At 44.2% G+C, this 144,179-nt stretch overlaps 1 protein-coding gene across 4 annotated transcripts; it reads left to right on the forward strand.

Annotated features, from left to right (window-relative positions):
* Positions 1 to 4,925: 4,925 nt before the first annotated feature.
* Positions 4,926 to 120,086, forward strand: DENND5B (DENN domain containing 5B; the record flags this gene model as incomplete). 4 transcript variants are annotated; one of them, XM_082010771.1, is made up of 24 exons in its annotated part: positions 4,926 to 5,037; positions 53,884 to 53,949; positions 59,868 to 59,977; positions 65,119 to 65,785; positions 78,459 to 78,646; positions 82,066 to 82,602; positions 84,007 to 84,238; positions 85,092 to 85,178; positions 86,413 to 86,563; positions 97,949 to 98,042; positions 99,060 to 99,170; positions 101,377 to 101,508; positions 102,400 to 102,552; positions 103,040 to 103,118; positions 104,342 to 104,423; positions 109,428 to 109,556; positions 110,808 to 110,929; positions 112,671 to 112,816; positions 114,561 to 114,679; positions 116,074 to 116,261; positions 117,876 to 117,958; positions 118,124 to 118,250; positions 119,055 to 119,229; positions 119,903 to 120,086. In XM_082010771.1, 24 exons carry the CDS (start codon positions 4,926 to 4,928, stop codon positions 120,084 to 120,086), a joined length of 4,074 nt encoding a protein of 1,357 aa, XP_081866897.1. The 4 variants fall into 4 exon arrangements, with proteins under 4 accessions (XP_081866897.1, XP_081866898.1, XP_081866899.1 ...); XM_082010772.1 differs by lacking the exon at positions 85,092 to 85,178; XM_082010773.1 differs by lacking the exons at positions 85,092 to 85,178; positions 99,060 to 99,170.
* Positions 120,087 to 144,179: the final 24,093 nt, after the last annotated feature.

Here is a 144,179-nt window from a genome sequence, read left to right on the forward strand (position 1 = left end):
GTAGTCATCTTTTACTTTGTTATCTATAACTCTGCTTATGAATAATAATTATACAATGTGACAGAGGAAAGCTGTGTACTTTTATTCAAGCTTAATCTTTATAGATATGAGGCCAGTATAGAAGAAGAGCTACTTGCTTTAATGGTATTATAATTTCATTTAATATTATAATATGTGCCTGCAGTATCTGCTTGCTAAGCAATGATGAATTGTGCTGGAGGTAATGTTCTTTGCTTTATGTCTTATGGCTAGTGGTCTGGTTTATTTGGTTTAAAACCCTCAGGCAGACAATACCTTCCCAATGCTTTACATAGTCTTCTTGCATAAGCTCAGAGAATAAAAATTGCTTTCTTTATAAAAGTTGCTATAAAATCTTCTGCTGTTGTTTTTCTTCACACTTCTGCTATATGCACTTCTCCGCTTTGTGCCAGAATGACTTCAATTTAGGTCTTACAGCCCATCCTTATCCCATTTCTTTCAGCTAACTATCACACTTAGTAGCTCACAGCACTGTGAACCGCTCAACTGAAAGTCAGCCAAAAGTAGAAAACCGTTCTTCTGAGCGTTACAAACACCCGTATTGCATCTTCATTGTTTTCTCTCTCTTCCATCCTACAGCATCTCATGACCACATAGATATTAGAGCAAAACAGGAGAGGCTTTCAATGGAAAATCAATGTGTCTTGGCAGCTGGTGAAAGATCTTCTGTAGGGAACTGTAGAGCTGTGTGAAGGAGTTGAGCAATCCATCACCAGCAGCATGATTTCCAATTCATTGAAGAGCCCTGAAGAAAATAAAAAGTGAAGCAACAGTGTCACAGGAAGGAGAAGGGATATAACCTTTAAATAGCAGGGTTTTTCCACCTCTCTGAAGCATCGGGCATTGGCTTCTTGCAGAAGTAGGACAAAGAGCTTGACAGGGCTGTAGTCTGATCTTTTATGGCAGATCCTAAGGGCAGGGGGGGCTGACACATTTGTTAGCGTTTGACCCAGTTTAAACTAACAGGTTCTGAGAAACAAAGACTCACCAAGAGATTAAGGAGAGGGAAAGCAGAAACAACTGGATACTGAGAGAAATATTCACTGCAACTGAAGACACAAATACCTAAGGAAGAAGTACAAATCCGCCAAGCCAAAAACCTTGCCCTGCTGTGTCGCACCACTGGCAATGCAGGTGGAAATGGGACAAAGCTGTTGCCACAGGAGAGCAGATCAAAGCAAAAGGTCCCAGGCAGATCTGGTTTATGCTAGTAAGTTTTTTTGTTCTTGTCCCAATCTGAAATTCTCAGTCCTACCATATCCCTGTTCCATGGAGGAACCCATGAGAAGCTCCTAGTGCTCAGACAATGCTTTGTACTCCATTTTTCCAGGAACAAATCTTATCTCCCCAGGATTATTGTTAGTATGCTTTGAATAGAGGGCATCCAGCCCATCCATGCACCTTGTGGAGCTTTAACAACCTTTGTTGGTGAAAAGGAAAAATACTCATAATCCCAGCCAGTTACCTCTGACCATCCCAGATGAGCCTCACAGCACAATCCTATCAGTCACTGCCTCCTCCTGGGCTGTACAAATGCTTTTCCATGGCATTTGGCTGGTTAGTGAGTATGTGCAGCAGTTCATGATGCTTTGAGGCCTCATCTTTGTTATCCACTCACTCTCTGCAAGAAGCTCCCACAGCCCCTTTGTGGTCCTGCCTGTGGCCACTGTGAAATTTAAACAGTCGATGTTGCAAGTAGAGCAGAAGTGCTTGGTGTGCCTCTAAAGCAGGGCAGCTCCTCTAGAGAGGCATTCATGACCAGTATGGAGTAGGTTTGGATGGTGAGAAGAAGACAGAAATGCCGAGATTCTGGAAAAAAAAAGTAGTGCAAAAACTCTCAGTATGGAGAAAAGGGAATTACGGACATTGAGGGAACAACTCGGTGCTTTCCTGTGCAGTACACCATCAGGTCATGGCACATGATACAGAGAGGTGCCACTGCCCTTTGCTCACACACCTGATGTGGAAAGACTCCACGGCACAACAGCGTGAGGGGTGGGCACAAAGCACTGCTGGGTGCCGCAAGCCAACGCAACTCGGCTGACTGCTTTACTGTGCAGGCTTGCTCCAGCCAAAGGCCAGGCTCCTGCCACCTCTTCCTGGGAGCAGCTGTTCATACCCGATAGAAGAAGGAAGCACCTTGCAACAGACTTGTGTTCCTATCCACTTTGTGCTGACACAAATGTAGCTGAAGAGTGGAAGACGACAAATGAAAAATTAGCTATAAAAGGGTATCCAGTCCACCTCCTGCAGCAGAGGAAATTATTGCCACTGGGCAGGAAGAAAAGGGTCTTGATGTAACTAAAATCCCACAGCTAAGCTCTGAAATTTTTTATTATAATTGATATTGTTGTTCAGTGAGCTAACTTTCAAGCCTACCCTCCCTGTGAAAATCTCCTAAAAGTTACTGATTCCTTGGGATGAGAGCCAGGACAGAGGAAAAAAACATGAGAGTGAAGAAGAGCTACCCAAAGGCAGCATGCAGTTTTTAAAGCTAGACCAGCTTGGAGGGGAAGACTGGAACAACTTAGATGGAAGAGTTTTAGATAAGAAAAACCCAGGCCCAGGGACCTAACATGACTTACCAGAGCCCAGACACACTTGGCACAGCCAGGTCTGCTGGCACTGCGAAGAAGCTTGGTGACCTCGTCAGGATGACGTTGCCCAGAAGATCTGTCTTCTTAGCAGAAATCACTGCCTCCATGAAACTCCTACAAGAGTGACTGTGGGAGCTGTACGTACAGGAGCAGGAGCTCAACCCCACAGCTGTTCCAGGAAGAGGAGTGAGTTTGCACAGATGAAATCTAATAAACTCATGTGTTGTGTGCTTCATGCTCATATTTAACGCTACCTGCATTACTGATATGTATTACTGATTTTATTGAAATCCAAGTATCTGTGCATTGAACTTTATTCAAGAAAAAAACAGTTCTGTACAGAAGACAGCTAAACCAAAGGAATCTAGAACCACCTGCTGCCCAAGGAAAAAAGGTCAGGGCCATTGTGTTAAATTTTGGGTTAATCTTAGAAGCAGTCCTAACTTATACATCCTTTAGAGAGACTGATGAAGCCTCTATCTTGGACTGTCTGGAAACATGCATGCAATCAGGCCTCTGAAAGAGAAGCCCACAATATGAGAACAAGATGGTACTTCTCCACAGTAAGAGCAATTAGTTTTGAATGAGAGTCAGAGACTAACTTAACTCTCATCATCTGACCTAGAGCTGAATAAGCAGGTACATACAAGTTAATAAACAAACCAAACTAAATAAAATAACCTAGCGCTCAGTGCAAAGTCGAGAAAATAACTGGTCTCCTGGCAAACACCTATGCGGATCTAGCAAGGTTCAGCTTCTTACTGAGTGCTGCAACCACCAGAATTGGTGATCGTGACAGAGGACTTATCTTTTTTCTTGGATATTGGAGATATATTGGGAAGTGGGGAGACTGGTTTAGCGCTTGCCTGCTTTCAACAGAGAACTATGGAAAGCTTGGATATTAGGAAAAACTTCTTTACTGAAAAAGTGATCAAGCATTGGAACTGGCTGCCCAGGGAACCGGTGGAGTCACCATCACTGGAAGTGTTCAAAAAACATGTAAATGTGGCACTTTGGGACATGGTTTAGTGGGCATGGTGGTGTTGGGTTGACGGTTGGACTTGATGATCTTGGAGGTCTTTTCCAACCTTTATGATTCTATGATTCTATTCTATGATTCTCAATAAAAGGGCATAAAACTTGTTATTCAGAGGGAAGAAGAGAGAGAGATGCTGATCTGGGTTGCCTCTGGGTAGGAAGGAACATTGTTCCACATACCTCCATAAAATGACCCATGCTGGATGAAATACCAAGTTCCTTGCAGGCATTTCCTTATCAAAGGTGCTTGTTGCATAAGGACAAACATAAATCATAGCAAGAAAAAATGCGTCTCATGCTGCTGGGAGATACCTGAAGGAGGTCATAAGAGTCCGCAGTAAGCAAAGGATGGGATTGTAATTATTACAAACTGCATGGACCAAGACTAGCAAACAGATAAACGCAGAAGGATGGGAGTGCATATTGAAGCCTGCAAACAGCCTTCCTAAAAATACACTGACGGCAGAATTATCTGACATAAGCAGGGATCTCATCGGTAGGGTGAAGAAAATCTCTGAGCTTCAAAAGAATCAGCTCTGTCCCTTTAAAAGTAGGTGCCCCTCCCGAACCGATCTACCAGTACTTTGGCATCAGCTAATAATAATGGGAGGCTTTTTAGGAACGGGGATAAAACAATACTGATTTCTTCCTGGACGCGGCAGAGCGGTTATCAAATCTTAAATAAAGTGGGAACGAAGAAACATTTTAGGTTTTGCTTTGAAACGGAGCGCCTGCAGCTCTCCCTCCTGGAAGTTACGGTGGTACGATGAACATCGCTCACGGCGCAGGACCGGGGCGCGCACAAAAGCCGTCCATCAGCCCCCTCCCCACCTTGGGGGGCGGGGGGAAGCTTTAATCGCGTACCCTGAGGATTGTGGAAAAAAACCGTGCGGCGAGGCCGCCCGGGGCTGGCTGTGCCGCATCCCTCGCACCCAAAACGCCGATAAGGGCCGGAAACCTCCCGCTAAAGCCCCGGCAGCGGCAGCGGGGGGCGGGCGGAGCTGCCGCCGCGGCCGCCCGGGGTTTAAATGCCCCGCGGGGGCGGGTCGGCAGTGCGGTGCTGCCCGCCTCGCTCCTACGCCCTGCTCAGCTGACGGCGGGGGCCGCCCGGTGCCGGAGCCGCCGCTCGGTGCCCGCCCGCCGCGGCCTGCGCGCCCCCGCCGGGGATGGGGGGCGGCGCGCCGTGACCATCCCACGGGCGCGCCGCCGCGCAGAGCCGCGCTGCCGCCGGGAGCCGCCGCCGCCGGCGGGATGAGCGGGAGCGGCGCCCCCGGGCCCGGCGCGGCGCCCTGCCGCTTCGCTCACTACTTCGTGCTGTGCGGCATCGACGCGGAGAGCGGGCTGGAGCCCGACGAGCTGGCAGGTGAGCGACGCCGGCGGGGCCGGGCGCGGCGGGGGAGGCCTCTCCCGCAGCCGCGCCGCCGCGGCCCGGCAGGCTTTTGGGATCCGCTGCTTTCAAAATGTCTGCTTGCCCCCCACCCCCCCCCCACCCCCCAGGAGTGGGGTGAGGGGAGGAGGGGAGGGTGGGAGGTCGCCGAGCCGGGAGGGAGCAACTTCGAAGGGGCGGTGGAGCATCCCCCGCAGGGCAGCTCCCGCCCGGCGGCGGGGGCGTGTGTCTGCTGGCCGCCGGGATGCGCCCTCGCCCGCAGGCCCGGCCCCGCCGTTGGCCCTGGTCCCTAATGGTGGAAGGGGAAGGGCAGCCCTCGCCCGCCCTCGGCGGCTGGGTGCAGCGGCCAGCGACTGATGGGAGAAGGCTGCCGAGGGTAGCAGGGCTAAAGGCAGCCGAATCACCCAGCAGATGCATTTTCCACCCCATTTGCACTTGGAAAGGCGGCAGGGGGGAGGCAGAATCTGGGAAGAAGTGAATAAATTAATGGAACCGCACCTTTAATTATGCTGCTTTATTTACATCTTGTGTCTATTCAGAAATAGTCTTCCTGCATCCTTCTTCCCCTCTCCACCTGCAAAAATGTTATGGAATCAAAGAACAAGATTGTTACTATGGGACCAAACACATTTTCTAAAATACTTATTTTTGGAGGTTTCATGACTAGATTTGACCTGATTGTGTTGCGAAAAGGCAGTATTCCTTCCTAAATGTCACTTGTGTTTATGTAAAAGGAACTTGTTTAAGTCAGTTTTTACACATAAAATTAGATCGAGTATAAGCTTAATAACAGAGCTTAAGTGCACAGAAGCTAAACGTTTCCTCACTGAGTTATGAGTTTGAGAGCCCGAGAGCGCGTAGGCTCCGCCGTTTCTATGCATTGGCACTGCAGGCGAATGAGCTGGATGTGACTGAAGTTGAAGACGAATGCAGCAGCCACAGTGGACACCTCTGCCGGGTGATGGGCTCCTGGCGAGGTCTCCGCCACTATTGCATCAGGAAGTACGTTGCCTTCTGGTTGTGTAAGAGAAGGTCTTGATGATCTAGATCACTGATCAGTGTACCCTGGTTGAAGTTCATATTTTTGTCACCGGTAGAAGGGGTAGATACATGCACCTGACATTCCAAGGAGCCTTATCCAAAGGCAGGGTACCTAACTCTTTTCCCTTTGCAGTGAGCACACGCTGGAGGTAGCCTGGGATGTCAAAGCTGAAGCATTAGCCAAACATGCTTTAAACTCTGTTTGCTTTTTCACACACACTAGTGACCGCAGCTGTATGTTTTCAGTTCTGCTGCTTTTAGTAGAAAACTCCTGGCTCGTGAGCTGTCTCCCAGCTGATGGTGTACAGGATTTGATTTGCATAGTATGACCTATGGAGGTTTCAGCTACTTAAACTTTGAGTCATCTCTGACTCTTCTATCTGAAAAGAAACTATTTTTAAAGCAGTGTTGGCTGGCAGGCTGTGCCTTCCCTGATGAGTATCCAGACTTTCAAACTTGTTTTTTGCTGATTTCTGCTCCGTTTCCCAGTGAGATGGTGCAGGCGTGTTCTTGGGGAGCGCTGCTCAAGGACATGCTGAAGGCGGTGGGTTCATGCAGTGTTGTGGCTTGGCTACAGGGCTCAACTTTTATGGGCATTCAGTAGGTTTAGCTGAACTGTTCCAGCAACACTAATCAGATTTCAAAGCTAAAGGAAGTCTCCCTCTTAAGTTTTTAGTAAAAGGCAGACATTTTGGCATAGCTGGAATATGCCCGTTTATAAAATACAATGCAACTGTGAATAATTTCAAAGGGAAAGTACCACAAATAGTTGTTTTTAAAGCAAGTGGGGCTTTGATTTTTTTAAAAAAGATTATTATTATTTTTATGTTCTTCCTCCCCCCAATAGGAAATAACAAGTAGAAATGTCTTTTGTAACTGGCTTAAACTAGGCAAGGTCCAGCAGTATGGTTTGAGCACACACAAATTTTTGGTACTGCCAATTTGGGAGGCATTCTTAATACCTAGGAAGGTTGGGATATGATCGAGGAAGGAGTGGAGTAACAAAAAATGTGACGGGACTTAATATTGCCGCTGAGCAATGTTATATTTTTAGGGACTCGTGACAAGAGCTTTCTGCTATCAGGTGGGAGCTCAGCAGCTGGACATGTTAGAGAAGAACAGGGAGTGCTGTGAGCCACAAATATAGTGCAGCTGTGGAAACATTAACTTTGGTTTTGATGTAGCTGAGAAAACATTTCTGTTAAAGCTTGGGGAGTATTAATGCCACTGTGGACAGGCAGCAGTGACATGCCCTCTAGAAATCTGTGTTACAGGTTTCAAACACTGAGCTACCAGGATTGAATTCATACCTGGAATAGGTGGGGAGAAGATGCTCGCAGGAACAAAAAGGCTATTGTACCACAGGAAACCCACAAGGAAGGCTCTTTCTTCCTAAAAATGCTCTTACAATGTTTTGTAGAAAGAAATTACCTTGTTCTTTCAGTATCGAATTACATAGCTCTGATAGCTTTCCATCTTGCTAGCCTTGTGCTTAAAGAGGTTGTTGAGGTTAAGTCACAGCGTCAATGAAAAGTTGCTGTGACTTAAGCTGCTGCACAGATCATCCCCAATTTAGCAAAAAAGTAATTAAGAACCTGCTTATCTCCAAACCTGCGAGTCCCTTAGCAGCTAGCGTAGCCACGGTGCCTTGCTTAGGCGAGGTCTGGCTGAAGGGAGCTGCGCCGCCGGGGCTGAGCAGAGGGGCAGGAGAGGAGACGAGAGGAGCTCTTCGGCGGCCCCAGGGCCTCTCCCCTGAACCGAGAAGCAGAGGTTAGAAAATCTTCAAGGGATTTTTCAGCTTCCAGATGGACTGGCCGGTGATCAGCTGAGGCACCGACACCTCCCCGGGGCACGTGGCGTGCTGAGGAGCTGCCTGTGAGTCGGCTCTGGCGTCATCTGGAGCTCCTCGACCTGCACCCGCCCTTCGCTGGGGATGGTCCGGGACCCACCCCTCTGTGAAGGCTTTCCTTGCCTGATGGCCTAAGCCCAACATCTCTTACCGCGCAAACCCTCTGCAGTGGAAAAAACCCCCAAAACCACTAAACAAACCAACAACACACCAAAAAAACCAAATCTAACGCATCAGGCATGAAATGAAATGTTTCAATGATGCTCTCGGAGGCAGGGTGAAGAACCACCTTTTCAATTCTTATTGTAGGATTGTTAGGTACGGTCACAAAATGAAATAAAATCAAGGTTTTAAAGTTGTATAAGATCTTAACATGCTTTTAAAGAAGAGTCACGGGCTTTATAGTTCTTGTTCCTGTGGATGCTCAGTGCTTAAAATAAATTTTGTAGATGAGTGTTTTCCGCTATTCAAATGTTTTATTTTGCGTACTTTTTTTTTTCTCTTTTGCACATATGCTATTTTCTGATACAGATTTTCTTTTTTTTTTTCTTTTTTTAAATAGGAAATTGCTCCACAGCTGGCTTTTCAGTTGGATTCATTTTGGGTTTTAAGTGAATTAATTTTGAAAAGTAAAAAGCTGTTTACCTATTGCTTAACTTGGTAGCATCTCCAGGCATGCAGCAAAGTAGCGTATGGATTATAATGCTGTTAAAACATTGGTGGCACTATCACAAAGCTCTCGGTCAAGGATGGAAGAAAAAAAAAACTTTCTAGGGACCTGAGGGAGGAGAGGAAACTATCTAAGGATTTCTTGGCACTTAATAGCTGGAGAGGTCAGAAAAGGAAAGCAGGGTATTTGATGTGAAATATCTTGAAAAGCATGAAAATTTCAGTATTGGTTTCTGTGCCTTGTTGAACTCCACTAAAATAGGATGAAGGGTGCTTTTCTCTCATGTTCGGGGCTGATGGAAAATATGTTTCAGTTCACTTTCATCTTCATGCCTACTTCTTTCAGGTAAAGCCATTTTGAAACTGAGCCTTGGAATTGCATGTGCTTCAGTGATTTCATTATAGTAAATATTTAACATTGCCTTAAACAAAAAGACCTAATTGTTCATTAAATTCTTTCTATTATATATTTTGTCATACTATATGAATTTAATCAATGTATGTGCAAGGCATGAGATTTTTCTGGCTGTAGCAGCTTTCACATTTTGCTTCGGGAGCATACTAAATTTTCTAGTATCTTGTTACAGAGTGTCGCAAACTACAATTTAGAAAAATGCAGAATAGATATGACTCAATTAAAAAGAAAATGAAATCTCTTTTATTGGGGAAGTAATCGAGTGCTCTGGAGGAAAGTAGAGAATTGGGGATGGGTGTTTTGTTCCCAAGCAGAAGGACTGGCCTGTGCTCCGCTGAGGATGCTGTTGCCGGAGCGGTTTGGAGGGAGAGGGGTGCAGTAGGCCAGCATGGGAACTGGGGCCTGAAGGACCATGTTGGATGATGCCCTCTGCGTCTCAGAACGTGAGTGTTGGTGGAGTTGTGGTAGCCCTCTTGCTGTTGTGAAATTAAAAGTTTTATAGCTTTTTTTTCCCCAAACATACGCTGTAACATATTACCTCAAGACTATACTTATAGTGAGGCGATGTTCTAGCAACATATTTTGCACTGTCTAGTTTTGGCCGTTGCGTAGAAGATTCACTATCTTATTGTCCTGGTTCAATGTGTATACTTTAAAGCTGTAGAGAGCTTCATTAGTTTTAAGATTGATTTTTTTTTTTTTTCTTCTTTTTTTCGCCCCTTTATGACCAGTAAAGCTGAGAGTGCTTACTGGTCATGCTCATTGGAAATGTTGAGTGTCTTGGGGAAAATAAACACTACTCCTACCTCATGCTGTTTCCCTACAAATATCCAGGTACTGGTAATGCATTTGCCCCCAGTGAAATGTTACTTCAGTTCATAACGTTGAAAAGCAAACGAGATGTGTTGCAGTCTGGCTAACTGTGCTCCTTATCTAGTAGGCTCTTATTTTTAGAAAGCTAAAAGACTTTTTTTTTTTGTCCTTGTGTGTGCTTGGCACCTGCGTGCTCACGCTTTGCAGTGTCTCCCCACAGCCCGCACGGTTCTCCATCGCGCTTCCTGCGTGCCAAGTCACCCTGCGGTGCCAGAAAACCTGGTGGCGTTACTGCAGTGATATAACTTCTCCTGTACATGACTCTTCTGAAAATAAGTAACTGGGGTTTTTCCTAGTTTACTGGAAATATGCTGAGAAATTTCCCTTGACCAAGGAATATCTGAACAGTTGCGGTTCCTGTTCATCACTTAGTTACCACAAATGAAAAGCAGGCTACAGGAGTTTTGCTGTTCATTTTTAAGTACAGTCCAGAGTTGCATGAAGCATTTTTGGAGGGATTGTCCGGGTTAAGTCACCTGGATGTGGATGAGAGTGGTGTGGGTAGAGAAGATGGCTTAGGCTGTACAATTTAACAAAACTTAACGTGGTCCTCAGAAGCAGTTGTAGTAGATTGCTTAGGATTTGTGATCATTATAAGGCTTGCAGGGAGGGGTGGGACTCAGGCATTTCTCCTGCCCCCCTTAAGAGGCGATGCTCAAATGCAGCACTAAATCTTCTGATTTGTGGCTGAAATAAGCAAATCTCATGGATGAGGGATTGGATGGTGTATCTGGTTTATTGAAGTAACTGTTGTTTTTTGTAACTTGTAATAAACAAGGAAACACTGGGTATACCTTTAGGAAATGTGTTTGATAAAAATCTAAAATGGGTTAATATTTTGTTCATGTGATAACAAATCTTTTGATTTTGCTCTGCATAAGCAGAGTGTTGCTGTTCTAGTTAAAGGGAGTATGGAGATAATCCCTGCTTATGTGCAACCTCGAGTCAATGCTGAAATAGAAATAATGTTTCTGCTCTTTTCTACATCTTTAAAGGTTGTGACTCAGACAATTGCTGTAATGGTTTATTCTTAAACATGTTTTTTTTTTGCTACTGGGGGAAAAACAGAATTCCTTTGTAACACCGCACAGACTTTTTTTTTTTAAAGATTTCTGAATTACACATTTAAAGACTTAACTCCAGTAGGAGGATTTCTCCAGCCAAAGGAAACAGTGCATTTTATAAGGAATTGTCAGTATTATTGACAAGTATAATCTCCATTTACAATAACCTTTAATAAGGAGTAACTCCCTTGCTTACTTTGGTGCCAGACCATTTTTGGAATTGCTCATGGCCATGATGTATTATGATGCTATAGTTACAGTGCTTTCATTCTCTATTTATGCCAGAGAGACACTGGATTTAAACGCTCCCCCAACCTTGGTATAACTATTCTGTTATACATTAGCCTTGATCTAAGTTTTTATACTGTATTCCTTTGAAAATAAGACATTGATTTGGTTGGAAAAACATCGTTATTCCTATCAATAGCACTGACTCACTAATGCTAAACCAAAGAGAATTTCTTGTACTTTTTCGCTAGATAAGCTGCTGGTTTAATTCCCACTTAGAAAGACTAAACCCTCTTGTACTCTCGGAGGCTGTTCAGCTGCCAGCGGCTGTTGCAGTAGCACGGGAGAAGGTGTGACCGCGTCCGTGAGGGTTTGTTTTAGTGAAAATTCTAGTTAACGGGTGTGTTAATATTGCAGTATGTAGCCTTTTTCCTTCATGAGGTGTAAACAGCAGTAGGAATCGAAGTGCTGGCCAGCAGAGCAGCTGAGCTGCTGTCCTTTTATAAGAACGACCTAAATCCAACCCTAATCTTGTTCCTGCGCATCGGGCTTGAAGTCACCGCTGGCCCCATCCCCATTAGCGGTGCGGTGGCTGGGCAGAGCTGGGGTCCCTGAGATGGCGTTCGCCTGCCTTGGGCGAAGAGCACTGAATGGCGAACGTGTGCGTCCTGAAGAGCGTAGCAGTGCCGGATCAGGCCTGCAGGTCGCAGCTGGGTGTTGGTAGGGATGGTGTTTGTCAGCCTACGTTGGAGGTGAAGGTCCCTGTTGCCAGTGGAGAGGCTCCCGAGTCAGTGTCTGTCTGCCTCTGTGGTGGTCCTCACCGCGCCGGAGGATGGTGGCATCTGAGGGAAAGCGATACCCGTCCTTCTGAAAATGGGGGAGCAGAAACTGTAAATATGTCAGAATTGCTCAGGGCAGTGCGTGATGGTGGTATTGATTTCTCTGCTCAGCTGTTTGCCCGCGAAGCCTTCCTGTGATTTACCAGGGCTGCAGGAGCTGTGCCAGTGCCCTGTCACCGTGCCCACAGCGTTCCCGTGCCAGCGCGGAGCTCGCTGTAGGAATACTTTCAAAATGAGCCACTTCAGGGGCGAGAGGTTGAGATGCGTGCAAGCTCTCCTGCCTGCCTTCTTCCCCCTGCTTGTCATGGACTAATCAAGCTGTCCTTAATGCCAGCTCGTCCCTGAAACATGCTGGCAAACATGCAAAGCCTCTGCGTAGGCTGATGCTGGATACGTGGCTGGCACGCTGCTCCCCCCGCTGCGGTTGCCGAACTGCTGCAATGAGGGTTGGAGTCAATGAGAAACGTGAATGAAGGGGGGGGAATAGCCGGCACGTGCGCTTTGATCCAGTTAATCTGTGGTGCTTGGCTGGTGCTATTTAGGATCATGTAGGACCACGTATGTGGGAAGAAGATTACAAGTAGTTTGTTCAGCCATTTCTTGGGCGTATGGAGAGGAACTGTAGCAGTCAAAATATATGAACCTTCATACAGTTTGTGAGTGTAAATAACGTATAATTTTTTTTTTCATTATCTGCCTCTTGACCAGAAAATAGCAAAAAATATGTACAGTATGAAAACTTACACTGAGGGGAAAAAAAAAAACCCCAAATTTGTTCAGTAGGCCTTCAACTGTGGTATTTTGGTCACATTAGCCGTATTGATGATCTCAAAAGTAATTAGGGAAGAAATGGTGATGGGTCATCACAGTAAAAGACACATACTGGGGAGATGACTAATGTGTGACAGACTGCTGAGGTGTCAGGTACTGGCATGGCTGGAAGAAGCTTCTGTTACATTACCAGTATGAAAATATAAACGACTCAATTTGTGCTCCTTGCTTGGAGTCAAAGATAGTTTTACTTAGCTGCTTGATCATTATGTCTTAGCTGAGAACTTTCTTGTTAGGGTGTCCTAGGCTTGATGAAGGTGCCTGGATGGAAATGTGAAGCCATGCTTCTTCAAGGTGTGGGGTTTTGCTGCTTCCTCCTTCCTCCACATACTAACCCGATCCATGAAAAATAACATCAGAACATCCAAACAGATGCTTAAAAGGTGAAACGGAGGGAGTATTCCCTTGCTCATATATACTCCATGTAGAGTAGTCTTGAAGGACTTTGCTAGATCTCAGTGACCTACTTTGAGTGACAGTACAAAAATTAACTCTTAGTAGAATAGTGGGGGGGGAAGGGTGTCTCGTTTTGGTAGATCTGCAAAGAAAACTTGTTCTCTCACTGGAGAATGCTCACCTTCAGCATTTCATACAAAAATGTCAGCAGTTCTTGTTTTGTGTTCAGAGGCAGTATTTAAATTATATGTCAGCCTTGGAGAGATATTCCTTCCCCCCTCCACCCATGGAGCACGAACTTGTTTTTGCTTTACAGTCGTCTTATTCATCAAATTGCAATAATAGTACTAATAGTAATAATAATGGCACCTAGTAGCTTTTTTTTTTAAACAACCTGTATATCAAGTGGAGTTGAATCATGCTTCGAAGCTGTGTGAGTGGTAGGCTGCACAGCATGAAAGCTAGAAGAATCCTCTGTACACCCCCTTCTTGCTATTCTCTTGTCATGTTAAAGACTTAACATGTGGAAGGGTAAAGGGGCTTAATCTGTAACACCATTCTGCGTAAACAATGACAGGATTTAAAAAAAACCCAAACAAACCACTCAATTGTCATGGGTGTGTAGCGGCTGCTGCTTTTCATGGATGACTGAAATTATTTGTACAAATTTGTGTTTTCCCCTTAGCATCTATATAAACCTATGCTCATTTCCATGCGTCGCTGTTTTTCACATGCAAGCTGATTGGCATGCGGTGGCATGCGATATAATGCGATATTACCTGTGTTAGCAGTAACTATAGTTACAAGGAAAAAGCAAGTGTCACTGCGGATGCTCCTGCGAGTTTTTTGTGATGGAAAGACAAGAGGGCTGAGCTCCTTGTAATGAAATGATGAAATGAAGCGCTCACTTAACTGGTAATTTCTGAATGAAGTATTGATCAAATGGGTCGAGCAGTCTGCTTTGGACTAACTGACGTTTGGGATGCAGCTGGAGCCTGCTGGGAGAGGAGGATGCTGTCATGGTCCAAACAGGTATTGCTTACGCTGACTTTAGATGTCTGACAGGTTCTGGAGCTCAGGTTCTCGCTGGCCTGGAGACTCTCTGGAAGGTCCAAATCCCTGATTTAGGAGCCCACGTCTCCTGCTTTTTGTCCAGGTTGCTGCTGAGATGAATCCAATCAGATGGTGTAAGTGCCTTCTACTGGGCCCTCTGGTCTCCCGTGAGATGCTCAGGAAAGAGAATTGAGATTTATTTTTGTAAATTTGAACTGTGAAGTATTGGAGCAAAGAATGCAATATACAATTGAGTAAATATTTGGCTTTTCATTGCTGAGGGAGGGGAGGATTTGCTGATTAGTTAGTTATTCACACAATAATATTTTTCCATCAGTATTCCCACTTGGTGTTCTTGTTTGCTTTATGCTGCGCAATACTCTGACATGAATTGAAAATTAAGAATAATTTTATGCTTAAAAACAAGACAACAGCTCTGTTAACATAGACTTTCTCTCAGCTGTGATGCTGGCTGGTGTGGGAGAGACGAAGAACTGTTGCACAGTTTCTAGGATCGGACTTTTTGTAATGTAGATGTTGTGCTTTCTCGTTCTGTTTATCCTTCCAGTACAACAATTTGTAAGTACACAGCATGAAGTATTTTGGGAAGAATTACTGCATTTTATGAAAACAGAACAAAACCAAAACCACTCAAAACACTAAAATTTTGTGTAGTCATATGAAGATGAAATAGCTGGTCATGACTCAACAAGGCTTAAAAACTTCCAGGTGCTTTGTAAAGCAACTGATGGTGGTTGCATGCTCTGTCACAGAGCTTTGAAGGGTGTATTCTGCTGTAAGTTTTGCCTTGTAAACACCTCAAGAACATCAAGGCCAGGAAGAATGGTACTACAGTGTCTCTAACGCACCCCTCTTCGGGTTGTCAACCTTTATCTCTAATGACTATTGTTATGGATCTGTTGAGGGAGAATATTAATCTCTGGAAATCGGGATAGCAGCTATTCAGCACGAGTTAGGTGTTTAGCCTTTTCCCAAGATGATGCTATTCAAGATAAGTTTGTCTGATTTGGTTTCCAAATACATTGACTCTTTCTGGCTTTAGCAAGCGTGACAGCAGATGTTGTCTGACTCTCTTAATTCAAGCAGGGATGTGTAGTCTAGTGTTTCTATCTCAAATTGAGGAATGACTAAGAACTGAAGAATCCCAGTGTAAGGAACGCTATTGTGTAATCACTTTTTCCTGTGTAAATATGAACATCTGCATAGGGTGAGGCAGCTGTAGCTGTGATCTGCTGTTGTACTTAGCAAAAGGGGAATGGTGATGGGAGATGTTAACTTTCACAACAGCAGTTCTGGTTCATAACTTACTATCCTTTCTATGCCCGTGTCTTTCTTCTTGGAGCTGCCTGCAGGGTGGTGAGTTGGGAGGGGAAAAAGCGAGCCCTGTTGAAAATTGCTCAAACACATTTAAAAAAAACCCCACCACTACAACAACAAAACCCCTGTAGCTTGATGTGGGCTGAACTTCTCATGAAACTCTGCCTTAATGAGCTTGGACCCCTCAGCCCTGCTTTGTCCCGGTGAGCAGGTCAGAAAGAGCTGAGGTCCCCGGCGCGAGTGCCCTGGCTGTGACCCAGGAGCTCGGGGCCCCGATTAGTTCAGCTCTTGTGCTTTCGGTGGGAGTAAGAATGAGAAAACGTCCATCTTGAGGCCTGGATGTATTCATGCTCCTCGCCTGCAGGTCTCTGCTAGCACTGGAAAAGGCATTTGTCCAGAAGCTGGGGAGAAAAGGCACAGATTTAGATCTTTATTCTAAAGCGGAGAACTAATTGCTCGGAGCAACTATCACATTGGCATGTCCAAGGTATATCATATTTGATAGTGGTGAAGATCTAAAAACTATTTGCAATTCAAAATCTGTCTTGGGTTTCAGTTATTGGTTAATACTTTGTCAGCACTTCGTGGCAATGACTTCTGACTGTGTCCCAGCATTGCTCGTGGTGCACTGAATAGCTCAAAAGGAGAGTTGATGCTAAGCAGGAGACCATCTGTGTTGTTAATAGTGTAGTATTATCACATTCAAAAATCAGGCTCATGTAATTGATAATGTGATTGCACTAGACCTGTTTCCTTTTTTATAAAACAGTGGAAAAAACAACACCCCTATACAATCTGTATCCTCATCTACCAACTTCTGAGCCCATAGGTCAATTTTGTCAGAGGTGAAATTGAAGAGATATGGGATTTAAAAATTTTTTTTTATTTATTTTGGGTGAAATCCTTGCAGCTACAGCAGGGATCCTAATTAACCCTCCAATAATACAAAGGCTGTGGGAAAAGGAATAGCACTTTATAAAGCAGGAGAGACCCCTCCACGTGGGTATTCTGGCAGGCTAATTGGCAGCCACATAGCTGGGATCCAAGCAGAGCCTGCATTGCCTCCTGCCCATCTGGTGGGTCGGGAAATGAAGGATGACTCGTGGTACTGAGAGGGGGGAAAAAGGGAAGATCAGAGCTAACAGGCTTGTGTGAGCAAAAGGAGCTGCAGATGGGAGGACCACGATTTCTGTCCTGACATCCAGTCGCATAACTCCTGGTGCTCTTCACCCAGACCTGTGAAACCATACAGCTGTGTTAATGCCCCCTTCCTTAGTCTTTCCTTCTCAGTCTCAAATGAAGAGTATTTGTTAGGGGACGGATTCTGCTACAGCTCCTACAATGTGGTAACAGGCGGTGGGAGCAAAGCTACGTTTGGCAATAAATAGCAACGCAAGGATGGTTGTTTGCTGGTCCAAATCCTTCCTCAAGCTCAATGAAAGGGTGTAGGAGCTTGGCTGTGTTGATACTGTTGCATCTGACAGATGTGTCTGCGGAAAAGGACTTTTTTTTTCCAAAATGCACTGAATGGAGATACAACAACAGAATGTGCTGGGGAAGGGGGTTCTCTACTTTCTTTTTCCTTCTCAGTATTCCCCCTTCCCGCATTTAAAAACAAATCAGCTCATCCTCATGCTTTACTGTTTTAAAAAGCTCTTCTGACCTTTCTGATAATGCTGTTAAGAACCAAGAACTGTATTCTGATGTATGAAAGTGCTAATGATGCATAAGCAGTCATAGAACTGTATTAAGTGCATTAAATTTTGAGTAACTCCAGTAAAAGGCACTGCAAGGGATGGCTAATCACTCTGCATTTATGAGTTGTCTTTGAAGTAAATGGCAGTATTCAGCTGAATCTGCCCACTGAAACGGCCTAGAAAGAGATGGCATTGCGTTGCAGTGCAGTGGGAGGTTGGCAATCCATGCTTGATTAATCTGCTGATACCGAAGTGGCATCGCTCCATGCTCCCAGCAAGCTTGTAAGAGATGAGTGCATTAATGAGCTCCTGCGTAACCGAGACTACGCTCAGGGACCGGGTGGAAATTGGAAAGGATAAATGTTCCTGACTCAATTTCTCTTTCTTATATTACCTCTACTTGTTCTTTTCCAAGCAGTGCTTAAGTCATGCCATGTTGAAGTGAGCATTTTAAACAGTTAGCAGAGCAGTTTGGTGTGGGTTTGACCAGATGGGGTATTTAAATCCCTCTGTTTCCCTAAACTTTCTCTGCCTGAAAAATGTTGTGACCATCAGATGTGAAGGACCGACTTGGTTAGTCGCTGCTATGCTAAGTCTTAGTGCGTTAGAGAGAGATTGGGACCAAACCTTTCTCGGGGCTTGGCCAAGTGGTCCACTAAGCCATCTCCTTCTTTTGAGTGGATTCAATTAACTGGTTGGTGAAAGTGTGTAGAGGTCTCTGAAGGCTGATGATAATTTGCGGTCCAGAAAGTTTGGAAATTATTCTAGCGTTAAGAGAAACTGTTTCAGGAGGCTACTTAGCTTTTGCAGAGTTGATTGTCTTTTATTTTTGCTTTCTGAATATGTTTAATAAAAAAGGGATTGCAGCTAAATTTAAGCAAACTCTTGCATTCAGGCCTTAAATTTCTGTTTTCCTTTCTCGCAGTGGCTTGCTGATAATTGTCTTGCTAATGCATTTAAATTCTATTCCTTAAAAATGTATTATCTGGTCTATTTTGTGGGAGGTCATCGGTTTCACAATATTGTATAAAACTGAAACCAAATCCTCCTGTCTGCAGCTGCAGTGTTAAATAGAGCATCATTGTCATGTGGTGAGCACGGCTGTCAAAACACTTCGGGCAAAGTGGGTAACATGAACAGTTCTTCTACGTTAAATATTTATAGAAGAAAATGCAAACTCAGAAGGCTGCCAGCAGACAGACGTACTGCTTAAATACATTGTTGTGTTGGTGAGGGCATGAATCTTGGCGCTGTAGCTTTAGGAAGAAGACAGCGAGTTGTTTCTCCTTGCGCATGGGCTCAACGGTGTACTTTTTCTGCACATAAATATATATTCAAAAGATCTGGAAGTTTAAAAGATCTGAGGAAAAACAATAGTTCTACATAAGTGATTTGCCAGCCAGCTGCCCCCAAAACAGTCTGTTCTCTTTGCCCACTGGTCTTCTGCTACAACAGTCGTAGCAAAAGCTCAGCACAAGCCCTCTCTTGCATGCCTAGCCTCAAGGGCCTGTCTTTATTTCAGGTCCTCTGGTGCAAACAGGTGGTGAACTACAAGCGGCAAGATACTGAGGAGAAAAACCATGTAATTAAATCCGGCACTGTAGTATAATAAATCTCCGTTGTATTCTTTAGCTTTCTAGATGCCTTCTGAGCATTACACAATGGCTGTGATTAATGACTATTGTATTGTCTTAAATAATAAGCTTGAGCCTTCAGATAGGTGACATAATTTAGTCGTAATGAGTGTCCGCTTTGTGTGTTTGATCTCAGCGCTTTGAATTTCAGTGTCATTGTTGCCATGTCCTTGAGAGATTGCTTTACGCCAAAGAAAACCAGTAAGGGGGGATGGGAGGCAATTTCTCCGAGACTGTGAAGAATGCGACCAATCTGTTGCTCTGAGGACATTGACTTTTTTGTTGTATCTCATTTTTAAATAAGTGAGATGAAAGAAGTTGGATCGTTCATAAACTGGACTTGCTGTTCTTGAGAGAGATTTTTCTCTTTGACAAAAGTATTCCTTGCTGGGAGGTGTCCACTGACAGTACCAGTGATGGGTGTTGCCTTTTGTGTGTCAAGATGCACCAAATACCCATAGTGGGGGGGAAAAGGCCTTTCGATCCTTTCCACACCATCGCCCCGTCCGTCACCTCCTCAGCAGGCTTCTCTGTTGTTTCTTCCCTTGACTGAAGGCAGCAGCTCTTTGATATGAGCTCCTGTCTCTTCACATTTATCTTCCCATTGCTTGGGTTCAGCTGACACAGGAGAAACAGGAGAGAAAACACGATATTCTCTTCCCAGCAGCTACCTGTGAAGAGCTTTCCCCATCTCTGTGCCGTGTATCTGCACGGCGTTTCAGCAGAGCTGAGAAGGGAGGGCTGGGAAACTACAAAGCACATCAGACCTAATTATTCAGCTAGCATAAGGGCCTTTCTTCCCTGCTCGAGATATTCGCTCTTGACTGTGCGGGTAGTTTGACTGACGTTGTGCGCTGACTTCAAAGCCGTTGCACAGCACCGCGTAAATGCCTCAAACCCAAATCCATGGCCTCCGTCAGGCAGCCTGGCCCAAGTGGGCAGCCCTAACAGCAGGGTTTGGCAGGGCTCGTAAGGGAAGGGTCAACGCAGACTCTTCCCCCCGTCATTATTTTTGTGGGGATTGTGGGGGGAAGGGGATTTAAAATCCTTCACCCTTTTAAGTCTGACTCATTTTGTCTGGTTTAACGTTGTGGTAGAAAGAAACATAATGGATTTGTTAGGGTCAGTGCTTCACAATGTGACGGTTGACTTTGATGGGCAATAGGGCCTTGTTTGCCACTCCAGACAAAGGATTTGTAGGTCTTGCAGGCTGCCATCTGTTTCTAAAAGCAAGTTTTTGTGGAGAAGGGATGCAGCTTGCATGCTGAAAAAGTTGGGTTTTTTTTCTTGAGAACTGCAGAGTCTTTGTGTTTGAGCTTTTAATTTCAAAACTAAGCACAGTTTATTAAAGCAGGACTCCCCTTTTGCCCTCCCCCAGGCAAGCTGGACATCCAAATCTCATTAGTAATGGGCTGATGTCTTCTAAAATATTTGTATTTTAGAATACACATTCTCATTCCCCAAGTGTGTTCTATTCTTCTCTCCAGCCTCCCACCCAAGCTCTCCGAAATGCAGTGTTGTGCTGCATTCAGGTTGTTTGCATTTTTTCTGGATCATAAGCATATAAGGCACAGATTGGAGAAGAAATAATGTTCAGCCTTCATGTGATTTTTCACTTGTACTGAATTTTTGTCTTGTGCTCCCTTCAGCAGGAAAAAAAACCAAAACAAAACAAAAAAACAACAAACCTCTGCCCCTATAATCCAGACTGGAAAGGCCTACTTTCCTGCAGTGATTCCACTGCAGAGGCCCTTAAATAAAATGGCCAGCGACCTGTAGGGCTTAGAGATGCTGACAAGTAACGATCTATTTATGTGCCATGTGCTAACCTGACTGTTAATGGCTTGTTTCTATGTATAACTCCTGGAGGTAGCACAGAGCTGCGCAAGCCAGGTCTGGAGGGCAGGAAAATATCCTGCTGCAGGACTTCGCAAAAATAATGAATAAAGCCTCTGCAGTTTTCTTCTTTCCAGCTGGAGACGAACAGGGCTGCCAGCACTGATAAAGAGGTCCTGGCTCACAGTCCTGTCCTGCCCATTTATGTAGCCGGAGGCTCTCCTCACGCAACATGGTGGGGGAGTTGATCCAGTCCTTCCTAACGCTCTTACGGTGCCTTTTTCTTTTTTATTAAGGGAAGTGACTGGTGTGGCAGCTGTAGCGGTGCAGGTACACACGTGCATCACTGAACGTGGGGCTGGAAGTGCAACGCTCCCCTCGTTGTGGCAAGCGAGAGTTAATACGCCACCGATGCACATCACGTTAAAAACGTGGTGGCAGCCAAAAAAGCGTCATCTTTGCCTGCAAGCACAAAAGCCAGTGTACTGTGCCAGAAATGCCATCCTCCATAGCCATCCCAGGCCCCTCAGCACCCTCCTGTGACCCAGCATTTGCCACTGACACTTTTTCGTTGTTTCTGCCAGTTGCCGGCCGCTGTCAGAAAGCTGGCAAGCTGCGTGGGGGCTCGTGCTCTCATTGCGGAGTGCCGTATTTCTGGATGTTGCTTGAATTAGGGAAATGATCGTGCCCCTGTACCCAGCACTCATGAGGCCGCATCAGTTTTGGGCCCCTCACTACAAGAAGGAGCTTGAGTTGCTGGAGCGTGCCCAGAGAAGGGCAGCAAAGCTGGTGAGGGGTCTGGAGCACAAGTCTTATATTAGGAGCGGCTGAGGGAACTGGGGTTGTTCAGTCTGGAGGAGGCTGAGGGGAGACTTATCGCTCTCTACAACTACCTGAAGGGGGTTGTGGTGAGGTGGGTGTTGGTCTCTTCTCCCAAGTAACTACTGAAAGAACAAGAGGAAATGGCCTCAAATTTTGCCAGGGCAGGTTTAGACTGGATATTAGGAAAAAATTCTTCACTGAGTGGTCAGGCATTGGAACAGACTTCTCAGGGAGGTGGTGGAGTCACCGTCCCTGGAAGTGTTCAAAAAATGTGTGGACATGGCGATTTGGGACATGGTTTAGTGGGCATGGTGGTGTTGGGTTGATGGTTGGACTTGATGATCTTGAAGGTCTTTTCAAACCTTAATGATTCTGTGATTCTGTAATTAACCTTTTGTCCCAAGCTTGTTCCCAGCTCTGGCGAGTGGCCTGGTGCTGGGGGCTGGTGCGGGAGGGCGGGCTGCCGGCTCCCCTGCCCTGCCCTGCCCCGCCCGCCGCTGGGCAGGTGGGAACACAGCTGTCGGCTGGCAAGCAGCATGACCAGCACAGATTCCCTGCCCTGGCCCTCCTTGAGCAAGGAGGGCTTTTCTTCTGTGCAGGCAGCTGTGAAAAGAGGAAGCTTTTTTTGAGGGAATTGAGTGACTAAAACAGCTGCCTTTGATGTGGCAGCCACGTTGTGTACCAAGCTCTCTGCTGCAGGAGGTGGTAGCCTGCCCCTCTGCCAGGCTTTCCTCCAAAATCCGTTCATGGCTGCTGCCGAGTAGCCCCTGGCTGCCTATGGAAACCACACCAGTGGTGTGGCCTTGGTAAGGTCAATTTTTCTACCCCTTCCCAGCCTCCATATTTATTTCCCTCTGTGTTTATTCCCCAAGGGTGGGACTCTTCAGGCCTCGGTTTGAGGCGATGGCTGCATCCGTATTCCCTGCAGATCCCATTCTCAAACATGGGGGGGGAATTTTTTGTTAGAAGTGGTTTGCAACACCTGTGCTGAGGGAAGGCTGCTTGCAGCAGAAGTCCGTGTCTCGATTCTGAAGAACTGAGGTCTTCCACAGCCAAAGGGCAGCACAACAAGCCTAGAAAAACGCCAGATAAATACCCGAGGCCTGGAGAAGCGACATTCCTGATCAACGGGGTTAACTTAAATAAGGGTGTACCCAGCTTTTACATAAAGATCAGAGCTGATACGTAGTAGGCAGTCTGATTGCAGGCTGCTTCTAATACAGGCTCCTAGGTGCTTTACCTGTCCACTTTGTGAAGTTTAAATATTTTTCCAAGGAAGGGCTTCTCAGGTCCTGCTATGTAATCTAGCCATCTCGGGATGGCTGGGGCTGGTGGCTTTATTTGGAGTTTTTGTTAGGGGAGTGATTCTGCTACAGCTCCTACAATGTGATAACAGCTTTCTTTGACTATCTTTGGATGGCTGAAATGTACGCCTTGGGAGTGAGCCCATCCGGCTTCCTCTAACTCCTTTCAAGCAACAGAAGAACTTTGTGTCTCCTTTTAGGTGCAACACTGCCATGATGTCGAGTCCTAACACCTCTGTGAGACCCTTGGAAATATGCTTGAGAAAGCCTGGCATTTTCATGTGGTTAACTTTAAATTATCAAAGCTGAGAATCTCTTGTCTCTCTTTCACTAAAATACCCAGGGTGACGCAACAAGCTTCACAGAAGTGTCTTCATTAGCATAAGAGAAGCAGATTAAAATTGAAAGGGTTTTGTTTAAGAAAAAATTTCATAATGGGACATAATAGTCGATGATGTATCAGGTACTTCTAGGTGGTTGTGCAGTCACTTTATTTAAAATGAGTGTCGAGTTTAAGAAGCCACCATGCTCTTTATGGTTCATTTGTGGTCTCCAGGTGTTCAGCAACATGTGTATATTGCTCCTTGGGAGCTGTTGAACTTGCTGCAGTGGTAGTTGTACGATCCTCTGTATCTTATCTTTTTGTGTGCTCTTTGTATCTTCTACACTTTTGAAAAAAGGAAAAAAGGGAGGGCAGGGGATAAAATACTTAAAAGTGAGGACAAAAATGGTGGAAACATCATTTGTAGAAACAGCAGTTGATCTAGTCAGTTTAGCCAAAGCTGCTTTGGCTCTATCAGAGGAGAACTTTTCTGCTGTACTTAATTGAATTTCCCAAGCTGGAACAAGCCCTGGCATAGCAGTTTCAACCCCTGTCTTTGCTAGTCAGCAGCATTCAAAGCTGCAGAGAGATGAAGAAAAACTCTGAGCAAATGCTGCGTGAACAGCATAGTCAGCACTGAAATGCCTTCTTGACCTGGTGGTGACGGTGGGTCATTTCCTTCTTCTGGGTCAGTTTGGGACATTTGGGCACATGTCCAATGCACAAAAATGAATTGCTTACCGCAGGCAGCACAAGCTGCTGCCACAGGTATTTTCTTCCCTGCGGAGGTCTGTGTGTGTACTCGGCACCGTCCGGGCGGGTGCCTGCACAAGCTGGAGAATGCATCTGTTCTGATCAAGCCTGTATGGAGAAGGAAAACTGAGATTGCTTGGGAGCTGCAAGAGGAAGCCAAGAGTTTTCACATCCCATTACATAGGAGCGTTATTTGTGTCTGGAAGAATGAGGGTACATAAGGGAGTCTAAATCCTGAATTTTAATCCTGACATGGCATTGACTGTAGGTCCCAAGGAGCTTTATGTTCTGTTTTTGCTGCAGTCTGCTAGAAAAAACATGTTATTTGTACAGGACACCAAAAGCGTTGGCTGTGAAAGCTGCAGTTAGTTACACATACAGCGGGGTGGTTCTGAACCATTTCAGTGCTGAGTAGTTTCAGCCTGCCTGGTGGGATGGCGGCGGACTAACATCCTACGAAATTAGTTGTTGCTTTAATTGGGACGGGGAGGAGCAGTGTGCAGATGAATGCCTTCCATTTGAGTTCATTTGGAGCCCTGGTTATGTTTTTGTTTGACGAACTTGATAAACCTCATCTGCTGTAACAGTGATTTCAATTGGAGGAAGATAAATTGAGGTGGAGAAGGAAATTGGAGGGCACAGGCTCAAGCCTGAGCAGGAAGGTTGTTTTAATAATCTTGTAGAATGCAAGTTGCTTTGGTTTGGGATGAATGCCAGCTCTTCAAAGATTTTAAGGCAAAAAGGTAGGGACCTCAAGTTGTTTAGGTATATCTAACTATGATATTTGAATATGTTTGAGATGTCTCTGAGAAGCAAGCCAAATTCCAACCAACAGAGCAAGACAGAAGACTCTATAAATTCCTTGGGAAAACAGGCAGGCTCTCTCCGCTGGGTTTGTGTTCTCAGTTTTAGAATGAGAGCTTTCTAGTTGTGCTATCCAAAATACTTAGTGAGATGTGCTGACAAAAAGGAGGAGTTTAACGCAATCAGGGGAAGAGTGATGTAGTTTATCTGTGGGCATTGGTGTGCCTTTGTGGGCATGTGAGATTCCCGCCCTGGATTAAGGGAGGTGGTGTGTGCTTCTGTTGGACACAGAGGAAATGACTTTAAGTGCAGTGAATAGTGGTTTAGGGGGGTAAAGAATAGGAGGCAATGAACAAAAGTCCCTTTCTAACTTCAGGTTATCTTTTGGGTTCCTTTTTTGTCTGGTGCACCATGTTAAAATAGCCCAGATACAAAGGTTGAGGTTAAAAAGCACACTAAAACTGGAATACAGACTGCTGTTTGGAAAAGCAAACTTGCAGAAATTTGTAGGGGAGGAGAAGTCTGTAGACTAAGAAATAAGCAAAATCAGTAAGAGACCTGATAGTTTTTCCAGGTTATAAGGAGGGAAAAAAAGATTATCAAACAGAAGAGTGATGAGCTGGTGATGCTGAAGTTAAATAGTTTTACAACACTGTCAAAAATCCTTAAAGCAAAGATGCACAATGCCTGGGAGGCTGAGGGTGGTGGTAGTTGTTCTTCCTCCAGATCAGTGGGGAAGTATGCGTGTACACATGCATGTGCAGATCATGGTCCTCTCTTCCATGGCAGCTGAAGGGACGCCAAATAACTCAATTTTCTAACAATCCGGGTTTCTGCAGGCTCACAACTCTCTGTGACCCTTTTCCCCTTGCTAGATGAGAATTCAGAGGAGTTTTCTGATAGTCCTAAACGAGAGACTATGACCTTGATGGCCAACAGGTTCAGCTTCAAGAAGAATCAAGGAAACTTAATGGCTTCTTGTGTGTGTTTTTTCTGCATCAGATCTGAGAATTAAATGCCTATAATTATCTTTTGCATGGAGTGTCCAGTCAGTGATCTGAGCAAAGAAGCCTACTTCATTTGGTGCCAGGGCCCTTGCAGATGAAGAATGTGCAGTGGCTTTTTTTTTTTTTATGGTACATGGCAACTGCTTCTAACACTTGTTCAAGAGCCTCATTATTCCACAAGTCCTATTGTTCTACCAGGAGTGATCCTCTAAATGTCTCCAAACTTTTCACTTATGTTAATGGTAGAATTTTGACACCTGGTTCCCTCACTTTGTCCTTCAGCTCACTAACACAAAGTTGTGGAACCATGAAACAAGAAATCAGTCTTTTGTTTTTGGGGTTTTTTTTTGTGTGTGTATGTGTGTGTTCCTGATAAGCCAAGATAAAGTTCTTAACTTCCTTAGGACTCTGAATATAAAATCTGTATGTCAAAATCTATGAGGTAAGAAGTAAAAAGACATATAAGAGAGTGCTTTGGATAAATGTTTCTAAGAGGGTTTCTTGAGATAGGCAATGTATATACAGATTACCCCATACATATATATTTGTACTACAAGATAGATTAAACTTCTGACAGACCAAATCACAGTATTTTTTAAATGGGTACAGCATTTACATTTTCTTGTGATATGTCTCTGATGCAGAATCATTTACCACAAGCTTATCCAGAAGGCTGTTGTGTTCACTGTGAAAGCACAAGCTCAGTTACATCCACGTTCACCAAAATGTTCCATGGTCTTAGAAGCAACTGATGGCTGACATCTGTCTTTTTTCCTTTCCTTTTGAAGCTAGCAGGCAGCATGTCATCAGCCAAGGTGGTGCTTTTCAGTGCTGCATGGTCTTTGTCCCTACAGTGCAGGTACTACATAGTTCTGCAAGGTTGGCTTCTGAAATGGTCTGCAAAAATTGTCCAGCTGTTGTAGCAGTGAGTGAGGACTGAGTTAGCCATTTCGGTGTGGTGGTGATGGTTGCTGCAGTACTGGCAAAGCAGGGACTGGAGGACAGTTGCAACTGTTCATGGCAAATTTTAGAGCGATGTGTGGCTTGATCGGGCCTGGCCTGTCTGGTGACACTTAACTGCACAAAAAGACTTAGCTGAACTATCATGCTAAAAATCTCGTGGGTAGGAGCATGGAACAATTTTGGCAGTTTTCGAAGACTTAAGTCCGTTCACTGATACCTGAAATTCTTTCCTTCGAAAACATTTTTCAAAACAAATTTTCTTATTCTTCAATCTTTGACTTTTGTAGCATTAAAAAAAAAGGAGAAGGTTATCTGAGAGGCCTGTAAGCTTGTTTTGCAAGAGGGAGTATGGTGGAAGAGGCCTCAGAGGACTTGCTGTGACAGAAGTAGATATCCTTCAGAAGAGTTCTCAGCTCTGCAAGCTTCGTCTTTCTCCACAACGCTTAACCTGTCGTGTAGGAAAAGGTCTTACAACTCTCTTTGCCTTCTGTCTTACTTTGCCACATCTCCAAAGAAAAGTAGCTTCCTTTTTGAAACATACCAATTTAATGTAAGGCAGCTAATCGTAGTTGTTGCCATATGTTAAACCGGGTTAAATTTAGTTGGAAGGCTGAATTAAAAACTAGATTGTCTGATTCAGGCAATCCCACGTGTTGATTAAGTAGCTTGAGCTGCAAATGCTGTTCCGTGGTGCATATCTATGTCTGCCTAGATCGCCAAAGCGTCAGCCTAATGCCAAAGAGGATTCGGAGTGCTTTCTATTACCCAGTCATTCTTGTCCTGGTCAGATGTACTGTCCATCTTGTCTAATAGCTGGTATATCCCGTTGCTGTGGAGTGTGATTCATAGACAATGTTATAAAATAACTCTCCCCAAGGGGGCACGTCTTCATGGTTACCCTTTGGGAAGGTTGATTTACGTACTGAGATAGTAGGGAGCTTGTATGTGTGCATATGCGTCCTTCAGCAGTGCCCAATGTGCTGTGATGGGTGGACATGGGCAATGGCCAGTCAGGGTTTTTTTGGCTGTCTCCCATGTACCCAGAGTTCCTCTCTTCATGGGCATCTCCAGCCTGTGAAATAATTCGAGTGATGCCTGTATAACTTCGCTCAGTTTGTTTGATGGATGGAGTTTATCCTCATCACTGTGTTACATTCCTATTGCAACTTTTAACCTTATTTTGGAAAGTGGTTTAGTCAGTTGGTGTGAGGGCAGTCATAGCTTGTTGAGACATGATGATATTTTTGGAAGTGAGAGAGAGGAGGATGTAGATATTTGGATTGCTTCCTTGAGGCTGCCAGATTGAATTTCTGAAGACTGTACCAGCGCAGGCAGAACTGGCATTTTTTAAGAATATGCATACTGCTCTTTTACACAATATTAGGAAACTCTTCCAGCTCAGGAAGGTGCTGTGCCCTTCTGGTAGTCCAAGAAGCTGCAGCAGCAGTGCACGCACTGTCCCTGGAAAGGAGCCAGTGCACCCTGCTGTTTTGGAAACCTGTCTCAAGTGGTACAGCAGCCTCTCAGTTTGTGGTTACTCGTGCTTAACAAGCCACTGCCCTTCAATTTGCTTAATATTTTATTTCTTCATATTCTTGCCTCTGTTTGAAGCTCAATGTAATCACTGCATTAATCAAAACTGTACCTCTATTTAGCGCAAAAACAGTTGAAACACAGTAATGGACTCATCAATATGGATTTCATTCATTTGCAAGTGATTCCATCAATACTTTGCTCTTTGATGTATTCATTTTATCCAGTTCATTTGTTACGTAGCTATTATTTCTCACCACACAGGCTCAGCCCTCCCGTAGGAGGCAACTTGCTATGGCAAGACTCAGTTTATCAGCATGTCTGCTCACTGCAGGTCTGCCAATGAAGTATACAGGCAGTTGTTTATAGGCCTCAAGCTTGGGCTTGCCTATAGAAAATTCCTGGGAGAGCCCCCAGAATCCTTCTAGTAAGAGCAACAGAAAGTTTTTCTAGGTTCCATTTTAATTTGTGGTTTTATGTTGTGGTTGGCTGAGGGTTCAGCAGATCGGCACCTCTGAGCCACCTGGGAAGCAGTGGCACAGGCTGACAGAAGAGGTTCAGGGATGCTCCTCTCCCGAATCCTTGCACCCAGGCTGCATGCTCTTCCCTGCTGTTCCCTTCTCCCCCCTCCTTTATAGGCCATATCCCTCAGGTGTCCCTCGAGGAGTAGTACTAAAAGTAGTACTAAAACTTTATCTTCTGATGAGAGTTGAAGCACGGTATCTGTGGGGTCGATGAAGGAGAAAGTCCTCTCGCTAAAACTGTCCTCCCAAGGCGGATGTTAAGTACTTTGGCTATTTAAGGAAAGCTGAAGGTCCCACTATTTCTGGTGGTTGCCTATAAAAAATATCTCATGGAAGACAAGAGGGGGAAAAACATCTCTTTGATTTTTTTTTTTTTTTTTTTTTGGCATGGCGGGGAGGAGTGTGTGTGTGAGCACCTGGCATGGGTAAGACTGGATGCTGTGTGACTTCTGAGTAGCTGCTTCTGGACTGGTCGTTGTTGATGAGAAGATTAAATGTCCTTACGGTATAAAACATAAGTTGATGTATCTTTTTAAATGTGATCCTGTGGTTCATATTCCAAGGTCCTGTCACAGCTTTGGTTTCCAAGGACAAACCTTTCAGTTGTATTGCAAGGTGGGTAGCAGCTCTAGGAGGCTGTGTGAAGTGAGTGCGTTCTCCAAGGGAAGAACACAGGTCACTGCTTTGCCATGTTTTGGAGAACTGCAGTACTTGGCTGAATCAAAAGCTTTTGCAGGTTGCGTAAACTACTTGGTATGGCATGGCACAAGGTAATGCAGCACATTTTGAAATATGAATGTAGAACTGAAAATGCTGCTTTAAATGCCTGTTAAACTTTAATTACAACAAGCATGGTTTAGACACCTCATTAAAATGTTAGAACTTCATGTTCATTGTGTGAGTTCAAGCAGGAGATTATCCTGAAACATGCATTCAAACAGGATTTCCCCTGCCCTTCTCCTTCAGAATAGTAGCGAGGAAGCATCAGAAAGTGAAGTATGACATTAGCAGTGCCAGTTAGAGGAATCGGCATGCATTTAAGTCACTAGGTTTGTATCCATAAAACCACTTGCCCCAGGAAGTAAAAAGCAATTGTTCATCACCTTTTGCTTGATGGGGCCCATAAATCTCTCTGACCCAATGAAAGCTGCAGAACACGAAGAGGAACTTTATTCTGTAACACAGTTACAAGGTTCAGCAGGAGATTGAGGAAGTCCCTGTCCACACTCCCAGGCCGTTGTTGCATCCAGCTGAGGACCAGTCGGGCATTTCACCTGACAGCACTGAGCTCACCCCAGTCAGGTGAGTGGTGTCACCAGGGAACTATGGAGTTAAAGTCACCTTAAGGGTCTTGTCTGTGGTCATTTTACAAACTTTTTGGCTTAGCCAAGGCATGACGTTTTTCCTTTGCTAAAGTGTTGTCAATGGCATGGCACCATTTGAAGTAATGCATAATCCTTCACATAGGCTCTGAAGGACTGTATGTAGTGCTTGACTTGGCAACACTTTGCAGCATCCCATTTGCAGCTAGGTGGTCCATGCCTCTGATATGGAGAATTTGGGCACTGTTGCATATATCTCTAAGTAGGCCTTTTGGTCTTGGTTGCAGCAATTATGGTTCAGTGGTTCCGTAAAACTGGTAGTTCTCTTAATTTGATCCTTTCTTTAACAAAAATAGCAAATACATTAAAAAAAAAAAAACAAAACCCTAGCTCATGGCAGGGATGACTATTCCAAAGCAGTGAAGAGCCTCGGGCCCTTCAGGTGCAGGCTTTTCCCACTGCAGTAGTTGCCTTGGTGTAATTTATAAATGCAGTCATTTCGCACAGCAGTGTGTTATTGGACTGCCTTGTAGTAGCGCGTGCATGGGAGAGAGTGGGGGGGAGGGCAGAAATGAGCAGTATCCTCCTGAGGAATTGACTGGCTATACATTTGGAAAACCCTGCGATTATCCCTTCGTAAACCACCTTTTGGTAAGGTAGCTATGGAAACGTTCTTTCAAAAAGAGGTAATTAAATATTTTTTATCATCCTACATTTCAGGTCAGTTTTCACATATTCCGTTCTTCCCCTCCTTTTTTCTCTGTACTAACAGTTTTCTTTTGGAAGCTTGGGGTCTCCAATGCTAAAGAGAACGTCTGTCTTTTCATTTTTTGAATCTGTTCACATTAAAGTATTTCTTCCTTTTAATAAAAATTTCCATTCTTCAGAAATTTAAAACTTCTTTTGCCGGTGAAACCAGCAAAAGTTTAAAGCTTGTGCTGCTTGCTTTTTTTCCGCCCTATCCTCCCCACCCTCCAGGTGTCTTTTTGACAGAAGGGACTGAAACCATCTGGGGCATCACTAGCCTACCATGCAATGCACTGGAGCTTGTGGAGGCTTTTATATCATTATTATTAACTTGCAGATGTTTAACATGAAAATTTTGTATGTGGATCTGAGTACAGGATCATTTACCATCTGTAAATAAAGCAAGGACAAGGCTTTTCAATGAGACTTGTTAGTCAAAAGAAAGGTAAAAATCTGAAACAGAGGTGTCAGAGACCCTTTTGTGGCATTACTAGCAAAGTAAATCGACTCAGCTGCACAGGTGCTTAGAACAAGGACGTAGGAAATGGAAAACTTTGATTTCTTTCTTAAAATAAAGCCAAAATTAACTATAAGCACAGCTTGTGGTGCCTATTTCTAGCCAGTAGAAACATTGTTGGTGGACCACCTGTAGTCTCCTCCCCATGACAGTGAAGGTTGCTGGCTCTGGGTTAGACATGATGAGCTCAAAGTGACACGGGCTTACGTCTTCTTTGGTTTCTCTAATGCTACAAAGATCATCCTCTGAAACTGTGATGGCAGCTCTGAGGCAGTCAGAGGTGACTGACATTACACAGCATAAAAGCACTGGGCTTTTTCCACATTACTTAACCACATTGGCTGTGATTTTGCAGGGACCCACTGGGATCCCAAGCACTCCTGAAAATCTGATTATTACAGGCAAAGCAGATAGTGACCTGTGGGGACAAAGCCTCAGCATTGGTTAAAAGCGAGTATGTGTGAGACAGACCAGATAGCGTGTTTGGGCAGTAGCAATAGATAGAAAATTATAAACAGGCCAGCAAAATGGTAATTATTAAAGTTATAAGAAAAAAAATATGGATGTGTCTGATCCTTGCTAAATACTTGACGAGTGATGCTAAGGCAGCTTGGAGAGCAGAGTATTCGTCTCTTCCTGCCTCCTCCCAAGCCGGAGCCTGTGGAGCAGGAATGCGGATGAGAAATTAAGCAGATGATTGCAGTCACTTTAAGGACAGCAAATCCTGTTCCCTAAAATGTATTTAGATGGTTACTTCATTTTTTTTTTTATATTCTGCTTGATCTCTGAGATCTCACAGAGATCCTGTGATTCTGGTAACAGCTTGAAATATTTCAACACTCCTGAATTAAGGTAGCAAATTGTGCAGATAAGCACCAAAACATTATTTACTTTTTCTTTAGATTGTGTACATAGTATTTGCTTAAAAGTGAAAATATTTGCTAATTTATAAAAAAGGATGTTATGTTTTCTTATTATGTGTAGGCCTGTCCCTTGTAACTAATGCAACAAAAATGTTTCCTTTTTTTTTTGTCCAGTTATTTATTGTAGTACAGTGTTTCAAAAGGCTGTTATTGAATAATTGAATGTGTCTCCAAATATGCTTTCAGATGAGTCTTACTGCTAATGTGTGAGAAGTAACAGACGCTTTAGGGTAGCTGTTAATCTTAATGTTCTCTGGGAGAAAGGTGTAATTCCATAGGTACCGCGTGCCTAGCTACACCTTTTGGATCCATAATTTCTTTTCTTTCACTCGCTCCTGAGTGCTCCCTTTAACGCTCCAAGTCTACTTGGGCTACGTATTTGTCTGGCTTTGTTCCTGTGACGGGATTTCTTTTAAGACAGCTGACTTGTGTTCATATTCCTTTAAAGAAGGATGATGAGCTAGAACGGAGTAATTTTCTACTTTGAAGGATTAAGTAAAATCTGGGCTGTTAAATTTACTGTTTGGAGCGAATGTTGCAGTGAAGCTGTTGTATTACTGAGGACCTTCATTGTTCAACCAGTCGTCTTGCTGCGGTCCGTTAAACAAACCGACAGCTTCAGGAAACATATGGTTTCAGTTTTAGCGGCATGGTGTGTTAAGCAATTCACGATTTGTGTTCTTAACCTGTGTATTGAGTCTGATTTTTAGTAACCTCCATCAGTAGGGCTGGGTTGTTCTAGGGTGGCTTGTGCAGGCTTCCTCTTGCCAATGTATTGGCGGGGCACCACGTCCGTTTACAACACAGATGTCTGTCTCCTACAATACAGTCATACAGTTCCCATTCAAACAGAGCTTTTTTTTTTTGAGCCATTTGAATGTTTTTAATATTCAAGCCCACTGCAGTCTCATAACTTAACCTACCAGCTGAAGTGCAGGCTTTTAAATGAGACTCTTCACTGCTGTTCCTATGGTTACACTGGAACAGAAACCTGCTAAATAGGAGCCAGAAGGGCACAGAAAATCTTCTAGTAGCAGTTGCTATCATTATTGCAACTTTACAATTTCCAATTTATTCTTTCATTTCCTTTACAATATTTTCTCTTTAAGTGGAAGCGTAGATTTCTGAGGATTAGTGGCTGCTACTGTTGGAAAACAGTATCTACAAGACGGTGGAGACAGACCCCCTGGAAACAGGTTTTTGTTCGGCTTGCAAGTGGATTTATTTCCGCCCCCCCTGCTTTCTATCAGAGTTAACATAAATTGCAAAGCGCTCTTTATGTGCGATTCTAAGAGATAATTCTTGGGTTAGCTGTAGGTGACTTGCATGCAAACTACAAACCAGCATCAACGCACACCCTCCTATCAGGTGGTGGGAGTAGTAAGTGGTACGTTAACTGCTATTGTGGGGAAATAATACATATTTAAAGCAAACAACCAGCAGTTCCTTGAGCACTGGAATGAATGGAGCCGGGGTCTCCTGTGGATTTGCCATGTGCATGATTGATTTTTACCGTCTGAGAATGAGCACGAGCCTTTCCTCGCAGCTGGGGCATTTTGTGGTGTTTCCCTCATGTTGTGTCTCCAGGGGAAAGCCTACACAGCAGTGCTGGTAGGACCTCTGGTCTCCTTCTCCCTCTCTCATCCCTACCCTATGCCCACCTCTGGACTTTCCCAGTTTACCCAGTTTTGCCATCTACTTTTGCTAGCACAAGAGGGCATGGGGTCACTGCTGCAGCCTCTGGATGCTTATCCCTTGAGCTTGCTGGAGAGGCAAGGGGGCTTGGCCACCAGTCTGCCCTTGTCTGGAGGTTGGAGAGGTGACGGCAGGGCCTGGGCAGCCGCTGGAGGGGTGCAAGGGAGAAGGTGCTTGGCAGTCAGCGATGGGACTGCCCCATGTCCCTCCTGGCCCTCCCTGAGTTAGTGAGAAGCTGGGACAGCCCCTCTCCATCTCTCCAAGGTGGTGCCAAGCGGCACTAGCCACGCGGGTCTGCCGTGAGCTGCCTCTCCCAGAGAACCCCTTCCTCTGCCTGGCCTTCCTTGGGCAGCAGATTGAGATGTCAGCTCTGTTATCTCACCAGCACGGGTGAACGCAGACAGCTTCCACCGGAGAGCAGGGTGAGCGGTAGCTGCGGGAGGGCGTGTTACCTGCCTGGGAACTGACCTCCTGGGGCTCATTCTGGTTCCTCTTTTAAAAGCATTGCCCTTGTGAAAACATCTTGGAGCCCTGTGGCATGAGAGCTGTCTGAAGTCAGCTTTTGTTCTGCCAAAAGCCCAGGGTAATTAGGCAGCTATATAAATAACACTTGAGGACACATTAAAACAGAAGGTTGTTTATTCTAGCTGCTCTCTGGATATGTGAGTTTGCCTGGCTTTTTAGATTATTGTAAAAGATGGATAGAAGATAGTCATAAAAGAGGAGCAAAGAAAATCAGACCATAATCACATAATGTGAACTTTCTTTTTCTTTGATAATACTGTTTGTGACTCAAGTCATGTGCAATTTTTAAAGAATGATCAAACCAAAGAAAAAAATAGTATAAAGAAATACAGAGTTGTAACGGAGATGGTTTGGGAGGGACTGAAGGGAAAATGGCAGCATTACAAATTGTGAGTTATGGGTCTGCTTCCTGCTGTGAAAAATTTCAAGCTGTATTACATAGGATGGTGCCTACTGGAGCCAGTCCCTGCTTGTATCTCGGTGGTGAAGTGTCAGTAATACCTGGGGCCAGTGGGGTTGAGAGCAATAAACTGTTGGAGCACTGGGAGGGAAAGCAGCAAAGCAACCATCTGTGGCAATATATACATATTCTGCAACTGCACTTTGTGATGAATTAATTGCTTTTTGGTGGTGGACTCTGCCCTTTGAGTCAGCAGGTCAGCTCTGACCTGTGGATGTTACCTGGGTCGGGGCTCCTTAGGGGCGCAGGTGCTTCCACCCCCTGTCCTGCTGCTGCCAGGGAGCCAGCCGGGCTGTGTCCTGCCACACATTGCCCGGGAGCAGCCACCTCCGCAGTCTTGCTCTCTCCACGATGTCCAGAGGACAGAGGGTTTGGCACGGCGACGGTGCTCCAGTGTCCTCATTTCTGGGATAGCCACCCTGAAGAAAGGGAATGTCTCACATCTATCACTTGACCTGAAATCTCTGTAGTGAAGCAGCTTGAGGTAAACATAAAAGATGTTTTTTTTTTTTAATAAATCACAGAATTGAAATACAGACATCACAGTTGCAAAGTTGAGAAAAACAGGTGAACAGGGGTGAAAAGAAAATTAGACCTATTGTTTCTTGGACTGCCTCCTGCCAGCCAAATAGCTGCCTGTCCCTCCTTGCTTTGGAGATCCTTATGTCCTTCTAACACTCCTGATCTCCCCAGGAGCTGGTCAGTTGTGTGCTGGTTTGGTGCCCAGCTTCGCCTTACATGGCAAAGGGACGATGGCAAATCACTAGAGTTTTCCATATGAACCTTATAAATTTATATGGCAAAGGGACGATGGCAAATCACTAGAGTTTTCCATATGAACCTTATAAATTTATATGGGGTGTAACCATGATCAATGCACCTTGCACGCTATGGAGTTTCACATGAGACCAGCAATGACGGCAGTCAAGTCACTCAGGGTAATTTGTGGAACTTAGTCATAGGGAATAGTGTAGCAAGTGATTAACAGAAACTCATTTGACTGACTGTCCTCTGAGGGCTGATGTAAGAACAAATGAGCTGCTTGTTCTGTGCTGGATCTGAGATTTCTGCTAAACTTCATCTGTAATAATGTTTTAGTGGAGGTGAATTTCCAGCATTGGTGCAGTAAATAACTCTGCCATGGTAAATTTCCTGAACCATTTAGCGAGGGTTACTGACTGCTAAGAGACTGGACTTTCTCCCCAGTCTGCTACTTTCAGGGCAGTGAAATTATTGTTCCAGAAGCTAGTGGTTTATTGGTGTTCATCTTGAGATGCTTAAAACCTCCTTCGGTCTTTGATACGGTTATCTTTGTGTAAACACAGTAAGTCTTGGAGATAAAATGGGGAACTTCAGAAAAGCTGTTAACTGCATGAATAAATTCTGAATTTAAGATTAGTAACACTTCTGTCTTGTCAATATATAGACATATAAAAGTTCACTTTGTACTTCCCCCGTCTGTGTCCATTTTTGTCTTAACAAAGTTTCTTTTTTCTTTTCTCAGCATAATCAGTAATTCTAGCTTTTTCTTTTCCCTGTGTGTAAAAGTTGTTGAATGGATGGTAGATGGGGAAACGGTGTTTAGATTGTGACCTAAGCCTAGTTTCTAAATAGCCGGGTCCTTCTGCACAGGGTTCCCCAAGCGGCTTTAAGTGCAAAGTTCCTTTGGTCTACATCTAGACACTGAGAACTACTGAGAAATATCAATTCCTTCTGTTTTCCTACTGGGGAAGATTTAAGTCTAAGACAGGCCAGCAAAGAGTTTAGTGAAATTCCTTCTTTTGGCAGTATTTTAATGGGAGTTGCTTCTGGGAGTCATGAAGTAGCAGCTAGTAGCACTGGGAACCTTGTTGTGACATTGAACGCCCTACTCTGCCCTGCGAAGGGTGACATGCCTTCTTCCTCTGCAAGTACCCAGATAATTGGAAGATACTGTTTTTTGCCAAAGATAGCTGCCAAAGCCCTTCAGGTATGTGCTTTATTTGTTCTTAATAAAGTAGAGAAAGGTGCTATCTTTTCAATGAAGGTGCTACAGTTGTCCTAGAACTTGGGTGCCATACCTGAGTGGAGATGAGGGACATCTTTTTTAAAATTAGTAGGATGCAAGAAAATAGTTTGACTGGTTATGCTTGGCTAGTTTATGTGAAACAGAAGTTCTGTAGCCTCTAATAAATTAAGAAAGGTTAATTGATGCATTTTCTTTCACTCTTTCAAAGGTATGATTCCCTTTCCCCTACCTCAGTCCTCCTGCCAGTGGTCTTGAACAGAACAAACTGAAGAGATGAATTTTTTCTTCTCTTGCTCTTTCTGCTGTTCAAGAACATATGTGACCCAAATCCTGTCAACAGGAAGAAAAGATTTATTTTTTTTTTAATGGGCTTTATAATTAAGGTGGCATATTGCTCTGTTGGAGTGTTGTAGGTGACATATGAAGGAAGCCTAAAATAAGCAGTATCTTTCTTAAGTTGCCTTTAGTCACTGGGATCTCCTTTGTTGGCTAGACACATCACTTGGGAGATACCACCCAGAGCCTTCTCCACAGCTGTCTTGGATGCCAGTCGCTGCTCTCACACCATTGTTAAAGGGCTGGTTAGGAGGATCCCCATGCACATGAAGCTGGGCAGGGAGCAGACCCCAGGAGGGTTCGTGTATTGACTGAAAATCCAGGCCACTGGGTTCCATTTGAGATCCTTCTTGCATGTTTCCTTCCAACATACTAATGGTGCACTTCCTTTCGTGGAGTAACCCATTTTTGATTGATACCACTTCTTCTGGGAGGTGGGAAGAGGGAAATTTAGACCCAGTCTCTCCCCACCCCAGCAAGCAAAAAACCCCCACACTGAACAAATCTTTAATGCCTGAAGGCAAGTGTTCTACCTCATACGCCATGTTAAAGCAGACCCTTGCTATTGCCTTAGAAAGAAGCTGTAGCTGCATTTTGTGAGGATCTATGTTTGTAAAACACTTGAAGCTTGCTTGCTGGTTCAGGCCATGCAGGGACTGGAAACCAGGCAAAAGCAGTGCCTGAACTGTAGCTGACGTGGGCAGGAGCTGTGTCTTTGGCGGCTGAGGGAGGAAACGTGATGGGTAGGAGCATCCTACAGAGCTGGAGGCACCCGAGGAATTTTCAGGCCAAAGGAGGAGTTACTTAATGAATCCAGAAACCCCCAATCCATGAGCAGCCAACCCTGTCAGTGCCAAAAGCCAGGCTTTTCATATATATAGAAGTAAAAATCCTATGGTGCTGTATCCACTTTTGTATGTGGGTTTAAAGTTTTTCAAAGACCAGAGAGCTCAGCAGTGTTAATTTTCTATTAAATCCATTTTGAAAGAGCCTGAGTAGTACTAGCCTTGCTGACAGTAAGTTTGTGAAAGCGGTTCACACACAAGTGTTGCCTCTGTGCATATCCTGCCTCTGGGAAGATGATGGATTCTGTAATTTGTGTCAAGAGATCTGTGCGTCATTCTGCAAACAGAGGTGATGCTTCGGATCAAACCAATAGATCACTCCTGAGGAGGAAACCTTCCGAACAGGATACCCTCTGCAGTTTAAAAACAAGCATCGTAGCTAATACTGGTATACAGGTACTTCTTGACAGCATGCTGATAAGGGCATCTTATTTTAGAAACCTTGGTAGCTTAGTAGATGCTTTTTAGAGCATCTCTGAGGTTGTTGAGTATCTTCGACATGTGGAGAGCCGGGCCATAAGTAGCCCAAGGAGGGGAGCAAGGAAGTGTATGCTTAAGTGATGATGGAAATTTCCCTTCAGACTACAGCAGCAAACAAAAAGCATATCCTTAACCTCTTGCTATTCAGGCAGCTTCTGCAGCTACACATAATGCAATTTTATCCAAACCAGAGAACAGGTGAATGAGGAAGCTATAAACACCTTGTCAAAAAATAACTTGGTTGTTTCTCTTCATTGGGTCTTACTTGGCTCTTCCTTCTTTCCCTATTTCCCCATCTCTAAACCAAAAGCAGCAATCATCAAAATGGGTCTTTACTACTGCTTCTCTCAATCTTGATGCATCTTAATTTTAATTCTGTTCTCTGGACTAAACGGTATATTGTCAGTCTTACTAGTTTTGCACCTAAAGACTATCTGTCCTTAAATATATACCAGAATGACTTCAGAAAGCATGTTGAGTTTTCCTTTGGCAGCAGCCTGGTGATGCCTGCGTGCTTGATAAGCTTTATAGTGCTGCCCAATACCATAACACAAACATCTAAAGTTAGCTGGATAAACAGATTGATTCCACTCTTTCAGCATAAGAGAAAATCGGAACAGGAGGGAAAAAGTGGTAGTAAGAACAGATCCTGCCACTGCCTTAAGGGGACGGGGGGCTTGTGGTGGCTGGAGGCTTTTCTCTTCCTAGAGCTGGAGGAGAAGGGAGAGAAGGGGGAAAATATGCTCCAGCACTGTCTGGCTGGCTCTGAAAACTGGAGGGCATTCTCCTTTAATCTTCTTCCCCTCCAAATCCCTTCCTTTTAAATCTCTACCTCTTACCTGAGCCGGGGAGGGGTTCATGTTACACAAAGCTTTACATCAGATGGGGCCTGACTGAGGCGCATCTCACACCTTCAGAGCCAGGTTGGCATCGCTGGCTTTTAGGATTTGCTCTGTCCTTCTGGCTCACGCTGGGCTAATTTAGCCTCATCTTGGTAAACAAGAAAAGGGTCCTTATTCAACAGATTTGAGCTGGAGTGACTGCAGCTGTCGTCTGGCCTGTGCACAAACCAATTTTGTTCATTCCCTTGCCTGGCAGGAAGCCTGCACCAGAATTGTGTCGGGACTAATCAGCGTTAAACCGATGTCAGGAGGGCTGCGGCAGGCTGCCCCAGAGCCGGGCAAGAGTAACAAGGCTGTTCAGGAGGGATTAGCCTAGGTCCTGCCTGGGATGCAGCTGTGCTAGAAAAGGCACCGAAACTGTTCAGAGTATTTTTCGTGGGCCTTGTTGTTGTGAAAGTCCCTAGCCAACTGCCAAAGAAAATAGCTTCACAGTGAGAAATGGGCACGATTTGCTGTATGTGACCACAAATATGAAAGCAAGAGAAGGTGCAGTGTCCATGGAGCTGTAACATCCAGAAGATACAGCTGGTGCCTTTGAGCACGCTGGGCTTTTTTTCTCCTGGAAAGGCACGGCAGGAGGGAATGAGTAAGTCAGTGTGTGGTCTCCAGCCAAAACATGATGTTAGTGATGCTGCTGCTAGTCTTATGTTATACCATAATGGATGTGCTAGTACTAAACAACATGAAGGTTGGGAGGTGGAAATATTTCTGAGAGAAGACCTGAGGCTTGGCAAGGGATGATTCATAGCTGTAATGCTTCACAGTCTGTTATGCTGCCTGGTATTTACACTTGCAAGTTCAAGAGTGCCTCCTGGTTTGCACTGAAAGCATCAAGTAGGAGAGATCCCAACTTACGCTTTTTGCTCTGAAGATGCTGAAATGTTGACGTCTTACTTTGTTCTCCCCTCCCTACAGCTATTGAATTGCCTTTGCAGTTTTTCTTCTTGAAAACTATTTTTGTGTCACTCCTGAGCACCACGATTTAGCTTTGAAGTCAGCCCTGCTTTGAATTGGGGCTTGGACCAGATGACCTCCAGAGGTCCTTTCCAACCTGCTTATTCGGATCCCCCTGCTTTCACAGGTACATGTTTTGGATGACCATATGCCTAAAATTCACCAGCTTCCTCTCCGACTCCATTAGGGGTCCCTATGTTTGTGTATCTGCTCAGCGTTAGTCATCCCTTCTCCCACTGTAGCTCTAACAGTTCATTGTATAACCACATAAAATTGCTATGCTCTTGTGTTACACACAGCAGGCACAGCCATGCTCGAAATGCCTTTTAGGCCTCCTAAACCTTTAGGTAAATCTGCGTCTGCCTAAATTTACACATCAAAACTGTTTTCTAGTACAAACCCTAAGCCCAAATGAACTTTTGAACCGTGTCCCTGCCACATGTTAAGCATGTTTTTGTTGTTCAGGAAGCTCATTTAGGGGGAGCAAGTAGACCTTCTGGTCTAAGATGCCCCAATTAACTATAAGCTACGCAACGTAAGAAATCCTCCTTCTTAGGGAAAAATCATTATCTGTCTGAGATGAGTGAACTGAGACCTGGGAACAGAGCAGCTTTCTGAGAGCTCTCACCAGTAGAAAAATCCTTCAGGCCCCAGTGAAGAAGGGACCCAAGTACTCAGCCTTGCCTTGTGCTTACTCATACATGAGAGAGCTCTGGTGGGGATCTTGATGAGACTCCATCTGCTTTGGGTGTGAGGGTGTGACAAGATACAGCACCATGTTACCAAAGCTCACGTAAAATCCAAACGCCTCTCCACCACAGGCTCTTCAGGCAGTGTCTGGCAGTGTGGAGCATTTAGTGGGTGTGAGGTTATTAATTAGGCAGAAGAGTATCAGCTGCCAGGAGTGGGTTCTGAAACACCACTTTCCTGAAAAGAGGTGAAAGGGTTTGGGGGATACTCTTAAGTGGGAGTAAAAAGTTTAAAAAAAAACAAAAACAAAAACAAACCAAACCAACTGAAAAAAAAAAAACAAACCCCTAATATTTTGAAAACTTGGTATCCAGGTAGGCACTAACAGAAATGGATGGGCTTTCAAAGGAGCCTCCAATGCACATCCGTGAATAGTCACTGAAATGGTTGGTCCCCACATGTGTGTGTGGAAAATATAGATGAACCTCCCCAACTCTGGTTATCTCTGATTTTTGTTTGGGGTTGTTTTTGCTGGTCCTGTGTGAGAGGAACCTGGCTGCTGTGGGAGCTCTGCTTGCACTGCAGGCAAGCAGGGCAGACAGGGGAGGCTGGGCAGGATCTTGTCCCTCGTCCCTTTCCTCTCCGTGCTGCAGGGCAAACCAGACCGTGCCGTGCAGCGCACCTCTCCTCTCGGGTGTCTCCTTTTCCTTTTTCCTAGTCATCTTCTAGCAACGTCTTACCTGCCATGTTCATGCTAATGAGATGTCTCATTCTTTCCCTGACAAAAGTGATCAAAAATAGCTGTTTAAAAGAGGGAGGGCCAGTAACAGAAACTAGATTTGCTGTAACCCAACCCCCCTTTTACCTTCTATCCTTAAAGGCTGGTATTTTTTTCCTAAACAAATCACTGCTTTTTCAGAGTCTCCCTATTAGTGTCTGGATCTTCAAAAGCAACTTTCCCAAATGCGGTGTTACACTTGGATTCTGGGGGCCTAATTTTCATGCTTAATCATACGCAGTGTGCTCTGCTGACAGCCAGGGGCTTCAGGCTGTTACCTTGAAATTGCCACCTCTTGCCATTTCTAATGCAAGGGGTGTTTTTTTTTTAATTCAAGGCATTTGACAAGTTTGAGTCCCCTTCCTGTGGGCACACAGATGGCAGCTAGAGGGGTGCTGGAACGATTTCATTCTGCCTTGGTTATGACAAAGCAGGTTTCAGGAGAGAGCGGCGAGACTCTGCGAATCTGAACAGATCCCGTGTCCCTGACAAATGTGGAAGGGATTCAGTGTTCCTCGTGATGGCTAATGCTGTGGTCTGAGGTCCTACCTGCTTACCCATGCTCTCCTGCTTGATTGTTATGCCCAGGATTGCTCTCCTGTCCAGATCTCAGTTTCTGGATTTCTAATGCTCTTATGGAGCTTGCATGTGTAATGTTAAACCAATCTCTTCTTAGTTTTGTAGGGTTTTGGTTTTCTCTCTTTCTGCCCGCCCGCCCCCCCCCCCCCCGCCCTGTACAAAACTCCAAATGTCATGACTGTCTACTAAAAGGAAATTTTTGTATTTGGTGACCTTTTTGACATTGTGAGAAGATGGGAGAAGAAACAAGAGGTAGCATTACTAAGACAGGTCTACCTTATAGACCATAAAGGCACCTTGATGTTCTAGAGTTGAGACTGTAAAGGAAACACTAGATGAAACAGAGCTGAAATCCTGTTGAGCCTGTCTGCATGACGTCCCAGCTGGATTTTTATGGTGTAGGTTACCCTGCAGCAACTCCTGAGCTGGTCCTGGAGGAGCTGAAGCAGCTTGCAGTGCATTGCTTCTGCCTCAGGGCATCCTCTGAGAAGCACAGAGCTGCCCTGGTTGTCAGGGAATTAATTATTCATGTTCAAGGAGAAGGGCTTTTCTGGAAAATTTGACCTGCTGCAGCTCCTTTCTCCCTCTTAAGGACCGTGTGTGGGTTTCAAGTTTTGTGTGTGTACAGCTTGCACAGTCCAGGGGTTTAAAGAAAGGGACAGCTTGCAATTGAAATGTTTTGTGGTGCAGCAATTTCCAAGTTCATGATCTGACTTCGGAGTTTTGCTTTCTGAATAATGCTGGGGAAACAGCTGTGGTGAAAAACTTCTCTTCTGCTTAAAATTATATAATATAAAAAAAGGAAATACACACACATGCACATTTATGCACTACTGTTGTATTGCCCAGCCTTCCCTGTACTCTTTGTGAGCTACATGGGCTGGCACTTAGAAGTTCATTTTGTAGACGTGCAGTTTGTTTTTCACTTTTTCAGGCATTGTGGGTTTTGTTGGATTTTGAATGTATTCCCTTGTTCTTGATAGTAGTGCCAGCCTGTGCAGTCTTCCTATTCTCCTTCACCTATTTCCCACCATCCTACAGTTTTTGTATGGATGTGACAAACTGGATGGAAAGACAAATCCAGCAGCGCTTTACCCTCTCTTCTTCATCCCTCCATCCCTCATCCCAGATATCGTTCAGCTGGCTCAGCTTGCCCGGTGCAGTTCCCCATTGGAAACACTTGAGCTGGTAAACCAAAAACTTGGATGCAGGACTGGGAATAAGGAGAAGTGAGAGGAGGAGCTGGTGGTGTCCGAAGCATTGCTGCCACTGCTGGGTGTCTGCGGCTTCCTGGAGCACCCGCCCCGTGGGCTGCCAGCCTGCAGCTTGCCAAAAGCCATGTGGCAGATGAGTAACAACGACCAATTTACCACCTGGGAATTGCATGGGGATGAGGTGACACAGGCTTGATATTTAAGAAATAATTCACTGTAGCTTTTTTTCTGTTGTAGCCACTGAAGTTAAAGCTGCAGAGGAACCCAGGCAATTTTCTCCCCCCTTTTTCTCCTAATTGCAGGTGTGGATTGCTCTTGAAAGCCTCTGTAGCAATTTTCTGTTGGGTATCTTTGCAAAACTTTGTGTTATTTTGTGATTGGAATACAATTCTACTGTAGCTTTCTTGCTGAACTACGATTGCATAGGTTATGATCTTTCTCAAAAGAGCACAATTTCAAAAATATTAAGTAAAAAAAAAAAGGTTAGGGAAAGGGAAAAACTGACCTTCTGTCAGGACGGAACATGTATTGAAAGAAGTGCTTTTGCTTCTACAGGTTGACACAAGGTTGTGATTAAATGCATTTTCAAAGCAAAAACTAAAAAGGCTTAGGAAACATAAGTTATTTTAGACAATGCTGATTGCATGGCTTCTTCAACATGCCCTGACAGTTCAGGGAGATGAAGCAATGTTGTTTGCCTACGAAAGTGCAAACCGATGTCAGAGAGTCCACCTGGATGACTATTGCGGAGTCATGTGAGTCTATGTGTTATCGCTTGGGTAGGGCCACCGCACTTTGATCCAAACAGGAGAAGAAGCTGTACCCGTACGGGGCTCGGGTTTTGCTGCTATTAAGTCAGCTGCTCAGGATGTACCCTGGTGGGCTGTGTCAAAATCCATTGTCTGTTTAGACATGGAGGAAGCAATGGAGAGGTGGGAAGGTGATGCAGGATAGTGCCATTCATTGCAGGACTGTTACAAGGCCATCCTCCACCCTTGCCGTGAAGTGGGAAGTGTTACCTGACCTGAATGAAATGGGGCTCGGCGCTAACCTGCAGCCTAAACCAGCTTGGAAAGAAATGGTATAAGAAAGGGAGCAGGAAAGGTGAGGGGGATACCTGGATAAACACAACAAAGAGTTCAGATCTTTGGGATAGGTGGCAAAAGGATGTTTCTTTGGGAAAGGATTAATTTGGGATGGGATTAACCAGAAGCACCACCAGAACTGGTACTGCACTAATTTTACAGCTGACTTAAAATGCCTCGTTCCTCAGACTGTTTATAGATTGATACTCTTATGCCGCAAAATACAGATTCAGGTTGAAGTCTTGTATTTCTGTATTAAAATAAGTCACATTCAGGCTGTTGTATTGGTATAAACACACAATAAACCTTGCTGAATTCAAAGCCCAGGGTGGAGTCCTACTTTAACAAGCAACCTTCTTCAGAGGCAAAAGGAGTGTATTTTTGAAGCTTTGTTGTTTTGGCTTATAAATAAGCTTAGCTAGAAGTTTGAATGCTGTGTAATTCTTTCATGACCCTTGAATTTGCAGCTGTAGGATGTGAGTGCTCAGATTTCTTTAATCTGGTGTACATACATACATACCCTTTTTGATTTCAAAGGGGAATTCTGTTCCCCACATGCACCGCCTGTTCTTGGAATGACTTGGAGACCAGCCCCGTTGGACTGATTCTCTGTGTATGTGTGAAGTCCTTAAAATATTTATTATAGTCTGTGGTAATCTAATATCAGTGAATCATTTTACAGTCCTTTACAAGAAGGTATTTTTTTCAGCCTGATAATAAAACTGCAGGCTTTAGTTAAGCAAATACCCAGTAATACTTGTGCTCAGCTACCCTCTGCTTAGCTTATTGCTAACAGCTGTGTAACTGCTGGGATCTGCATCATTTGTTGTCACAAATATTTATAGTTTGAGTCTTTCCTCTTATGTGTGGTTCTTATGTAAGTATAAAAAAAAAAGCTTCCTTAATGTAAATGTTTAATCCAACGCACACAGACCTGTTAACTTTTGGACGGAGGAGGTATGCAGGGATGCTCTTGGTGGTTTTGCATGTTGCAGAATAAATCACTAGAAACCTGTCAAACCCCGAAGAGATATGCAAATGCATGCATCTCTTTAATCTGGCATGTGTGTATCCTGTCTGATTGGAGATGGGAATTCTAATCCTGTGGGAGCAATGCAGGAACCCCTGATGCTATTGCAGTGCTGCGAGGAATTATGAGCCAGCTGGTGGCCAGGTTTGAGGACAGCCTCTGTTGTTGCTCAGGCTATTTTGTGGAGCTGGGAAGAACCCCAGGAGCAGGGGTTAGCTTTTGAACCCCTAACAGAGTGTTCCTGCCAAGCCTCTCTCTTTGAGAGAGAAGGAGCGTGCACGTGTATGTGGTTGTGAATACACTATACATGTGCTCTCTCCTACATAGAATAACGCTCTTTAGTTGGTAGACTTATGCATGTGAGCGGGGACTATTGAAACCCATCCTTATGCACCGTAAACACCGCTCTCCTGTCTTGGCTGAAGGAATAACAACTTCTTCCTCCATGCAAAAGGAGGAATGTTTTCTGTAACTGGATGCTCAGATTTAGCTGTCCCACATTGGCACACCAAGAGACCACTGTTTTCAGAGTCGTGCTGCTATACCCATACATTTTGTTAATTCTGTTTCCTTTTGCATGCACTTCCCTGTATTTATTAGACCTCCCAGACCTTAGTACACTCACAGAGACCGTAGGTACTAATGCGTATTCAGCTGTGGTGCGATCCGTGCCTAATCCAGCCTTGATCTGCTCAGTATGAAATACTCTGTTTCTAATGTACGCTCAGTTACTGAGGTCTCCAGAACAGCACGGTGTGGCTTGCTCCGTTATGTGAAGCATTCTGTTCAACTCCACAAAATTCCCCTTTATGCAAAAGGAAAATGTAAAATACCTTAATGTAACGCCTGCTGGTTTTGTGTGAGATGTGCGTAGTGCCTAGGAGGGCTCTTGTGGCTGTTTGGGGTGGCCCTAAATGGTTTGCTTTTGGATTAGCCTCTCTAGTCCGTGATAACTCGAGCTTATTTAAAAACAAGAGCAGTAGTTATGTGCCTTCTACCTACGTATTCTTAGCGTGCCAATCAATCTGGGATCTAGGCACTAGAAGATTAGTGGATTAGTGGTAAAGAGGAAACATTTGCTTAAATGTCAGGTAATTTTAGGGTTATTTAGATCTCTGTTCTCTGCTGCTTCCATCTTTACTAGCAGGGCACTAGAAGAGCAGGCAAAATATGCGCTTGGGTTGAAAGTGAACTTCAATTTTTTAGTCAAGTTTTTGTGCATCTCCTGCTACTCTTTCCGAGTTTCACCAGCTCTTTTCAACCCTGTTTCAGGCCAGGAAATGTGCCCTGTCCCCTTTTGTGCCTCTCTACAGTCTTGTTACCTTTAGCATCTAAAAAATTCCCAAAAACGTTTACTGTTTTTACATGGGTATCTACTGCTCTACAGAGGGGTTTTTACTGGAGTGGCAGTAGAACTTTGAGGGGAGAGGGAGTAAGACACTGGTTTTCATTGCTGGGCTTTGGCAAAGGAGATACTTTTAAGGTACAGAGCCCTCTGCACTGATGCCTTTTGCCTGTTTTGTGGCACTTTACCTGGGTTCTTTAAGAGAGCTTGTTGATGGCAGCGGGAGGTGTATCCCAGGGTTTAAATCTGGGCTGTTGGGAGAGATGGCAACCCCAAAATACACTGAGATTAAATTTGATAGAAGCCTTGAAGTGGTATTTTTGGGGTGCATGAAGGTTAGGAATGCACTTGCAGAATTGCCTCCATTTACAGGCATCTGGGAACAAGTGGGACAAGGGAAGAAAGGGCCTGAGGTGCAGGGGTATTTGCAAGCTGAACCCAGAGACAATTATTTTTCTGGCCTTCTCAGTGGAGATCCACCTTTACAAAGATGCTTTGGCATCTAATACTTCCCAAGGCATTAAGAGAAGCCAAAGAATTTTGTTTCTGGGCTCCCCTTTGTAGGGATCTGAACTAAATCTAGAGGCATGAAACACTAGAGGTAGAAGCACTGGTGTGCTTTCAGTTTCCCATCTGGAGTCTAGTTTGGATCCAGAAATTAGTATTGGTCCACACCTTTGGATTTGAATCCTGACACTTTACTGTGGTATGGTTGATTGAGTCCTGGTTTCAGGTTTCTACATTTTCATTAGACTTGGAAACTGTCCACAAGATGGTCAGCAGTGATAAAGCATAAAACTGGTTGTTTATGCTTTGTCTGAAACATACAGAGCTCTGCTGCAATGAAAAAACACTAAAGCTGTATCTAACTAGTCATGGTTTACTTAAGGTTCACTTAAGCATGGAGAGTATTTTTCATGTGGCTTAGATGTGCAATTGTTGTGCACTGATAGGTTCTTAGTGATCCCTTGTGTAAACTCACTGGCAGCAGCCTGATCTTCAAACAGTTTCTAAACCCAAGTGGTGTTGACCATCTGTAGCTTCTTGCAGAGATGTTTGTGGCAGAAGAGGTATTTTCACTGAATAGTTACAAGAACTGATATTTCATTCAATATGATGGTATTTTTGTCTCTTAACACTGTTCTAACATTTTTGGTTGACAAAATACCATTGTTGTTTTTTCAAGAGCTAATAAGAACTGCATCATCCAGCATGTTGGATAAGTGTCTTGTTCCTTCGGTGGCAGATTTGCCCACAGTAGAAGCATTTGCAGCAATATGCTGATCTCCAATTACTGTAGTATACCTGGGTTGAAGCATCTGAGAGCAATCTCCAAAATGAAATGGTTTCTCAGGTAGCTCTTAAGTGGAAGTATCAGCTCTAAGGACCAATACAGCTGTGTGGGCAGTGGATCCTCATCTGCCTGCATCTTCATCAGTTTTGGGCCCCTCACTACAAGAAGGATGCTGAGGTGCTGGAGCGTGTCCAGAGAAGGGCAACGAAGCTGGTGAGGGGTCTGGAGCACAAGTCTTATGGGGAGCGGCTGAAGGAACTGGGGTTGTTCAGTCTGGAGAAGAGGAGGCTGAGGGGAGACCTTATTGCTCTCTACAGCTACCTGAAAGGGGGTTGTGGTGACGAGGGTGTTGGTCTCTTCTCCCAAGTAACTAGTGATAGGACAAGAGGAAATGGCCTCAAGTTGCGCCAGGGGAGGTTTAGACTGGATATTAGGAAAAATTTCTTCACCGAGAGGGTGGTCAGGCACTGGAACAGGCTGCCCAGGGAGGTGGTGGAGTTGCCATCTCTGGAAGTGTTCAAAAAACTTGTGGATGTGGCACTTCGGGACATGGTTTAGGGGACATGGTGGTGCTGGATTAATGGTTGGACTTGATGATCTTGAAGGTCCTTTCCAACCTTAGTGATTCTGTGATTCATTCTTGCTCACCACTATTCTCCATCTGGGAGCTCTGGTAACTTCAAACCTTGCCTGTGGGTGCTTGTGACTTTCAGTGTGTGGAAAGTTGTAGGTTTTTTTTTTCTTTTTCTAAAAGGATTCAGTTGTTGAAAACTGGCAGAAGACCGGCTCTCGGAGACTGTCATAAGGACAATTAATTGTTGGCAGCAGCTTAAACAGCAGTTTCTCAAAAGCCCCTAAACAAAAGCAGTTTGTGCTATGCAAGGGAGTGTTTCTACTTCATGCTGAAGATGAAAGAGCTTTCCTGACTACAAGAAGCAAAGTTCTTTCTTTGCCAGACCCCCTTCCCATCAAAACCACATATAACTAAGTTTTCATAAAACTTAGCAGCTGCAGCTTTGACAAGCGAGCATTGCCTTGCTGTAACACTTCGCTTGGATATGCAAAAAAGGAACTCAGTACAGTGAGGAACTCATTCTAAGTCAGCTCTCTCTAAATCCACCTCTTGCCCCACTGATAAAACCAGTTGTCTAAACCTCGCAGGTGCGGGCTGGCTCTTCAAGGAGTGTGAAGAGGCTGTCCCTGCCCGGAGTGTTTTAAGGTGTCAGCTTGAGTGCTGCCGTTGGGTTGTGGATTGTGCTGTTTGAAGAAGAAAAGTCTTCTTCAGAAACTGGGCATAGCTTCCTGCTGGAGAGTGCTGACAGATGTAGAAGAGAGTTTCGCAGGCTGGGTTCTGTGTGGCTGATAAAATACCAACCACGAGTCCTTTGGATCCTCTTTGTGGCTCAGCACATCGAGGGACAGCTCTTGGGGACATCAGAAAGCAAGGTCTTCCTTTAAACCAGAAGAGTCTATTGCCCAGCTTAGCGGTGCTAAGTCCAGGGAACCGAGGCCTCAAGCTTGTGCAAGATGGGCAAAAGGAAGGTTGCCAAAAAGCAAAATCCCAATCAGGCATAGCTGACTACTCGAGCTGCTGGACGGGCATTTTCATGCTCTGTTTAAGTCAAAGTTGATTAGTGCTGAAAATGGTCCAGGCCAAATCAAGCTTCCTTCTTTTCTTGTACTGATTTGCAAACTGAGCTTAATTACAGTAGCAGAAGATGTTATTAGTGAATTTATTCACACTCTGCTGTTGTGTAAACGCAGCTTTGGTGAAACTGCTTCTAACTTCAAGTAACAAAACACCTGAGACTTGCCATCCTGATGAGCCAAGGGGGACTAATATTGGTGCATGATATTTTGTGCATTGCAGAGTGGTTTAAAAAAAAAAAAAATCTATCTTAATACAGCCCAACTTAAAAGATAACTGAATGTACTGTAATTATACAAATAAAGAATAAAAATGAAGTTACTTGTATTAAAAAAAAAACCCCAAAGCAAAATTTACTGAAAAATTCCCCTTTCGTTCCTGCATTCTTGCACACAAACATAAACAGTAATGGTACACGGATTCTTAGGATGACAAGTTCTGGTTGTTTGGTTTTTGTTTGTTTTGTTTTTTCCCCTTTTCTTATCTCCAGAAAGACCAACTGTAATATTAAGCAGATTTTGAGACAAGATTCTTGTGCTACCTCTGTCCCAGGGTAGTAGAGGACAAAACCTGCTTTAAGACTTGTTTGAATTGAAAATGGTGTTTGTGAGTACTTGTTTCCAAAACCAGTCTGAGAATGCAGCAGCATGTTTTAACACAGAAATCGGGTACATTGCAACTTGCTCCTGCCCATGTAAATTAATAGAAGGCGCAAGCGTGAAAGGAGTCCTGCGCAAAAGACGTGACTGGGTACCTCGTTCGGTGTTCAGCCCACGGAGGGAGGTGAACATGTGAAATGAGGAGAGGGGAATGCTCTCTGAGGAGAGGGGAGCGGGCTTTGCGCTGAGCAGGAAGCCATCCAGGCTTCACGGAGGACATGAGAGCCTCTAAAATGCCTTCACTTCCTTGGCAGTTCAGCCCAAGCCTGCTGTCAGGTGCCTGTTGCTCCAAAGCCAGGGATCCCCTTGCCGTGCGGGCTTTGGCATCCCGCTGTGTTTAAGGACCTGAGCTGGTGTCTTGCTCTTGCGTGAACATTTTTTGCTCTGCGATTGTTAATGTTCTGCTGGGAACTGCGATATGGATTTCAAACCCTTTGATTTCATATGGTTACATATATTACTCGCTGTGTAACTAAGCAAAAGGTTGGCGGACAGTTTAAGAATAATGATGTATGAAGCTTAAATTTAAATGAACTTTTAATTATTGTTCAAATTGTTTTCTCTGTTAGTATGAACGCGCATTCATTCCATAGCGAGTATATAAAATGAACAGCAGATTTAAATATAAAAATGCAATAAAAAAGAAAATATGCCGCTTGATGTGTATAAACAGGATAGACCAAGGATCTCTGGGGTGCACCCTCCGCATATCACCCAGCAGTGGATCTGGAGCCCGTGCCTGGAAAGGCTGCGTGGTAGCACCAACAGCCTGAGCGAATTCCAAAGCCCTGGATTCCTCGAGCAAATAAAGGCCTGAGGTGTAAATAACTCCCTATGTTTATAAGCATAGGTCCTGCTCCATTCTTCCCTCCTAATCCGTTCCAGCCTTTGGGGACAGACTCCAGGGTAATCGTGTAGGAGCACTGTGCCTCCGGTACCTGTTTGTTAAACTCCCCCCACCCCGCTGCGAAAAAATCACCCAAACTGATGTAACTTAAGCCATGACTTCTGGGATTTGACAAGACTATGATGCAATTTTTATGTAAAGGGGATGGTGTAATTCATACTTGTTTGCTAGCGTAGTGGGATGTCTGTGGTCTGTTGGCAGCTGGGACTGGGGCTATTTTAAGAAGCTGACAGTCTTGCTGCCGTGTAATGTTACTCTGTAGGCAGAGGGTGAGTATTTTAATCAAGGTCAGAAGGAAGGGATGATGGCAAACTGCTCGTTATTTTTTAGCCTTTTTCTCTTTATTTGGACTTGCGCAGTAACTCTTAGGTAAACAAATCTCCTTTTTAAAAGGACTTTTGAAACACTGAGCCCTTTCTAAGTGTAACTAGTTTGTGGCAGTAGTTGTATTCCATGACGTTGTGTTTGCATGAAGAGTTAGGCTGCACAACGGTGCTCATAGTTCTGTATTTATATCGCTGTTGTCAATGATCTGTCATTTTTACTTCTTGTGCCGGAGTTTACATAACTTCTGTGACCATTTAGCTATATGACTGATGATGATAAATGGGCAAAGTACTTGAAGAGGGTAGCAAAACCAGCACCTGTCCTGGTGCCTCTGGCTAGGCATCCCTTCGAGTTGTTACGTCGTTCCTTTTTGCTCTTCCTATTGCAGAGGTGGTGGCGAAGTCCATGGAAGCTCACTACCAAATTCCCTTTGAATTATTATTGATAATTTTGTAAAGGACTTCTGGGGGGAGCTGTGAGGGCAGCCTGTCAGAGAGCCTTGTAAAGGCAGTGTGGGTACGGGCCATTAGTGAGGGGAGTCTCCAGCTTTGGCAATTGTTTGTTCCATTTCCTTTAATTTCAATATTTATGCAACTTTTAAGTTCAAACAGCTCAAAAGCAGAATGAAGTAGCTTAAGACACCTGGAGTGGCAAAACATCATCCTGCAGATTTGAATGTGGGTTATCTTCAGGTGCCTCCTAAGGCACCTGAAAGGAGAAAATTACCCTAAAATGCAAATCCACATCTAAAAATCTTACTGAAAGAACTCCTGTGCCCTCTGCTGAGTGCTGCCTTCCCAGAAAACACAGCCTTGGCAGAATTATCTGGGTCCTCTGAACTGATGCCTGGATTAACAGCTCAAGTGGGACATCGTGGTGGAAATACTTCGAATTTACACCTAGAAACTGAATGACCAGAGAGGTCAATGGTATTGCAGCTTTAATATATGCTCCAGTTTGATAAAAATAGGTTTAACTTGGGGAGGATTGTGTAATGCCTTTTCATAGCGTACAAATGGGACTTTTTTCATCAAGGAATGCCATGGTGTCTGTGAAAACATTTTCAGTTTTCTGTAGGAGACGAACAAACCAGTTGGATGAAATCTCAGTTAGACCTGCTTGCAGGAAGCTCTTCCATTACAAGTGCCTGTTGGGGTAGCTATTACTGGAAGAGATTAAAAGTGTTCATCCAAGTTATAAACAGAGCTTATTTATTCAAATCTTTGTCTAAAAACACCCTATTATGAGACACAAATGATGAAGAGAACTATTGGGTAACTTTAGAAAGTCCTGAAAATGGCATGTTGTTCAGCATTGAAGATGTAACAACATGGCTAACGTATTATACTAAAGAAGACCTCTTGGCTTTAGTTCAACACCAGTTAAAGAACTGGTGGTTTTTCCCCCTGAGTTTCACAGCCTCTGGAATGGCTCAATATATGAGCAAAACTGCCTTTCACAATAGGGAAGCTGTACGGCAGCGTGCTGTTTGACGTACTGAGAATTTAATCTTGTTACTAATTTTTGACAAGTATTTCTACAGTGTCTGTCATTGCGTTCAACACCTTTATATTAATACAGTTGTGGAGGGGCTTATTTATCACGTGGATTTACCCTTTGCCAGTAGTGGGGGGAAGAGGGGTTGCAAGAGCGAGTATTTAATGTCTGCTTCACATTTTTTCCCTTCCCCAGTACATTTATGTATCTTTTCATTTTGTTCATACTTACTTTTTTTTATCTCCTGTTATGTTGTGTAGTTTTGTGCAAATGGCTAGAAGCAGATCTCCATGGCAAGAGCTCAGATACTGCAGACAAAGCCTCAGGTAAAGAGGGGTTAAGGACAAAACAATCAGCAGGACCTCTCTATCTCTTTATTTTCTGTCTTCCAACTCCCCTTGAATCAAATTAAGGGTCAGAGTTCAAAACCAAAACCAAAACCCCTGGCCTTAATTTAAATTCTTTTACCTAATTTAAATCAGTATCTGGTAAATTTTCTTCTATTTCTTGATGCTCTCTTGGCAGATATTCTTCCCCTCTCCAACAAAATGCCAATAGTGGTATCAGGTATATTGGTGGATATACAAATTGCTAGATCTTGGTGTGCTTGGTAAAGACTGAACAATGTTGTGAGGCTGTATTAGAGGATGCTTATTAAGAAATCCAACTGGGCTTAGTTATGTAGATTTGTGGACAAAGGTTGCTAGAAGGTCCAGCTCCATCAGTTTCTGTTACAGCAACTCAAAGGTTCCTGACACCTCAAGGAAGCATGCTTTGCAGTCTAGATTTAAATAGCAGTATTAGTGAAGTCCACACAGACATCTCCCCCCGCCAAAAAAAAGACAAATCATGTAGATGTATTGGTAAGGGTACACAATGCACTATGGCTTCCTGCTTAAACATGGTCCATCAATTCCTTTACATGTTGACATGCAAGAGGTCAGTTAGACCCTGCTCACTCCTCCTGTCCCCCAAAAAAACCACCAGCATCTTACAGACAACTCAGATTTTAAAATTTTTGAATGAAAACTCTTTCGTCTGCCTCTCCTAGTCCTCCTTTTCGTATCATCTCCCTCCTCTGCTGTAAGATTGTGAGAATATGTGGTCAGAAATAAAGCCTTTGAGTTAGTATCCTTTAACACTGACTAGCCTTCCACTGCCGCTTTGGTATCATGGTGAGACACAGAAAAAAAGCAGGAGAGCACAACTTCGGAACTACTTAAACTAACAGTGTCCTGAACCTGACAATTAACAGCTTAGTTGCTCCCCAGCCAAGCACTATTATTCCCATCCCCACGTTGTTTTCACTAAATTCTTTCTGCAGGAAGAGAATGTAGCTGGATGTGCTGAACACTTTTAGCTAGAAATAGCTATCAACGAGGTTGTCACCATGAGATGCGGTGTTGTGCATAGTCGTGCTCCCAGTATGTTCCTCTAAAGGAATAAAAGATATTTTTATTTCTGTGGTCACAAGCATTCCTGTCTACGTTCCAGAGCTTGGAAGGGGCGACAGATAGCTCACATTCCCTGGACCAGAGGGTGTGGGTAGAGGATGCCTCTGCCTATTTGGTATATATTTTTGTATGCCTCTTTAGCTGTGATAATTAGTTAAAACAGATCTGCTTAAACCTTAAGATGGCTAAATTTTTAAAGATGAGTACTCATATGAAAGCCATCCTGACTGACAACCTCACAACTGTAGCTGTATTTTCCTAGTTATTTTATCCTTCATCCAAAACACTGAAGATGCTTATTTTTTAATTTTGAGAAATCTTTTCATTCTGAAATGACATTAGCACAGTTTTTCTTGATCTAGCACCCATCACTTCAACAGCTGATTTAATTTGAAACTAAAGATCTCTTTAAGAATGAGTGCCTTTAAGGCAAGGTGCAAATTGTGTAAAACTGCCATTTCATAGGATATGTACATACATAATACCCAATTGAAATGGAACTTGAATCTGACGCATTTTACACAATTTGGAAAAATAATTGAATTATTTTTTTGGAAAATATCCTGAAAGCAAAAGGACTCCATTCAAAACCAAATTTTTAATTTTCCTCTGATGAGCAGCTTTCCCTATGAAATGTGCTGTTTGCATGAATGGGTACCACACATCAAATATGATGTTTCTGTCTGTATTCATAGTACTGTTATCTGGCCATTAGTATTTTAGAATATGGATTTAATTTGCATTTGATACTTGCTTCATCTTTAATGTGCCTTGCTAATCCTGTTTTGGAAGCTAGCAAGCAAGCACTTAAATAAGCACACAGTAGATTTAATGAAGATTCACTCTTTGCCTAGAATAACAGCTAAATAAATTTTATTCGCCACAAGTGACTCAGCAGTTCAGAACTACCAAGGCTGAGACCTGATAACATCAGGTACCCATTGGTCCAGATTCCTTCCCTCATGTTTGCCAAGAAGGTTTTGCTCCCTGTGGTTCTCTTCCAGCTGCTTGTCAGTGTCTCTCATCTCATTTTGGTGAGAGCTGGCGTGTTTCCCTGCTAGTTTGGCCAAACGATGACATTTCACCCTGACACGTGGGCTGCTTTCTGTCGTATCCTTGTATTATTTCTTTCCTAAATTATGTATCTCCTCTAAAAGCTTACCCTGCCTGGCTTCTGGAGGGGCAGCTTTGTATGGTTGTTGTGTCCTTTTGAACTAATGATGGACTGATTCACTCCAGTGTGGTTTCTTGGCTCTTCTCTGTTATCTTGTGATCACTGATGAAGACAATTGTATTTTGTGTGTGTGTGTTTTACTTCTAATTTATTATTTTTTTTTTAAAACCACCATAGTAGTAAAATGCAAACCCTGCAGGCACTGGTTTGCACACCTGCAAAGGTAAGTTATTTGTGCCATTTATTTTCCTGGAAAAAATGAATCCATGTTGTCAGCCTACTAGAACGTTGTTACTGCTGGTTTTGGAAAGCTGGATTTCTTAAGGCAATGCTTGTGCTTCATAAACAAAACTTTTTAGACATCTCTGACGTCTAAGTGACTGTACAAGAATTTGCAGCAGCATACAAATTATTGGTCATTTCCAAAAGCTGATTGAAATCCTAATTTTTTCATGATTGCTATGATTTATTGGCAAATACGCCTTGTTTTTACAACACCCATACAATGTGGATTGGAAAATTGGCCCCCAAAGAAGCTGCAAAGGGCTCCACTGGTGAACTGCGGAGGTGATGAGTGCCTCTGAATCACACGAATTCCCTGATTAGCATACGTCAGGTTACTTCAGTAACATTTTTTGGTCATTAAAAAGGAAACCTGTGAAGAAATTTGGACACTTGCTGATAGTGGTGGAGAACTTCCTGAAGTCATCCAGGTGCTCTTCGAACTTTTAGTAGAAGCAACCAAACAAATTTGGCATCAAATACCTGCCCTTCTGCTAATTCACAGTTGTAAGTTAAACTACGTCAGATGTGGAGATTGAAGATCTAATTAGGAAATAACCTTATGCATATTTGTTTGATTATGCAAGCACATTAATTACTGTTTGATACTAAGAATTAAAAATGTTGCCAAGTATGTTGAAGTGCATACCCGGAGAGGGAATTTTCACTGGCTTTGCTTGTTGGGTTTTTTATTTTGTGAAACTTCAGGAATCAGTGGATGACATTATATCTTCATCTCTAATGCCTCCACAAAGAACTTCTGGGCCAAAGTAAGCGATTATTCTGCTGCTATGTGCTGTAACAGAGTAATGGTCTCTGTTTTTGTGTACTTCAGTCTGAGCTTTGTTAACCGAGCATGGAGAGGATCTTCATACAGCTTGTGCTGTGGACTGCCATAGCAGCTAGTGGCAAGTCTAGTCCAGCTTGGCAGATGTGGTGAGCTAATCAGCTAAACCCGAACATGTCTTTTAATTTGATCCAGTTTAGCTGATACCTTCGGTTTTCTTTATTTCTGTGATGCATATGCTTTTGCTGGATTTCTGGTTTGCCCTGAGGAATTCCAGAAGCAGGCTGGATTCCCCTGCCAGAGCTCCTTGCATCTTACCATTTCCATTTCCTCCCCCAAGAAACATGGCTGCAATGTTGCATCAGCTCAGACTTTCTGTCCTCCCAAGCACAAAATATCGTGGTAGAAGCTTATTTGTTTTTCTCCCCCACGGTTACCCACCAAAATCAAGTGAGACAGACATAGTGCTAGAAAAAAAGAAAAATGCTGCAATGTGTCTAAATCCTGTGTTAAAAATGAGCCATTGTATAAAAATACCCATATCTTTAAATCTCAGAGATGACTTGGGAAGGAAAAGATCTAAAACCCGTTCTCTGAACGTGTTTGAACACGAGTGCCATTGGAAGAGCTGGTTAGCCCTCCTCCGCCTGGCTGCCCTGCGCCCTCGGTGCGGCGGCTCTTCCAGCGGGGCGAGGCGCGGTCCCAGCACGGCGGACTTGCGCATCTCGACGAATTTCCACCTGCCTGCGCGCGCCCTCGTGGAGGGGAGCTACGGCGTGAGCCTCCGCTTCCCTGTCCCCGCCAAGTGGGTGGCTGGTGTTGGTGTAAGAAATGCCCAAACTTCGCTGCCTCTTCCTTCACCTACCTCTGTCATGGAGGGGCCGCTGCGATGGCCCGGCCACCACAGCCCCTGAGAGGCAGGGCGGGTTCTGCCCTTGGCGTTGAAGATGCATTAAGGGTTTCATACAGCAAACGTTTTTCAACCTTTCTAGAGCTTTGCCTGGATAATTTTTACCTTGTGAATTGCCACTATGTTTTTTCTCTCTTACCTTGTGTTCCCTGCAATTATCTGCAGACTTGAAGTTCTACCAGGCAAAGGCTGAGGAGCTCTGCCTTCAAGTATCAGTTTGTACAGAAATTCCCTTGGATTTATTCACTCGGAGCCAAATGATTTTGTAGACTGTGCTTTGCAAGGTGCAAAGGGCATGTGCCAAATGGCTGTGGCCTCAGAAAGCTTCAGGGAACAGCTGGCCTATGAATTTTGCAACCTCACTCAGAGGCCGCTAGCTGCGCAAAGGTTGAATTGTCTTACATAACTTAGCAACCATGAATTACACTCCCGCAGTCCACGCTGCCTTCAGAGAGGGGTTAGTGAGCTTAGTGACTCGTAGTTTAACTTTTCTGCAGGAGCCGTGGATTGCCTTTAGAGCTTGCCAAGCAATTGAATATTTTTTTCATCCAAAATAACCTCTCATTAAAAATAGTAATATTTGTTCTTTCTTAAGTATAAAGAGAATTTTTTTTTTTTAAGAAATACAATTCTATTGCAGTAACATATTTTTAGAAGTGTCTGTGTAACACCAAGAAGTCCCAAAGGGAGCCTTTGAGTGCAAAGTAAGGTTTGGTGGAAAACATTTCACGTCGTGAACGTAAGGCTTTCATCCCATTCATCTCTCAGGTCAGAAAGGAACTGAACAGGAAAGACCCACATGTAGTCTTCAAAGCAAGAAGCATGAGATTAGTAACCTGATAGCTGAGAAAAGTGTAGTAGATAGTAATATAATTAATAGCTATTAAGAACAACTTATTTTGATTACTGTGTTGCATACTGGAGACTGTCCAGTGGTGGACACTCCATTAACAATATAACTGTGAATACACTATTTGTATGCTGATAACTGGATGCATTTCTGCTTGAAGTCTAATTTCAGATTTCCTCTTTGCACTTGCTGGATTCTTTGTGTGGAAAAAGTCTGTCCTTGAAATTTCATGTAGCAAAAATAAATGTTTAATCTTCACACAGGACTTGTGATATAAAAAAGATCTATAATGAATCCTTGAATAATTTATAATAGCTGAGAGGTCCTCATACTTCTTATTGACCGTAAGAAGGTTTCTAACAAACTTGAGGGAAGGTGCTCTTCCCATGTCTGAGTAAAGCCATCTCTAGATAGTCATGCTATAGGGAAGGTGGAGAATTCAGTTGACTGCAGGGTCTTTTTCTATAAAACTCCAGCAGTAATTTTTCTCTTAACAATAAATTGCCATGCTGTAAATACTAAGCTGGAAGCTGTGCTGCAACTGTAGTAAGATTTAATGGGAAAGAGGGTAAGATCAGACTGAATCTGCATCTTTTCTCTTTCTCTTTTAGAAGTACATCTGTTGGGAGTGAAAATGCCCTTCAGATTTCACCCAAAAAACCCCCAAAAAACTACCACCAGCAACAACAAAAAACAAACAAACCACAAAGTGAAAGAAAGCTGCCCAGGCCAGCTCGCTCTGAAGCCTTACTGCTGTGACAAGTCATTATTTCTTAATTTGTTGCAGGAGAGAATTTCGACCAGAGTCCCTTAAGAAGAACCTTCAAGTCCAAAGTTTTGGCCCATTATCCTCAGAACATCGAGTGGAACCCCTTTGACCAGGATGCCGTCAACATGGTAGGTAGAGAAACTCTCTTCTCAAGCTGTTTCTTGATGACTTCAACTCTCAAATGGTTCCTGGGTTATTTACATCCAGCCAAGATGTGATGTGATGAACAAGGTGCTTCTGCTGGGAGTAAGAAGGCATGCTGGTTGAAAAGCTGTAGAGGAAGAGGTATTGTGAAAATACAGAATATTTTCAGGCACAATGAAAGTAAAATGCTACATTTCCCTCGTTAGTTCTAGTTAAGTCTACTGTGTGATGAAGCAAGTCTAACCACTGTCTTGGTGACTGGGTGAGAAAGGGTGTGGTCACCCAGGATACATATCAGGTGGGAAGGAGGCAAAATGAGGAATTTTTAAGATACTTGTATCCATGTGAAATTTTTGAGTACAAAAAAGCCTTGATGCTGTATATAGCAAGGGAAAGAGGAATCTTTATGCAGAAGCTGGAATTTAACCTACACGACGGGTTTTGTTGGGTAGTCACTTTCAGTGGCACCGCTGCACCAATGCGTCTTCTGGACATCTCTTTCGTCTCAGCTAAATTTGATGTCAATTTGTCTGTGTGGCTAAATCCAATGAACAGGGGAGGGAGGAGAAAACAGTTTCTAGAGTTTTATATGGGGGCAGTGACAACTAAAAGACTGATGATCCAGTGGAAATTTTCCCAAAGAGTTGATATTTAAAGGATGTTTCCAAAATCATCAAAGCACTTGTTAAGAACGAGTCCTGACAAAGACAACAGATTACTGGTATTTGAGGTAAACTTCCTAGTACAGAAATTGCTATTTGTTTTCTAACTTAAAAGTAAACAGTTGTAATAATAACATTAATATTACAAATTCCAGCTGTTTTAAAAAATGTGTATTGTGTCTAACCCAAAATTGGAAAACTCGTGAACCCCTTCCCCCCAGTCTAGTTTAGATGTGCTTTGTATTTGAGGAGAGTAGAACTACATACTTAGCTACTTCAAAAACAGAACCAACCTCATTGTAAGGTGCAGGTGTGAAGTCAAGAGAATCTCCTGGCCCTCACCCAGGAGACGGAGAGACAGAGAACACACAAACCCCACAATAAAATGGCTTTTGCATATACAAAAATGCATTTGGAACTTCTCTCTGCAATCATGCAGATGTAGAAATCTGAAGTTCATCTCTATTTCTACTGAATTTCATTTTTTAGCATTGTGCCAGGTATTTAACATGAAAACGCAGGAGCTGGCAGTAGCAGTGACACCGAGAGCTGATACAGTGTGCCACAGAGTGCGGCACTGCGCACACATAGAAAGGCGGAGATGAGCCTGATCACTCGTCTGACAGCTGAGGATTTCTGTCCTCTGCTTCCAAAGGTGCACTGATGGAGACGGTGCAGTATTTGGGCAGGTCTCTGCATCGCTTTGCTTATACAGAAGGCATGAAGGACTCGGAACGATGCTTCTTCAGCACAGTTGAGATGGTAATAACGCAACTACCAACGCTACTTACGCCTTTTGGTTCTGCCTTTGAATTGGGGGTGTTCAGAGGAGAAGTGGTAGGGGATGTGCAGCAGGAATATGGCAGCAGGAGGTAACAGCTGGAATTGCTGCGTTATTTGTGTCTAACATTACAGTTGAAAATGTCTAGTATTCATGAAGTGTGATCATATTATTGGACAAAAATGCAAGACTAAAACCAGCAAGAGACCTATTAAAATAAAATAATTGAACTGAGCTGCATTCAGCTGAAATCAAATAGCTGAAGAACGCATCTTTCATTTGCAATGTGTCTTGTAGAGGAAAAAAAAAAAGGCATTACTAACAGCAGCAGTATTTAATAGTCTTTTAAATCATCTTTTGGAAAACTTCTTTATTGTTTTGATCTGAAACATCGTTTAAAGTAATATCCACCTCCACAGAATCCCTTGAGGCAATTATTGGCCTTTCTGATCTTGCGTTGCTGTATTAGTTCTGCCTATGTGTTTGCTTTATGTGAGCTTCCAGAAGCAATTTTCCTCAGAGAAGAAAATGCATAAATTGTTGAGGGTTAACTTGTGAGAACTCTGGCTTTGCTGAATGCCTAAGGAATTTCAATTGCCTTCTGAAACCATCCTGTCGCTTTAAAAATAACCCCCTGAAGTCCCAAGCAATCATTCTGCCTTACGAGTCATGTTTTCTCTCCCTTGCAAATTATATATCAAAGTACAGAGTTCTTTTTTAATAGGGGAGTATTTCTTTCCCACCACTGCTTTTTGTGATTATCCCTGCCCAACGTCACATGCTATCTTCTGCGGCCATTCTGCAAGTGATGTGTTGTACCAAACTGAAGCTCTCAGTAGAGAGGACAGTGAATTTTTTTAGGAAATAGACCTCCTGTTTTAGCCCTCTGGTTCATCGAGGTATAGAAATCCTTGCCTGTACTTCTGAAGTCCAAGGAAGCACTGTCCATTTAACATGTCATGGACAGAAATAAAAGAATTAAAGGTTCCCTGGTGTAATTTGAAGGAGCAGGCTTTAATACCAACAAAAGCATCTTTTGCTCCACCCCCTTGGAGCTTGCTGCTGTGATGTGTTGTGAACATGAAAAATATACAAGGGCTTAAAAAGTGAAATAGAGGATCTAACGGAGAAGAGGTGAACCAATGTCAATGGGCAGTCGGCCAGAGGGGCCTTTTGGTTCAGAAGTACCTGCCACTGATGATGGCTGAAGGACGGAAGGATTACAGCATGTGTGTGTCCTGCCTCTGTGGTTAGGAAAAGGGTATCTCCTACTCATCACTTCTAGAGATGCAGTATGGATTAGTTGGTATCTTTTTGTCTGGTTTTGTGCAGCTTCCTTTTGTTTTTACAAACAGTGTTGATTATAAGCCTTATTGCAAGCACTATTTAATTTCATGTTTTTCTGCTGATAGATAGGTTTAAATATAAATACTAAAATGCTCTGAAAAACCAAAATCCTGTCCTTTCGTCAGTAATCCTGGACAGTTTTCTGTGTTTATACACAGATGCAATAAAGGTGACTGCCTGCCTTCTCACCATTAGCCAGCCAGCTTCACCAGCAGGCAAAGCTTTCACCCCTCCAGCACGTCCCAAGCTGCTCTTCCCCAGCACTCTGCTCTGGCGCGTGTGACAAACGCGGACAAGATGGGAGCTGGTTGATGTCCAAGGCACTAAGATTAAAGTTTTTATGCATTAACTGCAAATGTGAAGCTTTCTGTATTGCTGGAAAATGAGCACAGGCTCTTCCTTTTGATCTTCGCTTCTTAAGTGACTCTTGGGTCATTCTTCCCTGCCTTGGTGCTTTCCCTCTTCTTTTTTTCTCTGCCTTCTCCTGTGTCTTCTTGTAGGTCTAATGACAGCGGCAGTCTCTGTGCCAGGGTCTTAGAATGTCAATATTCTGTATATGCCAGGCTGTGGCTGAAACTTAATAGATGGGTGTCCCTTTGTATGTGTATACTCAGTATATAAAGGACAAGGGAATAATAATTAAGGCTTGGAGGAAATTTATTTAATGCAGCCTTCTGAAACTGTCTCAGCTGGTCTGAATTTCCTGATGCTTATCTGTTCTTGATTGTACCATACATATAATTTGCTTATCCAGGTATTTTTCTGTAAAGTGAAGAAAATACAGTCTTTGATATTATTGAGATTAAAACCTATGATTTTGGTGTGATTGGATTTGATAAGGCTATAGCTGCCACTGAATGCTCACATTCTAGAAATAAATTTTTATTAAGCAAGCCGGCCGAAAAATGAGGATAAGAGATATTTATTGTGCAGAACAAATTTAAATAAAGTGTGAAACAAGAATTTATTTTTCTTACTACTTCTTTACTGGAGAAGCCTTAACCATGGCACTGCTGTTAATGTCTCAATAAAAACTATAAACCTTTTGAATGAAAAATGAGGCTGCTGTTCAAAAATGGTTCAAGCTGCAATTTCATGGTTTATGTCAGCAAAGCCAATCAACTGAATTAAATTCCTCTATCAACTCCATGTTACTTATTTCCTTATTTATTACCGTTCAGAGGAATACATAAGAGCTGTCCTAGATAACTTAGAGGCTTGCTAGCACATAGTGAAGTGAGTCTGGACCACTTGCCTAAATCCCATCTGGGCTGGTAGCAGCTTTATCTGGCTGTCAAACGGCCTCTGCAAGGTGCACCGATGAAGTTCAGAATACCCGAAAAAATATATAATTATTTCTCTTGACCTCTTCCACCATCAGAAGAATTGGTCAAGGTGAGACATCAGGGGATGAACACAGTTGTGTGTAGGTTCACAGCCCTTGGGAAAGTTGGCTTCTGGTGTTGCCTTTTGGAACAGGAGGAGCACTTTGAAGGGTCTCCCTCTCTTTCCTTTTATTTCTTCAGATGGAAGGTACAAAGGAAGCTTTAGTTCCTCATTTATAAACATACTGATTTTAGCTAGAACATAAGGAGTTTCATGCTGACGCACATTCAAACAAGTTTTGCTTGGATGTTTGTTATTTTGTATTAGATGGCTGATAGAATTCCTAAGGAATGCCTGGAAAAATGCTTCAAGTTATCACCAGTGCTATGTTTCAGAGAAACACCCAGTGTAGTAGAATCACTGCAAAAGATTTTGCTGAGTGGTAAATCAAAAACAAGGCTTTCATAGATTTTTTGGGTGTTCCCCCCCACCTTCCTTCTTCCAATGTAAGCTATTTTGTAGCACTTAAGGAAGAAACTAAATGTAATAGCTGTCAGTCAATTGTTTTGCCTTCTTTTATGAAAATTAGGGAAGATCAAAGAATTTCAAGAAGTCTGTAATTTTAATGCAGATGCTCCCTTGGCTCTCTGATTTTAGAGCACTGTGGGAACAATATATATGAATGAGAACAAAACTGGATGCCTTTTATATGATGCTTTAAGTAAATGAGACAAAGGCTATTCAGTAGTGAAAGTAATGAAAATAAGTCATAATGACTTAATAGATGGGTGATTTTTGGAGGGCATTTTCTTTTCTTCAGTCATGCGTATTTCTTCTTTTAAGCGTCAGTTTTAGGCTGTTTGTTCTTGGGCTACTTTTCAGGGGGATTATTTATAATGATAAATGGCTTGTTATGATGCGTTAGGCGAAAAAAAAAAGCCTGTAAAGCAAAAGTAGCAAAATAAAACTGTAGCTTAGTTAACTATATCTATTTCTTTTCTTTTCTTAGCTGTGTATGCCCAAAGGGCTGTCTTTTAGGACGCAGGCAGATAACAGAGATCCACAACTCCATTCGTTCATCATCACCAGAGAAGATGGCTCTCGTACATACGGGTTTGTGCTCACATTCTATGAGGAGGTCACAAGCAAGCAGATCTGCACAGCCATGCAAACGCTCTACCAGATGCACAACGCAGAGCAATACAGCAGTGTCTGTGCCTCCTCCTCATGCAGCATGGACTCGCTGGCCAGCAGCATTGACGAGGGTGATGCCACTTCCCTTGCCAAGCTCCAGCGGTACAACTCCTATGACATCAGCAGAGACACGCTGTACGTCTCCAAATGCATATGCCTCATCACCCCTCTGCCCTTCATGCAAGCCTGCAAGAAGTTCCTGATCCAGCTCTATAAAGCGGTGACCTCGCAGCAGCCACCGCCTCTGCCCCTGGAGAGCTACATCCACAACATCCTCTATGAGGTGCCCCTGCCGCCCCCAGGGAGGTCACTGAAGTTTTATGGGGTTTATGAGCCCATCATTTGCCAGAGACCTGGACCCAACGAGCTGCCACTCTCTGACTACCCGCTGCGGGAAGTCTTCGAGCTGCTGGGCCTGGAGAACCTGGTCCAGGTTTTCACCTGCGTTCTTCTGGAGATGCAGATCCTTCTGTACTCGCAAGGTGGGCACTCGTTCAACGATAGGTCTTGGATCTGTTCCCAGTGGGCAGTTCCTGGGCAGCTGCAGCCACAGGAGCTAATACAAAGCTGTTGATTTTCAGCACACTTGTGAAACATGAGAATGGAGTGGAAAAATGTGAGAGAAATTAGTCTGTCCTAATGAAAGCACTAAATAATGGTTTCCTCCAGGCAGTCTAGATGCCGCTTGTTTAATTATGCATTGTATCTATCACTTGTGACAGCCAGCAATAGAATTCACTTAATAATTATCCTTACATTGCCCTTGATCATGCTGCAAGACAGCACGAAACTAATCCTATCTTCTGCAAAAATACCAGCAGAGAGTAATATATCTTGCAGAAAAGACTCTTGCTACTTTCTTTTTCAAATTTCAGCAGCATTTTGAAGTTTGGTGCAACTTTCTCCCTCCCATATAATGGATGTGTTCTGGTAAAAGCACTAGAGTTTTTTAGCACTTAGAGGCTGAAGCTTCAATGCTGGGCTGGAACTGAGTAGCGTTACAGGGCATCCCTTCGTAGTCCTACTTGAGAATATTTGGGAACCTTTCTGACAAGGATGCTGGTACTTCTTTTTGAGGTACTTAAGGCTGCAATTGGCAAAGGCTAGCTACCCACCTAGTGGCCTTCTATGATGGAGTGACTACATCAGTGGACAAGGGGAAGAGCTACCAATGTCATCTAGCTGGACTTCTGTACAGCCTTTGACATGGTCCCCTACAACATCCTTCTCTCTAAATCTGAGAGATACGGATTTGATGGGTGGACTGTTGAGTGGATGAAGAATTGGTCGGATCGTCACATCCAGAGGGTAGTGGTCAACGGCTCAACATGTCCAGATGGAGATCAGTGATGAGTGGTGTCCCTCAGGGGTCTGTATTGGGACCAGTGCTGTTTAATATCTTTATCAATCACATAGACAGTGGGATCGAGTGCACCCTCAACAGGTTTGCAGATGACACCAAGCTGAGTGGTGCAGTTCACACACCTGAGGGATGGGATGCCATCCAGAGGGACCTGGACAAGCTCGAGGGCTGGGCTCGTGTGAACCTCATGAGGTTCAACAAGACCAAGTGCAGGGTCCTGCACCTGGGTCAGAGCAACCCCCAGCATCAGTACAGGCTGGGGGATGAAGGGATTGAGAGCAGCCCTGCCACAAGGAGGTCTTGGAGGTACTGATATAGTTGAAGATGTCCTTGCTCATTGCAGGGGGGTTGAACTAGATGACCCTAAAAGGTCCCTTCCAACCCAAACTATTCTATGATTCTAGAATTGGTAGAAGTTGCTTGCACAGAGCCTGTCCACACTGAAGTATGCCAGCAAGCTTTGGAAAATCTGGCTGTACCTTTTCTCTTCTGGTTGTGTCTTTCCGCAATAGTGCAATACTCTGCTACAAATTTTGGGAATCCTGAGTTAGTGCTGGGCAAGCTCTGAGGTTTTACACACCTATTACTGTTTCCTGTTATGATGTTGGTTGCTGTGAGTCGGAACCTGGTGGTATCTGGGTACCAAAAAGGTATGTGCTGCAAGTGTTGCAGTGCAGCAGAGCCTGAACAAGCCAAGTTCCAGTTTCCTGCTGACTTTCAAGGGGTTGTCCAGAGTTTTTGGAGGTTCCTCTAAGTCTCACTAGATATCTGTCCAAATTACTTGTGTTCCCAATTGGCTTCTGTGATGCTGACCCTAAATTAGTAAAATAGGCCTCAAGTAAAAAGGTTTGAGGGTGGTGGTTTCATCAGACTAGAATGAACAACGTGAAGCCAGGAGGTATGCGTACCTTTTAATGAAAAGAAGAGAAGATAGTGAATACCTAGACTTCTCTAGAGATGCGGTTCAAGCAGTATCTCAAAAATCAGGCAGCCTGAAATGGGGAGGAGGGAGAGGATGGGAAGTCATGTAAAATGAGTATGGGTAACGAACCTCAGGCTCCAAAAATGAACTCTTGGGTTTGTCATATAAAAGAAAAGGTCAGTAAGTGTGTAATAGTAATACTAATGAATAAATGACCGAAAATGGGAAGAATGTTCAGGGAGGTGGATGGAGGGTGATACTTCTGAAAATGACTGAATTCAAAGCATTGTCAGTTCTTTGCAGAGCACTTCACACGGACTCCAGGGGTTTGCTTTCAAGAACCAAAAATGAAGGGCTTTATCTGCTCTTGGCTTGAAGTGTGAGCAGAAATCCTGCTGTTTTGATTAGGCTGCTTTTCCCCTCCCTTCCGCTTCTGTGTGCATGTGCTTAGCCCTTTCTTCCTCGGTTTGAATTGTGCTGCCTTTGCCACTTGACACCGGGGTTCAACATTAAGCAAGCAACACCACTGAAATGCCTCCCCATCTCTGCTTGTCATTCCCACCCTGGTCCCTGCTTACGGACTTACTGAAAACAGATTTTTTTTTTTTTTTTTTTACTGTAATCTAGTACCATTAGGAAAAATATGCTTGCCAGATTACGTTACTAATATTTTGTGCAGATGGAAAGCAACCTGTGCATGCATTACTTTTGTAATAGTCCTTGAGACAGATACAAAATATCCACTAAATAATTTTGACTCAGTTTTCAGTGGCATGAGAAGTTAGATAAATCAGTGTTTTTATTCCAATTACTGGCTATAATTTAAGGTTTACTTGTTTGTTTTCACTGTGGGCTTTTTTTTTTTTAAGAAAAATGAGATAGTGAGAATTAATCCCCTCCACCTTCCAAAATTCAGATGCCCCCCCATTATTGGTGAATCTACTAGGGATGTCCTTGACATGACCTTTACTTCCCTATCTAATATAGACACCACTTGATGGTGCTTGGGGAGAAGCATCCAGTTGCATTAGGGAAATTCTGTGATTATGTAAATAGCATCGTAATGCTGGTTCCCAGAAGTGAGGAATGTGGAGTGTAGGTCAAGTGCAAAGCCTCAGTTTTGGCATATCCTGACAGATGAGTGCTTGGCTAATTATGCACTGTGGCTTCTTTTAAATGTCAGTCTTGCGACTCCTGAAAGAGGAAAACAAAGCAGCTCTTTTCCTATTTGAGATGTAACTAGGCTAGATACTACTGAAATCTCGCTAAGCTTTGAGATCCATCAGGGAGAAACGCTTTCTTAACTCCTAAGTTCTTTCAAGGCAAAAGATGAAAAAAAGTTTTTGGCTTACGTATGTCTTGTTCCAAAGTAACAAGTGAGAGTGATTTTGTAAATTTGTCCTTCCTTCCTTTTCCGCTTTAAAGAGGGCGGACTCGCTGCTCTATGTTTGCAGTGGCCTAGCATTGCTGCAACCTTCCCAAACTCAATAAGAGATTAGTAGAAGATGGTCTTGCGTCCACAGGGTGCAATTTCAAGCAAGGCAGCATTATGAACTCAAAGTCAGAATTCACTGAAATGCTACAGTAGTCAAGAAATCAGAGTACTGGACCAAAACCTACTTCAGTTCACCAAAATATTTCAGTGAGAGCGCTGCTAACAACACGTGTGGGAAATGTAAGCTGACTTGTTTTGTGGTTCTCCTAGCCCTGTTGGAAGGAAGCTTTTCATTCAAGCTTGCCAAAAAAATTTGTTCTTTTTAAAGAATAAAGGCTTCTTTTGGAAAGTTGAGTGAAAAATATAAATTGTTGCACAACCCTGACTGGTCAAAGAGCTTTAGTTCCAAACTTAATAGGCAAGTATGGACAGTGGGCTGCCGGAGAAAGGATGGTGATCAAGTGACGTTGCACCTAGTTGATAATAGCAGTGAAGGGCTGGCAGGAAGGTTGCACAGAGACTGTACTGGCTTTTCTGGAGTGGTTGTTCTCTAGTGAACTAGGAGTTGGTGATGAAAAGGTTTATTTTTAACCCTGTAGCTGAGGCATAATGTTTCCAGCAGCCTGAACAAAGGCATCCAACTAACTGAAGAGGTGAGGGTGTTGGGTGACTTTACCCAGCTTGCCCTGGATGTGTTCCCAGCACGATACGAGAGTGTCTGGCACAGCTCTGCGGTGGGGACAGGACCAGTTGGTAACTGTTTGGACAGTAGCAGCCACAGTAAACTTTGGGTATCTAGTTGCTTTGTTCATGGTGCTTTGTGGTGGCGAGTGGTATCGTATCACTTGGGCAAATGGAGGGATTGCAGTGGACTGCAACTTCCCTTTGCAGCTGTGGTGCTCAAGCAGGGGCGTAGAGCGGCTGACATAAAAGAATAAGAGCTTATTTTTTGAGCTCATTTTTTAAGCTGTTTCATTCCCAAACATTTTGGACTGCAGGCAACTACCTTAATCCTCAATATCTAAGTTTATGGTTTAAACGTTAAAGCAGCCTGGTGCTACAGAGCTCTTACTGTGGCTTTACAAATCACAGTTTGGGAGCTGCTGATGCGGATAACTGTGTCCTTCTGGGGCAAAAGCCACTATGACCAAAGCATTTCAGTCTGAAGCTATGAAACGTCTGTGCGGCTTGGGAGCAGCAAACGGTGCTGTTGCAGCGTTAAGGCAAAAGAGGCAGCAAGGCGAGGATAGCTGGGCAACTGGCAGAGACCTGCGCTTGCACCCTAAATGGCAAGACTGAAACGACAAGTCCTTACTGTTAATGGAGACAGCGTGGACTTCCAGGGAGTTAATCAAAATCACTGTTGGTGGGTAGATGTAATAGACTGCTGTCAGTGCCGACTTTGGCCTGCAGAGGTGACGCAGAAAGCTTTACCTGAAAGCACTAGAAGCAGAACCCCTGTGGCTACAGGTTACATCTTCCTGCATATAGAGAATACTTTTAAGTTTGAATAGGGCCAAATTTTAACAATGGGGCTTTGAAAACCAAGGGGAGGGATTAGGTGTTTTTCCCCTGCAGTTCTTCAGGGTGCAGTCTTTGGTTTGCAGCCTCATAAACTTCATCCTCTAGAATTCAAAGCTTGGATTATGATGTGTTCCTGTGGCTTTCCAAGGGAGGACGCAAGAACTACGAGACTCCCAATAAAGCAGAAAAAAATGATATAGAGTCATACTTGTTATCACTACACAAGGCACTGTAGCACATATGTAACGTTGTGTAAGCTTGGGGCTTACAGACTTTCATTTATGAAACAGTCTTGCTGTTGTAGTTTCATTATAGTTTATTCAATTGTAGACATTAATACTCGTTGCAAGTGCCCTTTATTTTATTCAGAGCACAGCTCTCCCGTGCGACGGCGGAGATGTAAGGGTATTGTGAATGTCCAGGGTTCCAGCAGTGTCCAAGTTAATAACACTCTGTGATGACTGCTACAATTTCCCAAGGATCGGTAACAAAACGCCACTGGCCTGAGATGTCTGCTGGAGAGAGATGAATTAAACTGTGGGCTCTGCGAAAACCTCAGCAATCTGTTTTGTACGTCTGCCTTTCTAGGGATTTAAGCATGAGAGGGAACGTGTGGATGAGACAAAGATAAACTTCTTAGAGCTTAGGCTGTTTCTTCTCATTATAATTTTGAGCATTTCCCAAGTTGTTTTTCAAAGGGCTTGAGTAATTGCTCCTCAAAGATTGAAATATTCTTTGCATTTTTTTTTTCAATCTTAGAAATTATAATACAATTTACTATGCATATATGTAGTAATTGCCCATGAAAAGGTGGTGCCTGAAAGATCTTTCTTACAATGTCTGTTTTGGGAGACATTTTTTAAAAACTAATATGTGCATGATATGTTGGCCTTTTAAAGCATTTTTACACCAAATAGTTATGTAGAAAACCTTTGCTCTTTTCTGCTCATTATTTAAATAGTTGAACTCCCCACTGGTGTTCATCATAACCAATGGGAAACTATTGCAGAGCTAATGGTGAACAATTTACACGGGGACAAAATATGTCTATGCTGTGAGAGACCCAGAGTTACAGCCTCAACAGTACCGCAGTCAGAGGAGACCGCAGCGCATGTTCCCCTGGAAAGGATACAAGTAATTGGATAGAATGATCAAATAATCAAATGTCCTCTTGGTTTTCAATGTAGGTCAAAAGACAAAACGTTTTTTTTAATGGAAAGTTGCTCAATTTTGTTAGCTGAAGTCAATATGGCCTGAAAAGTGAAGTTTTTAAAGCAGCTGGAAACAAGGAGAAGCAGCTAGTAGAGGTCTGTACCGTAGCCCCATGCTAGTTTGTAGTCACAATGAAGTGTGGAGGAAGATTGGCAGCTGCTTTTAACACTATGCACGCAGGCACACACACCACCACCTCTCCACTTTTTTTTTTTTTTAATTGGATCTTACTCTTTTCCATTATAAAACATCTTTACCTTTTAAGAAACCCAGGGGAGCCAGGGGGGAGAGAGTTAAATTTGGCCTTTACATTCCAGCTATGGCAACTGCCAGGTAAGGACCACGGCAGTCAAAAGCGGTCTTGAGCAAAGGTGTTGCCTGCTGGAACCCGTGCGCTGCCCCGGCAGCTGTGGGGACGAGCCCCGCATCCCTGCGTCGTCAGGGGCATCTTCGCATGTACTGCTGCGCCTTGTCAGCTCTGTCACAGACTTTTTCCCTGCTCTCGGCGGCTTAACCGTGCCAGTAACGGGAGCTAATTCAGGTTTTCCTGTGAATTAATTCTTAAGGTGGCTCTTAATCAGCAGCTAATTTACACTGAACCACTGGTGGCAGGCTGTGACACGGATAAATTGTATAAATGGAAATTTATTGAAGTGGAAGTTATTTTTTTTTTCCAGTAAGCATGCACCAACAAGGGAAAATGGGAAGAATTTGCTTTGGTGAACATCGGCCTCAGGATGTTTCCCTTGGGGCAGGGCTGACCCCCGGTTTGGGAGGCTCGTTCTTAGTTCAGGCAGTTGGATGCAGGCTCGTCTTGATCATCCTGTTGAAAATACGTATTTTCAGATTTGCATAAATTGCCACTCTGCTTCTGTCTTCGAACTCATGTGCTGTGTTGCTCGCTGGTAAATCCCCTCTTCTGTGGGTCATAAGGGGCGTTGAGATGCGTGGGTCGTTCCCCAGGACTAGCTGCTGGTTACAGCCCCGTGTTGCCGACCTGGCCAAGTTCCCTGAAGGCAGCACTGCTGCAAGGTAATTTCTGTGGCGAATAAACGTTTCCTGAATTTTTGTGCATTTTATCTGAAAGTCACCTGGTCTGGCTTGTCAGTCATCGCAGCTGCCAGTATGTGAACCAGGTGAAAGATGGAAGCTTTCAGGGCGCTTTGAAGTCCGTGAGACTTGTATGCCTTGCTTCTGTGGAGCTATTGAGATCTGATTTGAAAACCATTTGCTTTCATAAACAATTTTTGTCTCAGATGTGAATTTCAGATTTCTTTTTTCATCTGCAGTATGCTATATATAAACATCATAGGTTTGAAGGTACTAAGACACTAGACAGGTCTCATAACTGTTGTGCACTGTTCCTGACTCATGCTCAGAGCAAAATATTAATTTTTATTTTCCAGTTTTTCCAAGGTACCTGGCTGAGATAATCCATATCTTGTTACAAAAAGTAGCAGTTGAATAGCAATTGCTTTTAAGACTTTGACTGAAGAGGTAGCATGTGGAAAAGCTATTAGTTACAAGAATGTTTTAAAGCTTGTTCAGGTGTGTCCCTCTGAAGAATTATTCATTAAGGTTCATTGATTTTTAAAAAAAATTTTCTTTTTTTCTCTGTTGTTGGCCTTGTTTTGTTTAAAGCTATTGCTTAGAATTGTTTTTTTCCTTTTGACAAAGTACTCTTTGAGAAAATCATCTGATTATCGTCGTCGAGGATACGTATTTAAACACATGGCTTCGCAAAGCTGTGGTTGTACTTCATGCATGTTCAAAAAGCAGTAGAGGAAAGGAATTGGTCTCCAGGTAACTCATCTTTTCAAATGCTTCCAAGTGCTTTCAAATTGTATGTGAAGTGGGACTTAAAAAGGAAAAGGAAGAGGAGGCGTGGTCAATTTTTTTGAAGCATCGTACTGGATTTAGAAGCTCTAGGCTGAGACTCCAGCTCTGCAGTAGGCTTCCGACATTGCCTTTGGTAGGTTACTGGAACAGAGAGCTGGACGACTGCCAAATTGTTCTTTCATCAGGAAGGCTGGGTGTGTTGAAGCTGGGAGAAGAGTGTACTGATCACAGAACGGCATTTCTCGGTTGAATGAGCACGTGTGTGCTCTGACACGTCTTGTACTAAAAAATCCTGTGGTTGGGCATTTGCTGAGAAGGTCCAAGGTGAAATTCTCTTCAGCTGGATTACGACCAAAAATTTGAACCTGTTTTGAAGGTAGCACCTGAACAAGGGAGATCTTAGCAGTTCTGGGCAGGGGTAACGTTGATGCCTCTTTCCCCCTCTCAAAGGATCTTGGTTTTGCTTTGCTGCAGCATGGGAAGGATTTTGAGATATCAGAGTCCTTTGTAGCAGGAAAAGCAATTTTTATCTTGAGCTTTGTGAGTTTCTTAACATCTCAGAGCTTCTATACCCAATCTATAAAATGAAAGGAAAAGGATTATTTTGATTTGTTTTGTCAGTCACTGCCTGTGTTTGGACTGTAAGCTCTTTGGGGTAGATCTTTCTGCATGCACAGTAGCTGTTGTAATATCATGCTGATTGGTTATTGTCCTGTTGTTATATTATGAAGAATCAACACCAAGACAAATGTTTGTCAAATTTTATCCTCCTTCAGGAAAACATTTATATTGAGTTGATGTTCAAACACTGAAACCATTTCCATTTCTAGCACAAAATAGTGATTCATAATTGTACAGGAATCTTTCAGGGTTTGCATTTTAAGTTGTGTCTTGCAAGCCGTGTGAATATTTCCAGACCTTTGTAAAGTGTGGCTGAAATGTGGTGCTCGTGCAGTAGAACTGCCAGCCCGCAGCGGTAGTGGTTCCCCGCTGCGGTTACTTGTCCTGGACGGGGAAGCGAGATGCAAGGACTTGGCCAAGGGCCCCCAGCAGATGCTGCCAGAACAAGGGTTTGGATCCAAAGTCTTTGAACTCAACTCTGTTGCCCTCTTCTTCACTTAAGGAGAAGGTTAAGTGTGAGATACAGATCGGTGCCAAATCCAGCTAGGCGGTTGTTAGGAGGCAGCAAGTTGCAATAGAAGCCGTAGGGGCCATTTTGCCCTGGGATTATCCTCCCTGAGCAGTTTCTCTTGGAAAATGTCCCGTGTACGAATTAGAGGTCTAACTCTGAACACAAAGAACTTGCTGTAGGGGCTGCGCTCAATGACGTTCCTTGTCCTCGAGAAGGCAGGGTAGTTGCCCATCCCAAGAAGCTGGGGCTAAGGATGCAGGTATAGCTGCCAAGCAAAATAAATACTGTGGTATAAGATATCATCACTTTGGGAGTGGGGAGAAATGGAAACTGAAAGGAAGAGAGGGATATAGCAATGCAAATAAGAGAGATGGAGCAATCAGATGGAAAGGACATCTAGGGTAAGAGAAATTTAAAGCTAAAGTCCAACTGCACACTGCAGAGAAACATATATGCTGCTTGGAACATTCAGTAAGTCTCCAGATCTTCTGGGTCCTTTCTCCACTGTCCTGGGCTGTGCAGAAAAGAGAAGAGGGGGCACTGCCCCAAACTTAGGTCTCCACTGTCCACTACTTATTTCTGTACCCAGAGATGATTTTGCGTGGATCAAGGCTTTGTTCTGCTGGCAGCAGTTGCTGCTGTGGGCCATCACGTTGCACTACGACCTTCTACTCATCAATTTAAAGCAGTCAGTAGTAGCCTTGTTGGCATCGCAGGGCCTTTCGCTGTGTCCAGTGTGGCGGGTGAGCCACGCGAAGAGGAAAAGATTTATTTCACAGATCTCAGGAAATTGCCTTGATTTGAGCCATTCATCACTCTGAGTTTGTAACCTTCTGTGGATGTCACCCAGACAGTGGTTTTACTTTTCATATCTTTTCTGGATGTTTCTTGATGTCAAATGTAAAGAAAGCAGGACTGTTATGTCCTCATTCTGCTCAACAGACAGGCCTTTCTCGAAAGACACTCCCTGAACGGGTGAATCTATCTAATCCCCTGTTCCAGCTCTAAAGGTTGGAGTAGGATCAGAGAATAGTTTTCTTACCTGGGCCTGTCATTCATAAAATAACAGCCAAAACTTTGCTTGCAGTCAGAGATTGTTATCAAAGTCTAGTAGCGATGGTGGGAGAGGATCTGGAAACTCTCTCCTGTGATGCAAGCAGGCACAGTCTCTACAAACTCTTGTTTTTTCTATCTGCTTCCATTCTTTCTCTCCTTCCTCGCTCGCCGCCCCCCCCCCCCCCCCCGGCTTTTTTTTCTCTCTGGTTTGGGGAAATGGAAGAATCCTTTGTTTCCAGGTTGTCCTCAGTAACCATGTAAGCTTCCCTCCAGTGCTGATAGTATAAGAATCTCTCCATCAAAAAAGACTTTATGCCTTACAGGACAGGTGTCTAAACTTGTACAGGCTTGAAAATAAACATGCATCAAAAGAACCATTTCCAGTTTTTTTAAATGCTATTTTTCTGGAAGAACCTGGGAACTTCCTTCTCTTCAGTGAAAACTGTTGGGTACATAAATGGTTTTTATCTCTGCTAACCTCTAACAAGTATTGCTAAATTGCCTAATAATTTGGTCATCACTAGTTTTCTTAAAATCAGCTTTCCTCATAGTAAATTGCTTACAAAACCTGTGCTAGTGACCATGTTTAAATATTATCAGTAGCATCAAAGAAAAGTGACCATGCATTTCCGGAGTTGAATGCCCTCGTCCAAAAAGATACTTGCAACGTTGCTGTGAAGACCTGTTATTTCACATGGCTATGTAGATCAGAACAGTCTTAAAAACTGTCTCATGCATACTAAGAGATGCTACTTTCTGTATTTGATTTTTTAAAAATTTTGTTTTACCCTTTAAAGCTTTTGTTATGTTGAAATGTTATGAGTTGCCTGAGCTTCGGCGGTAGGTGTTGGAAGTTGATCCTGTTTAAGTGCTCCTCAACAAGACATGTCTAATTATAGACCATTGCATAGGGGGAGATTCATAAATGGCTGATCTGTAGCTAAGAATGGTTTGAGGTGTAACCTTGAGACTGACTTGTATGCATGAAAATCATTTTGAAGATTGAGTGACTAGCGATTAGTAAGACAAGATGAAAAATGTTTTTGCCCTGCCAGCTGACCTTCTGCAGATCGGGGCTGGTTTTCCACAGAGAAGTGCTTAGCAAGAAGGAGAATGGGTTATGCAATTTGTTGGTTTAATTTGCATATTTATTCAAGTGCATCTTCCCAGTGACCTCCTAATAGCAGAGCAGTGTCAGGTGACAGTGCTTTTGCTGTCGCTGATGTCTGCCACGGTATCAGGCTGGCTTGTTCAGGAGGTGGGAAGGGCCAGGCTGGGTTCCTGTCCATGCCAAGGAGAAAAGCCTTCTTACCCGACCCAAAAACCAGAGTGTTCATACATGTATCTTTAATTAGACGGAGTGGGGCAGAGGGGCTAGGAGAGATGGGCAACGACTCAAGTGTTACCAAGGATCTGGTCTTCGTGAGGTTGAAAATCTTTTGGTTGCTCAAGCCAAAGCTCATGAGACTTGCCTGGCACTGATGAGAACTGGTTTTGGATACAGCCATAGTAGAGACATCCTTTCTGCTGCTCTTGCCGGTTACTGATGGTGTACCCATGCACTGAAGCTGGGAGGAACAACTCATTTTGTGAATAATAGGGCAGCTTTCACAAGTGGTGGAGCCCCAGGATGAGAGTCAGAACTGACTCTCCTGCTTGTCTGTGCGATGCAGAAGCTGCTGTAATGTGGAGTAGAAGCAACCAGCTGGTTTCACATTCACCAGCAGCATACAAGACCCAGGGGTCTTTACCTGTTTCCTGATGAATTGTCTGCAGTTTGAGATTTGCTGTAAGGATGACCATCTCTTTAATACCAACATGGGATTTTTTAATTTTTTTTTTAAACTGTATTCTCACATTCAGATTCCCTCATTTATATTAATAAATAGGTTGTGGTATTGCATGATGCCAGATGGATATTTGAGAAATAATTTGCTCGTATCCAAATTGTGAAATATTCTTGCAGCTCAGCTGGATCAAATTAAATTTTAATTAAAAAAAATAATGTGTTTACTTGAACCAAAACATTGCAAAGCAATAAACTAGTGGATTAAATACAAATTTGGGAAAATAATGCAATACAAATATGCTACCTCTACAGAATATTTTTAAGAACTAAATTTCTGTTAGGCTTCTGTTTGGGTTTTACTTTTAAAATAATGCTTTTGAACACTTAGGGACTATAATCTTCTGCTGGTATGTGACCAAGGTGGGTCTCCTGGAAAACACACTCAGCCTTAGAATTAGTAGTAAGTGGAGCAGAAGCAGACAGGCAGGAGCAAGCGAGAAGGTCTTACCACAATGTTTCCTTGAAGTTTACTTCTTTTTTTTCTCCTTTTCCCTTGTTAAAATACATGCTTTTTATAGAATCAGAGTAGTATTGTCCTGCAATTTAGAGAGAACTTTTGGTATACTTTTAATAAATGAATTTAACGATGGAAAAGATCTAGATAAGATATGGATACTTTTGTTCATCAGTTTCTTCCTGGGGCTAATGAGTTTTGACGAATTAAATAATGTCTAAGGCTTTTAAGCACTGTCTCATTTTCGAAAGAACATCTTACCATATAAACATGGTTTCTGTCTTGTTTTGTCACTGATGTCCTTGCCTACCAGATTTCAAAAGCGAAACACAGAAAGATAATTTAATGTCTGTCTCTCTCCCTGTCTAGATTATCAGCGTCTGATGACGGTGGCAGAGGGGATCACGACACTGCTGTTCCCATTTCAGTGGCAGCATGTGTACGTCCCCATCCTTCCTGCCTCTCTTCTCCATTTTCTGGACGCTCCCGTTCCCTACCTGATGGGGCTGCAGTCCAAGGAGGGAACCGACCGCTCCAAGCTGGAGCTGCCTCAGGAGGTCAGTCTCTTGTCTTTGGTCTTGCTATCCTGAAATGTGTTATTAATATTTGTGTGAATTGCTGCTGGAAAATGCCATACCTGGCGTTAGGATGCTTCTCTGGCACCGTGAAGACTGTTTGCCAGCAGGAGTGAGGTCATGGGGGAAGTCTCTGCAGCCCTTCCTGGTCCATTTCTGAATTTAATGAGTTCTGCTAATTGCATTGACTTCTAAATGCTTTTCTGTCTGCTTCTTGCTGTGATGCTGAACGTTTCTCTGCTTTGCCTACATCACACATTTCACCGAGTTTTGTTACTCCTTGTCAGCATCACAATCCTATTGACAGAGGGCTAAAGAGTGTTTCATCTGGGGATGGTCTTTATGAATCTGGATCTCAGGTGCGGTTGCTAGAAGGTGTAAACCTGTCCCTGACCACCTGCTGCTGATGAGAAGCATATCCTGTCCTGCCAACCTTGTCCCACCCACGGTGAGCCCACGTGTTCCTGGATGGGTTGAGGTCTCTTACTAGACCAGCATCCTGGCCTCAAACAAGACAGGTTTGCATTAATACCATGCCTGTGAACCACCGAGAGGCATACACACATGCATACTTTTAAAATATTGACTCACTCCAATGATGGTCTTTTGACTGAAGATCTTCGGTCCTCCCTTGCAATGGGAATTGAAAACTTTTCCTGGTCTATCACTTTTTTCCCCAGAGAAAAAAAGGAAGAAAAGGTCATCCTCCTAATCTAGGTTTAGTCACTGGTGGTGGAGAGGGAAATGGAAATTTTTCTCCTGAAAATTTGAGCAAGATGATTAAAACTGCTTTGCATTTTAACCTGTCCACTGATCACTCTCCATAATGCAAAGTCTTTGGGATATTGCTAGCCTGTCTGCATTCAAGATGGTGACTGGACACCTCTCTTGAGCATACCATGCATTTTAACTTGCGTTTCTTCTTAAAATCAGTGAGAACCCTAAGGATAACTGTTTGTATGACTGTAACGCCTTGTGACCGTGGCACGGCTGTGCTCAGCTCCATGCCGGGACCCCTCCTGGGCCCAAAGTCCCTAAGGCTTGCTTTATATGCTCTTACTGAGAAGGCAGATGGGAGCAGCAGCAGAGGAGAATATGCAAGAGGGGGAGTTTGTATGTGAAAGTGGAGGGATAAACACAGAACAAGGACAATACGGTTTTAAGAAAGGTCTGTTTTAAGTATTAGGTGGAGGTGACTGGTTATTAGCCTAGGTGGCACGTAACAGTGCAAGTCCAGTCTTACCTCGTGGATGCAATGGCCCAATTGCCTGAAATTTGCAGTGGTGTGGAAACGAAGCTGGTATGTAGCTATGCTTTTCAGTAAAACCATGCTAATATTACATAATTACTGTGATTTTTAAAATTATTAGTCATATGCTTTTAGTTAGCAGATTAAGCTGTCATTTTCCCTAAATTAAAATTTTAATGCGGTGGGCTTACAGTATCACTGGAATAACAAATATTGCCAGTGAGGAAAGAGTAATAGTGGGATAGAACCCCACCCCTCCGTTATGATGTTTAACAAATGAGTGAAAAATATCAGCACAGCATTTATGAACACCACAGGTCCAGTAATAACTGTGGGAGAGGGAAAGAAAGAAGGGGTATTGAACAGGGAAGATCTTGAATCTCAAATACCTCTAGACAATAAAAAAATAGAAAATCCTTCAACATGCGAGCGGTGATGAAGCGCTGTTCGCTTTTAGCATTCCTTTATTGTTCAGGCCAGGGGCTAGCTTTTCAAGCTCTTGGTCTAAATATAAACCATTTGTTTGTTAGAGATAAAAATGCTAGCAACTGGCCATCGTGCTGTCTTAAGGTTACTAATCTCTCTGCATTAACTTTAATCATCAGATGTTTTTGAAGAAAGAAGTGAGACCAATTCCCCAAGGGTTTTCTGAATCCAAATCTCATTTTTCAAATTTTGTAAATGATATGCAGAGCTGAAATTAAAAAGCCTTTGAAATGAAATATTGATAGATAAGAAGACAGTCCCTAAGCTAAAGAACTGTACTGACGCATACCACAACTCTTTAATAGCTGTATAGTTAAGTAAAGCAAATTGGTTTGTATGAAGAAATGCTTTTCTTTGTACAGTCCAAATTCATTATGAAAAAGTAAGCTGAAGGGACACTTCTGCTTTATTAAATGAATCCTAATACCCTTTAAAGTATCTGTGTGAAAGGTGATTAATGTCAAACACATCCCTGAAATATCCAAAATATAACCATGTTTGCTGTGGAATGGATTGTCCTGCTGAAAATGAACCTTTTCAGAAAAGGAGGAAAATAAGTCCTTTCTGTTCACGTAACCTGAAGATTAGTCTACAGTGTTTGGTGAGAAGAACAGTAAAAGTGCCTTGGAGAAGGTGGAGGAGCTGTGCTAATGGCCAAGTCAGGCTGACAAAGACCTGCTGCTGCTGCCCTGTGCGTTCCTGCAGCTCGTTCTGCAGCTTTATGCCAGGGTAAAACCCTTCGGAGCTCAGCACCTTGGGAATCTGACCCGGTTTAAGATTTTATTCAGCACAGTGCACTCGCAGAATTTCAGCTGTAAGCCGCAGTTCAGAAGATCAATTACTGTGTTTCATTCTGCTATTATTCCTGAGGGTGCATTTGCAATGTAATTAATTTTTATGTAGGGTTCTTCCATCCCCCCATTGACACTTTCCTAGTAAAAGTCTCTGCTCTACTAGATTCATGTCTTCACTTACCTTTAATCTTACGGGCTGAGATCCATCTCCATGCATAGCAGAGCTGTCTAAAAGCACTCAGTTTAAATCTCAGGCAGAGGAATTGCCAAGATTAAAAGCCTCCATGGAAGTAGTGGGTAGGGGGGAGTGGGGAGTGGGGAAATAGGGCTTGACCTCCAGTGGACAAGCTATACTCAGACGCGATCCCAAAGGATTTGTATGGGACCCTCTTCTATAGCTTTGCTCGTAGCAGCATTATCTTTCTCACCGAATACCTTGTTCCTTGGTAGCACAGCTACAGAGGTTTCTTGCAGTTGGGTCCTAGTAAAATAAGCGTGCCCCTGAGATGCAGCAATTCACACAAATAGTATTTACGTGGGCTGAGAAGTGGTGCTGCACATCCTGCTTGCTGATGTGTCCTTGTTTGGTCTGGGAGGGGATATAAAATCTTTGTAGTGGGAAGTTTGGGATCTGCAAGTCCCAGGAGAAAAAGAGGGGGCAGGAGGCTTTATTTGTTAAATCATTGCCATCCAGTTGGCCCCCAGCTTTACTGAAATCTGAAATGTCACAGGCTAGACAACGCAGCTTAAGTCTCCTGCATATGTGTGCTCTTACCCTTTTGTCTGGAAGCACCCTGGGAAAATAGGGCTACTTAGCAGAGGAGCCAATTCAGTGCTGAGCGTCCGTTTTGAAACTTCTCTTTGTATTTCAGGCAAACTTGTGCTTTGTAGACATCGATAACCATTTCATCGAACTGCCAGAGGAATTCCCCCAGTTCCCCAACAAGCTGGAGTTTATCCAGGAAATCTCCGAGGTTCTCCTGCAGTTTGGGATCCCGCCGGAGGGTAACCTGCACTGCAGCGACAGTGCCACCAAACTCAAGAACCTGGTTCTTAGCGACTTGGTGAACGACAAGAAGAATGGGAACATCCCTGGCAATGCCCTCAACATGTACGAGCTGCTGAAAGGCAACGAGACGATCGCCCGCCTGCAAGCTCTTGCCAAGAGAACGGGCGTGACGATGGAAAAAATGACCATCACGGCTCCCCTCGTGGAGAAGGAGAAGCATGGGAAGTTGCCGTGTGAGGAGGTGGAGCTGAGGGACTACAAACTGAACGTGCAGCTTCGCGAGGTTTTCGCCAACCGCTTCACGCAGATGTTTGCAGACTACGAGGCTTTCGTCATTCAGGCTGCCCCCGATATGGAGTCGTGGCTGACAAACAGGGAACAAATGCAAAACTTTGACAAAGTAAAGATAGCTGTGTATTAATTTTTCTATCTGAAAGTGTTTCGGGGAACAAAGGGGGAGAATAGCTGTATTATGTATATATAGCCTAGGTACTCTTTAATCCACCATTCCTTATCTGCCTGACAGAGATTTGTCCGTTTTGGTTACAGAGGGCCAGACTGCCTGCCCAAGTAACGTGGTGCAGATCCACTGAGCCGGTCAGAGCCATTCTGGCTTGTATGAACTAAGCTGGCAGGGGTCTGTCCAGCTGATGGGGCTTCTTCTGTGGGTTTGGTGGAAGGGTAGCAATGGGAAGTGACTTTTTTTTTTTCCCTCTTTTCTTTGCTGAGAGGAGAGGTGCACATATGAGACAAAACCCAAATCCAGTCTTTCTTGTTTCCTATATCTCGCAGTAGGGCTTTTTGTTAATGAGTTTTGTTGTTGTGTAGAAGGTTACCACATCGTTATGGCAGAAGAGTGCTGTTACGGTTCCCTTGTAGTGTGTACACAAGAGTGAAAAGGAAGCTGAGATTAGAAATGGGGAAATAAACTGACTGTGGGCCAGCAAGAGGAATGAGAAACATTTGGAAGCTTGCACAGTTATTATTTTCTAGTGACTCTGCAAAGTAGATAGTGCTCTTAGCCATCAGCTTTTTCAGATACAAGTCCTTCTCCAAGGAGAATGTTACAGGGGTAAACAGTCAGGAACAGACTAAATTTTGATTTGAGTCAGGTTTTGATTAAAAAAAAAAAAATGCTGCCATGCCTTTTATTGGTCTTGTTTGTATTTAGGCATTGAACAGTGCAGCATTCAAAAGGAGGGGGTTGTTTGGGCAGTCTCTGCTAGTAATGCTACTATAAAATGGGCTGATAAGGTTAGGGTTTTCAAACCTCAGTTAGAGACTTAGGCGCACGCTCAATTTTAATTGGAATGTCATGATTAATTGTCCTGCTTAGCCTCACAAAAGAGCATTAGCTGAAGAGCACTGTACACCCCTTGATATGTATGTATGACACCTTAATAAGCGGTCGGGGCCTAAGCAGGGTTGCACAGACCAGAGGTTCCGAGTGGACACACATGGCAGCGGTCTGCTGTGGGTCTCACAGGGCTCGTACTTGCGGGTGGTAGCTGCTAGGCTGCTTTGAAAGAGCTGGCAGCACAGGCACTTCTTCAGTAACTCCATATTCCCTTTACTCTAGCTGTCGAGAAGCCTCCTCGACTGCTTATTTCTCACAGTCCTGACCAAAGAGGTCACCCGTGAGCCAAACAGCTTCATAGCTGGACCCTGACCTCCCCAGGAGGTGTTTTTTATGGTAGGGAGGCCTTGTCCAAGCCTCCCCGTTGGCTGCTGGGTCGGTTCTCTGCTGCTTGTTGTGTTGACGCCAGGCGGGAACGTGGCACTAACGAGCTGTTCTATATTCCAGGCTTCCTTCCTTTCGGACCAACCCGAGCCTTACCTCCCATTCCTTTCACACTTCATCGAAACACAGATGTTTGCAACCTTCATAGACAATAAGATAATCTCCCAGTGGGAAGAGAAGGACCCTTTTCTGCGAGTTTTTGACTCCCGGATTGAGAAAATAAGGCTGTATAATGTCAGGGCCCCTGCACTGCGGACATCCAACTATCAGAAATGCAGCACTTTGAAAGAAGCAGGTATGTTCAGGTGGGCTAGTGAAATATTCAAAAGTACAATGTCAGCCACAAAGAAATACATGTCTTCAGTCACCTGAGCGCTGCAGCCAGTGAGGAAGCCCTAGAGCTACCTGAGAAGGATTCAGTGGTGATCTTGTTTTCCCTAGACAAAAACTTCAGCATGCTTTTAAACACCAAAACCAGCAGGAGCCTTTACCTTCCCTTCGAGCTCTCCTAGGCTGGTGCCTTTAATAAACACAAACCAAATGCCAGGACTGGGCTCGCTGTTTCTCGTTTCAGGTGGCTCCTCTTCCATTGCCAGGAGAGCTTTCCTTCACCGTGGTGGCGGGACCAGAGCCAGCCACACTGAGGAGCCAAAGCCCCGGTGTCTGCTCCACTGGCCTCATCTCCCCCTTTCCCCTTTCCTGTAAAAAGACCTTTTTTTTTTTTTTTTTGCCTTATGCCATTTGGTTGGAGCAGCAGGGGATGCTGGGCACCTAATCCTGTGTGGCATATTTAGTAGCTCCAGCAATAGATTCTCAATGTTAATGAACAATATCCTGTGTGCTGAAGATTTGGATTTTTTTTCCATTACAGTCAGAGGATGCATTTTCAAATTATACTTGAGTTTCTTACTCAAGTTTCTTACTCTTACCCGTGCAAGTATTTATTTCATTTTCAAGTAATACAGGGATATTACACTCTTAAACTCATTGGGACACGTATTAATGAACTGGGGCAAAACACATTCCTCATGGTGGTTGTTTTGGTTTTTTAAATTCCTTCAGAGCATTTCACTTGTTACAAATGTGGTAGAAATGGAAATCCTATGTCTGCTTAACTTTTTCTATTTAAAATCAATTCTAATTTGCAGGTCGACTGTCTATTCAGCGTCTAGTTTTGGTAGATATTGTGGCACCGGAACCTCATTTTCTGTCTTGTGAAAAGCAGCAAACTGATAGTAATACCAGCTTTCCTTCATATTTACCATTCACAATATATGTGACCCTAGCACCAATCCAGCACCTGTTTGTTTAACCTACTATTTTCGGAACCCTTCAAACCTCTGACCCCACACTACCCAGTCCTTCTCTCCAAAATAAAACTGTACAAAGTGATTTTTTTTTTTTTTTTTTTTTTGGTAGAGGGGGAAAAAGAAGTTGCTGAGTTTCTAATGATAATGTATGTAAATCTTATGACAGTTTCTTTCCCATCACAGTTTTATAAAATAGGAAATGAGTTCTGTGTTGTTCTTGACAAATGGAAAATGGATTTGGCTTCCATATTTTTGCATATTTACTCACTAGTCGTGATATGCCGAAAAGAATGGGCCTGCCCGTTAATGGCTGGGCTATAAAGACTTGAATATTAAAGTTGCTAATTAAATGCTGATTCCCCCATACACCCCCTTTCCCCTCTCCTTCACACTGCATCTGACTCAGTGTTGAGAGGGTGACAGATTTTATTTTCATCCTGCTCAAGATTTGAGTTGAAGTCCTCACGTCCTTGAAGCAAGAGACTGAAGCGCATTAGTCTCAGGGGACCGGAGGTTCCTGGGGAGCCTTCTCTGGTCTTGCTGTAGCCTCCCCTGTTTCCAAGCATCTGTTCATCATCTTGATGCTGCTCAGGCCTTGCTACAGTTAGCTATGGGTTTTGTTTTTTTTTTTTTTTTGAAGGCCTGTCATCCAGTAATGGCATATCTAATTTCAGGAGGAGGATCATTATAGGTGCCAGAGGTTTGCAAAACTCGGGTATCGGTCCCCGTGCATCTCCCCAGGGAGACATGTCTGGGGCAAAGCAAGATGCCCAACCTGACGGAGAGTTGCAGCCGGCCTCAGAGGCCTCCGTTCTGCTGATGGAGCATTAAAGCCAAACCACAGAACTGCAGGGAAAGATTGCACTGCTCTTGCTGAATCATAACCCGTCTCGTAGGCTCCCGTAAATACCTGCTTGCTTAACCGCTAACTCGTTTGTGCTAATGCTAGTTGCGTTGGGTGAAGGATCTAAAAGCAAAATAACAAAATAACAGCGCAGATGTTCCCTTGCTTCTGTAAGCGACAGATTTCTGGGTGTAAAGTTCTATTTAACTTCTTAGAGTGTTCTCAGGGATCGGAGCATGACCACTTCTGTTGCCGTAGTGTGTGTCTTCAGGTGGTTCACTAACGCAGTTGTTCACCTGTGACTGTGACTTGCAGCCCAATCCATCGAGCAGCGGCTGATGAAGATCGATCACACAGCCATCCACCCGCACTTACTCGATATGAAGATCGGCCAAGGGAAATACGAACAAGGGTTTTTCCCAAAGTTGCAGTCAGATGTCTTGGCAACGGGACCTACCAATAACAAGTAAGCACAGGTTTTATTTTCTGGATTTGAAAGCAGGTTTCTCATATAAAAGATTCACGTCATTGGACAGTATCCTAATTTTGGATGGCTTCTGACCGGTCTAATGAACCCTAGCAATTCTTTTCGTTTCTGGTTTGTATGGGCTGAATTTTTGAAGTTATAGCCATGGTTTGGGTTACGGTAGAAAGCATTGGCTCTGGTTTTGGGAAGATTCCTCAGTGCTATTTTCTCTTTCAGTGGTAAGTACTCTGTCTCCTCATACATATTTTTAGTTTTACCATTGCTGTAATAAATGTAAAATTCGTTTCCTTGATGGTTTGCACGGACTAGGATAATTTGGAAACGCAAGCCAAAATTCAGGTTCTGAAAGAAATTTTGGTATTGAAGCCTCCACAGCATCATGCAGAATGAAATTAATCCCCACTCTGTTCCTCTCTTCTTTAGCTGTTAGTACATGGCCCAAAGATTTTTATAGCTCTTTCAGTTTCCACGTTGGAGTAACCTGGAAGAATAACTTGATGGGGGTGGCAAGTATGTGGTTCTGTACCTGGGTCTCTCTTCTGTGTCTGATATGGTTCTGTAGTGCACTTTGATATGAAAGTAGGGGTACCTATAGCTGTGGAATTGAGCATGTCATTACATAGTTAATTTACCTAATGTAAAATGAGAACGTGTAGTATTGATACACTTTACATTTATACCGTTGTAATATAAAGTGAGTGCTGTTAAGTTTTGGGTTGGTTGTTTCTTCTTTCTTTATTCCCACAAAACCCAGGAATGAGGAGAGGGTTTCGACCCCTTCAAAAATGGAAGATTTGTGCATCAGTGCTTACTACTTCATGAAATTATTAGCTGAAACCCTCACTTCCAGTTTCTGTAGTAGGCCAAAATGTGGGAGCACAGATAAATCTGAGAGCTCCAAAAGCTATGATTGTCCAAATGCTAAAGCTATCTCTTGTTTTAGACACATGCACGCCCACATGCCGCACTGAGCTCCTGTGTGAGGTGCCCACTCAATTCTATTTATACACCTTTTGTGCACCCCAGTGCTAGCTTATCCCTTTTTAATAATTTACTAGGAATAAAACTTGCAAATGATAAAATAAGATATCCTTAAGCATGGAATGCAATTCTGTAAAGGGAAAAAAAAAAAGAAAACCAACAACCAAAAGGAGGAACGCGCATTTCAAAATTCCTTTGTTTGCGGTCTTCTTGCAATCAGAGACAAAAGCTTATGGGTAATGCTCCCTTGAGGAATAGAGAATTCCTTCATCTTGTGGGATGCTGTGTTTAGCAGTCTGCCCGTTATCCTTATGGTAGGTTTCAGTTTTACAGTGTCAGCAACAGTGTGAGTGTGACTAGCCTGCTCGAAGTTGCCCACATCTTCTGACTCTATTGCAGAATCGTAGTGAATCTATGAATAAGCATAAAATTAAAAAAATAGTTTCCCTTATGCCTTTTGAGATGCTTCTGTTAGATTGGTATCTAGTCTAAAACGTGACTTTAACTCCTTGAGTGATAACTTGATTTAGGCAGCTGGTTTTGGTCTTCGAATTGCAGTGTATTTCAGAATTTGTAAGTACCAAAATCCCATTACTTACCACAAAGCAGTGTCAAAGTGACAAATGTTTGGAATTCCTCCAGTTGTATATTGCCAAAAAGGTCTGTAATTGGAAAATCTCAAGACCATCTGTTTATATCTTTCTGCTTCCTGGCTTTTTATGTGAGCAGCTGAGAGGACTCTTTCTCTCTGGTTTAAGACATGTAATTCTGCTGAATTTACACCCACATGTAAAACAGATAGCCTTTTCATGCTCTCTGCGAATAGAGCATAATTCTCTTGACCACAAAATCAATTGAAGCATAGCCTTCCATTAATTTGAATTTCCCAGTATATGCTTCTTGGAGATACCTTGTATTTGCCTATGGGGCTGGGGGAAGAGAACATTTCAGCTACATCTCCAGGCACTTGGGATGTAGCTATTGTGCGTGTTCATAAAGTTAATGCAAAGGATATTGCTGTGTAGATGAGAATTATTTTTGCAGACTTCAGTTCTACGTAGCAAATTTTGTCCTGAATTTTGTAAGGAAGTGTTTTTGCAGGGAAAAAAAAAATAATTTCCGTGCTCCAGTTGATTGTTGTTGGACAGTAGCAAATAAACAAATTCAAAGCTGTTTTCATGAAAACCTGTTCTCACTGGCCAGCAATCAGATTTTTATTGCTTCCCTTTATGGATAGATAAAGGAACAAAGATATAACTAGAGCTCGTAATGTTACCTAGCTATTCCCTTCCTGTAGTCAGGCAGGGCACTGAAGGGACCTCAGTCAGTGACTGGGCTGTTATGTTGTATAATAGATTGTATCTAAATCAGAAACAGAATGGAAAGACCGAGCACTTTGAGTTTGTTTAGTCCTAGATCCTGTATGTGATCCCAGAAAACCACGTTGCCTAGAGAGGCAGAAATTGTGTTTGGGAGAGGAGGTGTCTGGCTCTTGCTTGCTGGGCATGGAGAGCGGCGCTTGGGGACAGAGAGAGGGTTGACAGTTGTCGTGGATCCCTTCCACTTAAACGCAGCTGGAAACAAGTGTTGATCACGTGTTAAAACACTGTCATAGAAGTGAAGTCTAATAATGTCTCATCTGTCAGCCCAAGGCCGTGCTCAGCAGCGTGCTTTGCCCCACTTCTGTCATTCCGCTGCCGCCTCCTGCTTCCCCCCAAGATGTTCTCTAGAAGACTGGACAAGGGGGTGAGCCTGTGCTCCTCTGGCCCTAGCTAGCATTACACTTCTTGCTGCTTTCTTTCATTTGCTTGGTCATTTGTGGGTCAGGAGAGCACCTCCTTTTACATTTGTGCCTATTCTGACCAGCATTCAGACTGCAGGTGCGTGCTTGGTGTCATCGGGACTGGTCTTTACCTCTTCCCCCATGGTGATCATGAAACGATGACTTGCTCAGCTAAGCAAGAACTTCACTGAAAGTAACTCCAAACTGCACTTCACTGGAAAGAAATTAAAAGTTTAAAAACAAACAAATGGGGGGGGGGGAAAAGAAGAAAAGAAACAAACCCCAACAGAAAACCCAAACAAATGAAACAAACCCCACCCCAAGCCCCCACCTCCATAAAATTGAAGAGGCAGCTCACAGGTATACCATTGTCCTAATCATCTTTTTGATCAAAACTGCCAGAACACAGAAAGACATTAACTGCAGAATATGCAGATCTAAACTTAAGCAAAAGGTGATAACTATCATATCCAAATATTTCCAGAAATTGAAAAAAACATTTTTTTTCTGTAAAGAAGAAAAATTCATCCCAGCTAACCGCAATTAGAAAAGAAAAAAACAAAACAAAACAAAAAAACACCACCAAAACCAACAAAAAACAAACCCTACCCAGAAACCCTACCCAGTTCTGCCCTCTTTCCCATCAGGCAGCAATGTCCCACTTGAGGGACTCCCTCTGCACTCATCGCCTTTGATACATCCCCCCTTCATGGGAAAACCTGAATCTACAGACAGCAGCTGCAGCTTCCTCTGGGTTCAAAAGTGGCCCGTCCATGCTGCTTTAACCTTGTAAAGCAATGGCTTCTGCAGAAGGCCTCCTAGAAAGTGTCCCAAGAGAAAACAGGCTGCAGTCCCTTAGGCAGTTTGTCTGTTAAACTGGAAAAAGCAGAGGTTTCCGGAGTCCTCCTTTCCTTTTTTCAAACCCCAGCACTACACTGTGTTTTCTACATGTTCCCCTCTTCCTTCCCTGCATGCATTTTCTGCCAGGATTTTGAAATTGTAGCTGGGACTCCGTTGGCTGGTGCATTTGCAATGATCCAGGAGAGGAATTTGAATGACAAAAAGCCAAGCTACATAAACACTTCATGGGTTTTGATTAGCTAATTGTTAAATTAGGGTGAATATGCTTACAGTGCAAAATTAAAACAATGAAACAAGCTGTGTTTTCAATTTAATTGATTACCTTATAACTTAATTTGTACTGAGAAGCTTGATAAATGAGATTAAATACTGCAGAGGAAAACAGTGATTGCACACCAAGCATGGGAATACATTTGCATCCTGGGAATTTGTAGTGAATGCCTGCAAAGAGCAACTGAACTGATTTTTTTTTTTCTTAGTTTCATTTGGTTTTCGAAGGAAGGTTTTGCTTTGTTACACATTTACAGAACGACTTTATTTCTCCTTTTTAGCCTTTCTCTTTGTTTAGCCCTGTTTTTTTCCACCTTCTTTATCTGAGCCCCGCTTTTCTCCTTGCTTCCTTCCCTGACCAGCCTGTTTCCTCTTCCCTGCCCTGGCTGCTTCTCTCTCCGGAGCCCTCTCGCATGTCCCCCGGTTTCCTGCGCGCTGCGTGCTTTTATCTGTCTCTGGCGTCCTGCCTGACCGGCAGCGAGCCCCAAAGGAGGGCGTGGGCCAAGCCCTCAAGCACAGACCCCGCTATGCTTGGACTCCTCACCTGGGTCATTAGCCAAGTGATGCCTTGCTCCGACCCATGAAGCGGATTTTGAAAGTATTTGTTTGCTTGCTCCGGGCATTTGTTCCTGTGCTGCGCTTTGCTGACCTCACCACTGTGTCAGTATTTGTAAAGATGACGTGTTAGGAGTGTACGAAGTTGGTTCATTTTTGTGCTCTGGTTTACGGCACGACTTACATGGATACTGTCCCATGGCCTCCATCACCGGCCCCCGCTTCAAGTTGCGAACTGCCCAGCCTTTATCTGCCTGGTGCTCTCGTTCTCCTCATTTTTAAATAGGACTACCGTTTGCTTATTCGCTAACATCAACGTCAGTTAATGTTTTTAAAGAAAATATTTTTTATATATATATATAGATAATGCAAAGTGGTTGCTGGATCTCTATATGATGATAGAATTCATTCTGGTTTTAACTAAATTATTTTTTGAATGGGAAATGGTCTGTCTCTTGTACAGAGTGCTTCATATTATATGGGCTTTTTCTGTCTCCCTATCTGTTGGGTACTGTTTTAAGACTAGCTTAAAAAATGGAAGATTTGTGCATCAATGCTTACTACTTCATGAAATTATTAGCTCAAACCCTCACCTCCAGTTTCTGTGGTAGGTCAAAATGTGGGAGCACAGATAAATCTGAGAGCTCTAAACTCTTTTTTTTTTTCTTCTTTCAGTCAAGCCAACAATTGCATTTTCAAGTACTATAGAGTAGCATCCCTATAGAGCAGCACGTCTAAATGAGTGAGAAATGAGCCAGCAATGAGCCAGCCACACACAACACTGATGTTTAAATGTTGTGAGTAGGAAAAACTCACCTTTTAGGTATGAAAATCGGAAACAAGCAGTTGCTACACATTAGGTAACCTAATATAGCAAACCACTGGCAGGTGCAATGAGAATATTAACCACTTGTGTTCAAATACATTCATTTTCAAGAATAAAGTGTGACTTACGATCTGTGCTTAAAAATGGTTTCTGAAATAGGAACTATGTGCTATAGGGACTTGGAACCTGATGGGCGAGTCTCCTGAGAGCTGATCCTCTTCTCAGCTGGTGCAAGGTGGGAAAAGGGCAATTAACTTCTTTCGGTTAATACATCATTTTAAAATAGCTATGCAGAATTAAAGTTCACAGGGAGAAGTGTGTGTCTTGCATCCTCTATTCTATTTACTCTCCCCTGAACAGTGTTACTGTCTCAAGGGGACATAATCTGACGAGACAGCCTGTCGGCACAAGACCGCTCTCTGCAAGGCATTTTGTTCATTTTTGTCCACCCTATCAGCAGTTGAAAAGCTTTCCTCTTCAGCCCTGCAGCAGAGATGGAAAAGGTGCATTGGTCTCCATCTGAGCCTTCACCCTCCTTACCACGCAGCAGTGTGTGCGGGGCACGCTCGCAGTGCAGAAGCCCTCCCCTCTCCGCCCACCCGCAATCAGGTGGAGCTTGGTTTCCACCTTCCTTTTAGTTTGTTCGGTCCAACGTATATTTAAGTTGGAATCTCCGTGTAGTCCCGTGCAAACTACCTCTGATCCCAAGCGGGTTACGTGTGCGGTCTGCACGTATTTAGCGTGTGCAGGTTGCGTGCGCGCTTTAGGGGGGTTTGGTGGAGGGTGTAGTATAGCTATGTGCTAATCTGTTAATAGAGGAACGCAGTCAGTTAGCTCCTGTGGCGGAAGTATATAGGTAAAAGGGGTATTGTCATGATGCGCAGACCTAAACAGCAGTCTGCCTCGGGACGTGGTCTATCTGAGGAGATTGGGTTCTGCCCTACAGACAAGTGCATTTGTCTCCTTCTTCCTCTGTTATCACTGTAAATAGATTGTAAATTATGATAGTGATTTTCATGGCGATGGCAGTATCAGTTAATTCCATCTGTGAACGAAGTTCTCTAGCAGCATTCTGCATGTATTGCAGTATATATCCGGCCTGTTACACCAAGGTCTGGTTTGGGTAGATGTAATTTCTTCATTTCTCCATGGAGCTTTCAAAGGGGAGGGCGGGGGGGAGGTAGGAGGGGAGAGAGAGATGTACACATGGTTGCAGTGTAGCATGGCCAGTCCTGGTGTGAGGCTGCCGTTTTGCTAGATTGGTTTCTGACAGTTCAGCTTTGATGCTGGCTGCCTTGTCATTTTTATTGCAGAAATTAAACATCCCAGGTTAAGTATCATCTTTTTCAAGTGTCACCTTTACATTTCCTCCAACCTCTGCAAACCTATTCCTATGCTTGTTGGGTCTAATTTGATATTAAACAATACTGACTTCACTGTCTTCATGTTAAAAGGGTCTTGGTTGGCGGTGCCTTCATTTCATTTCTCTGTGTCAAACAGAGCACAGTCTTCCCTCTTCACCGAGAGGGTGGTCAAGCATTGGAACAGGCTGCCCAGGGAGGTGGTGGAGTCGCCATCTCTGGAAGTGTTCAAAAAAACGTGTGGATGTGGTGCTTCAGGACATGGTTTAGGGGACATGGTGGCGCTGGATTAGTGGACTTGATGATCTTGAAGGTCCTTTCCAACCTTAGTGATTCTGTGATTCCGTGGTCCCTCCTCTGAAATGTCACTGCTTTTTCACAGCCCCTGGAGGTGAAGAGCATTTGGACATGGGAGTTAGAGGCAGGCAGGCTGCTGAAAAGAGCCTTTTCTCCCTTCTCCATGTAGGTAGTCCATGCTCATGGCTCTACAGGCAAAAAAGATAAGGGGAGGGGGTGTTTTTCGGGTCAGGGAGTACTTGGGCAACACCTAGCCTGGGCAGCAGTGCTGTCTGTGCTCCTGGGCACCGAGCAGCTTGGGGGCTCATCCCCCCAGGCAGGGAGCAGGCTGGAGGGCTTCGTCTCCTCCGGCGTCTGCTCCACAGGGTCACGAGCGGCGGTGGTTGGGCTGAAATCCAAGGACTAAGGGCTGTCAACAAGCGGATGTTTGCCTGTGTGAGCAACAGTTTTCCTCAGCAGCACCAGGGCTGAGGTGGGTATGAGGCAGCAGCTGGTGGCAGGGCCAGGAGAGGCACCCGCATGGGATTTCGGCCACCCAAGGGGGATGGTGTGACTGCTGGGCAGGGCTTTTACCCCCCTTAAAATCACTTCAAGTGACCAAAGGGACAGGAGGAATAATTTAAAATGCAGTCTGTGCTGATGAGAGGAGAGGGAATGGTTATTGTAATATTGAAGCATTATTTTGGGAAAATTCTGTGTGGCCCAGTAAAGAAAAGGCTTTAAAAGATTTAGCTGCTTAATCCTGCTTATCTGCTGTTGGATCTTCACAAAATCTCCCGGAGAGATTCAGAGTGGCATCCGAATGCACAGACCTCAGCTGGCGCCCCGACAGCTCATCTTCCTCAGCTTGGGGGTCGGGGAAGAGGGAGTGCGCAGCTCGCTGCGTGTGCAAGTGCTCCAGCTAATGAGCCGCAGTCTTTTTTTTCATAAACGCCTAATGGTCTTTAAGCTTGTGTGCTTAAAATGTTCAAATAGTTCTGATTAATAATCTGGAGAATGGTCTGTGCCTTCTCCCAGATGGAGCACAGGGCTGGAATTAACTGAAAATGCTTTAATGAAGGTGTATTACTTGTAATTATTCTGTGGCTTTCATTCTGCTTTCACTTTTGGTGAGACGTCTTCCCTCAAAAGATGCTTCTGGCAGTTCTTACATCTTCCAGTAACTGTAGAAATGCAGGATCCAAGCTTTGTCTAGAATTCAGAAAATACCAGATAAATTGGGGCAGAAAAATATGATATGGGTAATATTTGATCTGTAAGTTTTCTATGTACTATTGGCATTCTGTCGTGTGAAATGTAAGCGTGGTACTAACTTGCAATAAATAGAAGGTCTCCAGAGCCAGGTAGCTAAAGTCACTTCTACATCTGCTGTCCTCTGTTCCAGCGGCTGTTTTTTTTCATCATTTCTACTTGTTCAGGTTATTAAAATGTAGGGTTTTATTCCCCCCCTCTCAGTCATCTCATGAGGTGTTGGGTGTTGCTTCTGGGGCAAGGGGGGGAAGTAGTGACTTATTAAACTCATGGGCGGTATATTTTTAAGACTTCCAAGGAGGTGCAAAGACACTTATGTCAGTAATGTATTCCTCTGAGAAGGTATCAGCATTTACTGTGCAGACACCTATTGGGCTGTTTTGTTTAGTTACCAAAGACTTGAGGCTATGTTGCTTTAAAAATAAATTTCTTGTCGTATGGGATGGTGAGGTGCTGAACCATAATTACATGCAGCCCCAGGTGTCTGTTTCTTCCTTTGTACTTGTCGTCTTGACATTATTTGGGAGGTAGGAAGGGACTTTGATTTGACTATGAAAACTGTAGTTCCTGTGATTTTTTTCCCTTTGTATCTGTGCAGTTAGCCAAAATTTGGTCTTCGGTTGACCCACTGGAAAAATTTGTGGAGATAGTTAGTCAGGTATATGTATGCAAAGTCCTTCTCTCTGGAAACAGGAGACTGGTACACTTGGTTACTAGGGTCGCATCTCTGAACTTCTCTTGGGTCAGATTCCCCACCCTACGCATCCCCATCGGCTTGCTGGACGTGTTAGAACCCAAGTCCGGCCCTGTGCAAGGGTTTCTTCCTCCATCCATGCTTGCATCTGCCTACATGTCGCCAGCTGAAACTCCTTGCCCAACTAGTTAGTTCAGATCCCAGATCTTGTATCTATGTGCTCTTGTTTGGGGTGCACCCAGGAATAGATGGGTTTGGGATCTGGAGACTGCTGTCTTGCCAGTATCACATGTGTGAAGAGGCTCACCAAGCACACACTTCTGTCTTTGATGTGGGCCTCTCTAGGTTTCCTCTGTGTAGATATATCAAAGGCAGAAAACCCAAATCCCCAGGGGCTCTGCCTGTCGATCACAGCTCTTCTAGAAAAAGCCATCACAGAGCAGTCATTCTGGCGTGGTGCCCGGCATGGACACTTCAGTCTGGACTAAAGGGGCCAGGATGAAGGCAGGTTTTGAAGGTACTCAGGTTGGGGTGTGGGGAGTGTTGTTTTCTTAGTTGTTTTTTTTGTCTGCTTGGTTTTTTGTTTTGTATTCCAGATTTAGGTTATCCCTTCAAATTCTTCCAGGCAGTATCCTCCCATAGGTAGAGACTTATTCGTACATCCTGCCAGGCACCGGAGCAGGAGTGCTGGCCTGGGCAGGCTTTGTGTTCTGGTCCGCCTTGGTTTTGCTCTTTAACTTCTGAGTGCAGGAGAGGGGCAGAAGAGATGACTTCATGAAATGACTGAAAGGCTACACACTTAAAGGCTTTTTTTTTTCTTTTTACTGTATTTGAAATATATTTTTAATTGTAGTAAACACAACCACAGTAATTAAGTAAGATTATTCTGAAGATACAGCCTTCATGTTGATGTCGGAGACAAATGAAAGATTCTAGGGGGGCAAGTCAGTAGGAGACAACACAATTAAAGATTAATGAACCCAGATCTAGTGGTCAAGAAGATGGAGAAGTAGTTGTACTTAAGCAGTAAACCATGAAGACTGAGTTGTTCTTTTACTCTTGAAAAATGTAACTGTCATGAGGTCAGCAAAATCCACAGTAACGGGGGTAAAGGCAGCAGGGGGAGATTGCGACCACTGACTCAGTGGAGGGACTATGCAAACTACCACCCCCACACACTTTCTAGGCACATGCATGATAATTTAAATATGTGTAACCAATAATAAGCAATGTGGTAATTACTAGCCAATGAATGTAAATTTGGGAGGCTCTCCTATTGGTTTTGCTAGTTGTGTAACGGGATAAATACGTGGCGATTCCTCAGTGCGGTGTACTAGCTTTGTGGAATACCACCTAGCACCCATAGCTGCACAAATATGCTTTAAATAAAATATCTCTGCTCTGTGTGTATATTGGAGTGTTGCACACCGGGTATACAATCCCACTTTTGGGACAAAAATGTGCATTAAGATACTTATTTTTAATGCTTCATAGGTTGCTTTTTACGGTGCTATTTCAGCTTTCTTTTATAAATAATGTATTAACGTCTTTATTCTCTGCACCAGTTGAGCATTTTTGTTTTCAAGTATTTGACAGAAGGCTATGGTATTATTAGAAACCCTACAATCAGACTAGAAATTCCTTGGGACAGAGTTACCTTGTTTCGTGTTTTGTTATAGAATCTGGCATAAAGGAATTTGGACATTTGGGAGCTTTAAGGTTGCTCGGTTTCAAACCTGGTTACCAAGTGGCTGCTTTCAGGCAACAGCTTCAGATGAGGAGAAAATTCAACTGGACATATATGAACATGTAGAAAAAATACAGGCTTTCTGTGGCATTTAGAAGCCCAGTGCAAAAAAAAAAAGATATGGTGACGATAGAAAGATGATTAGTCCCAGGAACATCAATATTGTTTATAGCCTTTAGACATAGGTGCCCTCAATATCTCAGTAGTTACTATCTCAGTGAGAAGATTCTCTAAAAATAATTCCTGGAAGTACCACAGAAAGTGGAGAAAGAAGTACCACCTCTCACAAGAGGAAAATTTTAGAAGCTAATACTTAAAATACATCATTGTGTTTTGTTTGTTCCTACAGATGCCATTTTTACCAAACTTCAGCAAATACAGTAAACAACAGTGTTGTTGGGTAACTAAGTACAGCCATTTTCCTGGTGGTGGCATCAATGATCTGCATTTCGGGTAACACAGGAGCTCTCACTGGAGACCCTGGCAGGCAGCAGGCACATTTCCATCAGGGCTTCTGTCCCTTGGGTGTGCGCTGGCCTGTCACCCACCTCCCGGGGGAGGTCAGGCACCAGCTTGCACCCACGTCTACTGCAACGCCCACCTTTGTGCCTTTGCTTCTCCCGCCGCAGACCCACCAGATGTCCCCGGCTCCTCATCTAGGCTTTCCCTCCAGATTTTTTTCCCACTCCCTCCCCTCATGTGTCTTCTCTCTCTCTCTCTCTCTCTCTGACTTTCCAGCCGCTGGGCCAGTCGCAGCACGACCACGCAGCGGAGGAAAGACCGCCTGCGGCAGCACTCGGAGCACATCGGGCTGGACAACGATTTGAGGGAGGTAGGCGCTGTCATCTGTCTGCGGGCAGCACGAGCTTGTGGTCCAGGAGGTGAGACCTAGACAAACGATGCGTTGCTACTTCAAGCAGTTTTATTGCTGCCCTAAGGTTTGTGTGGGTCTCTGCAGCCATTTCATTTAGGTGCTTGTATGTGTTGTACAACTTCAAAGCAGGTACCAGAAATAAAAGGCTGCTGCTATTTTTAAATAAGATAGCCCCTTTGTCATCAGGAAAACGGGTTATTTGCTGATACAGACCCCAGTCATGTAACTGCATGCAGAGAGCAGAGCCCTGGTGCTTGCCTGGGCGCAGCTGCCGCACTCTGGCCAGGGTGAAGATCTCTGCAAAAGTCAAGTCCTTGAGTAATGTCAGTGCTGTAGGGGTGAATAGAGCAGGACACTTCTTTTTTTAAAGTTGTGGGGGTTTTTTCCCTCTGTCTCTCTTATGTAGATTCCTGACATCAGTAAGCCTATTTGAAAGGTTAAGACTTTGGGGACTTTTTATGCCTAAAGCTTGGAAACTCCCATCCGTCTTGTAAATGTCAGTTGCATATGCGTTATTTCTTTCCCATCTTTTCAGTTTCTTGTCCTTCATTAAATATTTTCTGCCATATTTTTTCCATGGATGTCCATGTGCTGCTTTTGTGTGTCACTAGCAAAAATAAAACGTTCATGCTGTTTTGTGGTAAAACTTGCTGAGTAATCTTGACCAGCGTTGGCATTTGCACTCTGAAAGAACCCGAATGGATGAGTGGACTCTTGAACCGCAGCTTTGAATGATGTTTCATGGAAACACAGCAAAGCAGCACTTGTACACGCTTGTTGCTATTTTTGCTAATGTGGCTTTGCAAGAATATTTTAAACATTGCCTTGCGTGTATATCTCAGCAGAGCCCTTTCAGTACTTTGTCATGTATTTACTTTCTTCTTTTTCTGGCTGTGGATCATATGCATGCTTCTTTTGCTTTGTCTCCTCTTTCTTTCTGGCTATTCTGCCATCGGGGCATCTGCCTCCTCTTAGCCATCGGAGAAGCTTTTGCTTCGTCAGAACTCAATGGCCTTCTGGGAGTGGGATCAGGGACCACCCCCTCCTGCACGGCCTCCTAAAAAATCCTTCTCTGAATGCTGCCTGGTATGTTTTAGGTTTTTCTTGTTGAAAGCTGCTTTTGAGATGATGTTAGCGTGAGGAACCGCTGTCTTCGCTGCGTCTCAAACCTGTAGCGCTTGGAAGTGTGGTTATAATCGGAAAAGTAGCTGGAAATCAGCTCTAGGTTTCCACGCCAGGTTGCTGGCAAGCATGATGGCTCCAAGGCTGAAAGACAAGAATTGTGTTTTGCTGCCTTTTTTCCCCATGTTGCTCACCTGGCAATTCAGCTTAGGGTGTCAAATCCAAAAAGCATTGCTTTCTGACTGCTGGTTCATCACATCCAAGTGTGGAAGAGGGGTGGTGGTGTGTGGATGCTGATGAACAGGCAAAGGGAAATCTGTTGGATCTTTCAGCCCACCCTTATTCTTCTCTTGAACATAGAAGAGTTAATAATTTTTTATTTTTTATTTTAGTATAATAACAAGACATACGATGAATAAAGTAAGGTTATCCATGTTTTGTACTCTTCAGACTATAACCGCACGTTGCATTTTATTTATCCCTTTGCATTTAAAAAGAAATACTAGATTTCCTAATCATATGTTCCCTGTACTACTTTTTCACTGTTCTTATTGCTAATTTTTGCACTGCATTAGATGCAAGTCACGTGTGAGATTGCTTGCTGAGCAACACGCTTTCGTCATCTGTGATTTTTTTTTTATTCCCACATGTAGTTTTTCAACTATTTTTAAGTCCTTACAGTACCAGTGAAACTGTAATTACCTAGATGAGCACTTTTGTTGAACACAGCTTTCCATGGCAGAACCATACATTCTTATCTGAACTGTTGGACTGATGTGAAGTGGTTCTTGTCCAAATTTTCTATTGCAAAAGTCCAATTGTGTCAGAAAAACTGTACTCCCATCATTAAAAAAAAAAAAAAGAGCTGTTTCAATTGACTTTAATGTGTTTGGATTTTGCTTTTACTTTTCTTGATCTAGTGGGCAGAGAAGTTGTAGCTAGATGATCTTTACGGTCTCTTCCAACCCAAACATTCTATGACTCTATGAAATAAATTATTTTTTCCCCAGACAGAAAGCTCTAAGGATGCAGCAGCTGTAATATCCTCTCAGTTCCTCAGAAAAACCAGCCAGCAGCAGTGCTAAGTCGCTGGAGGGGTGTGACCTGCTCCTCTTGGGGGAAGAGCGGTCGTTCTCACACACCGTCTGCCAAAGAGGCAGCATTAACTAGATAAAATATGGAGCATTCCCACACCACGCTATGAGTGCTGTGCTTCACGACTTTTATTTGGCAGCATTCTATTATCTTATTCTTTTTAACAGAAACTTCATAAATAATGCTTGGACAACTTTTTGATAGGTTTCACTTTTGCACACCTATAAATGTGGCCAACTTCTTAGCTTTGCTCAGGATGTGGCCCTCTCACTGATGTTGGGGGCAGAGGACACTTGTTGATTGGTTTGGGGTTCTTTGCTTAAAAAAAACCAACCACACACACACACAAAAAAAAAAAGCCCTGAACAATAAGGCAATGCAGCAGGAAGGTTTAAAAGTCTTTTACTGTAGCTTGGATTTGTTTTTTAAAGAACACGCCAATTTTTGTCCATAGTTCTCAATTACCACCCTGCAGTAAAAGCATGAATGATCCTAAATGTCAGTTTTGTTTAAAACGAGCTTCATTTGTAATTAAGAAGTTAGTTGAGAGTAAAATCAAGTCTGATTTTTCCCACATGAAGCATCCAGATGAAAAGTAATGGATGAAATCTTTCTCCTTCATTTCTGCTTCTTGTAATTTATTTTCAAAGGATTTTTTTCGGTTCATATATAGTCTGGTCACAAATTAGACAAACTGCTTTTTTTTTTTTTTTTTAAGTGAGAATCAAATATGCAACGGAAAGAAACTTTACTTGGTATTTTTACTTTATTGCTGAATGAAGGTATCACACTTTTATTCACTTGCTGTGGCTAACTTTGTGTTAGTTGCTAACAGCACAGTTCACTAGGTAACATTGACTGCTTTGGTTCCACAAAGGAAAATACCCTGCTTTTTCTGTTGTCAAAAGGGAGCATTCCACTTCTCCAGCCCGACATCTAAGCATCAGACAAGTCATGGTGTTGTTCCTAGATTAACACTAGCTCATTCCTTTTCACCAGCATTTGCTTGCCTAGGATTAGGATGAGGAGAATCCCTCTGACTTGTAATATCTGAAATTATTCTGTTTATTTTTAGAAATACATGCAGGAGGCAAGGAGTTTAGGAAAAAATTTAAGGCAGCCCAAACTCTCAGACCTCTCTCCAGCTGTGATTGCGCAGACCAACTGGAAATTTGTGGAAGGGTTACTGAAGGAATGTCGCATGAAGGTAAGTCCTTCCTCCTTCCCCACCGCCTGCTCTCCCCTTGCTTACACAGAGCCTAAATAGCATCTGTAGATGGTGTCCTGAAAGTCCTTCACAGCTGGAACAGCATTGGCCTGTTGGTGTACCGGGCTATTGCAGGGTGGATGTCCCTTAGTGTTGTATTTTTCATCTGCTAGAAAAGACAGAAACGTGTTACCGCTCTTCTGTTTGTGCAGTCAAAGATGGTGAAATGAGTAAAAAAAAGGACAGGAAGGAGAATCAGCATGATCAGACATCTTAGGGAGGATTTCCTTTAATTGTTCATATGTAAATGTAGTCTAAACATAGTGGGTTCAAGAGCCATGGTCAAAAAAGGAAGCGTTCAGCGTGTGCGACTGTTGCGCGTGTTATTTATGCAGAGCAAATGAAGTGTATCAGTTCCTAATATTAAAGAAGCTTTTATAACCATTGACATATAATTTCTTTGTGTCTTTGAGTTGGTTGCAGTTGGTGGTATACTGTGTTACCTGAGTTTTAAACTTTAAACTCAGGTTTAAAGTAAAAATACTATTTTTAGTACTGTTACAGCTAACAAGAAGAAAAACAGATACCAAGCAAGACCAAAAATGTATGTAGCTCTGTACTGTTTTTGATACCAGTCAGTAATAGATCAATGGTGTAGGAATAGGACAATAGATAAAGGGTATAATAATAGGACAATATGGAATAATCATGCAAGCTTTTTTTTTAATTATTCTTTTTAATTTGCAATCTCTGTAAGGAGATTTGAAGTTTCTCTCCTCAGGACATTAACGATGGTCTGTAGATCAGGCACGTTTAAGTAAACTCGGCTAGAAATTCTGTCCCTTCTTGGATAACATTCTTAGAAAACTTTGGGATTTTTTTTTTTTAAAGACTAAACGCATGTTGGTAGAGAAGATGGGCCATGAAGCAGTTGAACTGGGACATGGAGAAGCCAACATAACAGGTCTGGAGGAAAACACATTGATTGCTAGTCTCTGTGATCTGCTAGAAAGAATCTGGAGCCATGGTCTGCAGGTCAAGCAGGTTGGTAACTGGAAACTCGGGACTTTGTGCATACAGTACTCTAGCAAATACTGAATGCCGCCTCTACCTTTTAAGTGGCTACTCAGTGGTGTCATTCCAATGTTAAGTGGGAGGTATCTTTGGGGTCAGAGTCCCTGGTTCATAGCTTGTGAGGTCTTGGGGGGTTTTGTGGGTTTTGTTTATTAAGATTTTTTTGAGACGTATCTCTGGAAATTGCAATGATGTTGTCAAACAGGTGTTTGGCTGCTTCCCTTTCAACCTTCAAAAGGGAAACCCAGGGAGAGGACCAAGAAACAGGGTGGGTGATGTCAGGGGGATTGTCCTCTTCTCTTCCTGAGGTCTCATGGCCCAAGAGAGAAGGATTGACTCTCACCACTGAACTTCTGGCCCACTGAAATGCCATTCCATTATTTTGCCATGTTCACTGGCTGCTCTTTTTTTTTTGCATCATTTATTTAAAGCTACATACTACATATTCAATTTTCAGGGGAAATCTGCTTTGTGGTCCCATTTACTTCAGTACCAGGAGAGAGAAGAGAAGCAAGAGCATAGTGCAGAGTCCCCAGGTGAGTACTTGGCAGCTGACTTCATGAAGGATCCATCACAGTGAATGAGCTCAGGCCTGGGAGGAACAGTGTAACCGTGCAAAACCCATGTAGGACTTTCAGTGTGTTTGCTGGCTAATATCACATTTATATTTTGAGACCTTTCATAATCGTTATGAAGGTGCCTTGATGTCTGGACAAAATTAACATTGTTCGAGGCAAATGAACATACTTGTTATCCCTGTTTAGAAAATCACTCGATGTCTGTTCGCTACCTTCATTCCCTTTTAAGCAGCATTGAGTGAGGTGTGAGAAGCAGTCCTTCTGCAAGAGTTGATTTCTGAAACAGGTGAAGGTGTGGAGCTGTGGCTGAGACAGCTGACATTTTTCTTTCAGTGGGCATAAGCTGCCTCTCAAATCCCATGTTCAATAAGTATTTATACTGGTGGACCATACAGTTCAGAAGTTGTGTAATTAATCTCTAGCCGTCAGTCTACGTGCTCAGTTTGTACTTTGGTTTGGCCCTTTACAATCACTAAATTACTTCTGTGTTGTGAGAGGTTGGGTTTCTGATGACCTTGAGATCTTCCTGTCCACAGGCTGCTGATGGGTATTTTAGTAAAAGTCTCTGAACTTTAGTGGGTCATCTTTCACAGACTCTGCAATGCTCCAAATCCTGCAGATAGAAACTTGTATGATCAGTCCTCAAAGACACATCTATGGACAAACTAGTCTCGCTTATGAAAAGACTTTTTAGTAAGCTTCAGTGAGTGAGTAATGCATTAAGCAATCTGGCTGGCAGGCACAAATTCCTGAGAGCAAAACGTGTTCACCACGAAGCAGTTTGATCAGTGTAGCAGAATACAGAAATGTGTGGCATTCTTAGTGTCAAATATGCTACTGTGGCTTAATTTTATCTGGTCCTTCTCAGTTGTGAGGTTTTCATAAAAACATATTACTAATAAAACTCATCACTGTATAGATTTATGTTAATGTATTTCACATACGAGAAAGGAAGCTGTCAGAGCTCTGAGTTCAGTGCTGGATTAAGGAAGCAATAGGTAATCTATTAAGCATTTTTCATTTTGTCTGGTTCTACGCTTCCAGGATAGAGTTAATGGTAATGCACAGAAACACTGCAGTTAACCAGCCAATTAAGACTGTTTTCAGTTGTATGTAAAACAACTGCATTGCAGACCATTACTGTAATTTTGCATTAACTTGATTTATTTTCTCCATTGTAGTTGCTGTTGGCACAGAAAGACGAAAGTCTGATACAGGAATTACTCTGCCTACTTTGAGGGTTTCCCTGATACAAGATATGAGGTACACAGTTTCATAAAGCATTAATTGTGGTTTTAATTGTGTAACATAAAGATACTCAGTGAATTTGGATTTACAAAGGCTATGGAGAATTAAACCACCTTCTTAGCCCACATTCAAAGCTACAAAGCATTGCTTTTGCATATTTACTTGATTTATTTTAGCTAAAAGACAATGAAAAACACACAAGTTTTACTGGGGTTTTTGTTTTCCCCAGGGTGTTCTTCTGGCGATAATGCCAACTTCTACAACTAACAGCAGATATGTTGAATTCCTTGGTACTTTGAGTTTGTTTCTTTTTGTTTGTTTTAAATTACTGACCAAGCAAGTACAGTTGATAGACAAAACAAAGGAATATAAAAACCTGCTTGCAATGCCTGAGCAATATGCTTTCTTTTCAACTAGCATTTTATGACAAATAGTAAGAAATGTACAAATTTAGAGATGTAATCAAACCTAGTATTTGGGTGAGTTTACAGTTGGAATGTGAAGTAAGGGCAGGTGCTCTCTAGGAGATCACAGCCTGGCTCCGGAGAGCTTTTTAGGAAGTGTTGGCTGGGATCTGGAAGGATTAGAAAGTAAGAAGAGGTGGAAGCTGATGTTACAGCACACATAGTTGTTCTTCAGGGTATCTCCTTGACCAAGGCACTGTTTTGACACTTCTCTTGTTATGGCTAAGCATCGCAGTGAAGTAAAAGTGCCATGAAAAGAGAGGAGGAGTAATGCAATAATGCTCATCTGCAGAGAGCTGCTAGCAATTGCTAGCGCTTTAATGTGTGAGGCAACATGAGTATTGTTTTTTGTAATACCATGTCCTTCTTCCATGTAAAAATACGGCAAAAAATCTCATGGTAAAAATAAGATTGATTGTAGTTAGTTCACAGAAACATTATTATAGTGATGTGATTTTTACCATATGTGTTATTACAGATTTTTTTTTTCTGATGTGAGACCACACAGACTTTTCTAAAAGAAAATGACTGTACTTCCCACCTGCAGTCTGCAACCTTTTTGTTTGATGCTATGTAGTTTGAGTCTTGTGCTCTGATTTTGAAGAATATGACATGCCACGTAGAGCTAAAATGATATGCAAAAGAGGGAGGGAGAATATATACAGTGTAATAAGGAGTATTGTGCCAAGAGGTCATTTTGAACACGTGTCTGTCATTTTCGCATCCCCCTCATGGGACGTGGCAGCTATTTACTTAATTCAGTCCTGTGAGGCTGACAGACACGTAGAGGGTCAGTCTGAGGAAAGGATGAAGGAGGATCTGGAGCAGAAACTCGCATGCTGGGAGGGGATTGATGGAAGAAGAGGCTGCATGTGCTCGCGGCTGCGTGCACGTGTTTCGTCTTCCACGTGCTCCCACTTGAGTAGAAAAAGCCCAGCACGGACCTGAGCCCTCTTGCTTGAATCACAACAGTGTTTCAGCTGCATTTCAGAGGAAAAAGTACAGAAGCGGAACATTACTTTTTGTAGTATCTTGGGTATTCATGATTGTCCACAAACATGTCTGGTCATAGAAAATGCTGGGCAGATGGCGAGTTGAATTTGTCATCCATAATCTCGAGGCATACTTTCTCCTGCTTGGAAGGAATGCTGCTTACTATTTCTTTGCACACACAGACTTATGCTGAAGTTGGAAGGATGAGTAATTGTTAAATTGCCGGGGTTGCAGTGCTAACTGAACTAATGGCTAGAGGATTAAGCATTGCCTTAAGCATGGCTTGGTTTTGATGGCTTGTGCAACGTTATGTAAACAACCTAAAAAGCAGGGCTGAATCACAGTCACGCTCTGACGGTGTGATGAGCCTGTGCTACAGGTAACGTTGTGTGTCCTCTGCCTCCCTCGCAAAGCCAGGCATCTTAGATGTGGTGGTGGAGATGCTCAAGGTGCTTATTTTGGTTCTCCACATGGAGAGTCTCTGCACAAGTGTGTTTGGCGTATGCCCTTCAGCCTTTCCCCCAGGCGAGGATCTGCAGCATCTCTCCCACCCCTCTTCCAGCTCTCCGGCAGACTCCTGCTGCAGCCTGCCTCCTGCATGGCCGCACCCCTCGGGCACATCGCTGCGCGTCCCGCCGGACCAGTCAGCACCAAGGCAACTCCCCGAAACCTTTGGTCCAGCTGGGTTCAAGTTTTCAGGTCCTCCCCCTTAGGGCAAGCTCTCCCTTGCTACCAGCACTTGCTTTCACGTCCCTGTCGTGCCTCCCCTCCCGCGGGGACCTTGCAGCGGAGGATGCGAGCCCCAGGCTCTGGGCCCACGGCAGCGATGCTTAACCTGCTGCAGTCAAAAGAAGCTGGGGTAGCAAAGACCCGTTACCTACACGGTACGAGCTAGTATGGCTCGTTTCTGACTGCGCTGGGATCGCGAGCAGCCACACCATCCTCGGGGCATGGCGATACTCAGCAGCTGTAACCTCTTCTGCCAGCACAGCTATTTGCAGACGGTATGTCTCACCGTACCCCAGGCTTACATTTGACAGGGAAAATAGATTTTTCTTTTTTTCTAATGGGATTAAAAGCAAGTCCTAACCTAGGGAGCTGCGTTGAAATTGCTGTTCAGTGCTCTGACAAGAAGAGTTTTCTGTGTGCTGGTGAGCATACAGCGCTTACGCTTAGGTCACCGATAAAAATAAAGCTGTTCTGACTCTCACAACTGAGAGTGAAATAAATTTGGTTCTGTTCTGTTCCACTCTGCTTTTGCTGACACTAAGCCTGATTACTGAATCTTTTTAATGTTCCTGGCAAGCTGCGTGGTTGCAGATCCTTATTTTTCCCAAATGCACAATTAATGCCAATCTGGTCTGAACCAGAAACAGGTAATGAAGAGGTACAGAGCATGCAAGGAATAAGGTTGAGTCCATCTGTACTTGAATCTTTTCACAGTAAAATAACATACTCAGTGTTTCATATTAGATGTAATTCAAGCTGAGCACTGGGAGGGCGGGAGGGAGATGATAGACTGAGCTTTGATCTTCCCATCTCAAAAGACTTGAAATGTCTGAGCAGAGTGTCTCAGCACGATGCATTTGAGTGTAGTGCACCTCCTGTTTCTCAGGGACTCTGGATCGCATGCCCAGCAGTCTGGGCTGGAAGGCCCAACGCTGGCTGCCACGCTGGGAGCCTGGAAGGGCTTTCCAGTGCCAGGAGCCAGGCTCTCGGCAGTGATGCAGCTGATAGACGTGACTGCTGACAGGGAGGCTGCTGAGCTTGCTTATGAAGGGCAAGGACTTGTATGTGAGTGTAATGTGCCCTCCTGGGTTTGTTTTACAGCTCACTGAGAATTAGTACTTCTCACCTGGTCCACCAGAGAACTGTCCACATGTCACATTAGGAAACAGGAGAAAAGTTTCTTTAAAAAAAAACAAACAAAAACAAACAAACAAAAAAACCACACACACACACCCCTTTTTTTTCCTTTTTTTTTTTTTTTAAAGGAGTTTTAAGTAACCTAGGTTTTGCTGCTGGTGAGCCACCATTACCTCTATTGATTGTTTCTTCCTGGTGGTGCTTCAGATATGTATGTACGGCACAGCCATGTGATACAGATCCCTCAGCTGGGATTGCAAAGGTAGATCTGTATTTTGAGAATTCAGGGAGGTTAGCCTGGCAGAGAACATTGCTGCTGAGCAATGTCTGGTATCCACCTCATTTGTGCAGAGCGAACGGTTATTTCTGGATAGCACTAAGTTGTACGTAGCAAATTTGCCTCTAAGGTCCTAGTCCTATTACATTAGAAGCTCTATAAACAAGAGAGTATTTTTCTCAAGTAATGCAGGGTCTAAATATAATGCAAAGCACATGCTTGGGTATAACAGATGGGAGGAAAGCACGAGACAGTGAGACTGTGCTAGTCAATGTAAAAAGCATCAGTCACAGCATGACTTGGTTGGATTTTCTTTGGAGTAAATATTGCCACATTCCCTAAGGCTCAGCAATGCACAGAGGGCCTTCAAAGACGACGCAGGAGTTGGAAAGTAAATCACAACAGAGATCAGTTCAGACTCAGCTGATGATACTTGCAGCCTGTCATGGAGGTTTGGAGGGCTGAATTGCCTGTGCACTTACCATGCAAACTGTGTGAAAATTAAGAAATTGCAGCTTTTTCCCCTGCTGGAAACTGTTTCTCATTTTTCTTGCTGTTTATTTAACCAAGTGGGTGGGCTTTTGGAAGCAGCTTCACCCTGCCATAGCAGTCCTCTTCCTCTTCTAAAGTTCCCTGTGCTCTAAAACTAAAGTTTTTGGCATTCTCCACACTGAAATATGGGAAGTTTAAAAAAAGAAAAGCAAAACCATAGAAGAAAGCCCCTATGGAACAGTTCTGCTTTCCTACAGACCAACCATGTGGCGGAGGGCTGTTCAGACTATCACTTACATGAGGGCCTCATATCCCTGAAAATGTGATTCTGCTTGTGACTGCCTGTCACTGTTTTTCCCCAACCATCCTCTTTTTCTCAGATTTCCCATTGCTGCCACCATCAAGGGGTTTGTTAGAGCCTTCAGAGTAGATTGTGGTTTGGAGAAACTTAAGATGTGTATTTGTCCTCTGCACTCACAGACATACCCGTCTGTGTCAGCAGCTTGAGGGAGCCACTGTGATATAACTGGGTCTCACAAGGTGGCTGCTTTTTTTAAAGTGTTATCGGTGTCCATGAGGACATTTACCTCAGGCAATGCAGGGATGAGCAGATCTACCCCTGCTGACCTTGGCCAAGCAAGTGCCAGGACACAGAGCAGCACAGAGAGCTGTAGCACGTCCAGGTTGCAACCTGCCGTGCCCGGGAAGGGCTGCCCCATGTCCCCGGGCCAGCCTGGGGCTGCCGGGGGTCTCAGTGCCACAGTGCAGAGCTCTGCAGGGCCATGCTGGGGGTCTCTTTCTCTAGAAATTATGTCAGGAGATGTTTTCCAATTCAGCTGCTGCATCACACTGGATATTGCCATTTGAAGCATGTAGGATTTTTATGATTCATCCATTACTTTTTTCTTTTTTTCCCACCTGTTTCAGGCATGTTCAGAACATGAGTGAAATAAAGACTGATGTGGGGCGAGCCCGAGCCTGGATAAGGCTTTCTCTGGAGAAGAAGCTTTTGTCTCAGCACCTGAAGCAGCTGCTTTCCAACCAGGCACTTGCCAAGTAAGCCGGCTCTTTTTCTCAAAGCTTTGCTTTCACGTCTTCCTCACTGGTGTGTCACGGTGCTGTGCAGGCTCGGGGCACAGCCGGGTGCCCTTTGGGTACTGTGGTTTCCAGTTAGGAGTGACTGAAGGGCAGAGGGTAGCTGGGGGAGGAGGTGCTACCTGCCCAGCAGTGCAGAAGTCTGCTCATCTGCGTGGAAAAACAAATCACAATTTTCAGGAAGCAGGCCTTAGGTTTTGGTCGTACAGGTGCGTTGATCCAAGCCACTTCGCAGCCCTACAATCACTGTATCTTGTGCAAATGATGCAGCAGGGGCAGGAATGCCCCTTTTCTCACAGCAGCCCTGCGTTGCATTGACTCAAGCCAAAGGCAGGCCCCCGTCCTGACTGCCGATGCGCTGGGTTAGGGGCCAGCGCTCCCAGGCACTCAGCAGCTCCCCCCACTTCGCCTCCCTTTGCAAGCACAGGCACTCAAGGATCTGCCCGCATAGATATTCCTTGACTTCTTTTTCTCAAAGCAATGCATTTAGGAAAACAAACAAACAACAAACCTTATGAAAGCATCCTAGCTATTGCATGCAGTTCTTAGCAGAACTGGCTCTGTGATGTTATGCACGTGATTACGCCAGAAGCTACCAAATGCTCAAACCTTCTAATGGGGAGAAAGAGGAGTAGCTGAAGGCTACCGGCATGGTAGCAGACCTGTCTTTTCCTGAAGTTTCATCTACATCAATCTACCTTAGCAGCTTTTTGGGAGTCTGTTGCCTTCAGACTGTGGGCAGCATCGCAAGCTCTGCACTTCCTCAGAGCGGGTCCATGTTAACTCCTGGTGTGCCTTTGCGCTGCTTTGGGCAACTGGTGGTATACACTGGGTTTGCCAAAATGAAAGAGCAGTGGGAGTTGCTTGGTGTTCCGTGGTTTAGTGACTTCTGGATTGTTTTCTAAGGAAGATTAGGTTATTAGGCAAGGCTATTCCGCAGCGGGAAGATGCAGGGAAGAAATGAGGTTGCTGTATGTTGGTTCAGGTGTGCTGTTGTGGGCAGTGTTAGTTTGTATCTGTGCTTTGCAGCAAAGCCAAAATTGATGCTTTAAGTGAGATGAACTCTGTAGCCTTCCTATAGTAGTGTGGAGCTGAGAGTGGTCTGTAAAACACATGTGTAGCATAGGGGGTAAATGCCCCCTATGGGTTTCTAGCAGCTTGTGTTAGGTATGGTGTTTTTCAAGAAGAAAGCAATGTATTTGTTTCTACCAGGAAACTTTACAAGCGTTACGCTTTCCTGCGCTGTGAAGAAGAACGGGAACAGTTTCTGTATCACCTGCTCTCACTCAACGCTGTGGATTACTTCTGCTTCACAAGCGTCTTCACCACAATCAGTGAGTTGGAGAATCTTCTCTTTTTCTTTCTTTTACCCCTGAATAAAAAATAGTTGTTGACATGATTTGTAAGAGATGATGTTGCTGGTGTCTGAGTAGCCGAGCCCTTATTTGGAAGCCTTGGTTGTTGTAGCTGGGCACGTGGGCTCTGGGAAACCAGCTGGAGAGCCAGGGCTGTGTGGGAGCGCTGTGGAGAAGAGCATTGCACAAAGGAGAGCAATCAGCAGAGAGTGCTGCTGTAGCACTTGGTGTTCCTCACCCAGTTGCATACTGTCTTTCATCTTCCCTCCCAGACAAGTCCTAATGCTTCTGTCTGGCCTTCGCTAAGCGTGCATCCTAACAGCCTGTTCCCCGCAGATTGAGAAGGAGATGGAAGTCTTGGAGAATGAAATACAAGGCACTTTGCACTCTGCTGTATATTTTAAATCTCCTTTTGTCTCTCCTTAAATGCCAAAAAGATTCCCTCTCTCTTCCTCTCCTGTAACAAGGAGAGCAGAGATTGGACTGAAAATCTGAAAATGAATCTTGGTTTCTCCAGCACTGGGCAATGCAGAGAAGACAGGACCCATGGGATGACCTAATTATTTGGATTCACCTTGGCAGCCCTTTAGTCTTAATTTTCCTCCCTGTTCAGAATGAAGTGAAGCAAGTTTTACATGGCTGTAAAAACGGGCACTCATTCTGCTTTTTTTCTCCTCTTGAAGCAATAAATCCCCTCAGAACTAGCACAGCGCCAAGAGCTTTATTCATCCTTGATCACCTTATTCCTGCGGGGCATCCAGCTTGACAGCTTTCCCCTGACGGGCAGAGCGCTTGGAATTCGAGGGGATGTTTTTTAAAGTGCAGGGTGGGTGGGTGTCCGGCACACACCAAGTGGACGGGCTGGCTGCTCTTACCCGGGCTGAGAGGCGGCTTGTGCAAGGGAAGCGGAGGGAGGCTCGCAGCGCCAGCCTGCGGGATCCCACTCAAATCCCAGCCGGCGTGGGTGGGGCAGGCGTTGTCCTAAGCACGTGTAGGGGGTCGTGCGGATTTAAAAGCAAAAGCATAATGGTATTTAATGGGGGAATGCCCACAGAGACGCGTCAGGCTGTGCCGTTGCCAGCTGCGCCAGCGCCTCTGCCGTTCCCGTCTCCCCTGTAACCTCCCCGGTGCTTTGGGGAGGCAGGTGTTCTCCCCTTCGCCTTCTCTTTTCCCCCCGAGCCGCGGTGCCTCGCCGCGGACGGGGTTTGTCCTCCCTTTCCCCGGCAGGGACCGGCCCGGCGGCGGCGGCGGCCGGTCCCGCCGCGGGGCTGCAGCACCACCGTGCGGCCCCGCTGCCGCCGCCGCCTCAGGGCCGGCAGCAGCCAGAGCGGCTGAAGAAGCTGCTCTGCAAAGCTGCTCGGACTCGTTAAACGCGGGCAGGAGGTTCCCAAAACCTGCGCTGCAGAGCCACTTCTTCGGGTGGGTGGGTGCGTGGGTGGGTGGCGGGAGCCGGGGGTGCTGCGGCGGCCCTCCGTGGGAGGCGGCTGTGCTGCCGCCGCAGCGAGGCACGCCGCAGCTTTGTCCCACGCTCGACGGGGAGAACAGGGGCGGAGTTCTCCTTGTGAGGCGGCTGAGATGTGGGGCAAGAACATACCTTCATGGGAGAAGTGTGGTTTACTCCAGAAATTGTGTTGGGGCGGGGGGGGGGGGGGTAGAGTCAAGAAAAAGTCAAGACTAACTTGTTTCTTTCTTTCCCCCCACCGCCCCACCCTGTCCTTAGTGATCCCATATAGGTCGGTGATAATTCCCATCAAAAAACTAAGCAATGCGATAACCACATCAAACCCATGGATATGTGTATCAGGAGAATTAGGAGATACAGGTGTAATGCAGATTCCTAAAAACCACCTAGAAATGACATTTGAGGTGAGTACATGCTCTTTACATTTTAGTTTTTCTGTTTGAAACATGCTTCCAAATAAACACTAATTTGAAGAAGGTTTATTGTCGTAAGATCATAGCATTTCAGATTCTGTCCAGGTTTTCAAGGTCGCTGTACATTCAAATATGCAGAGGAAAACAGTGCTGCTGTCCCTTCTGCGCTAGATGAAAGTTTCCTGTGAGCACGTACCACTTTTAACCCCAGGCGTCACTGCTGTCCCTGTCCCAGCCCAGGGCTCCTCTTCTCACCTAGCGAGTCTATTTCCACGTCTTACTCCCTTCCACATCTTCTTGCCTGATTTTTCCCTTTCAGGGCTCATTTCTGACTCCTCGTTTCCCTTCCAAGTTTCTTTTCCTTTCTTTTAGCCTATCTTCCCACTTACCAACAGCCAGGTCCCTTTCTACCTCTGGCCAGTCCCAAATTTCTTCTTTTCCCGCTCCAGCTCCTTGTCCGGCATTGCTGCCTGCCAGCCAGCCAGCCAGTGTAATCCCTGAGCTTTTCAACTGCTCAGCTTCAGGTGCTACCTCCAGCAAACCGTAGAGCTGCCATCCCCATTGGGCTCTCTTCTCCGGGCTTGCCGTTGTTTCCTCTTTGTGTTTGGCGAGCTGGCGTTCCTCTCTGCTTTCCCACCCGTGGGTTACAGGTTGGCTTGGTGCCACCCCAAAGCAGCTGGTAGCGGGAACTGGAGGGAAAGCCCAGTCAGGCTCCTATAGCTCCAGACTGTACCATACCAAGCAAGGAGTGATTTCATAGGAAAATCCGCTACTAACATTGAAGTTGCATCTGTCAAGCATATGCAGACTGATCTTCAAAAGAATAGTAAAAAAAAAACCCCTCTTGCCAAATATAGGTGGATTTTGACAGAGATGGAGAGGATATTTTCGTGATGCAATGGCTGCCTCTCATTCAGATATTAGTGTTTTGTAGAAAAGATCTGCAGGCTTCTAACAAGCAAAATAACATATTTAGACATTTCTAAGGACTATATTAGCACTGTTCTGGAATACTCCTTTGGCTGAAGCTTTCCTAAAATACCAACTTGGGTAGCCACCCACTATGGAAAATGTCAGCCCAAGCTGCTTGTTTGGCAACATTAGAAGCAATGAAAACCAAGGTCTTGCAAGGGAGATGTTTAGGTGACGTTAATGGATGTTGCTGCCAGCCTCACCTACAATTACATCTTGCACTGGAATTCAGAGTCTCTTGTTTTCTTTGTTCTGTCTCTTTGCGATGTTAAGAGTCTCACGTTCATGATTTTTGTCCTGCCCAACAATAAGCAAATAGATCTTTGGAAATAATAAAGGATCTAGGGACTCCTTTATAGTGTAGAGTGAGTCAACTAAAGGTCAGTATGCTGAAAATGCATTTTTGAAAAGCTGTTTGTACCGAAGATCTATTTCTTCTACAAAAGCACACCTTTTTATCACCTTAGCTCAGAAATTTGTAATTAACACTTCTCGGAAATATTCAGAGTGAGTGCTCACAACAAAGAATGTAATCTCTTCACAAACTTTTAAGAATTTTTTTTTTCAAACTATTTCTTTTCTCCTGCCGTAAAATAATTATTCTGCTTTTCAAAACGCTCTGCATGTTTGGTTGAAAGTACTTGCTGTATAAATCAAAGGAAACGGAATAAAAACATACATTTAAGGCCATATATGTGCATGTGGTGGGGATGTGTGTTGTCTGTTGTTTTTTAAATTAAGTAAAAACTGTTATTCATTTCAGTGCCAGAATTTAGGGAAGCTGACGACTGTTCAGATTGGTCATGACAACTCAGGGCTACTAGCCAAGTGGCTGGTTGATTGTGTCATGGTCAGAAATGAAATAACAGGACACACGTACAAGTAAGCAACAAGTTTTTATTTTATTGCCTCAAAGTCTTCCTTGTTAAATCTAGAGAAAGCAAGAAGGCATCTGTCTTATCCTCTGTTGATGGAGCACTGTGGGCTGATTTGGGTTGGTCTCCCGCACACCCAGTTCTCTCATTTCAGAAGCCCTAGTTGAAGACAAATAATCTGATAAATATTAAATGAGACTTGAATGTAGGATTTTCTTTGCATCTCTGAGACAGGACAGATAGTATGAATACTTTTGAAGTTATTCATATGTTTGTGTCTAATAATTAAATCTCTTGATTTAAAGTAATGTGGTAAAATTGTGCGCAAATTAATTCTTTAAACCTCCAAGAGCTGGAATGATAGTTTAGGGCAAATCTTTGGGGTTTTTTTTCTTTTAAAAAATACTTAGATGTCTAAGTACTATAACAGATGTACAGAAACTTGGATTACAAGAAACTAAAAGGTTTTGATGATTTCTTAATCTTCTATTTAAGTACATACCTCTTATGTCTAAATGATCTCCTAACTCCTCATTAGTTTTACAAAATATCTGGCTAAGCAGACTTAATTTCTTTTTTCTAAATGTGGTCTTGGAATACTATAATTCAGAGAGGTGAGCTCCAGTGCTCAGGGTTAGCCACAGTGTATGGGGGAAAGTAGGAGGAAATGGAGTACAAGCGCTGGCAGTATGGACATGTGCATGGATTTCATTACGACTGTGGATGGGGCCAAAAAGTATAGCAATAAAATGTGAAGTGAGGCTTGAGTATGAGGAGATGTCACTGCTTCAGTTGGGTGGGAACTCTGTGTGGGGATTTAATTGTTAATCATCAACAATATTTTTAAAGGCTGAATATCAGTTGTGGTTGCAAGTGAAAAATAACTTGGCAGAAATCAAAATGTGGCCCATGAAATATCGAGTCATAGAATCATTACAGTTGGAAAAGACCTCTAAGATCATCAATTCCAACCATCACCAAACACCACCATGTCCCCTAAACCATGTCCTGAAGTGCCACGTCTACATGTTTTTTGAACACCTCCAGTGATGGTGGCTCCACCACTTCCTTAGGCAGCCTTATATGTACAAGGCATAGGAAGATACATATATATACACAGATATATATGTGTATAACACTTTCTATTGTCCTGTGCTTCCATGGAAGCTCTCCATATTTCCATTTTCCTAAGGATGGAGGTGAATGTAGTTTTCTGGTTTGGTCCTGTCAGCTGTGGTGCAGGGGATGCTGCCTGTTGAGTTCTGGTTTGTGAAAAGCTTTCGGCTACAGAGTATTTCCTGCCCGTTAGCAGTGTTTATGGGTGCCAGCTGTCCCTCTAGCTTTAAAATCAAGCTGGACTACCTGTGTGGCTGACCTGTGCTTGTGCTGGCTGCGTGGCAGGTTTCCCTGCGGGCGATGGCTGGGAAAGGGCGTTGACGATGGTAGCTTGGAGCGAATACTCATTGGAGAGCTGGTGTCCTCCACGTCTGACGAAGAGCTGGGAAAGCAGTGCCGTACCCCACCCCAGCAGAAATCTCCTACCACAGCTCGGCGACTGAGCATCACTTCTCTCACAGGGAAGAACACCAGTAAGTTCTTTCCTTTCTCCCCAGGGCTCTAGAGAAGGGGGCAGTGACTGCTGAGAAATAAAGCTCCTGTGAACAGGAGAGCTCCAACTGAAGCAAGGCTTGGTGCAGCAGAACAGCCATGAGTTTGAGGTTTTCGTGCCCCTGTTCGTGTGTCTGCAGCTTGCTCTGTGACTGTACACGTTGCCTCTTTCACTGTCCCCATTTGGCAGATGAGAGAGGATAACCTCTTTCCTTGGAGCATAGAGATATGAAGTGAGGGAGGAGGACGCAGCAGAATTTGCAGTAGCTCACCTTCCCAGCTCACTTTGCAGTTGGTGAGAAGACAGCCCTCTCTGGAGGGCAGTTCAGAGCCTGATCTGCATGCCTAAAAAATCTGCGTGCTCCCATCCCTAAAATTAGCTTTTGTGAGTAACTGCACCTGGCTCCATCATGGCACAGGACTGTAAGAGCCACATGAGACATTCTGCAGTAAAGCATACAGATTAGCACAGTGTAGATCCTGTTCATAAATCTGTCCATCTCTGGTAAAGTTAGAGGATATGACTGCTGAAACGTCAAGCAAGGAAAGATTAGCCTTCAAAAGTAATGCAGCATTTAAAAATCACCATGGGACCACTGCAGCTCTTCACATGTGAGAGTCCATATTAGCTGGAGCAGTGGGCACCAGAGCTACTTGCAGAGCATTTCCTTAGGTCTAAGAACACTGAAGCCAAATAATTAATTTGTCTTGTGAGCTACATAAGGCTCTGTGTCAGACCTGCCAATGACTGTGGAGGTCGTAATGTATTAAATGATACTGAGTTACTCCATGCTTCCAAAATAATAATTGTAGGACAAGCTAATAGCAACCTACAGGTGTCTGAAAAACTAGAAAGGACTCATAGAAGAACCATGAAAATGACTGAAGTCTGGAAAACATCTGCTTAAAATGAGGTTTTAAAAGTTCAGTCTGTTTTAATCAGAAGGTGAATGAGGGACTAGATAATTTTCTGCAGGTACCAGCATAGGAAGATGAGATGGTAGCAGGTGGGGGCATGGCATGATTCAGTACCAGAGGCATACAGCTAAACAGATTCAGAGCAGAAACATGGCATACATTTTAACGTTGAGGGTAACGTACTCTTGGAACCATTAATAAGGAATATTCTCTGCTTGTGGTCCCTCACACTGGTACAATGACTAGACATCTGCCTGAAATACATACTTGTTTTAGCTCAATAAAATGTTGTGGGTTCAAGTCAGGAATTAATGACTGCTGGGTTTTCTAGCCGTGTCCCATAGAAGTGAGACAAATGACTGGGTTGCAGCCTTTCAGCCTATGTCTCTTCGCGTGAGGGTTGCTGTACTCTGTGATGAGTAAGATGTGATTAACCCAAATATAATATTTATCAAGCCAGATCCTGGGGGTAGTGCATTTTGAAGTAGGGTGATTTATTTGACTATTCCAGGGTTGCTCATCACTTGCTTGTAATTAAGGCTCAGGTTTACTCAAGATTGCCTGAACTCTGTTAAAGATATAGAATAATTCCTGCAGTTCAAGCTAGTTCATCATCAGAATCTAATGTATGTTTTAAAGTTGATATTTTCGCCAGTATGCTCTCCATCATTTCGCAGAGCCTAATGCAGGACAGATCCAAGAGGGAATCGGGGAAGCTGTCAACAACATTGTGAAACACTTTCACAAGCCAGAGAAAGAGGTACTGCCTACTTTTCATTACTTGCCTGCTATCTACAACGCATGGAAATATTTTTGTAAACAGAAATGGAATTGAAGTACCAGTAGAGACTGTTAACTTTTAGATTTGAAACTTCTGGCATACAAACAAGGCAAGTTGCACTTACAGACTCTCCCTTTCCCACAGAGAGGGAGCCTAACCATTCTGTTGTGTGGAGAAAATGGTCTGGTTGCAGCACTGGAGCAGGTCTTCCACCATGGATTCAAATCGGCTCGCATTTTTCATAAGAATGTCTTCATCTGGGATTTCATAGGTAAGCTGGTATGTGATTTGGAGGCAGAAGGAGAAGAAGGATTAGGGCAAAATGACTACTCATGCACAGACCTTGGATTCTCATCAGCTAGGGAACCATTTGTTCCAGCCTACCACCTGCCCCAGGTTGCTTAAAGTCAATGAGAAACAAGATGGAAGATGAGAAATACTGAACTCTATATAAGGAATGAGTGTGAATCTAGAAATTTAAGAGCACTTCAAATTCTAGTAGTTTATTCATAGATGAATGTTCAAACAGCTGCTTTTCTATCCAGAAAGAAGGTGGGCTGGAGTTTGAGATACAGTAGCAATCAGTGTTAGAGGGAGAGCTGGGAAAGGGCAGTGAGTGAAAGGTTTAAATTTCTAGTTGTTTATGAGAACTCTCCTAACCACTGCACTGGTCTTCTGGAGATGCTTATCTGTAGGCCTATGTTGCGGTAATTTAAGAGGTACTTATTCCCTTAAAACATGCTCATGAGTTCAGATACTTAGCCTGAGGGTAACTGCTTACTCAGAAAAGGTGAAAAATCAACACTGATGGTATCGTTTACAACACTGACGGGTACTCTGGTGAAGCTCTTTGATGTTACCTAACTGTATTAGGCATCAACCAGTCTGCTGACCACTGCTATGTAGTAAAGGTGGAGATCACCACCACCTGCCTATGGTCTTTAGAGTGAAGAATCCATATACAAACAGTGGAGTAGCTCTCAGCAGGTTGTTTTTTTTAGGGATTCTCTTGTGTAATTCTGTGTCACAATGAAGTACTTCTGCTCACTGGGTTCTGATTTTCTCCCTACCGCAGAGAAAGCTGTTGCTTATTTTGAAACCAGTGACCAGATTGGAGACAATGAGGAGGCCCTTTTGCTTCAGAGATCTTCATGCAAAACCTTCTGTCATTATGTGAATGCCATCAATACAGCTCCAAGGAACATTGGAAAGGATGGCAAATTCCAAATTCTGGTTTGCCTGGGGACAAGGTACCTAACTGCTCTTCGTTATGTGTGTCCTCTTGCATTAGACTAGAAGAGTATTTTTACACCATTGTTATTACCTTTAGTTTTCCATTTTAAGACATCTCATACCTATCTATTATCCAGTACCTATTTTAGGCAGCTTTAATACTATATGAAAAATTGGAGCAAAGAGGCAGTAACGACACATGGATAGTGTCTAAACTGCTAAAAATGTTTTGAGCTCTTTTATAACTGTTAGCTTGACAGTCATATGGGGGGGGAGGAGGGGATGAGGCTTAGCTGTATTTTGGAGGGTGGAAGTTGGTATGTCTAGAAATAAGTACCATTTTTGTCTTGTCTGTCTGCGTACATGGAAAACTGGTTGGAAAACAGTCTATTGTTTTTTCCTGAGCTTTACTTTCCCTGTTCCTGATCTGAAAATGTTGCTGAATTCTTCCAAAGTCAGTCGTTCAATTCTGCTGATATCTTTCCATCTTCATTCCTACAATATGTTCAGTTACCTATATTTTACTAACAAAATCAAGGGTTATGATTACACAGGAAACTTCTGTGTTCAAACAACATGCATTGCCTACAAAAAGAGACTGCATGTTTTGGGTTGTGCTCTTGGAGAAGAGTTTCAGTTTGAGACCTGTTGTACTTGGTGCTAAAATAATTCCTTTCATCCCCTTTGCAGGGACCACTTGCTCTCTCAGTGGATCCCGTTGCTGGCAGAGTGCCCGCCCATTACAAGGATGTATGAGGAGAATGCTCTCCTACGGGACCGCATGACTGTCAACTCCCTTATCCGAGTCCTACAGACATTGCAAGACTTCAACATCACCCTAGAGGGATCACTCATCAAAGGAGTGGATGTTTAGCATGGCTTTGCTGAGAACTTCATTATTCCTTTCCCAAGCAAGCAAACCACAATTGGAGACCTGTCAGGACTTGAACGTGATGGTAGTGCACCACTGTAAGGCAAAGTTGCCAGTTGAAGCAGGAGTGGGAAGCCCAGTTTATGCCCAATGGGGACTGTCCTCTAAAGCTGCAGAAAGCTAAGATGCAGTATTGTAGTTTATTTGAAACAGAGATTTAGTATAAAATAGAGTATTTTCATGTGTTAGATGTGTGTAAATATGCTATCTTCTTTAAGAAATTATATTACTCTAAGAAATATTTCTTAGACTGAATGTTCTTGTTCTGACTATGAGTAGCTTAAACCCAGGGGAAGGACTAGGGGGAGGGAAGGACTGAGGTGGGAAGGGACGCCGCTACTTGCTTGCAAGGAAGAAGCCAATCGACGTGTAAATACAGCGCAAACTCAGCAGGGCTTTTTTCAGGTATTGCAAAGTAATACAGCCAATACCCTTATGTAGCCATCGTGATTGTCTCACTTTTGGAAATATTGTAAGCATATGCTGTTTTACCCTACTCTACATGGTATCTCTTAGTTTTTTGTTTGTTCGAAGACTTAACCCTTTCCATGCACAGAAGTTGTGAGTTGTCTTTTTTTTTTTTTTCTGTAAGGTCTTTTGTGTCACTTCTGTTGATCCCCATAAGGGGAGACAAGTGTTGAAATGCTTAAACACTGGAGAGGAGGACTGCTGTCAGCCTCGGAGCCTGAGAGTATGAGACCTGTTTAAGCAGTGCTGCTGCAGCCTGAGATGGGAAGTGATGGCTTGCTTGACTCACTCGGTGTGTCCCTTGCCTGTCTAGATGTTCTGATGATTCCCCCTTGCCCTCAGCCAGTTTGTGTTGTGGATGACTTCTCCCCCCGCCCCGCCATGTTGAGGAATTTGGTTCATACCAAATTCTTGCTGTACTTGAGAAGAATCATTGCTGTAGAGCCACAAACACCGATGTTGCTGTGCTACTGAACTGTATCAGCTGGTTTTGAAATGCTGACAGGTTATGAGTCTTCCTTTATCCCACAGAATGAGTGTTACTAGGAAGCACAGGATCTTTGATTACTTTTTTTTAATTATCCAGCTACAAAAAAAATAAAGGAATTAAGCAAAAGGAGGAAAAAAAAAAAGAATCTCACAGGTATTTTGAGGTTCCCCTCCTACATTCTTTCCAGTTAATGTGTTAGTAATACAGCGTGTATATATAGATACAGCTCTTGAAGAGGAACTGGGAGCACCTGAAATCCTGTATGCTAAAAATTTAACAAGAGATTACATTAAAATCATCTTGTGGATACCATGCAGCAAACACGGAGTATATTTTCCGTTCTTGTGGGTGGGAGTTGGAAGGATCTGAGGGCATAGTTAGCTTCATCTGGTTTTAGTTTTTGGAGGTTACTTTAACTATAGGTGTTTGTTTTCACTTGTTTATTCCCTGTGACCTCGGCGATTTCGTCAGTGGATTTCTGTGGGTGTCTCACTGTCAGCTGTGGCTTGGGAAAGGCCCCTTAAGTGTGTTGCCTTGCACCGTGCTCTCAAGTGGCATTAGGAGGGACTTGGGAATGGTGGGCAGTAGCAGGTCTTGTATAGTGAGCACGTGGTGGAGGCAGCGATAAGAGCCAAAGGAAAGGAAAGAGGATTAAAATTAGGGTTTCCTCAGTGTCACCTGCCTTTTGTCAAGCTCCTCTATTTTTCTGTGGTCCTTCTGCTGTCCAGTTCTTATAACAGCACTCACTTTAGTGTCCAAGTTTCACGTCATATTCCCAGCCATAAAAAAAACTGTTTGTGTGACTTTGGAAGACATTAGAAAGGGGGAGTTTTATACGATAGAAGTTTTTTTGTTTCTAAGAAAGAAGTAAAACAACACTGTCAGGGAGTCATTGACTTTAATGAGAGTTGCAGCTTTTAATAACCGTTCTTTCCTCCTGCGCTGGTACTTCCATAAACTGACTAAACTCACCCCAAATACTGTAGGCAGCACTGCCATGTCACTACTGTGGGTGTGAGTAACTAATGCAAAGGCTGTGAATGGTGTCATGAGTTAGTAGCCAGAGCCCACGGCTGTGTGACATCTCTTAAGTTTCCAGAAATGTGAAATTTGAGGTGTTAGGGTTTTCTGTGTGGCCAAGCAAGTCTGCTTAAAGTCAGCAGATGTGTGACAACCCTTCAGAAGCAATTGAAAATGCATCCCTAGTACTTATCTCTATCAATAAATTATACATTTAGTACCAGAATCCATGTGGCAGTATTATTTGGTAATGACTGCTTAGGATGTTTTGATTTCTATTACAACTCAGGCCTTTTATGTCTAACAACTGCTATAGATGATTTTTCCACGCCCAACCCAGTCTAAGTGACTTTCATTTTACTGAAATAATAACCTCTTTAGTCCTTGGATTTATTTGCAGCGGCATCTGCATTTGCTAGCTGGATACTTCTGAAAAGTATACTGCTGCATACTTCTCCAAAGCCTATGACTAAAGCAGTCGTAACGTTCATCCAACAGGACACGGGTTAAGTGTAAGCAGGATAAAGTAGAAACGTGGAGACCTCTAAAGGTCAAGCATAGATGAATAAACCACACAGAGAAAAGGGTAATAACTAAAGAAAGTCTTTCTTAAGTTAAAATAAGTCAAAACCTGAGAAATTTTAAAATTCAAAACAGGGCCTTCCCCCATTTCAAACTACATTAAGGAACCTTGAGCACTGAACTTTAACACAACTCCACGTCAGCTTTTCAGCAAGTGTTGACTTGTTTGGTTTTGTCAGGTTTCACATCGTATTAATAATAATACAATAAAAATTATGTATGCCTAATACTTCCTTGTAGGCAATAAAACACTCTAAGACATGTTGAAAGGGGCACAGCCGAGTGCCTCAGGTTCCTAGAAGACTTGTTATTTGACAACCTTGGGAGTACGGTTTTTTGTAGTGAATTTTTATTCTATCATGTTATGACTATTATTTTTTTAGTAGACAACTTTTGTTTATTGGAAACTGTGTGCTTTTTTCTGTAAGGTTTACAGAAATCATTCTACCCACTAGAATGGTGAGAAACCCGTCAGGATTCTTCTAAGCTAACACAGTTTTTACTTCAGTGTTAAAGCACCTTCTTTGGTTGAGAAAGGGAATCTTGGAAAAGACCAAAGCTCTCTGGTATCTGCTTTTTTTTTTTAAAAAAAACAAAGGCCCTATCCAATACCCGTCTGCAGATGTCTGAGTTTGCATAGTCCTGTTATACTAACATCCAGCATGGTAACTTGAGGGAGTCAGAGAATCCAATGCCTCACTATGTACAAAATGTGTATTTATAATTCTCTGAAATGAATGAAATTCTCCTGTTTAGTGAAAAAACTACTCATGTTTATTCCGAGTTGGTTTGTGTAATTAGAAATCATTGTTCAAAAATGTCTTTCTAGAATAGTTGCGCAGCGGCATATTTGAGACAATTCCTTCTTTCAATCAAATGAAGGTGCACATCTTAAGGGGAAATACTGTATTTTACACTTGAAATGTACAAATGTGCCCTGTATAGCTTAAACTGATCCTTACATGTCTCCATTAAGTATATTTTGTCTTTACATTATTACTAACTGAATAAGAACTGGATTATTTTCAAGACGACAGTAGTAAAAGTATTGTTATATCAAGCACTTTAACATACATACCACAAACTGACATGGGTTTTTCAGGTTTTGAAGTACATTGAAATACAGCTTTTCATGCTACGTCCTTTACAAATAAAACTGTGAGAATAATGGTTGGTGTCACGTTCTCCTTGCAGAGGAACCGAGAGATTGGAGGCGCAAGCCGAAGAGCTGGTCTGAACCTGGAGGGCACGTTTTGTTAAGGGAACAAGTCAAACAAAATGATTCAGCTGATTCGTGAGTCGTGGTACTGGGAACTTGGTGGAGCAAAGCGGGGGTGTGAGGGTCCGCGCTCAAAACCTGCCCTTCTGCCTCCCCTGACACAAAAGCCTGACCGTGCCGAGCCTGACTGGCTCCTCATTTTCAAGGCTCAGGTGGAAAGCGTGGCTGATCGAAGGGAAAAAACGGGATCGCAGTGAAGTTTAGCTCTTACCAGGGTGGTGTTCGCTAGGCAGCCTGGGTTGCTCTCCTTTCGTGTCTGGAGCGTGTGGGGAGAGCGGGGGGAGTGTGGGATCCTGTTGGCAGCAAAATTGGAAGCGTGGGATTAACTGCAGCCAAGGGCCTCTCTCCTCTCTTGACATGGGTTGCTCTGCTATTTGAACTCAGGGTTAAACAGATGGAATGAAGCTCATGCCCTCCAGTCTGTCAGTTAGCATGTCCCATAAGGAGAGAGGTTGATAGTGAAGTGAGAGATGGGTGCCTGCAACCAAAAAAGTGCAGAAGAATGATAGTGAAATGCCCTGGTTGGTAATTAAAGGCTTTTCCAGGTTGGACTGGATTTTCAGAAATTGCCCCCACCCTGTCCCTCCCAGCTCTAGCTCTGCTGGAGTTGGGAAAAATATGAGAATTTTTGAAAACTGCATAGTTGAAATGCAGGTCCCTGCATGTGTGTGTGTGTGTGTGAAGTGGGGCACATCTGTTCATTCATTTTAACTCTCAGTTTTGCAAAGGCAGAGAAGCTCAGGAGGGGACTGAAAGTCTCAGAGCCTGGGCCCATGTATGTGGGATTCCTGAAATACATTGTTTGATGATACTGATGTTTATCAACAGTGCAGCAGCGAAATTATAGGATCCCATAAATGTGAATAAAATCCATAGAGCTGCTGGAGGCCAAATTTCAATAGGAGAAATGGCCTTACTTAATACATCTCCTTACTAAATGCGTTAAGATTGAGTATGTAAATTAGAGATACTGGGATCTGACATCTTAAAGGCAGTAAGTACTTGAAGTAAAGCAGGACTAAACTCGTCCAGATGAGGAAGTGCAAATAACTTCCTCTCAGCTGCGCTGTCATTGATGCAGTCTGGGAACATGACAACGTTTTCTGCAAAGGGTAAGTAGAAGAAAACTGTCTGAGAAAACGTGCATGGGTAGGAGCTGAAGTGGCTCATAGATGTAGCTATTTCCTTTCCAGCATTTCAGGTAAGCTTGTTGGAACAAACTGTGCTCAAGTTAAAAGCGAAGCTGCTTCCCTGTCTGTCACCCCATCAGCTCAGAGGTTGAGGCTCCTGTCAGTGCAGTCAGGGAGCATTTCATTGCTGACATTCTTATTTTCTCTCCTGCTGTTGCATCAGACAGGTATCGTTATAAGCTGGTTTGAGCTCAGCACAGCATGTGAAGGGAATGAGAAAATTTCTGTCCGGGTCTGCTATCTGGTGGCTGGTTGAGGTAAACTATCTGCCAAAGCCACTGCGGAGCCGATTTGTCAGTGGAAAGCTGTAGTTCTGCAGGAAAACTTGACACTTTAATGGGCCCATCTGTATTCCCCACAGACCTCAACAGGGCACCTTGGCTTCTCTGAAAGAACTTCTGTCAAAAGAGGATGTGACCAGACAAATTTTCTCCTTTATCCAAGCCCACCTTTGTCTCAAAGGGGGAAGAGAAGGGATGGGCAGAAGAACATCCAACCCCCCCATCCCAATCCTTACCCACAGCATATTTTTCAAAAGACACTGCTGTAAAGGCCCTCTTTGCTGTGTGATCTAGTGACGACCTTGTTATCATTCAATAATTAATTCAGTGGGATCCATAAATGTAAAATAATTGTGGTTTATATCAGAGACGCTCAAGGATTCATACCAGTTACTCTAATATGAGTAACAAAATATTGTTCCTCCTGCTTATAGTGGTTATGCAAGACTTGTGCAAGGCTACTTGGCTTGCACAAAGGGTAAAAGCAGAAGATAGCCAGCACTTACAGTTCTTTCTCTTTGTGGAAAATAACTGTCTTTGCCTAGTATTGATCCCTTAGTTTTATATGACCCTTTCCCTGAATGATCTCTTTACTTTTAGACCTGGCCAGAGCAGCAAGATAAAATGGGTGAACCGTGGAGTGGTCTGTTCACCCAGCCTCAGGTGTTCAAGCCCTGCTGTAGGGTGAGGTGCTAAACAGGTGAGCGTGGCGAATGAACAATTGAGTTTTATTTGCAAAGTGCATTTGGCAGGACTGTGCAGCAGATGTAATTCCCGAGGAGCTCGAACGCTTATCACAGGGCACCCGTCCTCCCAGCGAGAGGCAGGCATGGAGAATGCAAGAGACATCCCAATCTTCGCACTGCACATTCGGTACCAGATTCTCTCCCGCTCCCAAGGCCAACTGATACAAGCCTAAACTAAACTAAAATTAAACTCCTCCCTCAATAGCAGCCAGATGTTGGGCTTGGTGCTCTGCAATCCTTGCATTCTCCTGCTTTCAACGAGAGGTTTTCACAAAGGCTGGTGTTGTCCTAGGGAAGCATTTTCCTTACCCTGCCTCTGCAGCCAGAGGGAAGAGATGGGCTCCTTCAGTAGGCCTTGCGAGGAGAAACCTCACTTGGCTGCTTTTAATTATGCCTAGAGAAGTCCAGCAGAGGCGGCTTGCAGAGGCTAAGCTAGCATTAATCTTTACGAATATCCCCCCAGCACTGTCCTCCCATACTGAGTTCATTTCTTCAAAGGCATCCAAATGATATATTAGTATATTCTTTCCAGATCAAAAAATACGGGGTTTACAAGAGTGAAATCTAAGGGTGATAGACTGACATAGTTGTACTTTTTACAATATGTTACTAATGTAGAGATGAAGAAGAAAACTTTATTTGTCTTACAGAGGCACAGGATAGAGACTAGAAAATGTGGCTTCCATTTCTAGATGTCTCTGACTTCTGCCAAGACCTTTAAGCAATTTGCTTATGGCATATCCCATTTTGCAGCTAGGCAGCTGAGATATAGAGTGGTGGGACTTCGCTGCAGCCTGTCTCTGCCTTGCCAGTCTAGGCTGTTCAGGCTTGGGGTTAGGAACTGCTCACCCAGCGTCCATTGATGTGTGTCGTGGTTTAGCCCCAGCCGGCAACTAAGCACCACGCAGCCGCTCGCTCACTCCCCCTTCCACAGTGGGACGGGGGAGAGAATTAGGAAAAACCTCATGGGTTGAGATAAACACGGTTTAATAGGACAGAAAGAAAGAAGGGAACAACAATGATAATACCAACAAAGGAATGTACAAGAACAAGTGATGCCCAATACAGCGATTGCTCACCACCCGGCGATCGACAGCCCGTCCCCGAGCAGCGATTTCCGCCCCCCGGCCAACTCCAGTTTATGTACTGGGCGTGACATCGGATGGTAGGGAATACCTCTTTGGCCAGTCTGGGTCAGCTGTCCCGGCTGTGTCCCCTCCCAGCTCCCCGTGCACCCCCAGCCTGCTCGCTGGCAGGCCAGCACAAGAAGCTGGACTGTCCTTGACTGCTCAGCAACAACCCAAAACATCAGCACATTATCAACAGTTCCTCATCCCAAATCCAAAACTCAGTCTCACGCTAGCTTCTGTGAAGAAAACCAGCTCTATCCTGGCTGAAACCAGGACAGTATCCACCCCTTATTCCATACCATTTACGTCATGCCCAGGTCCTATACTTTTCAATACATTCCAATTATTCATTATTACTCTTCCTGTCTTTTAATATATACACACAGATATCACTTTCTTAGTCCATGGGCCATCACTTTAAAATGTCTGTGGCGTTCAGTCAGTCCATGACTCCGGGCTTCATCCATCATAGCAGTCTCTCAGGGCAGGGGAGATGGTATGTGGTGTTGGATTGTCATCTGGCACGGTCCATGTCCATGATCTGCAGGTCGAAGATGTCGGTCTCGAGGGATTGTTGGGCGCAAGCTGCTGAAGCCAGTTCTGGTTCCATCACTGCTGCACGTTGCTTGGTTTCAGTGAAGCTCATTCTTCATCAGTCTGGGTGATTCTTACTATAATACCATTGATATGGTAGATAGCAGCCATAGTAGTAATGTCATACTGAACAATTAACATAATACAATTCAAATCATTGACTGTTTTCACCCAAAATCAAGTCTCCTTGAGGTACACATCGGACTTCCCCATCCTTCCGCATTACCCACCAAGTGCACCCAGGTCCCTAGGCAAAGGCAATCCCACGAACGGGTTTGCCTTTGCCTAAGGCAGGAGTAACCCAGACTGTCTTCCCCAGCATGTTTCTCACATGCACCACAGGGACTTTATCCCCTTCTACAGTACGTAGAAGTTTTGATTGGGCAGGGCCGGCTCTATTAGTAGATCCCCTAGTGTTAACTAACCAGGTGGCTTTGGCTAAATGTTTATCCCAATGTTTGAAATGTCCCATCACCCATTGCTCTCAGGGTAGTCTTTAACAGTCCGTTGTATCGTTCAATTTTTCCGGAAGCTGGTGCATGATAGGGGATATGATACACCCACTCAATGCCGTGCTCTTTGGCTCAGGTGTCTATGAGGTTGTTTCGGAAATGAGTCCCATTGTCTGACTCAATTCTTTCGGGGGTGCCATGTCGCCATAAGACTTGCTTTTCAAGGCCCAGGATAGTGTTCCGGGCGGTGGCATGGGGCACAGGGTATGTTTCCAGCCATCCGGTGGTTGCTTCCACCATGGTAAGCACATAGCGCTTGCCTTGGCGAGTTTGTGGAAGTGTGATGTAGTCAATCTGCCAGGCCTCCCCATATTTATATTTCAACCATCGTCCTTCATACCAGAGGGGCTTTAACCGCTTGGCTTGTTTGATCGCAGCACACGTCTCACATTCATGGATAACTTGTGCAATAGCATCCATGGTCAGGTCCACCCCTCAATCCTGAGCCCATCTATATGTTGCATCTCTTCCCTGATGGCCTGAGGTGTCATGGGCCCACCGAGCTATAAATAATTCACCCTTATGTTGCCAGTCCAGATCCACCTGAGCCACTTCAATCTTAGCAGCCTGATCCACCTGATGGTTGTTTTGATGTTCTTCGGTGGCCCGACTCTTGGGTACGTGAGCATCTACATGGCATACTTTTATGACAAGATTCTCTAGTCGGGCAGTAATATCTTGCCACAATTCAGCAGCCCAGATGGGTTTGCCTCTGCGTTGCCAGTTGCTCTGCTTCCATTGCTGTAGCCACCCCCATAGAGCATTTGCTACCATCCATGAGTCAGTATAAAGATAGAGTACTGGCCGTTTTTCTCGTTCAGCTATATCTAAAGCCAGCTGGATGGCTTTCACCTCCGCAAACTGACTTGATTCACCTTGTCCTTCAGCCACTTCTGCAACTCGTCATATAGGGCTCCATACAGCAGCTTTCCACCTTCGATGCTTGCCTACAATACGACAGGACCCATCAGTAAACAGGGCATGTTGCCTTTCATTCTCTGGCAGTTCATTATATGGTGGAGCCTCTTCAGCACGCGCCACCTCCTCTTCTGGTGATATTCCAAAATCTTTGCCTTCTGGTCAGTCCATGATCACTTCCAAGATTCCCGGGCGATTAAGGTTTCCTATTCGAGCCCGCTGTGTAATAAGCGTGACCCACTTACTCCACGTAGCATCAGTCGCATGATGTGTAGAGGGGACCCTCCCTTTGAACATCCAGCCCAGCACCGGCAGTCGGGGTGCCAGGAGGAGCTGTGCTTCAGTACCAACCACTTCTGAGGCAGCTCGAACTCCTTCATATGCCACCAATATCTCCTTTTCAGTTGGAGTATAGCGGGACTCAGATCCCCAATATCCTCGACTCCAAAACCCTAGAGGTTGACCTCGAGTCTCTCCTGGTGCCTTCTGCCAGAGACTCCGGGTAGGGCCATTCTCCCCAGCTGCCGTGTAGAGCACATTTTTAACATCTTGTCCTGCCCGGACTGGCCCGAGAGCTACGGCATGAACTATCTCCTGTTTGATTTGTTCGAAGGCTTGTCGTTGCTCAGGGCCCCATTTAAAATCGTTCTTCTTCCGGGTCACTTGATAAAGAGGGCTTACAATCAGACTGTAATTTGGAATATGCATTCTCCAGAAACCCACAACACCCAGAAATGCTTGTGTTTCTTTTTTGCTAGTTGGTGGAGACATAGCTGTTATTCTGTTGATCACATCCGTTGGGATCTGTCGACGTCCATCTTGCCATTTTATTCCTAAAAACTGGATCTCTTGTGCAGGTCCCTTGACTTTACTTTGTTTTATAGCAAAACCAGCTTTCAGAAGGACTTAAATTATTTTCTTCCCTTTCTCGAAAACTTCTTCTGCTGTGTTGCCCCATACGATGATGTCATCAATGTATTGCAGATGCTCTGGAGATTCACCCTGTTCCAGTGCAGTTTGTATCAGCCCATGGCAAATGGTAGGGCTGTGTTTCCACCCCTGGGGAAGTCGATTCCAGGTGTATTGGACACCCCTCCAAGTGAAAGCAAACTGTGGCCTGCACTCTGCCGCCAAAGGGATCGAGAAAAACGCGTTAGCAATATCAATGGTGGCGTACCACTTGGCTGCCTTTGACTCCAGTTCATATTGAAGTTCTAGCATGTCTGGCACGGCAGCGCTCAGTGGCGGCGTGACTTCATTCAGGCCACAATAGTCTACTGTCAGTCTCCACTCTCCATTAGACTTTCGCACTGGCCATATGGGGCTGTTAAAGGGTGAGTGAGTCTTGCTGATCACTCCTTGGCTCTCCAGCCGACGAATCAGCTCATGGATGGGGATCAGGGAGTCTCTGTTGGTGCGATATTGCCACCGGTGCACTGTTGTGGTAGCGATCGGCACCTGTTGTTCTTTGACCCTGAGCAACCCCACCACAGAAGGGTCCTCTGAGAGACCAGGCAAGGTGGACAGCTGTTTAATTTCTTCCGTCTCCAAGGCAGCTATACCAAAAGCCCACCGGTACCCTTTTGGGTCCTTGAAATACCCTCTCCTGAGGTAGTCTATGCCCAGGATGCATGGAGCCTCTGGGCCAGTCACAATGGGGTGCTTCTGCCACTCACTCCCAGTTAGGCTCACTTCGGCCTCCAGTACAGTCAGCTGTTGGGATCCCCCTGTCACTCCGGAAATACAGATGGGTTCTGCCCCTATATGGCTTGATGGCATCAGGGTACATTGTGCACCAGTGTCCACTAAAGCCTTATATTCCTGTGGGTCTGATGTGCCAGGCCATCTAATCCACACAGTCCAATAAACTCGGTTGTCCCTCTCCTCCGCCTGGCTGGAGGCAGGGCCCCTCTAGTCCTGGTCATAGTACTCGTTACCCACTTCTTGTAAATAGGAATCAGAAGTCCCTTCAAGAGGATCAGAGGTGAGATCAGCTCTTCTATTCTTTCTGGGGAACTGCCCACTGGAAAGTGGAGCAACGATTTTTCTGGAGGAACCTGAACCCCCTTTTGTAATTGTTTTTCCTTGCAGCTCGCGTACTCGTGCCTCTAGGGTCGAGGTAGGTTTTCCGTCCCACCTCCTCATGTCCTCTCCGTAGTCACGCAATTGAAACCACAGGGTGGCTCGTGGTGTGTATCCTCTATATCTTCTCTGTTGAACAGAAGAGCGCTTACTCCTAATGGCTGAGACACTGGTCCGTATGGGTGGAGGGTAGGGCATATCCTCTTTGAATTGCTGGAACTCCCGGGACAGTTTCTCTACAGCAGAGACGCAGGCCCGTAGGGAGGAAGAGAGACTTTCTTCGTATTGCCGAAGTTGGCCAGCCAATTCATCCACCATTGGTCTCTCTCCGTCTTTCCAGGCCATTACTGCTAATGAGTTGGCATATGATGATGGTGCACTCCGTACAAACTTCCGCCACATAGGTTGCGTGCAATTGACTTCATCTGGGTGTTTGGATGATTGTCCATTGTCCAAGTCACCATAAATCACTTCCAGCAGAGCTAGCTCCCTCAGGTACTGGATACCTTTCTCCATGGTGGTCCACTTGCCTGGGTGACATAGAACATCTTCCTTGAAGGGATACCTTTCCTTCACACCCGACAGGAGTCGTCTCCAGAGGCTGAGGACTCGTGCACCTTTTCCAATTGCTTTGTCAATGCCCCCTTCCCTAGAAAGGGATCCCAGCTGCTTGGCTTCCCTACCCTCTAATTCCAGGCTACTGGCCCCATTATCCCAGCATCGGAGCAGCCAGGTGACAATGTGCTCACCTGGACGACGGCTGAAATCCTTTCTCATATCTCGCAATTCACTCAGGGATAGAGATGGGGTAGTTACCGTCTCTTTTATGAGTTCTTCCTCTTCCTCCTCTTCAAGTGATGACTCGCTCTCTTCCCTCTTCCGTGCTTGTGATGGCCCTGCTTCAGAGCACTCTGCCTCCTCACTCGCTTCCTCTGCCTCCTTCTTAGCAGAATCTTCCTCGTCCCTTACTAAATGAGCTGACTTCCGCTTCCAAGATTTCTTCTTTTGTACAGGGGCAACTGATGCTGGGATGGGCTGGTTCTCTGGTTCAGCTGCAACAGTCTGAGTAGCTACAGTGCCCGCCGTGGGGGTTGGAGTAGTCACAGTGCCTGCCACATTGCCATCAGACCCAGAGAGCCTCTCTCCCCTTTGCACAGTGTTAAATAGGGTTCGGTAGGCATGGGCCAGGCCCCAGCACATGGCAATGATTTGTGTCTCCTTGGAGCTGCCAGGCTGACAGCATACTTCTTCCAGATATTCTGCTAGTTTATCAGGATTCTGCACTTGTTCGGCAGTGAAGTTCCAAAACAGCGGAGGTGCCCACCGCCCCAGGCATTTGCCCATGCTGTTCCACACGCCCTGCCATTCATAACTATCCAGCCTTGGGGCAGATCTCCGGGTGATATTCTTAAATTGCTTGCCAACCTTAGACAAAACCGAAACAATGTTCCCCAGAAGTAGCAATAGAGGTATTTTAACTACCCAAGGGTGTTCAAAATACTGAAAAATTATTGTGATGAAGGAGGAAATGTTATGATAGAGGGTAGCAAAGGTACCACTCTGCATTTCCTCCATAAAAAACCTTTCAGAGGCAGAAGTATAATTGCTAATCATCTCCACAAGACAGTAGCCAAAATACAGTAACGGCTTTAGTACAGAGCTCAGATGATACCACATTAAGCTCAAGGTCAGTGCTCTAAAAACAAAATTCACAGGCGAGACATTACTAATCATTGCAGAGTACAGCAGCCCGCAGAAACCAACACCGATCCTTAACATGTACAGCAAAGACGAGAGCATGATGCAAATCAAATAAACTGATATTGTGACCTGCAACCGTTATTATCTCAAGCCTCGTGCCCCACGTTGGGCGCCAAAAAGGACTGTCGTGGTTTAGCCCCAGCTGGCAACTAAGCACCACGCAGCCGCTCGCTCACTCCCCCTTCCACAGTGGGACGGGGGAGAGAATTAGGAAAAACCTCATGGGTTGAGATAAACATGGCTTAATAGGACAGAAGGAAAGAAGGGAACAACAACGATAATACCAACAAAGGAATGTACAAGAACAAGTGATGCCCAATACAGCGATTGCTCACCACCCAGTGATCGACAGCCCGTCCCCGAGCAGCGATTTCCGCCCCCCGGCCAACTCCAGTTTATGTACTGGGCATGACATCGGATGGTAGGGAATATCTCTTTGGCCAGTCTGGGTCAGCTGTCCCGGCTGTGTCCCCTCCCAGCTCCCCGTGCACCCCCAGCCTGCTCGCTGGCAGGCCAGCACAAGAAGCTGGACTGTCCTTGACTGCTCAGCAACAACCCAAAACATCAGCCCATTATCAACAGTTCCTCATCCCAAACCCAAAACTCAGTCTCACGCTAGCTTCTGTGAAGAAAACCAGCTCTATCCTGGCTGAAACCAGGACAATGTGTGACTGAGTGCAGCTTTTCAATGTTACTGTGGCAGAAATACCCTGAGGTCTCATCTGTGGTTAATTCCAGTTTAAAGGCATTGGTAAAACCTGTTGATTTGTGGTGCTGTGGGCATGTGCAATTCTGTTGGGCTGTGTATGGTTAGAGAATTTTGTAATCGTTAGGACAGAAGAACAGACTTTCTTCATACTTAACAGTGATTATGGTTACTATCTGCAATGTGATTGAGTACTACAGAAATGCATAGAAATACTTGCTTGGCTGTTGTGTGAGGATGGCAACCGATTCCCTACCAAAAGGGAGGAAAACAGATGCTTTGCAAGAGCAATTCTCCCTGGCTTTTCCTCCTGAGTCCAAAGCTCTCCTAGGAGGTACAGCCACCCCTTAACAAGAAGTTAATCTTGCCCCTGTCTGCCCCACAACCTGTCTCTGCTCATCGCCAGCCCAAATAGATCATCACCCATACCAGAACATGCATGGTGGAAGATACATGAAATGCTAGCAAGAGATTTCCAATAGTAGTCAGAAATGGTCAGTACAACTGAGAATAATCATCGTTGTTGTTGTTTGTTTTTTTAAAAAAGGCATGGAAATAATTTCAAATGAACTTGGAAGTCAGCCCAAAGACTGTGCTCCTGTACTTCAGATAGCTGTGAACTCTTCCATTGTCTCCTTAGCCTGTTTCTTCTGTTCAGTGCTCTCACCTGAATTAAGTTTACCTGCTTGCACACATGCAGCATTTGAACTGTCATTACCCCATGAGATAAATAGGATGTGCTCTAAATTGAACCATGTAATATGAACCCACCAGCTTGGAATTAGTGTGGCTATTGGCTTGCCTAAGATCTAAACCTCTTGCAGATGGTCTGTGGTTCCTGCCTGTATAAACAGTATGAAGCTGGCTGAAAGTGGGTGTGGTGCACAGGATATTCCCCGCCACCCCCCACCGCCCCCCAAAATGACTATCAGAAAAAACTGCGTTCAGGGAACACAGTGGAAACATCACCCCACGGCTCTACCCAGCTTTCATGTTCTTAAAGCTGTGGAAAAGGTTTCCATTCATGGTAATAGGAACACAGGAGAACTAGGAAAAACTTGCAGACCAGAGAAGCTATTTAATTCACCCTCTGCACGGATTGTGTTAGAAGAGAATTTCATATGTCAGCAGGAATTTGTGCTAGACGGGTAGTGTGGGTAGCTGTGATCAGTGAGAAATAGGATAGCTGTTCTGGGCTTAGTCATTTGTGTTTAACTGGCATAATGCTGAGAAATGAGGAATGAACTAGCTGATCTTCAATTCAAATGTGTGTCCTAGGAAGTGCAAATACAAGTTGATCCACCATGGCTTGCTGAAGTCAGTGGAAGTTCCTAAAACCGATGAGACAGGCATTCATGAGCACTGTAGTCCGCTAACCTATTGGTTTGCGCACAGAAGAGAAGCAAGTCTCTTTTGGGAAAATAACAAAGTGACTATTGTTGCTGCTTTCAACACACAATATTAAGTCAGTCCCACTCTTACACGTCGGAGTTTGCTTATAGGTGATCTCAGCATTTTAAGTACACAAGCCTTATCTCTGTGAAGGGCCAGGCTTGTGCTAATGAAGACACTCAAAAACCTTGTGTTCATCTCTTTGGTTAAGATAGCCTGGAAGAGAGTAGTGGCAATACACAGTGTCTGACAAGCAGGAGATCGACCATGAAGACTGCCAACGTTGACTCGGGGTAGAGTTGTGAACAGCACAGTTTGTCTTATCACTAAGTGCAGGATGTCCTGGATAGATCCCGCCCAGCCCAGTATCATGGATTATGTTTGTGGGCAAATCTGAGACCCCATTCTCCACGGCAGAGCAGGACCCAGCAGTACAAGGCAACAGTACAGGCGTGCCCCTCTTCTCCCCTCCACAGCGGCTCCAGGCTGTAGGTACTAGAAGCACTTTGCCAGCTAGAGCCTGCTTGCCATCAGTCCTTTACTGGCACTTGGCCTTTAGCTGAGCTGAATGAAGTTTTCCTTTGACATTGGAAGTTAAATCTGTGTGCAATGGGACCAGCTCTTGCAAGTGTCCAAAGTGTTGGGAAGTTTTCATCCAAAAAACAATGCAGGGCTGCTAGGAAGTTTTCCCAAGCACTGCAAGCCTAATGCCTCCTCTGGTTCTATTGCTGTCCAAGCTGGCCGCGTTCCTGGCAGTGTCCTAGGCTGAGCTACTGAGTGAGGTCCCTCCTTAAAGACCTTCCTAGGATGCCCCTCTGTCTCTTGAACCTTGCTCCTTTCAGGTTTCATAAGCAGGGGGAATCTGAGTGACTTTTACTTTTGTGCTGAGAATAAGGGTTAGGAAGGGAAGGAGGAGTAGGCAGCAGCAAGTTGGGGAAGAAGGAGCCCTGAATTTCATTGAAATGGTTCTCAGCAGTTAGTGTTTCCATAGAAGAACCTCCCTGACTCCCCCCCTGCCAAAGTATTGCCTGGGGAAGGATGGCAGGAGGGCTCACACTCCCTTCGCTCCTCCCGAATCTAAAAGAGACTTTCTGCTCTGGCTTAGGCAATTAATCAGGTAAGGAAAAACTAAAGTCTGTAACATCTTAACTGATTTCCCCCCCTTTCAAAAAAATATTTGCCTGCAAGGGCCTGTACTATTTTTCCCCTGTTTTAGCTATGTTGGCACAGGAGCCATGGGTAAGGAGCTGGGAGATGATGGTAGCAGCTCTGTGTGTGTATAATCACTCATGGCTCTCTTACTCAGCTAATTAAAACCAAAACCCCTCTAGCTACCCTGAAAAATGTAAATAACATTTATTAAAACATTGTTCCGTGGTATAACCAGCACCCAAGTTACAGAAAGGCTGTTATGAAACAGGATTTTGCTTGCAAAGAAGTGGATGGCTGCAAATCAAGCAAATGCCAGGCTGTCTTCATGAAAGCATTAAGCTGGGGACAAACAGAAGTGTGTACAATTAAAAATGCATGAAATGCACAAAGACAAACAGCTGGCAGGGGCCAAAGCTGTCTGAACACCTTCGCATTGTGCTTTGCCTGTCTCTATCGAGTTAGCACAGACACAAAGGGTGCGGTATATGCAGCGAAATGAGATTTTTCCAAAGGCATTGTGTTATTAGCACAAGTAGCAAGGAAATAGAAAGACAAAACACATTAAAGCAGGAGAAAAAAGCTTGGATGAGACAGGAGAGTGTTTGTTCCTGGACCTCTGGCTAAAAGCGCAATGCCTGTCCAAGAGCAGATTTGCTATAATGTAAAATAAAGGGACAAAATGTGAATGTGAAGCCAAGAACAAAGTTCAGTCCAATATAAGGACACACGGCTCTTGTGTATTCCCATTTATAGCAAAACTCATATGTTTTGTACAAGCACAAAATAAACCCTTGGGGTAAAATCAAGCAAGTGAAACTTCGTGGTTGCTCCCCGTACCTGATAAAGACGCTACAGAACAGGCTGGATTTAATTCTTCTCCAGTTGTGGCAATGCCAGACTGGCTTGAAAGGATTCGATCCAACTTCTGAGCCCTCTAATCTGAGTCAATAAAACCTTTAAAAGTGGCTTTAAGGATGACTAAATGAAGAACTCTGTGGAATTACATGAGCGTGTAAAGCCACGTGCATGCTTTAGCTTTGCTGAGCTGAACAGCATGGGCTGGAGTGTGGCAATCCTAAACGCCTCAGACCTTAAACAAGAAGTCATGGAGCCATTTAGAGAGGTGGTTCTGCTTTCACGCAAACCTGTGCGGATAAGCGTGGCTGACCAACAAGATTATGAGGAAGGGCCGCAAAAGAAGTGGGATGGCCAAGCAGTTATCAAATATATAAAATAAAAAATAAATTGGAGGAAAAAAAAAGCAGGAGGACAGCACGGGATCAAAATAAACAGTAAGAGAAGGAGAGCTGAGGAAGCCGGGGCTAGAGAGGACCACACAGGCTCGGGGAGCAGCAGCTCCGGGCCCGTGAGCAAATGGAGCACGAAGAATTTGCCTCCTCTTCCTCAGCTGCTGCCTTGCGTACTCCACCAGCCCACCTCGGCCAGCCCACGGGGAGCCGGCACACACCTTTGGGGATTTTAGCGGGCCATGACAGAGAATGCCTCGGGGAAAGCAGAGCCATAATCTCTTCAAGGTAGCAAAGGGGCTACGGCCTTGATAAGCTGTGAGCCCTGGGGAGAGGAGCGCGGGGCCCCCAGGACCTGTGCCACCCTGCAGAAACCGCCGACTAAGGCTGCCAGTGAACTGCCCTGTCAAGCTGGAACACAACTTTTCCCATCTGATAAAAGGTCCTGCCATCTCACGTGGTAGTGGGATAGGTGAGCCATGCCGCGAACCTCACGGCGCAGCCTGGAGACCAACATGGTCGACAGCCCTGGGGCGGTTGGCGTGGACAAGGCCGGGGCTTGCGGAGAGCCGAGGCTCGCAGGTGGACAGCCAACGCTCTCCCACGATGTTTTTAATGTGAAAAAGGCAAGGGACAACGAAGCGGTGCCTGGAGAGTGGGCAAAACGCTGGTGCTCGCTCCCTGCTGCTGTGCTGGAGCATGAGTCAGAGACTTTGATGAAGGCAGGTGCGGCTGGAGGAGAAGCCAGAGGCCTGGCCACGGGACAGAAGGGTCTGTCATGGCACCCCCAGTGCCGCTCCTTGTGCAGCAGTCCCGCTGAGAGCTGCAACGGCGCAGCAGAGACCACAACAGCGTATCAAGAGGCGGCGGTGGCCCCAAGGAGGAGAGAGCTGGAGTGAGGACGTACCTTGGTACATCTTTCCTAACGCCTGAGCAGTGGAACAGCATGTAAGTGAAACCTTTGAAATGCAAACAGACTTAAAAGTCTACCAAGATGATGGGTGACTAAGCAGGAGTCTTGTGCACTTCAGCTCACTGCGAGTCTGGGTGTGTAATTCAACCTTAGAGACCAGCCTAGAGCAAACACACCTGTAGTCTTAGCCAAAAAAGGTTATTTTACCCTCCAAAGTCAGTCACACATGCCACTCTATGTTTGAAATAACTAAGGCTGCACTAGAGCTGGTATCCTGTCACAACTCAGCTGACCCAAGAGCTGAAGAAGGAAGAAAAGGAGCCTCTAATGGAGGGAAACTCTTGGTCCTATTACCCATTTGATTTTATTCTTCCCACCACAATGTGACACTGTCTGTTGTGAGGGCAATCAATAACATAGTCCAGATCTGTTCTCTGCTGAAAGGCCAGTGTCAAAACCCTTCAGCTGAGACAGCTCATGTAGGTTCGTTCTTTCAAATGGTAGTCACGTTACCAGTGAGGGAGGTGCTGCTCTGACACCTGCTACCAGTTGGGAGGTGAGAGAAGACTGGCAGCCCTCCAGTCGTGGGTGTTTTGGGTTAGGCTTCTGTTATTGTCCTCATAGGTTGATTCAACTTCGTATCATTTATTTTGAATAGGAATTAATCCACTCGAAGCATTGAAGTCTCCAAACCAGTAGCAGATAGCCTCTGTGGCATTAACAAACATTAACCCTACGTGCTTATAAATAAGGTAATTTCTTCTCTCTCTGTTTTGAACAGTCTTGCAGGATTTGTGCAGGCAGGTAAATGTGAGCCTATATACCCCAATGGTTGGCAAGCTTTTGGAAACAAATAATTCATAAAGGATTTGGAAAAGTTAAATATGAGAACAGATGTTTTAAAACTTATTTTCTTTGAATCGTCTAGAAGCTCATCTCATCGTGTGACCTCAGTTAACTTACTTGTCCCAAAGTATCAGATCCACAGGCAGAAATATCCTACTGAGTCAATATCTTTGCCATCTTGCCATCAGACCAGGGCTAAAGATATCATTGTACTCCTTTGTCAAACCAAGAATCACAGTTTCTGTCTTGTTTTAGTGTTGGAAGAAGATTCTATCTGTTTCTAGTGAAAAACCTGGGTCCAAGATATTGCTTCTTGGTCTGAATCTAGCCTTGTCTAATGCTCAGAATTTGCATTCCAACCAACATGAGTCCATAATGAGTAAGCTGCTCCTGGAGCTACAAGCTGCACAGTCCAGAAGCAATACCAGGCAGTAGTTATCAGTGAGTTTTGCTCTTTCTATCACACCCTGGGCATCCTGTGTTGGTGAACAATATGAGATGTAAAAACTGGCAAGTGTTTTATGCCCTTCTTACTAAGCTACAGCTGATACAATCTAGACCAGGTGGTTTTCTTCCAGTCAAAGCAGTCTCCAATTCCTTAACAAAGAACAACCCGAGCATGCCTAGCTTGCTCTCCTCTAGAACAAATCTGCACATGTACAGGTACTGCTTTCTTCCATCTTCAAAAGCTAATCCCTGTTGACTTTAGCCACCCTTGATGTGATCGTGGTGGTAAGAGACACCTCACAACCTGAGAACAAGGGATGCCAGCCCCAGCTTCCTGATAAGAGACATGGGGTTTTTTGCTGGAGGCAATGACGCAGTTTACTTTCCCAGGAAAGGAGATTCTCCACTCTGCTTCAGACACCATGTGTGGTCCTATAGCTCCTTTGGCAACTGTGTGGAATGGATGCTGTCAATCACTTGATGAATACTTTGGAAGGTGTTTTGTTGTAGGATCATTTTATGGTACTTACACTATGCAATTGGTTAGATCTGAGTATTACTTCTAATTTCCTGTGACTGGTGTTACGGGCATTATCACTCCTACCTCAGAGAGAAACAGGAGTTTTCCAGCAACAGGTCACTGACATCTCAGAGAAATTGGATACTCCCATTTCCTCTATGGAGAGGGAAACACCTGTTTTCTTAGTACCATACATAGAATACAGGTGAGGTTTAAAAGCCCTCAGTGTCAACAGAGAACCAGCAGTGAAGGGAACATGTCATGCTTCTTCAGAGGTTTATGGATCTTTTCAAGTCTAAAGCAGCTGTTACCCCACCTTGTCGGACTAACCACTTAGTAGGGCGTCCACATCAATGGTAACAGATTGCACTCCAGCAACTCAGTCTAAATTTCTGAGGAATGTAGTTAAGATGCCGTAGCTGGCTACTCTCAGTGTTTTGGCAAGGACTCCGTGTGAATTTCACACAGGCAGATGACATTTTCTGCCCCTGTCTGTTTACCATGACAGACTTGGAGAATGGAAAATGAAAAACTGCTATCATAACAGCCACCCTATAAAGGGACCTGGATCACTTACAGTGGGGCTTGCCTGAAACATGACAGTGTGTACCTGTTGGAGGAGAGTCTGTGTCTGTGCATTTAAAGCATTAAAAACACATGGAGCAGGAAGCAGTCATAATGGTGGATTATATAAACCTAGCAGGGAGCTGTACTGTTGAAGAGCAGGAGCTGGCCGGCATGAAGACACACCAAAATATTTGGAAGGCAAAATGATATGGAGGCATTGCTGAGCCCTGCTGCCCTGCAGGAGGTGGGAATGGGGCAAAAGCCAGCACAGGATCATCACAGTCTTAAGGCAAGGGGCAGTGAGAGGCTGGGACCATGACTGTGGGAGGGGACTGTCATGGCACAGAGATTACAAAGCAACATGGTATTTACCAGAGCTAAACAATATGCTTTTAAGGACAGGGGGACCTATGCAGCAAGCTTGAAGGAAAGCGGACTACGGCACTGACCTATTTCAGAGTCAGTCCCCAAGACAAGTCTCTGGCAGGCTGTGCCTGTGCGAGGTTCACACCCGACATCCTGGTCTATCTAGGGGTACTTAGAAAGGTGGTGCTGATTGAATTGGACTCTTGAATTTAGCAGCTGGTATCTGTCCCCCAAGCCTCCCAGCACATCCGCAAAACGTTGTTTCCAGTGCCCCAGTCACCATCTACGTGCTGACTGGGTGTAAGGAGCCCATTTGCCACAGCTTATAAAAGAGGCTTTAAAGGGCTGGTGCTGCCTTAAAGAATGGCAGATACAAACCCCCGCCTGTTTTGCAGACCTCCTATGAATGGCTCCTTACTCTAATTTACAGCAGGATGTGTTTTATAAGAGGGTAAACTTGGCCCGACTATTCAAGTGAGAAGCATTTGAACGCTTACATGTGCACACAACTGGGAAAGACCTGGGCCTTCACAGCACACACACCTCTCTGCCTTATGGCACCAACATCCTTGCACCTAAGGGCTGCAGTTGAGTGACTCCTCCTGCTTTGTGTGTCCAAATGTTTTGGGGCCCCTCTGTTCTGAAACAGCTTCAGGATCTAAAAGCAGAGGAAACACCAGACCAGTCAGACCTGCAGTCTCGGGTCAGTCTGGGACCATGGCTGGTACTAACTATCACGAAGTGCCTGAAACCTTGAGCTGTTTTGCTCACCATCAAGCAGTTAGCAATTGGCCTACGCGAGAGGCATTTAGCCCTTGCGCAAACTTTTCTTTTTCTTTTTAATTACATGGTGTGAATTAAATGTTTGTGATTCCCCAATCAAATCTGAGTGCCAGTACTTGGCCCCAGCATTCGCAAGGCAAAGGAGGGTCAGTTCAAGAGGTCACTTTCATAGGTACCTAGTTTTCCCACCTCCACCCTACAGATAATGCAAATCAACCAGTAAATACTGCTTTTGAAGCCTCATGTTAGGACTGGTTCAGCCACTGCTAAGGGTAGTTGTCCTGACAAGAAGAGTCAGTCAGTTCAGCTACGGATGGAGATTTGTTTTGACAGCATGCTGAAAATAGTATCTCAGAAACCACACTGCTAGCTGGTTTTAGAAAGGACAATTTTTGAAGTGTCTCTGACTGGCCAGCTTGTTACTCTGTAAATAGCAATCACTTTGTTTAAGCTGTTTTTCAAAAAGTACCCATGCCTGAAGGACAATGCCAACCCTGCAGGTTCACAGAATCACAGAATCACAGAATCACTAGGTTGGAAAGGACCTTTAAGATCATCAAGTCCAACCATTAATCCAGAACCACCATGTCCCCTAAACCATGTCCTGAAGCGCCACATCCACACGTTTTTTGAACACTTCCAGGGATGGCGACTCCACCACCTCCCTGGGCAGCCTGTTCCAATGCCTGACCACCCTCTCAGTGAAGAAATTTTTCCTAATATCCAATCTAAACCTCCCCTGGCGCAACTTGAGGCCATTTCCTCTTGTCCTATCACTAGTTACTTGGGAGAAGAGACCAACACCCTCGTCGCCACAACCCCCTTTCAGGCAGTTGTAGAGAGCGATAAGGTCTCCCCTCAGCCTCCTCTTCTCCAGACTAAACCCCAGTTCCCTCAGCCGCTCCTCATAAGACTTGTGCTCCAGACCCCTCACCAGCTTCGTTGCCCTTCTCTGGACACGCTCCAGCACCTCAGCATCCTTCTTGTAGTGAGGGGCCCAAAACTGAACACAGTATTCAAGGTGCGGCCTCACCAGTGCCGAGTACAGGGGCACAATCACTTCCCTACTCCTGCTGGCCACACTATTCCTGATACAGGCCAGGACGCTGTTGGCCTTCTTGGCCACCTGGGCACACTGCCGGCTCATATTCAGCCGGCTGTCAACCAGCACCCCCAGGTCCCTTTCCACCGGGCTGCTCTCCAGCCACTCCTCCCCAAGCCTGTAGCATTGCAAGGTTGCTCTTGTTCAGCTTCCCCCAGAGCCCCTGGAGCTCATAAAAGGAGCAGGAACTCACCTGGGGGTGCCATCACTCAAGGATGCTCACCTGCCTTCCACTGTGAGGCTGGGCTTCCCCACACGTTTCAGGTCCCTGCTGCTTGGGTGAGGCTCCATCCTGCTCAGGTGAGCTCAGTCCCAGGTGGAGTATGTCCCCTCCCACAGCACCTAATCAGCCTTAACCCCTCCCAGACAAGCCCAGTCATCTCAGTCTAGGCCAGAGGGAAAGAGAGAAGCTCAGCTGTTGCTTTAACCACTCTTTAAAGAAATTTCTTTGGAAGCTGAGTAGTATGGCACGGAAGCCCTAAAAAACCTTCTGCTTCAAAAATTGACCTCTCCTTGCTGAGAGGCTTCATACATCTTTCTTGGAGATGTAGATAAGTTGCAAAACACCTCCTGCAGGGCTGATACACTCTTGCATCCTTTCTTTCCAGTACCCACGTGGCATTGGTGTGAGCTTCCTTGGTGGTCTCTGCGTCACAGGGTCAGCGAAGACAGAGGAACTTTCCCGCTGGCCCTGAGATGTCTGTCAGATCACTCTGTGCCTATGTAGCACAGGGTTCATGCTGCACACCAGCTCCGTGCTCAGGCTCTGCCACTTCTGCCCTAGAGGCAGCATCTGGGTCCCTTCACTTCTCTGCATGCCGTAATTTGCAATATGAACAGGCAGTCAGACCTGAGGGAAGTCACCAAGGTCAGATGTGTGTCCTGGTTTGGGTTTATTTAAGTCTCTTTCATCACGCTGTAAAGCTAATTCCTGACCATGAA

The sequence above is a fragment of the Phaethon aethereus genome (genome assembly GCF_964289735.1).
Source record: "Phaethon aethereus genome assembly, chromosome: 1".
Lineage (NCBI taxonomy): Eukaryota > Metazoa > Chordata > Aves > Phaethontiformes > Phaethontidae > Phaethon > Phaethon aethereus.